This window comes from Pyrus communis, chromosome 17 (genome assembly GCF_041283825.1).
Source record: "Pyrus communis isolate YQ-2024b chromosome 17, ASM4128382v1, whole genome shotgun sequence".
Lineage (NCBI taxonomy): Eukaryota > Viridiplantae > Streptophyta > Magnoliopsida > Rosales > Rosaceae > Pyrus > Pyrus communis.
Window position 1 is genome coordinate 17,188,872 of NC_142581.1, and position 144,179 is coordinate 17,333,050.

Here is a 144,179-nt window from a genome sequence, read left to right on the forward strand (position 1 = left end):
CCGGGTTAACCGTGATGCACTAATTAACCTTCAAATCTTCCTAACGTTATTGAATTGGATGGGTTAGCGCATACAACAATTCAAAACATTCCCCACAAGTCCTCAACATGAATGCATAGAAGAGATACAAGCAAGAATCATTACGCTCTATGAAAATTATAAGTGTTGACGAGGCATTCGTTACTATGGATTGCATGAAACTTATGCCAAGAATTTGTTTAACGCGATTGTTTATAAGCAACCTCCACTACTTGTGAATATAAGTTCATAACGATTAGGTGAAACTTACTTATATTCTAGCGTCATATTCATGCATGAAAATTAAGCGCGCATTCTCAATAAACATACATAAATAAGTTATCAATCAAACGGTTAAACAAATTGAATCCACAACTTATGAAACGCAATTAGAAGTATTCAAATCAAAATGCAAGCATAAACATATATTTCGAATCCCCCCCCTAGCCAAGGGGGGTTTAGTTGAATTTAAACATTGGAATCAAAGAAACACCTAAACATTCCAACAACTCAAACTTGAATTGTATGAACGTTTAGGCCCTCTTCTCTTCCATTCCTCATTCGTACAAAACAAAGAGTATTGAAATTAAACATTGAAATCAAAGAAACACCTAAACATTCCAACAACTCAAACTTGAATTGTATGAACGTTTAGGCCCTCTTATCTTCCTCTTCGTTGTAGCACAAGGTCTAAGGATAGTTTGATGGTGTGAATGGTTTGGGGAGTGGTTGGAGTGGCTGCAATGGAGGAGAAAAGTGTTTTGGTGGCTGCTGCAAGGGTGTGGAGAGGTTTTGACGAATTTCTGGAATATGGAAGAGTGAATGAATGAGTATGAATGCAATGGATGCTTATTTATAGGTGAAATGGGGGGAACATGACAGCTAGGAGGGAATGTGGCTGCATGTGCAAGGGGACAATCTGAAAATGCATGTGAAAGCATGTGTTGGCTGCAATGATGAAATGGATGGGAGTGCATGTGGCTTAATTAATTAAAGGGAGTGCATGTGCAATGTTTTAAAGGATGGAATGCATGTGAATATGATGGAAATCTGATTTATTTGAAGATGCATGTGCAATGAAGTGGAATGACAGCTAGGTTATGATGATGAATGCATGTGGCTGATTTAATTGAATAGGAAGGCATGTGGATTTAATGGTTTAAAGGGTGAATGCATGTGGATGCATGTGTTGATGAATGGGATTGTGGAGTGGCTGGAATGATGAAAGAATAAAGGGTGCATGTGGGTTAATTAATTAAAGGGAGTGCATGTGCAATGTTGTTGTTGGTGCAATGATGGAGGAACAAGTGCATGTGAATGCATGGTGATAGCATGTGCACGGTTTTGGTTGGAATGATGGAAGATTGTGAAAACATGTGAATGCATGTGTTTGATGAATGATAAGTGGTGAATGATATGATAAGTGATAAGTGGTGAATGATAAGTGATGAATGATAAGTAATGGGAGCATGTGAGGGAATGAATAATGAATGCATGTGTATGGTTTTGGGAGAAAGGTGGAGATGCACGGCATAAGGGAATTGGAAGGTTTAAATGTCCTAAAACTAAAGGGAACAAAGTTCCAACACTTTGGTCTTCAATTTCGTCCAACATTTTGGCGCCAAGCATAAGCTATCCATCCTTAGCCCAAAAGTGCTCCAAAAGTCTCCAAAATGCATCTTTTTGCTCCTTTAGCCCTTTGGACCTACAAACACACGAAAATAGCTTAAAGGACTAAAATAACTAAAGAAACATAACGTAAATGCACGAGAACAAGCCATTTTAGTCGCATGAATATGCTCCTATCAAGAAGCCCTAGACATGTCCTAAATTGTGCCGCACCTTACCTTCCTTTTCTCTCCAAATTTCTGGCTTTAAAATCCTTTCCCTTTTCCTTGCCGTGAGATTCTTTCCCATTCTTCCCAAAATCAGTCACAAATCTTGTTTCCTTTAATTCTTGGTCAAAGGCACATTCCTGATTTCTTTTTCCCTTTTTCTTGCCTTGAGTTTAATTCCCTTTCACTCAAAAATCTGCAAATTTAATTGCACTTTCCCCTTCTTTTCCTCCATTTGCCGCAAGATTTAGCCCTTTTCCTTAATTCCTGATTTCAATTACCTATTCTAAAGGGATTTAACTTAATTCCTGATTCTTAGAATTGATTTGGGGAATTAAACACTTACTTATTTCCTATGCAAGCCTTGCCGTGCCTTAATAAAGGGTTTGAGGGTCAGATTAGGGGGGATTCACCATTCGACATCCCTTGGACACAATTATATACCTTGCCGCAGCTTCCTTCTAAACCCTTGACAATTTCTGACCTTTCACAACCCCTTGCCGCACCATCACTCATCTATACACATCCTTAGACCCTTGTGCCACAGCAATTAGGAGAGGAAGGAGGCCTTGAACATTTCATGCTTGCAGATTGAGGCGTTCTTAGGTGTACTTCGTTCTTGTTTTCAATGTTTACTTTGTTATTACTTTCTGAGTTTGCTGTAATCATGAGTGGCTAAACCCCTAATTAGTTAGGGGAAAGTTTGAAGCCATGAACATGTTTGAGATATGAATTGATTTCTTCCAATTGTGATTTGTTAAGTTGTGATTGCAATTCAATTATCTGTTTTATTCAAAACTTGTTCTTGTATGTTGATTAAGGATGCATACTTAGTTTTCATGCATGAACTCGATGCTAGTTTATAAACGAGTTTCACCTAATCGTCACAAGTTTATAAACATGAGTAGTGAAGGTTGCTAGTCACAACCGCGTTAATTGAATTCTTGGCAAGAGTATCATGCATTCATAGTTACAATTGCCTCGTCAACACTTATGATTTTCATAGAGCATAATGATCTCTCACTGTATCTCTTCTATGCATTCATGTTGAGGACCGTTGGAGAATAATTTGAATTGCTGCATGTAGGGCTGGGCACGGGCCGGGCCGGGCCCAATTTTGAAGGGACCGGACCGGACCTAGGTTCAAAGGGAACGGGGCGGGCCGGGCCGGGGATTACATTTTTTAATATAAGAACCGAACATTACCCGGCCCGGTTGAAACGGGCCGGTTCGGGCCGGGTCCACGGGTCCAATTTTTTTTTTTTTTGGTTGTTTGAAAGAAAAAAAAAATTGTACATATTCACATATTGAAAATCCTCCCAACTTAATAAGGTACAAGATCATAAAAAGGGAATAGAACCGCAACCAGAAGTAGACCAATCTCTTCAGTTTGATTGTAATGCAGCGTCCATTGTTCCAAAAGCCCCAATCCTATCTCGAGGAATCAGGCGTAGTTCAGAACCATGCTTGAGGAATACATTCCCTGAGAAAGCCAGTTAAAGGTTGTGTGAAACCAAGGGTCTAATCCATGCTAACAATAATGATGAATTCAGTACCACAATTATTCTAATTGACAATTTAATATCTATCTGTTTGGGGAGTGCACATAGCGACATTTGTTTTTTTGTGTACATGAACATACATCATAGCATAGCATTGAAACTAAGCACAACTAAATATTCTTCATAATGAGAATCCTTGAACTCCTATTTATACCCTGGAAATTGAGAGGTCTTGCAAAGTACGTTGCATAAATCTATACCATCCCTTGTGATTCCATCATACATTTACTTCTATGAGTCTATCAAATAAAAGCTAAAGCTATTATTGTTCACAGAAATCTTACTGTTTGTTAAAATTTCAATTGTCCAAAGATTGGACAGTATCAATTCTAATTTCAGATTGGATCTTGGGATAGGAAAAATCGCACAGCAATTTAAACTAAAAAAACAAAACTCATTGTCCCTTGAAGTGACAAGGACTAAGATATTGGTATGTGTTGGGTGCACTTCAAATTGCCACATTGATTCTTCCAACTTCATACAAAATGTAGGACATTTCATTTACGTTTCAGTTGAAGCAGAACAAATTTTGGTCTTTTTGTTGAGGTTTATATCGCTACAGTTGAGGGCACTTTTCCGAAGGGTGTCCTTGGATAGAACATACGCCACATACAATTGGTCTTTGTATCTTCATTCCTTCGGCCATCTGATGTGAAATATTCTAACACTCAAATTAAAACCCTATGATTGTAGTATATGAAAGTAGGGATCGTTCTAGGCTGGAGATTAGAAGGGATGCTAATCTACTCTAAACTGACTTAAAAACACAAAACTACACTTAAAAACACTTAACTAGACTTATAAGACTCAAAACAGACTAAAAAGACTCAAAACAGCACAAAACAATAAAAAAGACTCAAACTAGACTCTAAAGGTGATTTGGACGAAAATTACTTTTAACTTGACTTTAAACACTTAAAAATACAACTTGGATAGATTCTAACTAATTTGACACAACAAAGTAAAGGGGTATTGGATTTTGGACGAAATTAAGGTAAAAACAAACAGATTATAAAGACTCTAAACAACTTGGACGAAATTAGGGAAAACTATAGGTGATACGCAAGCTAGAGGGTCCTTCTACACACATGACACATATGCATATGAACCAATTTCCAGTTATTATTCCTTTAGACAATGAATGACAACGCCCCAAATTAGTTGCATCGCACAACTAACCCTCAAGTTTTCCTTATTTCATTGGATTGAATGAAAACGCATTACAACCAAATTATTTTTTTCAAGTTCTTTATATGAGATGCATAACAAAGATACATATCAAAAGTCATTAAGTTTTGTGAAAACTATAAGCATTGACAAGGCATTCATCACTATGAAACGCATGAGACTCATACCAAGGATTTACTTAACACGATTGTGACTAGCAACCTCCACTACTTGTGAATATAAATGAATAACTCTTACGTGAAACCATCTTATACTCTAGCATCAAATTCATGCATGCAAATTAAGTGTCGACCCCCAACCCACATACATAAACAAGTTTTAATAACTTAGATAAGCAAATCACATTCATGCCATAAGAAACAATAACTGGACGTAATCAATTCATATAAAACATATAATCATAGCTTCAAATTCACCTCTAACTAAAAAGAAGTTAGTTCCTCATGTTCGCAAAACAAAGATAACTAAACTTAAACATTAAAAACAAAGATAGAATACAACTAGAAACACTCTAGGTGGCTCCTCCTTCCTTCCTTGCTGCCAACAATGGGGATTTGTGTGAATTTAGGCTCTTGAGGTGTGGTGGATGGTGTGGTGCGAATTTGTGGTAGAGGGTGGTGGTTTTTGAGTGTTGTGGCATCAAGTATCTATAGGGTGAAGGGGAGGCACGAATTTGGGCTGAAAATGAGAGGAATTAGGACTCCAAATCACCAAAGAACAAGGACACTTTCAATTAGATTCCAAGGAGGACAAGGAATGGTCCTTGTGGTAGATTCTAGAACTTCTAGAAAGGTTACATGTGGCATAAACTTAATGCACGAAAATAGGGCTTCTAGAACTTGATATTTAGGTGATTTAATGTGAAAATGAGTCCTCTATGAAGTTAGAATTAAGGTAGGAAAAGATTAGGATAGGATAAGATAAGATAGGGTTGGATAAGGTTTGGATAAGACAAGGAAATTTGGACAAGGTTCCTTATTTCTTGCTCTTTCCTTATCTTCATTGCATTTGGACTTCTTTCTCCAGATTTTTAGCCTTTCCTAGCATCTCTTGACTTCAATTTCGTCCATCCACATTGCTCCATAGTTAAGCTATCCAATCCATGCACAAAACTGCTCCAAATAGCCTCAAAATGCACTTTCTTGCTCCTTTTGCCATTAGGACCTAAAAACATACGAAAATAGCTTAAAAGACTAAAATAAATAGTAATTAACTAAATGCAAGGAAACAACATAACTAAGTAGCATAAATATGCTCCTATCACCATCTGAGACACAATAGAAGTAAGATTAGCTAATTGAGTTTGAATGTTGGATTGAGAACTTACCTCATGCACTTGTTGCCGTGGGGGGTCTCTTTGCCCAATTCCTTCATATTGTTGTGCATTGAGAGCACGGTTTGCAATTAGGTTCTTGGCTGCCAAGGGAGTTTTGTCCACCAACGCACCTCCAGTTGAGTCATCAAGCATTTGGCTTTCAATGGGAAGAAGGCCATCATAGAAGTATTCAAGTAGAAGCTCCTCCTTCATTTGATGTTGAGGACATGATGCAACAAGGGCTTTAAAACGCTCATAGCATGTCGGAAAAGACTCCCCTTGACTTTGTTGGATTCCGCTAATCTTCTTCCTTAAGAGAATGACTCTTGAAGTAGGAAAGAACTTCTCAAGAAACTCCCTCTTCATGCTCTCCCAAGAAGTGACCGTTCCGGGTGCTAATTCGTATAACCAATCCTTGGCCTTCTCCAATAATGAGAATAGAAAGGCCTTCATCTTCAAAATACTACTATCAACATTAATTGGAGTCATGCTTGAACACACCACCTCGAACTCCTTTAAATGCTTGTTGGGATCCTCCATGGACAGTCCATGGAACTTCGGAATGTGGTGCAACTTGAATTCAATTCAAATTCGTCGATTTTATCTTGAGCCGCCTTTGGGTATTGGATGCATAATGGTGCGGCATTGTCCATTCCCGAGGCGGAAAGCTCCTTGATTGTACGGTTGTCCGCTGCTATGACTTGGACCTCTTCTTCTTCCCTTGCCGTGGGCTCCTCTTCCTCCCCAAAATTAGAAGCCGAACTAGAACTTGATGGGTGAAGTTCTGGGTCCTTCTTCTTTCTTCTCAAAGTGCGCTCAAAATCGTCGTCAAAATCCAAGATGTTTGCACGAATAAGTTGAGAACTACGAGTCATAAACTAGTACCTACAAACAAGAAAAGAAATAAGGTCAGTAGCTAAAACAAAAGATATATGAAAAAGAAACAAAAAGAAACAACGGGGGATTAGCAAAGTTGCTAATCCCCGGCAACGGCGCCAAAAATTTGATGTGACAATTGTAGTATAGATATAAGTAGGGATCGTTCTAGGCCGGGGATTAGGAGGGATTGCTAATCTACTGAAAACTGACTCAAAGATACAAAAGTATGCTTAAAAACACTTAAACAAACTCAAAGACTCTTAACTAAACTTATATGACTCAAAACAACATAAACAATAAAAAAGACTTAATTTAGACTCTACGACTTAGTTTGGACGAAAATAGAATTAGTTTTGACTCAAAAGACTAAAAAACACACTTTTGGACAGATTTAAGACAAGTGAAGGAAATTGGGTTTTGGACGAATTTAAGAGAAAAACAAGTAAACAAAAGACTTAAGAGAGAATTTGACGAATTTGAGAAAAACTATGGATGATTAGATAGCTAAGGGATACTTTTCCACACACGATACATTCAAACGTAAATTGATTTCCAGTTGCTTTTCCGATAAACCATGAACCTCAACACCCCAGATTAATTGTGACATCACTAATTAACCCTCAGATTTTCCTTAAGTTATTGGATTGGATGACATCATACGACAACCCAAAGCATTCTTCAAAAGTTCCCTACAAGACATCATAATAGAGATACAATCAAAGATCATTACGTTCAATGAAAATCATAAGTATTGACAAAGCACTTGTAACTATGACATCATGATACTCATGCTAGGAATTTACTTAACATGATTGTGAAAACAACCTTAACTACTTGTGAATATAAGTTTGTGACGATTATGTGAAACTTCCTTATATTCTAGCACCAAATTCAAGCATGCAAATTAAGTAGGCCTCCCTAATCAACATACAAGAATAAGTTATCCATCAAACGGTTAAGTAAATTGCATTCACAATTAATGAAATCACAACTGGACTTAATCACTTCATATCGTAAACATAATCATGGTTTCAAAGCATCCCCTAGCTAAAACGAGTTTAGCCTCTCATGTTCACAACAAAACAAAGGAAAATAGAATTAAACATTGAAAACAAAAGATAGATTACACCTAAAAATGTTCCAACACTCCAACTTGAATGCACAAACGTCTAAGGCTTCTTCTTTCTTCTCTTCTTCCTTGCAAAGTCACGGCACAAGAGTCTAGGGTGTTTTGTGGATGATTTTCTTGGTTGCGAATGGATTTAGGATGGTAGGGTGGTGCGGCAAAGGTTGGGAATGGTGTATAGATGCTTGGATGAAGGTATGAATGTGTATCAATGGTGGAAGAATGGTTGGAAGGTTGCGGCAAAGAAGGTTTGTTTCTGTGAATGATGGCAGATTGTGTGTAAGAGTGATTAGGGTTCAATGAAGGGTGTGACTTAGGTATTTATTTGAGAGCAAGAATCCCTAGAGTTTATTACATAGTTTAGGAAAAGATTTTGACCCAAAATCCATCAGGAAAAGGAGTCATAAAGTCAGAAATTAAAAGGGAAAAGGAAGGAAACTTGCGGCAAAGGATAGGAAAAAGGGAATGTGGTTTAATTCTGAAATTAGGCAAGGATTTTGGAATAGAAAAGGTATGTGAGGTGTGGCTGAGATTGAGGTGAAAAAGGAATGTGTTTTAATGACTTAGAGTAGGAAACAAGGACCTCCCTTGCAGGGAAAGTCAATGGGGTACATGGCAAAGCTTGTTATGTTGCAATGAGAGTTTGGTTTATGTCCTAGAATGTATAGAAGTCTTTAATGTTGCTGAAACATAGAGTCTTTAAGGATTAGGAAAGGTTAAACCAAAATAGGAAACCTTGGCTTAACTTTCCTACTTCAAGTAAGAAACCTTTTTTGATTAGGAATCCTCTTCTGATTAGGAATCCTAACACCTTTAGGTCTTCAATTTCGTCCATTCCTTTTGCTCCAAGCATATGCTATCCATTCCAAGTCCAATTTTGCTCCAAAATGCACCTTTATGCTTCCTTAGCCATATGAACCTAAAAACACACAAAAATAGCTTAAACTACTAAAATAACTAGGAACTAACAACATAAATGCACAAAAACAAGCTAACTAAGTCGCCTAAATATGCTCCTATCAGAGGTAATGTGTGATGCGTCCGATTATGCAATAGGGGCTGTTTTGGGCCAAAGGAAGAACAAGCAACCACATGTCATAAATTATGCATCCCAGACCTTGAATGATAAGTGTCGTTCAAAGGAAGAACTTCTTGCTGTTGTGTTTGCTTTAGATAAGTTTCGTTCATATTTACTTGGCACTAAAGTGATTGTATATTCTAACCATGCAGCTTTGAAGTACTTATTCACCAAAAAGGTGGCCAAACCAAGGCTAATTCGATGGATGCTTCTTCTCCAAGAGTTTGACATAGAAATTAGAGACAAGAAAGGGAGTGAAAACATGGTGGCTGACCATTTGAGTCGTTTGGTGTGCAATGAGGACTCCTTACCCATCCAAGAGACATTCCCCGATGAGCAATTGTTGTCCATTAAGGTAAGTGAACCTTGGTATGCCTATTTGGTGAACTTTTTGGTGTCAAAATGTGTTCCAAACACCATAACCAAGCACCAACGTGATAAACTTAAGAAGGAGGCACGATTTTATGTATGGGATAACCCATATTTATGGAAATTTTGTGCGGATCAGATTGTTCGTCGTTGTGTGCATGATTGTGAATTTAATTCAATTCTAACCTTTTGTCACACTTACGCATGTGGTGGACATTTTGGCACACAACGCACTGCCCTTAAGGTGTTAGAATGTGGTTTTTATTGGCCTACAATCTTTAAAGATGCTAGAACTTTTTGTTTTACTTGTGATCGTTGTCAACGAATGGGAAATATAGGTGCAAGGGACCAAATGTGATAGGAGCATATTTAGGCTACTTAGTTATGTTGTTTCCTTGCATTTAGGGAGTTAATTACTATTTATTTCAGTCTTTTAAGTTATTTTCGTGTGTTTTTAGGTCCTAAGGGCAAAAGGAGCAAGAAAGGGCATTTTGGAGCTAAATGGAGCATTTTTGGGCATGGATTGGATAGCTTAACCATGGAGTAAAGAGGATGGACGAAATTGAAGTCAAGAAGGACTAGGAAAGGCTACAAATCTGGTGGATGAAGTCCTAAAGCAAAGAAGATAAGGAACCTTATCCAACCTTATCTTATCCTATCCTAAACTAACCTTATCCTTTCCTAACTCTAACATTATCCTATCTTATCCTATCCAAATTAGGTTGTGCCTTGAAATTAGCTATTTAGGTGGGATTAGATGTATATTTAAAAACTTAGAACAGATTCTAGAAACCTTATCTTATCCCTACAAGTGTGCCGCACCTAGCCTTCTAGAAGACCCTAAGTCCATGTCGTGCACTACCTATCCCAATCCCCTTTGGTTTCTGCCTTGAATTAACCCTTTTTCAATGGGATTGTGCAATCCTTCTGATGTGAGAATTATACGCACACAAATTAAACCCTCTTTTTATCAATTGTAGTGAAGAATGTAAGTAGGGATCGTTCTGGACCGGGGATTAGGAGGGATTGTTAATCACTTGGATTTGACTCAAAAATGTAAAAACACAATATAAAACACCAAACTAGACCCAAAGAATGCAAAACTAAAGTTTAAAACACTAAGACAAACCAAAAGACTCAAAACAGCAAGAAAACACTCAAAACTGCCATAAAACCACTTTCTGGGCAGTTTTGAGCACTAGAAAAGAATTTGGACGAAAATAGTTATAACTTGACTCAAGATACTTTAACAACACAAACTAAATTGATTTCTAACTAATTTGACACTCCAAGTAAAGGGGGATTTTGATTTTGATGAATTTGAAAACAAAACTTAAAACTTTGTAAAACGAACAGATTTTTAAAACGAATTTGGATTTAATGAATGGAATGAAGGCTAGCTAAGGGGTTCATCTCCACACATGCCATACTTGCACACAAAACGATTTCTAATTGCTTTTCAATAAACCATGAATTCTCAACGCCCCAGATTAACTGTGAATTGCACTAATTAACCCTCAGATTTTCCTAACGCTATTGAATTGGATGATTGCATACGACAACCCAAAGCATTCCCCACAAGTTCCCTACATGAATTGCATAATAGAGATACAAGCAAGAATCATTAAGTTCTTTGAAAACCATAAGCATTGACGAAGCACTCGTTACTATGAATTGTATGAAACTTATGCCAAGAATTTACTTAACGTAATTGAGATCATCAACTTTTACTACTTGTGAATATAAGTTTGTAACGATTAGGTGAAACTTCCTTATATCCTAGCATTAGATTTACGCATGATAATTAAGCGTGCACTCTCAACCAACACACACAAATCAGTTTAATTCAAATAGATAAGTGAATTGAATTCGCAACTTATGAAACGCAATTAGAGGTAATCAAATCATATAGCAAGCATGATCATGGTTTCGAATCCCCCCCCTAGCCAAGGGGGGTTTAGTTCCTCATACGTACAAGACAAAGAAAAGTAAATTTAACCATTGAAATCAAAGGAGAGGAAACACCTAAAAATTCCAGCCACTTGAACTTGAATTGCATGAACGTCCAAGCCCTCTTCTCCTCCTCTTTGTTGCGGCACAAGGTCTAAGGATAGGTTTTGGGTGGTATTTGTATGGAGGAATGGATGTGTGATGGTAGGGTAGTGTTTAGGAGGGATGGGGAGTGCGGCAAGGTGGGAAAATATGGAGAATGGTGAAGGATGGCTGCGACAAAGGGTGTTTTCTGAAGGAATGTATGAATGTTGTGTGAAGGGGGTGGTGTTCTAAATGGTGCGGCAAGGGATGCTTATATAGGCTAGTTTGGCACACTTAGTGAAGGAAAAGGATTGCCTAATCCCATTGGAAAAAGGTTAACTCAAGGCAGAAATCAAGTGGGATTTGGAATATGAATTTCGGCTAGGATTTAGGGATTCTAGAAGGTTTTGGTGCGGCATATGAATAGGGCTGAGATAAGGTTTCTAGAAGGGAAGGTTTAGGGCAGATTCCTAAACCTAAAGGGCCAAGGATACATGATATTTGTGTAGGAAAAGGATTGCAATTCCTAAACCTACAAGGAATGGAGTTCTTGCGGCAATTGAGTGGATAAGGCTTCTAGAAACTGAATTATGTGCTTAAATGTGTAGTTAATTCCCTATTATTAGCTAGGAATAAGTCCTAACCTGATTTGGATAGGAGAGAATAGGATAATGTTAGAGATAGGATAGGATAAGGTTTCTTGGATAGGATAAGATAAGGTTTGGATAAGGTTGGATAAGGTTCCTTGTTTCTTGCTTCTTCCTTATCTTCATTGGAGTAGAACTTCTTCCACCAGATTTGTAGCCTTTCCTAGCTCTTCTTGTCTTCAATTTCGTCCATCCTCTTTGCTCCTATGTTAAGCTATCTAATCCATGCCCAAAAATGCTCCAAATAGCCTCAAAATGCACTTTATTGCTCCCTTTGCCATTAGAACCTAAAAACATACGAAAATGGCTTAAAATACTAAAACAACTATGAATTAATAACATAAATGCATGAAAACAAGCTAAGTAAGTCGCCTAAATATGCTCCTATCACCTTCTCCTTCACTAAGTATGCCTAATTAGCCTATATAAACAGCCCTATGCCTCACCATTTAATCACCACCCCTTCCACATAACATTCATTCATTCATTCAAAAATCCATCCTTTGCCGCAGCCTTACAACCAACTTTCCACCATTCCCCTACTTCCAAACCTTCATCCCAACCTCCATCAACCCTTGCCGCACCACCACACCTGCCTAAATCCATCCAAAACCCAGAAAATCATCCATAAAACCACCCTAGACCCTGTGCCGTGACTTAGTAAGGAAGAGGAAAAGGAAGACGAAGTCTTGGGCGTTTGTGCATTCGAGTTGGAGTGTTGGAACGTTTTTAGGTGTAATCTATCTTTTATTTTCAATGTTTAATTCTATTTTCCTTAGTTTTGTTATGAACATGAGAGGCTAAACTCGTTTTAGCCTAGGGATGCTTTGAAACCATGATTACGTTTATAATATGAGTTGATAAATTCCAGTTGTGATTTCATAAATTGTGAATGCAATTTACTTAACCGTTTGATGGATAACTTATTCTTGTATGTTGATTAGTGATGCGATATTTATACGCACACAAACTAAACCCTATTTGTGACAATTGTAGTAATGATGTAAGTAGGGATCGTTCTAACCGGGGATTAACTAGGGATGCTAAACACTTGACTCAAATAAAACTAACTTTTTAAAACACTAAGACAAACTAAAAGACTCAAAACAAGTTCAAAAGACTCCAAATACTTAAAAACATAAAATAAGACAAATCAAATGATTAAGACTTAACAAAATAGGGGGGGGATTGTGGTTGGACGAGATTAAATTAAACGGAAAGATTATAATTTAAAACAGATAGTAAAGATGAATGTGATGAAAATACGGATGATGGAATAGCTAAGGGGTTCTTCTCCACACATGTTACACTTGCATACAAGATTGATTTTCGGTTGGTCTTTCGATAAATTATGAAACTCAATGCTCCAAGTTAATTAGGTCCGCTTAAATTAACTTTCAGATTTCCCTAGATTCGTTGGATTGAATGGAATACGCATTACAACCAAATTATTCTTAATCAAAGTCCCTAACTATGGAATACGCATGATAGAGACATTCAACAAAGATCATTAAGTTCAATGAAAATTATAAGTGTTGACGAGGCATTCGTTACTATGGAATACGCATGAAACTTATGCCAAGAATTCGTTTAACGCGATTGTTTATAAGCAACCTCCACTACTTGTGAATATAAGTTCGTAACTATTAGGTGAAACTCACTTATATTCTAGCGTCATATTCATTCAAACGGTTAAACAAATTGAATCCACAACTTATGAAATTCCAACCAAAAGTAATCAATTCATATTGTAAGCATAAACATGTATTTTGAATCACCCCCTAGCTAAAGGGGGGTTTAGTTCCTCATAACTTTGAAATCAAAGAAACACCTAAACATTCCAACAACTCAAACTTGAATTGTATGAATGTTTAGGCACTCTTCTCTTCCATTACAAAACAAAGAAAATTTAATTTAAACATTGAAATCAAAGAAACACCTAAACATTCCAACAACTCAAACTTGAATTGTATGAACGTTTAGGCACTCTTCTCTTCCTCGTTGTTGTAGCACAAGGTCTAAGGTGAGCTTTGGGGATTATGTGAAGTGTTTTGGAGGGATGGGAAGTGGTTGGATAGTGGCTGCAATGGAGGATAAAAACTGTACAGATTGGAAGGATATGCACGGCAATGGATGTGTATTTGTGTTGTGTGTTGTGTTGTGAAATGAATGAATGAATTGTGGCTAGGTTGCATGCTTATTTATAGGTAAATGAGAGGGAACATGACAGCTTGGAATAGGTGGAAATGTGGCTGCAAGTTTGGTGAATGATTATGAGTGAATGCAAGTGAATGTGGCTAGGTTGGAAAGCTGGAATTTCTGGAATTGTAATGTACCCCACGGCATTGATTGTGTTTGAGTGTTGTGGCTGCAATGTTTGTTGGTTAAAGATGCATGTGGATGTATTATACAATGGGAAAGTATGTGATTGACAATTAGGGTGAATGGTGGCTGCAATGATGAAGTGTGATGGCTGAAAATGCAAGGGAAGTGCACGACATTGATTAGTTTTAGGTGCATGTGGCTGCATTGTTGTGCAATGATGGAGGAATAAGTGCATGTGGTTGAATTGGTGATGAATGTGCATGTCAAAGAATGGATTTGGCTGCAATGGTGTGTAATTGGGCTAGGTTTTAAGTGCATGAAATGGACCCAAATTGCTCCCCCTTGCATGGCAAGGAATGGTGTTTGTGTTGAGCCCATGGCAAGGTGTTATGTAATTGGGTTAGGGCCATTGTTTTGTATCCTCAAGTGCATACAAGGCCTTCAATTTCATCCAACACTTGGGCTCCAAGCATAAGCTATCTATCCTTAGCCCAATAGTGCTCCAAAAGGCCCCAAAACACTCCACAATGCATCATTTCGCCAAAACACGTCTTTCAATCCTGAAAACACACAAAAGAAACATAAAGGACTAAACTAACTAAAGAAACATAACGTAAATGTACGAGAACAAGCCATTTAAGTCGCATGAATATGGTCCTATCAAATACCCCCACACTTAGCTTTTGCTAGTCCTCGAGCAAAACAGAAAAACAAAACAAAGCGAAACGAAACAAAACAAAACAAACCAAAGACAATCTTAAACCTTCCAACGTTGCCTCAGGGATTTCCAATGCACATGACAAGTTAAAAATCATCATTCCCATAGATTTTGGTTATCTTTACACTTAAGTACATACTTAATCATAGTCACCACATATTAGTTCACAATTAAGCATTTAAAACTATGTTTTGAATGTAGTAACATGCCTTAGAGAATTTGCTCAATTCCTTACAAGATATGCACTCTGTTTTCACTCACATTTTCTGACTACACACCCTAAACTAGTTATATGTGAGAAGATTGATGTAAACATAAAAACAAACATTCACATATATGTATTTTAAAGGAAGCAATTTCTGGAGTTAATAAGCATGTTTAGATATGATCTCATGAATGGAATGCTACTACTTAGATGCGAGAACCAGTGACACCATATGCTTATACCAAGTTCAAACTCCACAATTGAAATACATAACACTCAAGATAGAAGTCAAGGGTTGTAACGGGGCTTGGGGTATGTGGATAACAAAGAAGGGATATGGAAAACAAAGGTTCTTAAAGAAATATTGAGCAAGGCAATTGAATCAACTTAGAATTCACTTTTGAATGAAAAACTCAACTTTTGAACAAAAAGGGAGAATTTAGACAATTTAGGGCCAGAATTGGTGTTTTGAACCCTTTCTTCAATCACTCATTCTTTCATTTTTTTTTTCAAGCTCTTTTTTTTTTTTTTTTTTTTTTTCTTCTTTTTCTTTTGAATCTCAAAATATACATATAAACGTAAGAACAACTTTTACTCCCCCACACTCATTTTCTTGCATAATGTAACTCAAAAGGAATTCATTTAAGTCATGCTCACTATACTTTAAGAACAAGGGTATAGGAAAGTCCTACTCTAGGCTAGGTAAGGGGTGATGTGGTTAGCAAAGAAAATAGGCTAAACGAGGCTCAACGGGGTTAAAACTAATATATACGAAATATGGGAAGTAAGGCTATTTGGCTATGGTGGCACTACACAACTTCATCTTGATATATGTTATGCAAATCAATGTCATGCTTTGAATGAAACGGATATAAGTTCTAGCATTTAGTTCTATCATGATACAATTGCATTCTAAGTAGCAACCAAGCAAGGAATAATGAGATCATGCAACAACTTTAGAAAACAAAGAATCACAGAAAATAACTCTCCAAAGAAGGTAATGGCTCGAGTCTCACAGGGTTGTAGCGTTTGTTTGAGTTCCTTCCTTCAAGCATGTTACAAAAACGAAAATTTTTTTTTATTTATTTTTATTTATTTTTTAATTTTTTATGATTGCATGTGAAGTCATACATTATAACCATATCCAAGCATATACCAAGAGTAAATCAAAACTTTTCTCTATGTTTATAACTCTTTTTAACCGTCATGCAATTACAAACCAAATCCTTATCATTGTGTTTGAAGGTACCCTAAGACACAAACACACAAAAACGACTCAAAACACTCTTTTTAGGCTTTTTAAAACATGTTTTTCAAATTTTTATGTGATTTTCGGAGTTATAAAAACAAAACATATTAAAACACTCTAAAACAACTTAAAAAAAACACCTTAAAACAGCAAGGAACAACATTTGAAGTTATGGGTGATAAAATCCCACGAATTTGCATTAAATATACTTAGTTACCCCCCCACACTTAAATCAAACATTGTCCTCAATGTTTTAAGCATAGATTCACACAAAACATAAGTAAACACATAAAAAGCAATTTAAACATACTAAACATGGCAGAATGTAATTAACAAAGAGAAGAGTTTAGGGACGCAAATCTGGTTATGGAGTGTAAATTCCCTCTTCTCCTTGGTAATTGGATTGAGGCTTTGATCATAGTGACTCCACAGGCTTACTCTTGAACTGGTTTCCGCCCATCATTGATTTTCCTTTGTGCTACTCTTGAACTGGGCAGCAGGATTCTTTTGGTCTTCCCCGAAGGTCTGAGCTTACCCCTTTGGTCTGTTTCTTTGTTCAATCTTTCCAATTCGTATTGAAAAGGGTTGGAGGATAACTCAGCCTATGTTTGTCTCCACATGCTTCAATGTATCATTTTCACTTGCCTTACTCGCTTCCCTTTGCAGAAGTGGTCCCTTCTCTGGAAGTGTATCAACCGTTGAAGATGACTACTCGAGAGCAACGCTAGGTAAGCAATCAGGAATAGATTCTAGGCAGTTGGCTCCAACTCGGAAGACTGACTCCAAGTGCCGGCTGATTGCTTCTTTCACTTTGCCATGCGAGTAAGAACAAGGACAAAGAAAAAGACAGGGAAAGAGCATGATATGAGATACTTTTGCTTTTGACCTTGATGATATGAGATACCTTTGCTTTTGAAGAAGCAGTGAATGAATCAGCACATGTATTTGTTGTGCTGCTTCCTCCTGGGTCATCTGTACTCCAGGCATCTGGTATCATCTTTGGGGAAGAAGAAAAAATTGAGTAATTCGAAAGGCTTTGCTGGGAGTGCGCCCTCAGAGGTGAGGGAGAGTTGGGCATTTTCTTCAAGTCTGCCTTGCCATAAAAGACGAAGGTCGACATATATAGAGATAATATCAAGTGGTGGTACTGTTCTTTTACCTTTGTCGACAACGTTTTGATCCCGCAAATCCGGCTTTTTGAAATAGTGGCGCCTCTTCGATTTCTGAACGACGCCCCTTCGATTTCTGAGCAGGCGCCCCTTTGCTTTCTGAACGACACGTAGTAGTGCGGATGCGGCTCCTTTTGACAAAGCTGCACGCGTTTTCTGAAAAGCAGAGAAAGCGTCGCCGGACTTTGCGCTTGTCGCCTAAAGATGTGTAGTTGCGATGATGGCCTTCACGTGTTTTCTGAAAAGAAGAAATCTTTTGACAAAGTTGAACACATCTTCTGAAAAGCCGAGAAAGCGTCGCCAAAATTACGCCGGAAATTCCGGCTTTTTGAATCGGTGGACGCGTCGCCTTGGCTTTTTTTATTGAGCTATCAATCACCACAACAAACACACTCTGAAGATTTCCCATTCTTGAAAATCGACTCCGGCCCTTCGAAATCTAACTCCATCCCTTCTCTTTGAACACTTTTGAAAAATGGCAAACTCATCGAACCTTAGCTTGGAATTGAGCCTTAGCAGTGATACGGGCGCGCCGCGTCAAGGTAACGTATGGCGCCCTTCTTTCTTTTCTTCTAACGGTCCTCTCACAGGTGAAGATTCCGTGATGCAGGACGCCACAACAGCTACAATAGTAGCTAGGAACCTCCTCACTCCGAAAGATAGTAGGCTGCTGTCAGGACGGTCCGATGAGTTGGCCGTTCAAGAGTCCCTCGCACTTAGTGTTCAGTGTGCGAGTTCTGTGTCCAACATGGGCCAACGCCTGCTTGCCCGCTCCCGTCAGGTGGAATCATTGATGGCAGAGGTGGAAAGTCTTAAGCAAGAGATCCAGCAGCTTAAGTACGAGAATAGAAGTTTGCATGTGCTTGCAAATAACTATTCGTCAGGCATGAAGAGGAAGCTTGATGAACTGCAAGAGTTTGAAAGTCGGATTCAAAGTGACCGTCAAAGGTTTTCGTCTTTCCTCCAGAGGCACCTTTTTCCTGGATCATCGAGCGCTTGGCCAAGTATTGAGGCCTGGAATGCTCTAGCTCCGATGCCTCCCGCTTCTCTGCCTTCCGCTCCGATGCCTTCCGCTTCGATGCCTTCCGCTCCGACGCCTTCCGCTCCGACGCCTCGTAGTGGGGCTTCGGGTAAACATCCTTTGTGAAGGCTCCATCTTTCTCCATGTTTAGTATCTTTTTTTTTTTTTTTTTTTTTTTTTTTTTTTTTTTTTTTTGTAATCAAATCGGAGATCAATGGACAACTTTATTTTATTCAGTGTATTGGGTTGCCTCCCAAGTAGCTCTTGCTTTAACGTCTTCCAGCCGGACAGTACCTCTGTTCAAGCTTGACTAGGTTCCACGGCATGGAGGGGTACCTCCTCCACGACATGCTTCTCAAACATCTCGTAATAGGGCTTCAATCGATGCCCATTCACTTTGAATTCTTGCTGCGTCCTTGAACTTTTGATTTGCACTGCACCATGAGGGAAAACATTAGTGACAATAAAAGGACCAACCCATTTGGAACGCAACTTACCCGGAAACAACCGAAGGCGAGAATTGAACAACAACACTTTCTGCCCAATAGAGAACGTCTTGGCACGAATCATCTTGTCATGAAATGCCTTTGTTTTCTCCTTGAAAAATCCGGGCATTCTCATATGCTTCATTTCGGATTTCATCAAGCTCACATAATTGAAGCTTCCTATGTAAACCTGCGGCATCAAGGTCCATATTGAACGTTTTGACGGCCCAATGTGCACGATGCTCTAGTTCGACGGGAAGATGGCATGGCTTCCCATAGATGAGCCGAAAAGGTGACATCCCAATGGGGGTTTTGTAGGCAGTGCGATACGCCCACAATGCATCGTTTAAGCGCAAACTCCAATCCTTCCTTGTAGGCCCCACGGTCTTCTCAAGAATCTGCTTGATTTCCCTATTCGAAACCTCGGCTTGCCCGCTCGTTTGAGGATGATAAGGTGTGGCCACCTTATGTGTGACATTGTATTTCTTGAGCAACGCCTCGATGGTTCGATTACAAAAATGGGAACCTCCATCACTGATTAGCACTCGTGGCATTCCAAACCTTGCAAAAATGTTAGTTTTCACAAAATCTGCAACCACTCGAGAATCATTAGTTCGGGTGGCTTTTGCTTCCACCCATTTCGACACATAGTCCACAGCAAGCAATATATAAAGAAACCCATGTGACGAAGGAAAGGGACCCATAAAATCAATACCCCAAACATCAAAGATTTCAACACTAAAAATGGGGGTTTGCGGCATTTGCTGTTTAGGACCAATATTGCCCGTTCTTTGGCATCTATCACAAGACATGCAAAATGTTCTAGCATCCCTAAAGATGGTAGGCCAATAGAAACCACATTCTAACACCTTAAGTGCTGTTCTTTGAGTGCCAAAGTGTCCCCCACAAGCATAAGTGTGACAAAAGGTTAGAATAGCATTAAACTCAGAATCGTGCACACACCTACGTATAACTTGGTCAGGGCAATATTTCCATAAATACGGGTCATCCCACACATAAAACCGTGCCTCTTTCTTCAATTTATCACATTGGTGTTTAAGTAATTCACTAGGAACATGTTTAGACACCAAATAATTCACCAAATCAGCATACCACGGTTCACTTACCTTGACGGACATCAGTTGCTCATCTGGGAACGTCTCTATGATAGGCACGGCATCCTCCTCATGCAACATACGGCTCAAGTAGTCAGCCACCACGTTTTCACTTCCTTTCTTGTCCCGGATTTCGATATCGAACTCTTGGAGAAGAAGCATCCAACGAATGAGTCGTGGTTTGGCCTCCTTCTTGGTGAACAAATACTTCAATGCTGCATGGTCAGTATAAATAATAACTTTAGTACCAAGCAAATAAGAACGAAATTTATCTAAAGCAAATACAACAGCAAGAAGTTCTTTTTCAGTGGTAGAATAATTCAATTGTGCATCATTTAAAGTCCGAGAGGCATAATAGATAACATGCTGCCTCTTTTCCTTCCTTTGTCCCAAAACAGCTCCTAATGCATAATCGGAAGCATCGCACATAAGCTCAAAAGGAAAGCTCCAATCCGGTGGAACTATGATAGGGGCCAAAGTTAGTGTTTCTTTGAGGTGATTGAACGCCTTCTCACACTCCTCGTTGAAGTCAAACGCCACATCTTTCTGGAGGAGACGGCAAAGAGGGTTTGAGATCTTGGAGAAGTCCTTGATAAATCGCCTATAAAATCCTGCATGACCAAGAAACGAACGAACCTCTCGAACCGAAGTAGGAGAGGGTAAGTAGCGTATAAGATCTATTTTCGATTTATCCACTTCAATTCCTCTTTCTGAAACAATATGCCCTAGAACTATGCCTTGTCTAACCATAAAGTGACATTTTTCCCAATTAAGCACAAGGTTAGTTTCTACACATCGTTTCAAAATCATTGTGAGATTTTCCAAACAACCATCAAATGAATCACCAAACACACTGAAATCATCCATAAATACCTCAATAATCTTTTCCACAAAATCTGAAAAGATACTTACCATACACCTTTGAAACGTGGCCGGAGCATTGCATAAACCAAAAGGCATGCGACGATAAGCAAAAGTACCAAAGGGGCATGTGAAAGTTGTCTTTTCTTGGTCATCCGGCGCTATGACAATCTGATTATATCCAGAATAACCATCAAGGAAACAATAAAAAGAATGACCGGCTAACCTTTCAAGCATTTGATCAATGAACGGCAAAGGGAAGTGGTCCTTCCTTGTGGTGGCGTTGAGCTTCCTATAATCAATGCACACTCGCCAACCTGTTTGGATACGGGTTGGCACAAGCTCATTCTCAGCATTCTTCACCACTGTCACTCCGGACTTCTTTGGAACACATTGCACCGGTGACACCCAACGACTATCAAAGATCGGATAAATCACTCCACAATCAAGAAGTTTGATAATCTCCTTTTTCACAACTTCCATCATTGGAGGGTTGAGACGGCGCTGAGCCTCTCGAGTTGGTTTAGCCCCCTCCTCTAGAAGTATGCGATGCATGCACGTAGTCGGGCTAATTCCCCTAATATCGGCCAAAGTCCATCCAATGGCCGTGTTGTGCTCTTTCAACACTCGAATCAACTTCTCCTCCTCTATGGTCGTGAGTGATGAGGAGACAATGACGGGCAATGTCTCGTTGTCTCCCAAGAAGACGTACTTTAAATGATCGGGCAACGGTTTAAGCTCAAGTACGGGTCCCTGAATCACTGAGGGTAACAACTTATTAGTGGAAACTGAAATTGAAATTGGGTTAGAAGGCTTACCAAAGTGTTGTGGCAATGACTCAAGTGCAGCGACCATCTCGGCCTCATCTTCACTTCTAGGCACGGCAAAACCAGATTTTTGCCCAATTCCTTGTGCAATTGTTGTTTCAAGTGTATCCCTCTCCAAAGAATCGAGAAATTCCTGTGCCAAATCATCAATTATATCAATAGAAAAGCAAGAATGATCGTCCTTAGGAAATTTAATACTTTCAGAAAGATTGAAATCAATGACTTCCCCATCAAATTCCATCGTTAACGTTCCTTTAAACACATCTATCTTGGTGCGGGCTGTCTTCATGAAGGGCCTCCCTAATAAAATCGGCAATGGGGTGGAATGGGGTGAATCCTCCATGTCAAGCACGTAGAAATCCACTGGGAAGATCAAATTATTCACCTGCACTAAGACATCTTCCAATACGCCATTTGGATAGGCATTAGATCTATCGGCCAACTGAATAATCACACCATCATTTTTCAATTCACCAAGGTTCATTGAGGCATAAATAGAGTATGGCATGACGTTAATTGAAGCTCCTAAGTCTAACATAGCATGTTCGAACTTAGTTTACCAATAATACAAGGGATTGTAAAGCTACCTGGATCTTTGCATTTAGGTGGTAGTTTCCTTTGTAGCACTGCAGACACATTCTCACTTACCTAGACCACCTCCTTGTTTGAAATCCTCTTCCTCGTTGTGCAAAGCTCTTTTAAGAACTTGGCATACTTAGGGACTTGCTTGATTGCATCAAGGAGCGGAATGTTGACTTGAACTTTCCTAAAGGTTTCCAGAATGTCCTTTTCACTCTCCTCCTTCTTTGATTGCCTAAACCTGCTAGGAAAGGGCACGTTTAGTGGAATAGAACTTGACAAAGTCAAATTTGGACTTACCTTAGGTGTGTTGGACAGTTTTGGCACAATAAGGGGTTGCGGCAAAGTTTCTTTCACCCTTGCCGTGGCCTTCTTTGCTTGTTCCTCCTCTTCTTATAGCAACATGTCCTCTTCTTGACTTGTTTTGGACGGCCTTGGGGTGGTTCCGACCTCCTTACCACTTCTCAAACTTATGGCGTTTGCAGATTCGAATCCTCCTTTCGGAGTCACCTGCGTTGAACTTGGTAACTTGCCTTGTTCTCTATTAAATTGCCCCATGAATTCAGCCATTTGTCCCAGTTGTCTCTTCAACTCCTTCACCTCTTGAGCTTGAGTCTGCACCTCATTGGCGTAATTGTGCATGTCCTTTGTTTGTTTTTCTTGCCCCTGCGCCAATGTAGTTAGCAATTGAATAACTTGAGAATTATCAAAAGACGAACCTGAGTTGTTTTGGGACGATGGTGGTTGGTTGGATTGGTATGGTCGCGGGAATCCAGGTGGGTTTTGTTGAAATCCCCTTTGTGGTGCAGATTGTTGGGCAGGTTGTTGTGCATCTCTCCATCTGAAATTTGGGTGGTCTCTCCAACCTGGATTATATGTGTTAGAATATGGATCGTTCCTCGGTTGGTTTTGATTCCCATAGCCTATGGCATTGGCAGATTCCCATCCCCCATTCTCTATTAATTGAGGGCATGTCTCGGATGGATGCCCTTGCATTGTACACACGCCACACACTTGGTTTTCTTGTGATTTTGACCCCTTGACAACCTGAGACACGAGAGAAGTAAGATTAGCCAATTGTGACTGAATATCAGAAATTGCACTTACCTCATTCACACTTTGTTGTCGTGGCCCTTCTCTTTGTCCAACACCTTCATATTGTTGTGCATTTAGAGCACGGTTTGCAATTAGGGTCTTGGCTGCCATAGGTGTTTTGTCCACCAATGCACCTCCGGCCGAAGCATCGAGCATTTGCCTTTCAATGGGAAGAAGGCCCTCATAGAAGTATTGAAGGAGAAGCTCCTCCTTCATTTGATGTTGAGGACATGATGCAACAAGGGTTTTAAAACGCTCGTAGTATGCCGGAAAAGATTCTCCTTGACTTTGTTGGATTCCGCTAATTTTCTTCCTCAAGAGAATGACTTTTGAAGTAGGGAAGAACTTCTCCAAGAAGGCTCTCTTCATGCTCTCCCAAGAAGTAACGGTCCCGGGTGCCAATTCATAAAGCCAATCCTTAGCCTTTTCCACAAGAGAGAATGGAAAAGCCTTCATCATCAGAATGTTCCCATCGACATTTATGGGTGTCATGCTCGAACAAACAACCTCGAACTCCTTGAGATGCTTGTTGGGATCTTCCATGGAAAGCCCATCGTACTTCGGAATGTGGTGCAACAAGCTTGACTTCAATTCGAATTCATCGGTCTTGCCTTGGGCAGCCGCGGGGTATTGAATGCAAAGAGGGGCTGTATTGGCCAAACCTGAGGCAGAAAGCTCTTTAATGGTTCGATTGTCCACGGCCATGGTTGGTACTTCCTCTTTAACCCAATCCGTGGCTTCCTCTTCTACTTCAGGTTCGGGACTAGGAGAATTAAACTCTTGCAATTTCTTGTTCCTTCTCAAAGTCCTCTCGAAATCACCGTCAAAGTCAGAGATATGCTCACGAACAGGTTGTGAGCTACGGGTCATAAACTAGTACCTACACACAAAAGTAAACAAGATAAGTAACCAACTTAATAGACTTGGCACAAGTAAGAAAACAAGTTGCCACACACGGCACAAAAACACATACACACGGTGCAAAAAAAAATTAAAACAAAACAGAAACTAAACAATTTAAACAAGACTCAAGACAAGGGATTAGCAACTTTGCCAATCCCCGGCAACGGCGCCAAAATTTGATGCGATATTTATACGCACACAAACTAAACCCTATTTGTGACAATTGTAGTAATGATGTAAGTAGGGATCGTTCTAACCGGGGATTAACTAGGGATGCTAAACACTTGACTCAAATAAAACTAACTTTTTAAAACACTAAGACAAACTAAAAGACTCAAAACAAGTTCAAAAGACTCCAAATACTTAAAAACATAAAATAAGACAAATCAAATGATTAAGACTTAACAAAATAGGGGGGGGATTGTGGTTGGACGAGATTAAATTAAACGGAAAGATTATAATTTAAAACAGATAGTAAAGATGAATGTGATGAAAATATGGATGATGGAATAGCTAAGGGGTTCTTCTCCACACATGTTACACTTGCATACAAGATTGATTTTCGGTTGGTCTTTCGATAAATTATGAAACTCAATGCTCCAAGTTAATTAGGTCCGCTTAAATTAACTTTCAGATTTCCCTAGATTCGTTGGATTGAATGGAATACGCATTACAACCAAATTATTCTTAATCAAAGTCCCTAACTATGGAATACGCATGATAGAGACATTCAACAAAGATCATCAAGTTCAATGAAAATTATAAGTGTTGACGAGGCATTCGTTACTATGGAATACGCATGAAACTTATGCCAAGAATTCATTTAACGCGATTGTTTATAAGCAACCTCCACTACTTGTGAATATAAGTTCGTAACTATTAGGTGAAACTCACTTATATTCTAGCGTCATATTCATTCAAACAGTTAAACAAATTGAATCCACAACTTATGAAATTCCAACCAAAAGTAATCAATTCATATTGTAAGCATAAACATGTATTTTGAATCACCCCCTAGCTAAAGGGGGGTTTAGTTCCTCATAACTTTGAAATCAAAGAAACACCTAAACATTCCAACAACTCAAACTTGAATTGTATGAACGTTTAGGCACTCTTCTCTTCGATTACAAAACAAAGAAAATTTAATTTAAACATTGAAATCAAAGAAACACCTAAACATTCCAACAACTCAAACTTGAATTGTATGAACGTTTAGGCACTCTTCTCTTCCTCGTTGTTGTAGCACAAGGTCTAAGGTGAGCTTTGGGGATTATGTGAAGTGTTTTGGAGGGATGGGAAGTGGTTGGATAGTGGCTGCAATGGAGGATAAAAACTGCACAGATTGGAAGGATATGCACGGCAATGGATGTGTATTTGTGTTGTGTGTTGTGTTGTGAAATGAATGAATGAATTGTGGCTAGGTTGCATGCTTATTTATAGGTAAATGAGAGGGAACATGATAGCTTGGAATAGGTGGAAATGTGGCTGCAAGTTTGGTGAATGATTATGAGTGAATGCATGTGAATGTGGCTAGGTTGGAAAGCTGGAATTTCTGGAATTGTAATGTACCCCACGGCATTGATTGTGTTTGAGTGTTGTGGCTGCAATGTTTGTTGGTTAAAGATGCATGTGGATGTATTATACAATGGGAAAGTATGTGATTGACAATTAGGGTGAATGGTGGCTGCAATGATGAAGTGTGATGGCTGAAAATGCAAGGGAAGTGCACGACATTTATTAGTTTTAGGTGCATGTGGCTGCATTGTTGTGCAATGATGGAGGAATAAGTGCATGTGGTTGAATTGGTGATGAATGTGCATGTCAAAGAATGGATTTGGCTGCAATGGTGTGTAATTGGGCTAGGTTTTAAGTGCATGAAATGGACCCAAATTGCTCCCCCTTGCATGGCAAGGAATGGTGTTTGTGTTGAGCCCATGGCAAGGTGTTATGTAATTGGGTTAGGGCCATTTTTTTGTATCCTCAAGTGCATACAAGGCCTTCAATTTCATCCAACACTTGGGCTCCAAGCATAAGCTATCTATCCTTAGCCCAATAGTGCTCCAAAAGGCCCCAAAACACTCCACAATGCATCCTTTCGCCAAAACACGTCTTTCGATCCTGAAAACACACAAAAGAAACATAAAGGACTAAACTAACTAAAGAAACATAACGTAAATGTACGAGAACAAGCCATTTAAGTCGCATGAATATGGTCCTATCAATTAGGGAGGCCTACTTAATTCGCATGCTTGAATTTGGTGCTAGAATATAAGGGTGTTTCACATAATCGTCATAAACTTATATTCACAAGTAGTTAAGGTTGTTTTCACAATCATGTTAAGTAAATTCCTAGCATGAGTATCATGATGTCATAGTTACAAGTGCTTTGTCAATACTTATGATTTCTATTGAACGTAATGATCTTTGACCGTATCTCTATTATGATGTCATGTAGGGGACTTTTGAAGAATGCTTTGGGTTGTCGTATGATGTCATCCAATCCACTAACTTAAGGGAAATCTGAGGGTTAATTAGTGATGTCACGGTTAATCTGGGGTGTTGAGGTTCACGGTTTATCGGAAAAGCAACTGGAAATCAATTTATGTTTGAATGTATCATGTGTGGAGAAGTATCCCTTGGCTATCCCATCATCCATTGGTTTTTCTTAAATTCGTCCAAAATCTGTTTTAAAGTTTTAACTTACTTGGTTTCTTTTAAATTCGTCCAAAATCAAAACCCCTTTTCTTACTTGTTCCAAATCTGTCCAAAAGAGTCTTTTTGAGTCTTTTGAGTCAAAACTAATTGTATTTTCGTCCAAATTGAGTCCTAGAGTCTAAATTGAGTCTTTTTGGTTGTTTTGAGTTGTTTTGAGTCTTTAAAGTTTGTTTTGAGTCTTTTGAGTTTATTTAAAGTGTTTTAAAGCCTATTTTCACATCTTTAAGTCAATTTTCATTAGATTAGCAATCCTTCCTAATCCCCGGCCTAGAACGATCCCTACTTATATCTATACTACAATTGTCAAAAAGATGGTTTAATTTGAGTGCTATCTTTTATCACATCAAAATGCCGCAAACACCCATCTTTAATGTCGAAATTTTTGATGTTTCGGGCATTGATTTCATGGGCCCTTTTCCTTCTTCATATGGTTTCACTTATATTTTGCTTGCGGTTGATTATGTCTCAAAATGGGTGGCAGCAAAGGCCACCCGTACTAATGATTCTAGAGTTGTTGCAGATTTTATCAAAACTAACGTCTTTGCTAGATTTTAGTGATGGAGGATCTCATTTTTGCAATCGTACCATCGAGGCGTTGCTCAAGAAATATCAAGTCACACATAAGGTTTCAACACCTTGTCATCCTCAAACCAATGGCCAAGCCAAGGTGTCTACTAAAGAAATCAAGCAAATCTTGGAGAAAACCGTTGGGCCAACAAGAAAAGATTGGAGCTTGCGTTTCGAGGATGCATTGTGGGCTTATCGAACGGCTTACAAAACACCCATAGGGATGTCACCATTTCGGCTAGTCTATGGCAAACCATGCCATCTCCCTGTGGAGTTAGAACATGATGCGGAATATATAAGCACACAAATTAAAACCCTCTTTTGACAATTGTAGTATATGAATAAGTAGGAATCGTTCTAGACCGGGGATTAGGAGGGATTGCTAAATCACTTGAAAACTGACTCAAAAACGTAAAACAAAAAACACTAAACTAGACTCAAAGAATGCAAAACTAAACACTTAAAACACTAAAACAAATCAAAAGACTCAAAACAGCACCAAAACACTCAAAACTGCCTTAAAAACACAATCTGGGCAATTTTGAGCACTTACACTAACTTGGACGAATTTGGGTAATAACTTGAATCAAAACACTTAGAAACACAAACTAAGACACTTTCTAACTAAATTGGACACTAAAGTAAATGGGGATTTAGTTTTTGATGAAATTAAACAAAGTGCACAGATTGTAATTAAAACAAATTGTAAAGATGAATTTGATGAAAATATGGATGGAGCGCTAGCTAGAAGGTTCTTCTCCACACATGTCACACTTGCATACAAGATGATTTTCAGTTGGTCTTTCGATGAATCATGAAACTCAACACCCCGGGTTAATTAGGTTCGCTTAAATTAACCTTCAAGTTCTCCTTAAGTTAATGAATTGGATGGGACAGCGCATACACAATTCAAAACATTCTCCAAAAGTCCTTTACGTGAAAAGCACAATAAAGATACAATCAAAGATCATTAAGCAACATGAAAACTATAAGTGTTGACGAGGCATTTGTTACTATGATGAGCATGAAACTAGTGCCAAGAATTCATTTAACGCGATCGTTTATAAGCAACCTCCACTACTTGTGAATATAAGTTTGTAACTATTAGGTGAAACTCACTTATATTCTAGCATCATATTCATGCATGAAAACTAAGCGTGCACTCTCAATAAACATACACAAATAAGTTATCAATCAAGCAGTAAAACAAATTGAATCCACAACTCATGAAATTCCAACCAAAGGTAATCAATTCATATTGCAAGCATAAACATGGTTTTGAATCACCCCCTAGCTAACTAGGGATTTAGCCTCTCATGTTCACAGAAAGAGAAACAAAATTGAAATTAAACGTAAAGAACAAAAGATTGATTACACCTAGAACGCCCAATGATTCCACTTGATTACACCTAGAACGCCCAACGAATCCACTTTGAATTTCTGCACGTTTCAAGCTCCTCTTTCTCCTTTCTTCTTGCTGCGGCAGAGAAGGTTTTATGGATTTTTGGATGTTTTTCTGGTTTAGGGATGGGGTTATGGGGATATGGTGGTGCGGCAGAGAGGTGGGATGATTTATGGAAGTGTGGATCGATGGTTTGAAGTGGCTGCAATGGTGGGAAGGTGGCTGGAATGGATGGAGAAAGTTGCGGCAAAGGGAGAGAATGAGATGGTGGCTGCGGCTTAGAGGGCTTAGGGTGAATGATGAAGAGAATGAATGAATGAATAGGCTCTAGGGTGAAATAATGGGTTCGGCTGAGATGTGGAATTAGGGTTATTCAAGAATGGATGGGAGTTGCGGCTGATATGGGATGATGAATGAATCAAAAGTTGAAACCTAGGGTGCGGCTAAGCTTTAGTTTATATAGGGTTTCAGAAAATAAAACCCTAGCTTATTAAAATTAAATCAAAGGCTTCTAGAATCAGGAAATTAAATCAGAAAATTAAAAGGAAATTGGTTAATAGGTGCAGCTAGGGTTTAGTTTAGGAGAGAAATAGGTTTAAGTTCAGAAATTAAAGGGAAAGTGGCTGCAAGGTGCGGCTAAGAAAAGGGTTAGGGTTTAGGTGCATAAAAGGGGACAAAAATGCCCCCCCTTGCACGGCAAGGGAAGGGGAGAAGGGGAAAGGCCACGGGAAAGGTTGGAAAGTGGGCTAGGGCCTTTGTTTTGTGTCCTAAAGTGCATACAAGGCCTATAAAGTGGCTAGAAAATACGGACGTTTAAGATTAGGAAAGGTTACCAAAATGGGAAACCTAGGGTTAACTTTCCTACTTCAAGTAGGAATCCTTGTTGGAGTAGGAATCCTCCTTTGAGTAGGAATTCATCGTTGGAGTAGGAATTCATCATTTCTTCAAGTCTTCAACTCATTCATTCCTCTTTTGCTCCAAAAGACTCCAATTTGCATCTTCTTGCACACTTTGGCTTTATAATCTGAAAATGCACAAAAGTGACTTTAAACACTAAAATAACTAAGGAAACACAACATAAGTGCACGAGAACAAGCTAATTAAGTCGCATGAATATGCTCCTATCAGAACACAAGGCACATTGGGCGATCAAGACATTCAACATGGACAAAGATGCGGCTGGAATTCGTAGGAAGCTTCAATTGAATGAACTTGAGGAGATTAGGCTTGAAGCTTATAAGAATGCTTGCATTTACAAGGAGAAGACCAAGGCTTTCCATGACAAGATGATCCGTAGCAAAACATTCTCTATAGGGCAAAAAGTTTTACTTTTTAATTCTCGCCTTTGTGTATTTCCCGGTAAGTTACGTTCTAAGTGGATTGGGCCATTTGTTGTTACTAATGTTTTTCCACATGGTGCAGTTCAAATCCAAAGCTTGAGGAATGGCCAAGAATTCAAGGTGAATGGGCATCGTTTGAAGCCATATTATGCAAATGTTGAAAGGCGGATTGTGAAGGATGTCACCCTCCATGTCGTGGGTTCCAATTGATGCTAAGAAGAACGTTCGTCCAACTGCAAGACGTTAAAGCAAGCACTTCTTGGGAGGCAACCCATGCATTCAACTAGAGAGGACTTAGGCAATCCAACAATTTATTCCAAACAATCAGATTTGCGTTCCTAACTCTCTCTTTCTTTATTGTTTTTATTTCGTCATGTTAGTTAGTTTATGTTGTTTGTTTGAATGAGAGTCTTTGTTTGAAACATTGAGGACAATGTTTGATTTAAGTGTGGGGGGGTAAACAAGCTATTTTTGCATGATTTTCGTGGGATTTTATCACCTATCACTTCTAATGTTGTTTCTCACTGTTTTTAAGTGTTTTTAGTGTGTTTCGAAGTGTTTTTATGTGTTTGGATCAGAAAATCCGAAAATTTACAAAAAAAAAATTGCAAAAGACTTTTGAAAAACCCAAAAAGAGTTGTTTTAAAGTTGTTTTTGTGTGTTTGCTTGTGTCTTAGGGTACCTTCCAATTCAATGATGAGGATTTGGTTTTTAATTGCATGACTATTAAAGAATGTTGTAAACATGGATGGAAGTTTGATTACGCTTTGGTTTATGCTTGGTCATAGTTATAGTTTACAAATTCACATGTAATCACAAAGAAAAAAATTAGTTTTTGTAACATGCTTGAAGGAAGGAACTCAAACTAACGCTACATCCTTGAGAGACTTGAGCCTAAAACGTTCTTTGGAGAGTATAATCTGTGATTTCTTGTTTTCTAAAGTCGTTGCATGATCTCATCATTCTTTGCTTGGTTGCTACTTCGAATGCATTTCATCATTATAGTTCCAAATACTAGAACTCATGCCCATTTCATTCAAAGCATGATATTGATTGCATAACATACAATAAGATGAAGTTGTTTAGTTAAGCCAAAGCCAAAAAGCCTAACCCTTTTGCATAAGTATTGTAGGATTACCCCTTTTGAGCCTTTTCAAGCCTATTTTCTTTGTTAACCACATTATCCGTACCTAGCCTAGATTAGAACTTTCCATACCCTTGTTCTTAAAGGATAGTGAAGCATGACTTAGAATGAATTCCTTTTGATCAACATATTGCAGAAAACAAGTGTGGGGGAAGGTAATAGGGCACAGCAAAGAAAGAAAATAGAGAAAAAGAAAATTCGTGAAAAAATAAAAAGAAAATAGAAAAGTGGTGAAAAGAAAGAAAAAGCGTTGAAAAATAAGTGAGAATGATCTCACAAGTATTGGTTGTTGAAGAAAGGGTCCAAAAGTTTGAATTTGACCCTAAATGTTCCATGAATCTTCCCTTGTGTTTAAAAGTTAATTTCTGCCATCAAAAGTGAGTTTAAGTGTCAATTTCATTACTTTGCTTCCTATTTCTTTAAGAACCTTTGTTTATCCTTTACCTTTCATTGTTAACCAATACCCTTAGCCCCGTTACAACCCTCAACTTCTATCTTGATGTTATGTGTTCAATATGTGGAGTTTAAATTTGGTAAGAGCATATGGAATCACTGGTTCTCGTTCTAAGTAGTAGCATTCCATTCATGAGATCATATATATGTCATTGTCATAATTCCAAAAAATGCTTTCTTTGTTATAACAAATGTGAGTGTTAGTCTACATGTTTACATCAATCTTCTCACATATACCTAGTGTAGGATGTGTAGCTAGAAAATATGTGTGAAAATAGAGAGCATTCTAGGGAGGAATTGAGGGAATTCTCTAAGGCATGTTACTACATTCAAAACGTTGTTTTAATTGATTAAATGTGAACTAGTAAGTGGTAACTATGGTTAAGTGTTTGCTAAAGTGTAAAGAAAGCCAAAAACCGTGGGAATGATGTTCTTTGATGTGTCATGTTCGTTGGAAATCCTTGAGGTACATGTTGGAAGGTTTAAAGTTTGTTTTGGTTGTATTCTTGTTGTTTATTTTATTTTGTTTTGCTCGAGGACTAGCAAAAGCTAAGTGTGGGGGAATTTGATAGGAGCATATTTAGGCGACTTAATTAGCTTGTTTTCGTGCATTTACGTTGTTAGTTCATAGTTACTTTAGTAGTTTAAGCTATTTTCGTGTGTTTATAGGTTTGAATAAAAAGGTGCATTTTGGACCAAAATTGGACTTGGAATGGATAGCATATGCTTGGAGCAAAAGGAATGGACGAAATTGAAGACCTAAAGATGTTAGGATTCCTAATCACAAGTGGATTCCTAATCACAAGAGGAATCCTAGTCAAAAAAGGTTTCCTACTTGAAGTAGGCAAGTTAAGCCAAGGTTTCCTATTTTGGTTTAACCTTTCCTAATCCTAAAAGACCTCATGTTTCAGCAACATTGAAACTCCTATGCATTTTAGGACACAAATCAAGCCTTCCTTGCAACTTAATTGCCCTTGCCGTGCATTCCATAGTGTTTCCCTTCCTTGTCGTGCAAGGGAGGTCCTTATTTCCTATTCTATGTCATTAAACCACATTCCGTTTCACCCCAATCTCAGCCACACATTACATACCTTTTCTATCCCAAATCCTTGCCTAAATTCAGTATTAAATCACATTCCTTTTCATTCAATTGATGTCGTAAGTAACCTTTCCTTTTTCCCTTTGATTTCTGATTTCATATCTCATTTTCCTTAGGGATTTGGGCTTCCAATCCTTTCCTAAACTATGTAATAAACCTTAGGATTCTTTCTCTCAAATAAATACCAAAGCCGCACCCCTCATTCAACCCTAATCATTCACCCACACAATCTGCCATCATTCACAGAAGAAAGTCTCTTTGCCGCAGCCTTCAACCCATCTTTCCACCATTCTCCTACTTCCATATCTTCATCCAAACATCCATACAACATCCCCAACCTTTGCCGCACCACCCTACCAACCTAAACCCATTCATAACCTAGAAATCCATCCAAAAGCATCCCTAGACTCTTGTGCCGCGGCTTTGCAAGGAAAAATGATGCGAAAATTACTTAACACACAAATTAAACCCTCTTGTGACAATTGTAGTAGATATGTAAGTAGGGATCGTTCTTGACCGGGGATTAGGAGGGCTTGCTAAAACCTCTAAACTGACTTAAAAACATAAAAACAAAGTAAAAAACGTTCACAAAGACTCAAAGGACTCGAAACAAGTTCAAAAGACTCAAAACTGCCTAAAAACACTAACTAGGCAGTTTCTGACTCTAAACACAATTTTGGACGAATTTAAGATTATAGGTTGATTCAAAACACTTTAAAACACAAACTAAACAGATTCTAAATACTATAGAACAAGAAAGTAAAGGGGGTTTTTGAATTGACGAAAATTGAAATAACAAAACAAGTTATAAAACTAGGCAGATTGTAAAACGAATTTTTGGAAACAAGATGATGGATGGATTAGTTAGAGGTCCATTCTCCACACATGACACATTTGTATATGAATTGATTTTCCAATTGCTTTTCACTAACTATGATGCTCAACACCCCAAGTTAACCGTGAACAACACTTTTTTAACTTTCAAGTTTTCCTTAAGTTATTGAATTGGATGGGAATGCGCATACAACAACTCAAAACATTCTCTAAAAGTCCCTTACGTGAAAAGCACAATAAAGGTACAATCAAAGATCATTAAGTTTCATGAAAACTATAAGTATTGACGAGGCAATTGTTACTATGAAAAGCATGAAACTCTTGCCAAGAATTCAATTAACGCGGTTGTGACTAGCAACCTCCACTACTCATGTTTATAAACTTGTGACGATTAGGTAAAACTTGTTTATAAACTAGCATCGAGTTCATGCATGAAAACTAAGTATGTATCCTTAATCAACATACAAGAACAAGTTTTGAATAAAACAGATAATTGAATTGCAATCACAACTTAACGAATCACAATTGGAAGAAATCAATTCATATCTCAAACATGTTCATGGCTTCAAACTTTCCCCTAACTAATTAGGGGTTTAGCCACTCATGATTACAGCAAACTCAGAAAGTAATAACAAAGTAAACATTGAAAACAAGAACGAAGTACACCTAAGAACGCCCCAATCTGCAAGCATGAAACGTTCAAGGCCTCATTCCTCTCCTAATTGCTGCGACACAAGGGGTTATTGTGAGTTTTGGGGGTTATGGATGATGTAGAATGATGGATTTAGGGTTGGGATGGATGTAGGGGACGGCAAGGGTTGGTTTTGGGCAGAAAATATGGAGAATGGTGAAGTATGGATGTGTTCGAGGGATGGGATGAATTTCTGGCGTGAATGGTGAATGAATGAATCCTTTGTGGCTGCAACAAGGAGGTTTATTAATAGGATTTCAGGAATTAAAACCCTAGGTTATTTAGGTAATCAGAATTTAAGTCAAAAGCTTTTAGAAATAGGAAATCAAATCAGAAATTCAAAGGAAACTACCTAAAAGTTGCGGCAATGGCATAAAACACAAAAGGAATGTGTTTTAATGCAATGAAATAGGAAATAACCATCTCCCTTGCACGGCAAGGCTTGCATAGGAAATAAGTAAGTGTTTAATTCCCCAAATCCATTCTAAGAATCAGGAATTAAGTTAAATCCCTTTAGAATAGGTAATTGAAATCAGGAATTAGGGGAAAAGGCTAAGTCTTGCGGCAAAGGGAGGAAAAGAAGGGGAAAGTGCAATTAAACTTGCAGAGTTTGAGTGAAAGGGAATGTATAGGTGCGGCTAAGACTTTTAAGAAAGGGATTGTGACATAATCTTGCAGATTTTGGGAGAGAAAAGGAAGGTAAGGTGCGGCATAATTTAGGACATGTCTAGGGCTTCTGGAACATGTGATTTAGGCAACCAACATTATTTGGAAACTTCAAAAATGGACACCTTCACAAATGGAAACTCCCAATAATGGAAACTGGTTTCCAATTCTTGATTCCTCTTTCTTTCTTCGATTCTAGGCTCACTTGGTCTTCAATTTCATCCAACACTTTGGCTCCAAGCATAAGCTATCCATCTTTAGCCCAAAAGTGCTCCAAAAGACTCCAAAATGCACTTCTTTGCTCCTTTAGCCCTTAGAACCTGAAAACATACGAAAATGGCTTAAAAGACTTAAAGAACTAAGAAAACACAACGTAAATGCATGAGAACAAGCCAATTAAGTCGCATAAATATGCTCCTATCAAAAAAGAGAAGAAGAAGAAGCCTTGGACGTTTGTGCATTCAAGTTGGAGTGTTGGAACCTTTTTAGGTGTAATCTATCTTTTGTTTTCAATGTTTAATTCAAGATTTCTTTGTTTTGTTGTGAACATGAGAGGCTAAACTCGTTTTAGCTAGGGGAGGCTTTGAAACCATGATTATATTTATGATATGAATTGATTAAGTCCAGTTGTGATTTCATAAATTGTGAATGCAATTTACTTAACCGTTTGATGGATAACTTAGTCTTGTATGTTGATTGGGGAGGCCTACTTAATTTGCATGCTTGAATTTGGTGCTAGAATATAAGCGAGTTTCACATAATCGTCACAAACTTATATTCACAAGTAGTTAAGGTTGTTTTCACAATCATGTTAAGTAAATTCCTAGCATGAGTATCATGATGTCATAGTTACAAGTGCTTTGTCAATACTTATGATTTTCATTGAATGTAATGATCTTTGATTGTATCTCCATTATGATGTCATGTAGGGAACTTTTGAAGAATGCTTTGGGTTGTCGTATGATGTCATCCAATCCAATAACTTAAGGAAAATCTAAGGGTTAATTAGTGATGTCACGGTTAATCTGGGGTGTTGAGGTTCATGGTTTATCGAAAAAGCAACTGGAAATCAATTTGGGTTTAAATGTATCATGTGTGGAAAAGTATCCTCTAGCTATCTAATCATCCATTGATTTTCCCAAATTCGTCCAAATCTCTTTTAAGTCTTTTAGTTACTTGTTTTTACATTTCCGTCCAAAACCCAATCCCCTTTACTTACTTGTTTCAAATCTGTCCTAAAGTGTGTTTTTAAGTCTTCTGAGTCAAAACCAATTCTATTTTCGTCCAAATTAAGTCCTAGAGTCTAAATTGAGTCTTTTTGACTGTTTTGTGTTGTTTTGAGTCTTTTAAGTTTGTTTTGAGTCATATAAGTTTAGTTAAGAGTCTTTGAGTTTGTTTAAGTGTTTTTAAGCATATTTTTGTATCCTTGAGTCAGTTTTCATTAGATTAGCAATCCCTCCTAATCCCCGGCCTAGAACGATCCCTACTTATATCTAAACTACAATTGTCAAAAAGAGGGTTGATGCGAGATTTACTTGACACTCAAATTAAACCCTCGTTTGACAATTGTAGTAGAATGGATAAGTGAGGGATCGTTCTAGACCGGGGATTAGGAGGGCTTGCTAAAACCTTCTAAATTGACTTAAAAACATAAAAACTAAATTAAAATACTCTTAACAAGACTACTATGACTCAGAAAGGCTTTGAAAAACTCAAATTGTCTAAAACAATCAAATTGACTCAAATAGAAGCTAGAACTTGATTTAGACGAATTTGCAATTGTTTATGACTCCACAAGCTTAAAGATACAAAAATAAAACAAATACGAATGATTAAGACTTAACAAAATAGGGGGGGGGGGAATTGTGGTTGGACGATATTAAATTAAAAAGACAGAATATAATTAAAGGCAAAATGTAAATATGAATGTGATAAAAAATATGGATGATGGAATAGCCAAGGGGTTCTTCTCCACACATGTTACACTTACAAACAAAATTGATTCTCAGTTGGTCTTTCGATAAGTTGTGAAACTCAATGCTCCAAGTTAATTAGATCCGCTTAGATTAACTTTCAGATTTCCCTAAATTTGTTGGATTGAATGGAATACGCATTACAACCAAATTATTCTTAATCAAAGTCCCTAACTATGGAATACGCATGATAGAGACATTCAACAAAGATCATTAAGTTCAACGGAAATCATAAACATCGATGAGGCATTCGTTACTATGGAATACGCATGAAACTTATGCCAAGAATTCGTTTAACGCGATTATAAGCAACCTCCACTACTTGTGAATATAAGTTCATAGCGATTAGGTGAAATTCACTTATATTCTAGCGTCATATTTATGCATGAAAATTAAGCTTGCAATCTCAATGAACATACATAAATAAGTTATCAATCAAACAGTTAAACGAATTGAATCCACAACTTATGAAATTCCAACCAAACGTAATCAATTCAAATTGCAAATATAAACATAGTTTCGAATCACCCCCTAGCTAAAGGGGGTTTAGTTCCTCATAACTTTGAAATCAAAGAAACACCTAAACATTCCAACAACTCAAACTGAATTGTATGAACGTTTAGGCACTCTTCTCTTCCATTACAAAACAAAGAAAATTGAATTTAAACATTGAAATCAAAGAAACACCTAAACATTCCAACAACTCAAACTTGAATTGTATGAACGTTTAGGCACTCTTCTCTTCTTCGTTGTTGTAGCACAAGGTCTAAGGTGAGCTTTGGGGATTATGTGAAGTGTTTTGGAGGGATGGGAAGTGGTTGGATAGTGGCTGCAATGAAGGAGAAAAACTGCACAGAAAATGGAAGGGGAATTGCGGCAATGGATGTGTATTTGTGTTGTGTGAAGTGTTGTGAATGGAAATATGAGATATGAATTGAATGAATGAATGCAAGGGTATTTATAGGAGTAGTGGAGGGAACATATGGCTGTTTGTTTAAGATGCAAGTGGCTAATTAATGATGGAAAAGTATGTGATTGATTTAAAGGATGCAAAGTGAATGAATCATGAATCATTGTGGATGAAAGGTGGAAGTGCATGTGTTGATGACTAGGTTAGTGGGTGGAAATCTGAAAATGGCATATAGGAATGGGAGCTCACGGTTTGAATGTGTAAAGTGTGTGTGAATGCATGTGAAGATGCAATAAATAATGCATGTAGGGTTAGGAAATAATGAAGAAATGCATGTGAGATGTTTGGAAAGGAAATGGGAACCCACGGCAATGAAGTTGTTTTGTGTTGTGAATTATGATGAATGCATGTGAGTTAAAGAGGGAGAATGTGGTGAAATGATGAAGTAGGAAGGTGGAAATGCATGTGAGATGTTTGCAAAGGAATAAAGAATGAATGGTGGAAATGTGAGTGAATGATGTGCATGTGTGAGAATGCATGTGGAATTAAGAGGAGTATGGAAGTGAAATAAATGAATGATATGTTAAGTGATAAGTGAATGATATGTGGTGAGTGATAAGTGAATGGTTTGATAAGTGATAAATGAACTAGTTTAAAGGGCTAGGGTTTAAGTACATAGAATGGGCCTAAAATAGGTTGGTTTGTATGGCATAATGTGTTATGTGATTGGGTTAGGGCCATTGTTTTGTGTCTTCAAGTGCATACAAGGCCTTCAAATTCGTCCATCCTCTTGGCTCCATGGATAAGCTATCCAATCCATGCCCAAAAATGCTCCAAATGGCCTCAAAATGCACTTACTTGCTCCCTAGGCCCTTAGAACCTGAAAACACACAAAAGAAGCATAAAGGACTAAAATAACGAGAGAAACATAACGTAAATGCACGAGAACAAGCCATTTAAGTCGCATGAATATGCTCCTATCAAATACCCCCACACTTAGCTTTTGCTAGTCCTCGAGCAAAACAGGATAAAAACGAATAAACAAAACGACACTAAACACGTAAAACACAACCTAAACCTTCCAACAACCGTCTTAGGGATTTCCAATGCACATGACATGTTAAAAATCATCATTCTCACAGATTTTAGTCATCTTCACACTTAAGTACATTCTTAATCATAGTCACCATATACTAGTTCACAATTAAGCATTTAAAACCATGTTTTGAATGTAGTAACATGCCTTAGAGAATTTGCTCAATTTCTTTCAAGATATGCACTCAATTTTTACTCAGATTTTCTAACTACACACCCTAATCTAGTCATATGTGAGAAGATTGATGTAAACATGAAAACGACACTCACATATATGTATCACAAAGAACGCAAATTCTGGAGTTAATAATCAAGTTTAGATATGATCTCATGAATGGAATGCTACTACTTAGACGCGAGAACCAGTGACACCATAAGCTCATACCAAGTTCAAACTCCACAAATTGAAATACACAACACTCAAGATAGAAGTCAAGGGTTGTAACGGGGCTTGGGATATGTGGATAACAAAGAAGGGATATGGAAAACAAAGGTTCTTAAAGAAATAGTGAGCAAGCATTTGAATCAACTTAGAATTCACTTTTGAATGAAAACTCAACTTTTGAACAAAAAGGGAGAATTTAGACAATTTACGCCCAGAATTGGTGTTTTGGACCCTTTCTTCAATCACTTATTCTTTTCTCTTTTTTTTTTTTTTTTTTTTTTTTTTTTTTTTTTTTTTTTTTTTTTGAATCTCAAAACAAAAACACTTAAACATTCTCTCCCCCACACTTATTTTCTTTCATAATGTAACTCAAAAGGAATTCAATTAAGTCATGCTCACTATCTTTTAAGAACAAGGGTAAGGACGGTCATATTCTAGGTTAGGTGAAGATAAAGTGGGTTAACAAAGAACATGGGTTAACATGGCTCAACGGGGGTAAAACTTACAACATATACGAAATATGGGAAGCGAGGCTATTTGGCTATGGTGGCAACTACACAACTTCATCTTGATATATGTTATGCAAATCAATAACATGCTTTGAATGAAATGGGCATGAGTTCTAGCATTTGGAACTATATGATGAAACGCCTTCTAAGCAGTAACCAAGCAAAGAATAATGAGATCATGCAACGATTTTAGAAAACAAGAAATCACAGATTATACTCTCCAAAGAACGTTATAGGCTCAAGTCTCTCAGGGTTGTAGCATTTGTTTGAGTTCCTTCCTTCAGGCATGTTACAAAAACTAAATTTTCTTTTATGATTGCATGTGAAGTCATACATTATAACCATAACCAAGCATATACCAAGAGTAAATCAAACTTTTCTCTATGTTTATAACTCTTTTTAACAGTCATGCAATTACAAACCAAATCCTTATCATTGTGTTGGAAGGTATCCTAAGACACAAACACACACACAAAAACAACTTTAAAACAACTCTTTTTGGGTTTTTCAAAACAATTTTTTCAAATTTTTATGGGATCTTCGAATTTTTAAGACAAAACACACTAAAACAGTTTTAAAACAGTGAGAAACAACATGTGAAGTGATAGGTGATAAAATCCAACGAATTTGCATCAAATATACTTAGTTACCCCCCCCCACACTTAAATCAAACATTGTCCTCAATGTTTTAAGCATAGATTCACACAAAGCATAAGTAAATACACAAAAAGCACTTAAACATACTAAACATGGCATAATGTAATTAACAAAGAGAAGAGTTTAGAGACGCAAATCTGGTTATAGAGTGTAAATTCCATCTTCTCCTTGGTAATTGCATTGAGGCTTTGATCTTTGTGATTCCACAGGCTTACTCTTGAACTGGTTTCTGCCCATCGTTGATTTTCCTTTGTGCTACTTCTTGAACTGGGCAGCAGGATGGTTCTTTTGGTCTCCCCTGAAGGTCTGAGCTTACCCCTTTGGTCTGTTTCTTTGTTCAATCTTTCCAATTCGTATTGAAAAGGGTTGGAGGATAACTCAGCCTATGTTTGTCTCCACATGCTTCAATGTATCATTTTCACTTGCCTTACTCGCTCCCCTTTGCAGAAGTGGTCCCTTCTCCGGAAGTGTATCAACCGTTGAAGATGACTACTCGAGAGCAACGCTAGGTAAGCAATCAGGAATAGATTCCAGGCAGTTGGCTCCAGATCGGAAGACTGACTCCAAGTGCCGGCTGATTGCTTTGTTTACTTTGCCATGCGAGTAAGAACAAGGACAAAGAAAAAGACAGGGAAAGAGCATGATATGAGATACTTTTGCTTTTGACCTTGATGATATGAGATACCTTTGCTTTTGAAGAAGCGGTGAATGAATCAGCACATGTTTCAATCCGCCGTTTCCTCCTGGGTCATATGTACTCCAGGCATCTGGTATCATCTTTGGGGAAGAAGAAAGAATTGAGTATTTCGAAAGGCTTTGCTGGGAGTGCGCCCTCAGAGGTGAGGGAGAGTTGGGCATTTTCTTCAGGTTTGCCCTGCCATCAAAGACGAAGGTCGACATATATAGAGATAATATCAAGTGGTGGTATTTTTTTTACCTTTGTCGACAAACGTTTTGATCCCGCAAATCCGGCTTTTTGAAATAATGGCGCCTCTTCGATCTCTGAACACGCCTCTTCGATTTCTGAGCAGGCGCCCCTTCGATTTCTGAACGACGCCCCTTCGCTATCTGAACGACACGTGGTAGTGCAGATGCGGCTCCTTTTGACAAAGCTGCACGCGTCTTCTGAAAAGCCGAGAAAGCGTCGCCGAACTTTGCGCTTGTCGGCTAAAGATGTGTAGTTGTGATGATGGTCTCCACGTGTTGTCTGAAAAGAAGAAATCTTTTGACAAAGTTGACGCGTCTTCTGAAAAGCCGAGAACGCGTCGCCTAAATTACGCCGGAAAATCTGGCTTTTTGAATTGGTGGACGCGTCGCCTTGGCTTTTTTATTGAGCTATCGATCACCACAACAAACACACTCTGAAGATTTCCCATTCTTGAAAATCGACTCCGGCCCTTTGAAATTTAACTCCATCCCTTCTCTTTGAACACTTTTGAAAAATGGCAAACTCATCGAACCTTAGCTTGGAATTGAGCCTTAGCAGTGATGCGGCCGCGCTGCGTCAAGGTAACGTATGGCGCCCTTCTTTCTTTTCTTCTAACGGTCCTCTCACAGGTGAAGACTCCGTGATGCAGGACGCCACAACAGCTACAATAGTAGCTAGGAACCTCCTCACTCCGAAAGATAGTAGGCTGCTGTCAGGACGGTCCGATGAGTTGGCCGTTCAAGAGTCCCTAGTGTTCAGTGTGCGAGTTCTGTGTCCAACATGGGCCAACGCCTGCTTGCCCGCTCCCGTCAGGTGGAATCATTGATGGCAGAGGTGGAAAGTCTCAAGCAGGAGATCCAGCAGCTGAAGTATGAGAATAGAAGTTTGCATGTGCTTGCAAACAACTATTCGACGGGCATGAAGATGAAGCTTGATGAGCTGCAAGAGTCTGAAGGTCGGATTCACAGTGACCGTCAAAGGTTTTCGTCTTTCCTCCAGAGGCACCTTTTTCCTGGCTCATCCAGCGCTTGGCCAAGTATTGAGGCCTGGAATGCTCTATCTTCGATGCCTCCCGCTCCGATGCCTTCTGTTCCTACGCCTTCCGCTCCGATGCCTTCTGTTCCTACGCCTTCCGCTCCAAGAGTAAAGCCACGTAGTGGGGCCTCAAGCAAACAACCTTTATGAAGCACCATCTTTCTTGTTTAACAGTGCCTATCAATAAATCAAACATTTTCTCAATGTTACAATCATAGACTCACACAATTAATAAATAAACAAACAATAACAACTAAACAACCTAACAAGGCAGAAACAAAATAGCAACAAAGAAAAGATTTTTTTTTTTATTTTTTTTTATTTTTTATTTTTATTTTTTTTTATTTTTTTATTTTTTATTTTTTTTAAATTTTTATCAAATTTTCGGAGTTTTATACCAAGACACTATAAAACACACTAAAACACTCTAAAAACGCTTAAAACAGCAAGAAACAACATTCTAAGTGATAGGTGAATAAATCCCACGAAATTCATGCAAATACAAATTGTTTACCCCCCCACACTTAAATCAAACTTTGTCCTCAATGTTTTAAGCAGAAAGTCACAACAGAGCAAGCAAATAAACAAATACGAGAAAGAAAGCAAAGTAAAGGCCGTAAAGAAAAAGAAAGGAATAAAAATAAGTCTCTTAAAGGGGTTTCCAAGTTCTTCTCTATTCGGATGCATGGGTTGCCTCCCACAAAGCGCTTTCTTTTACGTCTTGCAGCCGGACGGTACCTCCGTTTAAGCTTGACTAGGTTCCACGGCATAGAGGGGTACCTCCTCCACGACATGCTCCTCAAACATCTCGTAATAGGGCTTCAATCGATGCCCATTCACTTTGAATTCTTGCTGCGTCCTTGAACTTTTGATTTGCACTGCACCATGAGGGAAAACATTAGTAACAACAAATGGGCCAATCCATTTAGAACGCAACTTACCAGGAAACAAACGTAGGCGAGAGTTAAAAAGTAACACTTTCTGCCCAACTGTGAAGGTCTTGGTTCGAATCATTTTATCATGGAATGCTTTGGTCTTGGCTTTGTACATCCGGGCATTCTCATAGGCTTCATTCCGAATCTCCTCAAGTTCATTCAATTGGAGCTTCCTATGAACTCCCGCTGCATCTATGTCCATGTTGAAAATCTTCACGGCCCAATGTGCCTTGTGTTCTAACTCTACGGGAAAATGACATGGCTTACCATAGACGAGCCGAAAAGGTGACATCCCAATGGGTGTTTTGTATGCCGTACGATACGCCCACAGTGCATCATCTAAACGTAAGCTCCAATCCCTCCTTGTTGGTCCAACGGTCTTCTCCAAAATTTGTTTGATTTCTCGGTTAGACACCTCGGCTTGGCCATTTGTTTGAGGATGGTAAGGTGTGGAGACCTTATGGTTGACATGGTACTTTCTTAGCAACGCCTCAATGGTCCGATTGCAAAAGTGAGACCCTCCATCACTTATGATTACTCTCGGCATTCCAAACCTAGCAAAAATGTTAGTTTTCACGAAATCTGCAACCACCTTAGAATCGTTAGTACGGGTGGCTTTTGCTTCCACCCATTTAGAAACATAATCAACGGCTAGCAAGATATAAGTGAAACCATAAGATGGAGGGAAAGGGCCCATGAAATCAATGCCCCAAACATCAAAAATTTCAACATTAAAGACAGGGGTTTACGGCATTTGGTCCTTGGTACCTATGTTACCCATTCGTTGGCAACGATCACAAGACATACAAAAGGTTCTAGCATCCCTAAATATAGTCGGCCAATAAAAACCACACTCTAGAACCTTGAGGGCAGTGCGTTGTGTGCCAAAATGACCACCACATGCATATGTGTGACAAAAGCTTAGAATTGAGTGAAATTCAGAATCATGCACACATCTACGTACAATTTGATCTGAGCAATACTTCCACAAATAAGGGTCATCCCAAACATAGAAACGTGCATCATTTTTAAGCTTATCACGTTGGTGCTTGTTTAGTTCATTTGGAATTTGTTTAGCCACCAAGTAATTCACTAAATCTGCATACCATGGTTCACTTACCTCAATGGATAGCAGCTGCTCATCGGGAAAAGTTTCAGGGATAGGTACGGCATGTTCATGCTCCTCGTGGATCATTCGGCTTAAATGGTCAGCCACTACATTCTCGCTTCCTTTCTTATCCCGGATTTCAATATCAAATTCTTGAAGAAGAAGAATCCAACGGATAAGCCTCGGCTTTGCTTCCTTTTTCGTGAGCAAGTACCTCAAAGCTGCATGATCAGAATAAACGATTACTTTAGTACCAATTAAATATGAACGGAATTTATCTAAAGCAAAAACCACAGCTAGAAGTTCTTTTTCCGTCGTGGAGTAGTTCAATTGGGCATCATTGAGAGTCCGAGAGGCATAGTATATGACATGCGGCCGCTTGTCTCTTCTTTGTCCTAGAACAGCTCCTAATGCATAGTCGGATGCATCGCACATGAGCTCGAACGGAAGGCTCCAATCTGGAGGTACAATAATGGGGGCCGAGACTAGCTTCTCCTTGAGTTGGTTAAATGCCGAATTACACTCTTCATCAAACGTGAATGGCACATCTTTTTGAAGCAATCGGCAAAGAGGGTTGGACATCTTGGAGAAGTCCTTGATAAAACGCCTATAGAACCCTGCATGGCCAAGAAACGAACGTACCTCTCTAACCGAAGTAGGAGAGGGTAAGTGACGTACAAGGTCTATTTTTGATTTATCTACTTCAATTCCTTTTCCTGAAACAATATGTCCTAAAACTATACCTTGTTTCACCATAAAGTGACATTTCTCCCAATTCAAGACAAGGTTAGTTTCAACACATCGTTTCAAAATTAAGGTCAGATTATCCAAGCAATTATCAAATGAACTCCCAAATACACTGAAATCATCCATGAAAACCTCAATGATCTTTTCAACAAAATCGGAAAATATACTTACCATACACCTTTGGAAAGTGGCCGGTGCGTTGCATAAGCCAAATGGCATGCGACGATAAGCAAATGTTCCAAAGGGACATGTGAATGTGGTCTTCTCTTGATCATCCGGGGCTATCACAATTTGGTTATATCCAGAGTATCCATCAAGAAAACAGTAAAAAGCATGACCGGCTAACCTTTCGAGCATCTGGTCGATGAATGGCAAAGGAAAGTGATCTTTCCTAGTCATGGCATTTAGCTTCCGGTAATCGATGCATACTCGCCATCCAGTCTGAATGCGTGTAGGTACGAGCTCATTCTCATCATTCTTGATAACAGTTACTCCGGACTTCTTGGGAACGACTTGAACTGGAGAGACCCAACGGCTATCGGAGATAGGGTAGATCACTCCGCAATCCAAAAGCTTGATTATTTCCTTCTTCACAACTTCCATCATTGGAGGGTTGAGACGGCGCTGAGCCTCTCGAGTTGGCTTAGCCCCCTCCTCAAGAAGTATACGGTGCATGCATGTGGTAGGGCTTATTCCTTTAATGTCGGCCAAAGTCCACCCTATGGCCGTTTTGTGTTCTCGCAGCACCCTCACAAGCTTCTCTTCCTCCATTGCCGTGAGACTTGATGAAATGATGACGGGCAATGTTTCGCCTTCTCCCAAAAACACATACTTCAAATGGTCCGGCAACGGCTTAAGTTCAAGCGATGGTGCCTGAACAACAGAAGGTAGCATCTTAGTGGAAACTGAATTTGAAAGTGAGAGTGGAACCTTACCATATTGTTGTGGCAATGACTCAAGGGCTGCCACAACCTCAATTATTTCTTCACTAGAACCCATGGCAAAGAATTCCTCCTCCTTGCCGTGGCCTTGCATTGGCCCAAATCCTTCATTTTTGCGCTCTATGGCCTTAGTGATGGTTGTTTCCAGGGCGTCCTCGTTCAATTCTTCAAGGTATACCTGCGCCAAAGAATCGATAACATCAATGGAAAAACAAGAATGGTCATCAACGGGATATCTCATAGTTTCAGAAATATTAAAATCAATCACTTCCCCATCGAATTCCATTGTCAAGGTGCCTTTGTATACATCAATCTTCGTTCGGGCCGTCTTCATGAATGGCCTACCAAGGAGAATCGGCAAAGATGTAGAATGGGCTGAATCCTCCATGTCTAGGACGTAGAAATCAGCCGGAAAAATTAAATGGTTCACCTGCACAAGCACATCTTCCAAAACTCCTTTTGGATACGCGTTAGAACGATCGGCCAATTGTATAATTACACCATCTTGTTTTAATTCACCCAAATTCATAGATGCATAAATAGAATAAGGCATGACATTTATGGATGCACCTAAATCAAGCATGGCATGTTCAAAACGATTATGTCCAATCACACAAGGAATCGTGAAACTACCGGGGTCTTTGCACTTGGTAGGCAGTTTACGTTGCAAAACAGCGGACACATTCTCGCTTACCTTCACTACCTCTTTGTTTGCCCTTCTTCTCTTTGTATTGCATAGGTCCTTGAGGAATTTAGCATACTTTGGAACCTGTTTGATTGCATCGAGAAGCGGTATGTTCACTTGCACTTTCCGGAACGTTTCAAGAATGTCCTTCTCGCTTTCTTCCTTTTTTCTTGCATGAACCTGCGAGGAAAAGGTACATTGGGCAGATTAGGACGTGAAGTACATGAATTTGAACTTAAATTACCTGATTTGGCCGAGTTAGGGTGATCTGCCTCAGGTTGTGTCGTCTCTTCATCTACTTTCTGGGCAGATTTGGGATTGTTTGGCTCGGTCCCAACTTCTTTTCCACCCCTTAGGGTGATGGCCTTGGCGGATTCGAATCCTCCCTTTGGATTGACTGTGGTTGAGCTAGGAAGCTTTCCTTGCTCTCTAATCTGTCCAAGGAACTCAGAAATCTGCCCTATTTGTTTCTTCATATCCGTCATCTCCTTCTCGTTATTTGCTATCCGGTTGTTTTGATTTTGCAACCCCTGCGAAATAGAGGTTAGTAATTGCATAGCTTGATCACTTTCCAAGGACGTACCTGAATGAGATGATGTCGAAGGTTGTTGGGATTGTTGGGGTGCATACGGCTTGGAATAAAAACCAGGGGGGTTTGGCCTAAATCCTCCTTGTTGGGCAGCTTGTTGTGGCTCCCTCCATTTGAAGTTTGGATGGTCCCTCCATCCGGCATTGTAAGTGTTCGAGTATGGGTTGTTTTGATTTTGTCCTTGGAAACCAATTGCATTGGCAGATTCCCACCCACCATTCTCGATTAGTTGAGGGCACTTGTCGGATGGATGCCCTTGAATTGAGCACACGCCACAAACTTGGTGTTCTTGTGCTTTTGGACCAATCACAACCTGAGAAACAAGAGAAGTAAGATTAGCAAGTTGTGATTGAATTTCAGAAATAACACTCACCTCATTTACACTTTGTTGTCGTGGGGCTTCCCTTTGACCCACTCCTTCATATTGTTGAGCGTTGAGCGCTCGGTTGGCTATGAGAATCTTGGCATCCCTTGGTGTTTTGTCCACCAATGCTCCTCCCGCTGATGCATCAACCATTTGACGTTCGATAGGAAGGAGGCCCTCATAGAAATATTGAAGGAGAAGTTCCTCCTTCATTTGATGTTGAGGACATGAAGCTACAAGGCCCTTGAAGCGCTCATAATAAGCCGGGAATGTCTCACCATGATTCTGTTGAATACCACTAATTTTCTTCCGTAGGAGAATCACTCTCGAAGTAGGGAAGAATTTCTCCAAGAAAGCACGCTTCATACTCTCCCACGAAGTCACAGTTCCCAGGGCTAGTTCGTAGAGCCAATCTTTGGCCTTGTCCATAAGTGAAAATGGAAAGGCCTTCATCTTCAATATACTCCCATCCACATTGACGGGGGTCATGCTCGAACAAACCACCTCGAACTCCTTCAAGTGTTTGTTGGGGTCTTCCATAGACAAGCCATGGAACTTCGGAATATGGTGTAACAAACTGGATTTGAGTTCAAATTCCTCAGTCTTCCCCTCTGCAGCCGTGGGGTATTGGATACAAAGAGGCAATGCATTATCCAAACCTGAGGCCGAAAGCTCCTTGATGGTTCTATTATCTGCTGCCATGGCTTGTTCTTCTTCAAAAATCTGATCCGTGGGCTTTTCTTCTACACCTACTTCGTCTTCTTCAAGCCCAGGTTGTGGTGGAGGTTGTGGTGGCTCTTGTTGACTCCTCGTTCTCCTCAAAGTGCGTTCAAAATCACCGTCAAAGTCGGAGATGTTCTCTATAATAGGCGGAGAGCGACGAGTCATACACAGTACCTAAAAAAACAAGGAAACAAACAAACTAAGAATCTGAAATAAGAATGCACGAAAAACAAAAAAAAAAATATAAAAATAAAGACAAAGGATTAGCAAAGTTGCTAATCCCCGGCAACGGCGCCAAAATTTGATGCGAGATTTACTTGACACTCAAATTAAACCCTCGTTTGACAATTGTAGTAGAATGGATAAGTGAGGGATCGTTCTAGACCGGGGATTAGGAGGGCTTGCTAAAACCTTCTAAATTGACTTAAAAACATAAAAACTAAATTAAAATACTCTTAACAAGACTACTATGACTCAGAAAGGCTTTGAAAAACTCAAATTGTCTAAAACAATCAAATTGACTCAAATAGAAGCTAGAACTTGATTTAGACGAATTTGCAATTGTTTATGACTCCACAAGCTTAAAGATACAAAAATAAAACAAATACGAATGATTAAGACTTAACAAAATAGGGGGGGGGAATTGTGGTTGGACGATATTAAATTAAAAAGACAGAATATAATTAAAGGCAAAATGTAAATATGAATGTGATAAAAAATATGGATGATGGAATAGCCAAGGGGTTCTTCTCCACACATGTTACACTTACAAACAAAATTGATTCTCAGTTGGTCTTTCGATAAGTTGTGAAACTCAATGCTCCAAGTTAATTAGATCCGCTTAGATTAACTTTCAGATTTCCCTAAATTTGTTGGATTGAATGGAATACGCATTACAACCAAATTATTCTTAATCAAAGTCCCTAACTATGGAATACGCATGATAGAGACATTCAACAAAGATCATTAAGTTCAACGGAAATCATAAACATCGATGAGGCATTCGTTACTATGGAATACGCATGAAACTTATGCCAAGAATTCGTTTAACGCGATTATAAGCAACCTCCACTACTTGTGAATATAAGTTCATAGCGATTAGGTGAAATTCACTTATATTCTAGCGTCATATTTATGCATGAAAATTAAGCTTGCAATCTCAATGAACATACATAAATAAGTTATCAATCAAACAGTTAAACGAATTGAATCCACAACTTATGAAATTCCAACCAAACGTAATCAATTCAAATTGCAAATATAAACATAGTTTCGAATCACCCCCTAGCTAAAGGGGGTTTAGTTCCTCATAACTTTGAAATCAAAGAAACACCTAAACATTCCAACAACTCAAACTGAATTGTATGAACGTTTAGGCACTCTTCTCTTCCATTACAAAACAAAGAAAATTGAATTTAAACATTGAAATCAAAGAAACACCTAAACATTCCAACAACTCAAACTTGAATTGTATGAACGTTTAGGCACTCTTCTCTTCTTCGTTGTTGTAGCACAAGGTCTAAGGTGAGCTTTGGGGATTATGTGAAGTGTTTTGGAGGGATGGGAAGTGGTTGGATAGTGGCTGCAATGAAGGAGAAAAACTGCACAGAAAATGGAAGGGGAATTGCGGCAATGGATGTGTATTTGTGTTGTGTGAAGTGTTGTGAATGGAAATATGAGATATGAATTGAATGAATGAATGCAAGGGTATTTATAGGAGTAGTGGAGGGAACATATGGCTGTTTGTTTAAGATGCAAGTGGCTAATTAATGATGGAAAAGTATGTGATTGATTTAAAGGATGCAAAGTGAATGAATCATGAATCATTGTGGATGAAAGGTGGAAGTGCATGTGTTGATGACTAGGTTAGTGGGTGGAAATCTGAAAATGGCATATAGGAATGGGAGCTCACGGTTTGAATGTGTAAAGTGTGTGTGAATGCATGTGAAGATGCAATAAATAATGCATGTAGGGTTAGGAAATAATGAAGAAATGCATGTGAGATGTTTGGAAAGGAAATGGGAACCCACGGCAATGAAGTTGTTTTGTGTTGTGAATTATGATGAATGCATGTGAGTTAAAGAGGGAGAATGTGGTGAAATGATGAAGTAGGAAGGTGGAAATGCATGTGAGATGTTTGGAAAGGAATAAAGAATGAATGGTGGAAATGTGAGTGAATGATGTGCATGTGTGAGAATGCATGTGGAATTAAGAGGAGTATGGAAGTGAAATAAATGAATGATATGTTAAGTGATAAGTGAATGATATGTGGTGAGTGATAAGTGAATGGTTTGATAAGTGATAAATGAACTAGTTTAAAGGGCTAGGGTTTAAGTACATAGAATGGGCCTAAAATAGGTTGGTTTGTATGGCATAATGTGTTATGTGATTGGGTTAGGGCCATTGTTTTGTGTCTTCAAGTGCATACAAGGCCTTCAAATTCGTCCATCCTCTTGGCTCCATGGATAAGCTATCCAATCCATGCCCAAAAATGCTCCAAATGGCCTCAAAATGCACTTACTTGCTCCCTAGGCCCTTAGAACCTGAAAACACACAAAAGAAGCATAAAGGACTAAAATAACGAGAGAAACATAACGTAAATGCACGAGAACAAGCCATTTAAGTCGCATGAATATGCTCCTATCAAGAGTTTAATTTGAGTGATATTATTTATCACATCAGTATTCTCGCTTAGGATGATGAATGATGGCTGATTAGGGTGGAAGGGTGCGGCAGATTGTATATGGAAGTGTATGGAGTGAATGAATGATGGAGAATGGAGGCTAGGGCTTGCGGCAAGGATTTTCTGAATGGCATAAGGGGTTTTGATAGGAGCATATTCATGCGACTTAAATGGCTTGTTCTCGTGTATTTACGTTATGTTTCTCTCGTTATTTTAGTCCTTTATGCTTCTTTTGTGTGTTTTCAGGTTCTAAGGGCCTAGGGAGCAAGAAAGTGCATTTTGAGGCCATTTGGAGCATTTTTGGGCATGGATTGGATAGCTTATCCATGGAGCCAAGAGGATGGACGAATTTGAAGGCCTTGTATGCACTTGAAGACACAAAACAATGGCTCTAGCCCAATCAAACACATTATGCCATACAAACCAACCTATTTTAGGCCCATTCTATGTACTTAAACCCTAGCCCTTTAAACTAATTCATTTATCACTTATCAAACCATTCACTTATCACTCACCACATATCATTCACTTATCACTTAACATATCATTCATTTATTTCACTTCCATACTCCTCTTAATTCCACATGCATTCTCACACATGCACATCATTCACTCACATTTCCACCATTCATTCTTTATTCCTTTCCAAACATCTCACATGCATTTCCACCTTCCTACTTCATCATTTCACCACATTCTCCCTCTTTAACTCACATGCATTCATCATAAATCACAACACAAAACAACTTCATTGCCGTGGGTTCCCATTTCCTTTCCAAACATCTCACATGCATTTCTTCATTATTTCCTAACCCTACATGCATTATTTATTGCATCTTCACATGCATTCACACACACTTTACACATTCAAACCGTGAGCTCCCATTCCTATATGCCATTTTCAGATTTCCACCCACTAACCTAGTCATCAACACATGCACTTCCACCTTTCATCCACAATGATTCATGATTCATTCACTTTGCATCCTTTAAATCACATACTTTTCCATCATTAATTAGCCACTTGCATCTTAAACAAACAACCATATGTTCCCTCCACTACTCCTATAAATACCCTTGCATTCATTCATTCAAGATCATCTCATTTTCATACACAACACACCACAAACACTTCCATTCCTTCTCTTTGCCGTGAGTCCCCTTAGAATCCAAAACCATCTTTCCATTTCCATCACTCCTCACTCCATTCCACATTTCCATAATCCCCCAAACCTCACCTTAGACCTTGTGCTACAACAACGAGGAAGAGAAGAGGACCTAAACGTTCATACAATTCAAGTTTGAGTTGTTGGAATGTTTAGGCGATTCTTTGATTTCAATGTTTCATTTTAATTCTCTTTGTTTTGTACGTATAAGGAATGGAAGAGAAGAGTGCCTAAACGTTCATACAATTCAAGTTTGAGTTGTTGGAATGTTTAGGTGTTTCTTTGATTTCAACGTAATGAGGAACTAAAACCCCCTTTAGCTAGGGGGTGATTCGAAATAAATGTTTATGCTTGCATTTTGATTTGATTACTTCTAATTGCGTTTCATAAGTTGTGGTTCAATTTGTTTAACCGTTTGATTGATAACTTATTTATGTATGTTTATTGAGAGTGTACACTTAATTTTCATGCATGAATATGACGCTAGAATATAAGTGAGTTTCACCTAATAGTTACGAACTTATATTCACAAGTAGTGGAGGTTGCTTATAAACAATCGCGTTAAATGAATTCTTGGCATAAGTTTCATGCGTATTCCATAGTAACGAATGCCTCGTCAACACTTAAAGTTTTCATGATGCTTAATGATTTTTGATTGTATCTTTATTGTGCTTTTCACGTAAAGGACTTTTGGAGAATGTTGTGAATTGCGTTGCGCTAACCCATCCAATTCATTAACTTAAGGAAAACTTGACGGTTAATTTAAGCGGACCTAATTGACCCGGGGCGTTGAGAATTAATGATTTGTTGAAATGCAATTGGAAATCTTTTTATTATGCAAGTGTAACATGTATGGAGATGAACCCCTTAGCTATTCTATCATCCATTCATTCCATTTCATCAATTCCATATTTACATTATGTTTTAATTTGTTCATTTAATTTAATTTCGTATAAACTTAAATCCCCCTTTACTTTAATGTCAATTTAGTTAGAAATCATTTTAGTTTGTGTTTTTTTTAAAGCATTTTGAGTTTTTGGTTTGTCTTAGTGTTTTAAACTTTAATTTTGCATTCTTTGAGTCTAGTTTAGTGTTTTAAACTTTATTTTACGTTTTTGAGTCAGTTTCCAAGAGATTTGCATTCCCTCCTAATCCCCGGTCCAGAACGATCCCTACTTATACATATACTACAATTGATAAAAAGAGGGTTTAATTTGTGTGCGTATAAATCTCGCACCAAATTTTGGCGCCGTTGCCGGGGATTAGCAAATTTGCTAATCTCTTGGATTGTTTGTTTCTGTTATGTATTTTAGTTTTAGTTTTTGATTTTTGTTTTGTTTGTTGAATTCAAATACTGAGAAGAACAACATGGCACTTGATAACGCTTTTCTTTTGTCACAGCTCATGGAAAGGTCCCAAATGCAAAGAGTTGATATATCTAATCTTCAATCAAGGAATAACGTGTTTTCCAATACTTACAATTCGGATTGGAGTGATCATTCAAACTCTATGTGGTGGGAACCTCAAAATGCTCAACAAGGAGGATATTGGCAGCCACCACAACCTCATATTCAATATGCCCAACCAAATTTAAGTTCGTCAATAAATTATAATCAAAAGCTTGATGAATTAATTTGTTTGGTGCAGGGCTTACAAAATCAAGACAATGAGGCTCAACAAGAAGGATATTGGCAGCCGTATGAGGAGTTCTATTCAACGCCTATGCAGCCACCACAACCTGCCCAAAGTAATGTAGGTAATTCAAATGATAATGATACGATTTTTCAATTACTTACTACTCTGGAAAAGCAAATTGGGCAGATAGCGGAGTTCGAAGGACAATTTTGCGACCAAGGCGAACTCCCTAGTTCAACCATTGCAAATCAGAAGGGAGAATTTGAAACCACCAATGCTTTCATGTTGAGAAGTGACAAGGAGGTTGGAACGGACCCTCAACCACCAAAATCAAATCACAAGGAAGAGGAATACACCCAACCCACGGAAAGGGTGGAAACACCTTTACCGGAGGCACCTATTGCTCTTATGCCATCTAATACAGGTATGGTTGTTCCAAATTTCATTATTTTTAACCCCGTTCTAACAAGTATCCCTATTCCTTGCAAATTCATGACTTCCAAGGAAGAAGAAGGTGAAAAAGACATCTTGGAAGCCCTTCCAAAGGTGACAAGTAGGGAATGTCATGAATTCATCAAAGAGGACGTTCTTGAAACCACAAAATCCAAAGAAGTTAAATTTGATGACATTGGACAAGTCATAACCATCACTTGCAATCTGGCCAAGTCCAATATCCCTGAAACTTTCAAAGGAGTGGTGTTTGTCATTGAATTCTTGTCGAACAAAACAAGTAAGTATTTTTTTCCAAATTCCATTAGATTTTATACTAACTTGCTGTTTTTTATGAATCAGGCACCTACACTAGAATTCAAACCAATGCCGGTTCACTTCAAGTATCACCTTCCATTCAAGGACCAATTCCATGCCGTTTGATTTTATTTATGTTAAAAAAAAAAAAAAAAAAAAAAAAAAGAAAAGAAAAAAGAAATAAAGATACTAAACATGGAGAAAGGTGGAGCTTCACAAAGGTTGTTTGCGTGAAGCCCCACTACGAGGCGCAGAAGCGGAAGGCGCAGAAGCGGGAGGCATAGAAGCGGGAGGCATCGGAGCGGAAGCCATCGGAGCGGGAGGCATCGGAGCTAGAGCATTCCAGGCCTCAATACTTGGCCAAGCGCTGGATGACCCAGGAAAAAGGTGCCTCTGGAGATAAGACGCAAGCCTTTGACGGTCACTGTGAATTCGACCCTCAGATTCTTGCAGCTCATCAAGCTTCCTCTTCATCCCCGACGAATAGTTATTTGCAAGCACATGCAAACTTCTATTCTCGTACTTAAGCTGCTGGATCTCTTGCTTAAGTCTTTCCACCTCTGCCATCAACGATTCCACTTGGCGGGATCGAGCAAGCAGGCGTAGGCCCATGTTGGACACAGAGCTCGCACACTGAACACTAAGTGCGAGGGACTCTTGAACGGCCAACTCATCGGACCGTCCTGACAGCAGCCTACTATCCTTCGGAGTGAGGAGATTCCTAGCTACTATTGTAGCTGTTGTGGCGTCCTGCATCACAGAGTCTTCACCTGAAAGAGGACCGTTAGAAGATAAAAAAGAAGGGCGCCATACGTTACCTTGACGCGGCGCGCCCGTATCACTGCTAAGGCTCAATTCCAAACTAAGGTTCGATGAGTTTGCCATTTTTTTTAAAGGTGTTCAAAGATAGGGGTTGATGGAGTAAATTTTCAAAGGGTCGGAGTCGATTTTCAAGAATGGGAGTTCTTCAGAGTGTGTTTGTTGTGGTGATCGATAGCTCTATAAGAAGCCAAGGCGACGCGTCCACCAATTCAAAAAGCCGGAATTTCCGGCGTAATCAAGGCGACGCGTTCTCGACTTTTCAGAAGACCCGTTCAACTTTGTCAAAAGATTTCTGACAAAGCTGAAAGCACGTGGAGGCCATCATCGCAACTACACATCTTTAGCCGACAAACGCAAAGTCCGGCGACGCTTTCTCTGCTTTTCAGAAAACGCGTGCAGCTTTGTCAAAAGGAGCCGCATCTGCACTACCACGTGTCGTTCAGAAAGCGAAGAGGCGTATTCAAAGATCGAAGAGGCGCCACTATTTCAAAAAGCCAGAGTTGCGGGATCAAAACGTTTGTCGACAAAGGTAAAAAGTACCACCACTTGCTATTATCTCTATATATGTCGACCTTCGTATTTTATGGCAGGGCAAACCTGAAGAAAATGCCCAACTCTCCCTCACCTCTGAGGGCGCACTCCCAGCAAAGCCTTTCGAAATACTCAATTCTTTCTTCTTCCCCAAAGATGATACCAGATGCCTGGAGTACAGATGACCCAGGAGGAAACGGCGGATTGAAGTGTGCTGATTCATTCACCGCTTCTTCAAAAGCAAAGGTATCTCATATCATCAAGGTCAAAAGCAAAAGTATCTCATATCATGCTCTTTCCCTGTCTTTTTCTTTGTCCTTGTTCTTACTCGCATGGCAAAGTAAAAGAAGCAATCAGCCGGCACTTGGAGTCAGTCTTCCGATCTGGAGCCAACTGCCTGGAATCTATTCCTGATTGCTTACCTAGCGTTGCTCTCGAGTAGTCATCTTCAACGGTTGATACACTTCCGGAGAAGGGACCACTTCTGCAAAGGGGAGCGAGTAAGGCAAGTGAAAATGATACATTGAAGCATGTGGAGACAAACATAGGCTGAGTTATCCTCCAACTCTTTTCAATACGAATTGGAAAGATTGAACAAAGAAACAGACCAAAAGGGTAAGCTCAGACCTTCGGGGAAGACCAAAAGAATCCTCCAGCCCAGTAGCACAAAGGAAAATCAACAAGTGGAGGAGATCAAAAGATTCCTGCTGCCCAGTTCAAGAAGTAGCACAAAGGAAAATCAACGATGGGCAGAAACCAGTTCAAGAGTAAGCCTGTGGAATCACAAAGATCAAAGCCTCAATGCAATTACCAAGGAGAAGATGGAATTTACACTCTATAACCAGATTTGCGTCTCTAAACTCTTCTCTTTGTTAATTACATTATGCCATGTTTAGTATGTTTAAGTGTTTTTTGTGTATTTACTTATGCTTTGTGTGAATCTATGCTTAAAACATTGAGGACAATGTTTGATTTAAGTGTGGGGGGGTAACTAAGTATATTTGATGCAAATTCATGGGATTTATTCACCTATCACTTCACATGTTGTTTCTCACTGTTTTAAAACTGTTTTAGTGTGTTTTGTCTTAAAAATTCGAAAATCCCATAAAAATTTGAAAAATTGTTTTGAAAAACCCAAAAAGAGTTGTTTTAAAGTTGTTTTTGTGTGTGTGTTTGTGTCTTAGGATACCTTCCAACACAATGTTAAGGATTTGGTTTGTAATTGCATGACTGTTAAAAAGAGTTATTAACATAGAGAAAAGTTTGATTTACTCTTGGTATATGCTTGGTTATGGTTATAATGTATGACTTCACATGCAATCATAAAAGAAAATTTAGTTTTTGTAACATGCCTGAAGGAAGGAACTCAAACAAATGCTACAACCCTGAGAGACTTGAGCCTATAACGTTCTTTGGAGAGTATAATCTGTGATTTCTTGTTTTCTAAAATCGTTGCATGATCTCATTATTCTTTGCTTGGTTACTACTTAGAAGGCGTTTCATCATATAGTTCCAAATGCTAGAACTCATGCCCATTTCATTCAAAGCATGTTATTGATTTGCATAACATATATCAAGATGAAGTTGTGTAGTTGCCACCATAGCCAAATAGCCTCGCTTCCCATATTTCGTATATGTTGTAAGTTTTACCCCCGTTGAGCCATGTTAACCCATGTTCTTTGTTTACCCACTTTATCTTCACCTAACCTAGAATATGACCGTCCTTACCCTTGTTCTTAAAAGATAGTGAGCATGACTTAATTGAATTCCTTTTGAGTTACATTATGAAAGAAAATAAGTGTGGGGGAGAGAATGTTTAAGTGTTTTTGTTTTGAGATTCAAAAGAAAAAAAAAAAAAAAAAAAAAAAAAAAAAAAAAAAGAAAAGAATAAGTGATTGAAGAAAGGTTCCAAAACACCAATTCTGGGCGTAAATTGTCTAAATTCTCCCTTTTTGTTCAAAAGTTGAGTTTTCATTCAAAAGTGAATTCTAAGTTGATTAAAATGCTTTGCTCACTATTTCTTTAAGAACCTTTGTTTTCCATATCCCTTCTTTATCCACATACCCCAAGCCCCGTTACAACCCTTGACTTCTATCTTGAGTGTTGTGTATTTCAATTTGTGGAGTTTGAACTTGGTATGAGCTTATGGTGTCACTGGTTCTCGCGTCTAAGTAGTAGCATTCCATTCATGAGATCATATCTAAACTTGATTATTAACTCCAGAATTTGCGTTCTTTGTGATACATATATGTGAGTGTCGTTTTCATGTTTACATCAATCTTCTCACATATGACTAGATTAGGGTGTGTAGTTAGAAAATCTGAGTAAAAATTGAGTGCATATCTTGAAAGGAATTGAGCAAATTCTCTAAGGCATGTTACTACATTCAAAACATGGTTTTAAATGCTTAATTGTGAACTAGTATATGGTGACTATGATTAAGAATGTACTTAAATGTGAAGATGACTAAAATCTGTGAGAATGATGATTTTTAACTTGTCATGTGCATTGGAAATCCCTAAGACGGTTGTTGGAAGGTTTAGGTTGTGTTTTACGTGTTTAGTGTCGTTTTGTTTATTTGTTTTTATTCTGTTTTGCTCGAGGACTAGCAAAAGCTAAGTGTGGGGGTATTTGATAGGAGCATATTCATGCGACTTAAATGGCTTGTTCTCGTGTATTTACGTTATGTTTCTCTCGTTATTTTAGTCCTTTATGCTTCTTTTGTGTGTTTTCAGGTTCTAAGGGCCTAGGGAGCAAGAAAGTGCATTTTGAGGCCATTTGGAGCATTTTTGGGCATGGATTGGATAGCTTATCCATGGAGCCAAGAGGATGGACGAATTTGAAGGCCTTGTATGCACTTGAAGACACAAAACAATGGCTCTAGCCCAATCAAACACATTATGCCATACAAACCAACCTATTTTAGGCCCATTCTATGTACTTAAACCCTAGCCCTTTAAACTAATTCATTTATCACTTATCAAACCATTCACTTATCACTCACCACATATCATTCACTTATCACTTAACATATCATTCATTTATTTCACTTCCATACTCCTCTTAATTCCACATGCATTCTCACACATGCACATCATTCACTCACATTTCCACCATTCATTCTTTATTCCTTTCCAAACATCTCACATGCATTTCCACCTTCCTACTTCATCATTTCACCACATTCTCCCTCTTTAACTCACATGCATTCATCATAAATCACAACACAAAACAACTTCATTGCCGTGGGTTCCCATTTCCTTTCCAAACATCTCACATGCATTTCTTCATTATTTCCTAACCCTACATGCATTATTTATTGCATCTTCACATGCATTCACACACACTTTACACATTCAAACCGTGAGCTCCCATTCCTATATGCCATTTTCAGATTTCCACCCACTAACCTAGTCATCAACACATGCACTTCCACCTTTCATCCACAATGATTCATGATTCATTCACTTTGCATCCTTTAAATCACATACTTTTCCATCATTAATTAGCCACTTGCATCTTAAACAAACAACCATATGTTCCCTCCACTACTCCTATAAATACCCTTGCATTCATTCATTCAAGATCATCTCATTTTCATACACAACACACCACAAACACTTCCATTCCTTCTCTTTGCCGTGAGTCCCCTTAGAATCCAAAACCATCTTTCCATTTCCATCACTCCTCACTCCATTCCACATTTCCATAATCCCCCAAACCTCACCTTAGACCTTGTGCTACAACAACGAGGAAGAGAAGAGGACCTAAACGTTCATACAATTCAAGTTTGAGTTGTTGGAATGTTTAGGCGATTCTTTGATTTCAATGTTTCATTTTAATTCTCTTTGTTTTGTACGTATAAGGAATGGAAGAGAAGAGTGCCTAAACGTTCATACAATTCAAGTTTGAGTTGTTGGAATGTTTAGGTGTTTCTTTGATTTCAACGTAATGAGGAACTAAAACCCCCTTTAGCTAGGGGGTGATTCGAAATAAATGTTTATGCTTGCATTTTGATTTGATTACTTCTAATTGCGTTTCATAAGTTGTGGTTCAATTTGTTTAACCGTTTGATTGATAACTTATTTATGTATGTTTATTGAGAGTGTACACTTAATTTTCATGCATGAATATGACGCTAGAATATAAGTGAGTTTCACCTAATAGTTACGAACTTATATTCACAAGTAGTGGAGGTTGCTTATAAACAATCGCGTTAAATGAATTCTTGGCATAAGTTTCATGCGTATTCCATAGTAACGAATGCCTCGTCAACACTTAAAGTTTTCATGATGCTTAATGATTTTTGATTGTATCTTTATTGTGCTTTTCACGTAAAGGACTTTTGGAGAATGTTGTGAATTGCGTTGCGCTAACCCATCCAATTCATTAACTTAAGGAAAACTTGACGGTTAATTTAAGCGGACCTAATTGACCCGGGGCGTTGAGAATTAATGATTTGTTGAAATGCAATTGGAAATCTTTTTATTATGCAAGTGTAACATGTATGGAGATGAACCCCTTAGCTATTCTATCATCCATTCATTCCATTTCATCAATTCCATATTTACATTATGTTTTAATTTGTTCATTTAATTTAATTTCGTATAAACTTAAATCCCCCTTTACTTTAATGTCAATTTAGTTAGAAATCATTTTAGTTTGTGTTTTTTTTAAAGCATTTTGAGTTTTTGGTTTGTCTTAGTGTTTTAAACTTTAATTTTGCATTCTTTGAGTCTAGTTTAGTGTTTTAAACTTTATTTTACGTTTTTGAGTCAGTTTCCAAGAGATTTGCATTCCCTCCTAATCCCCGGTCCAGAACGATCCCTACTTATACATATACTACAATTGATAAAAAGAGGGTTTAATTTGTGTGCGTATAAATCTCGCACCAGGTTTATTTGAATTTGTGGCTGAAAATATGTATATATAGTCCTAGGGTTAATTAGATTAGGGTTACAACTTAGCAGATTTTATGGATTAGGGCCCTAGGGTTCGGCACAAGTAATTTAAATCCACTTAGGAGGGGGTTTGGTTCAATTAATTTCAGAAAAGGATTTGTATAACCCAAATCCACAAGGAATAAGGCCTAACAAATCAGAATCCAAAAGGAAAAAGGTTTAGGAAATTCGTCCAAAATTGGGCCTTCTAGAAACTAGGTGTTTTGTGGCTGATTTTGGGTTTTCTAGAAGAGATAAAAAGGGGAAAGGTGCAACACCCTTTTAGGGTTAGATAAGGCTTCTAGAAATCATGTTTTTAGGTCCACTTGCAGCTAGGATTAAAGTGGAACAAGATTAGGTTAGGATAGGATAAGATAAGATAAGGTTTTGGATAATGTTGGATAAGGTTTTGGATAATGTTTCCTCTTTTGAGCTAATTCCTTATCCACTTTGTCTTGAGTTTAATTTCTTCATCTTCTTATCAGATTTCTAGCCTTTTGAACTCCAAATTCGTCCATCCATGTTGGCCCATATACAAGCTATCCATTTAGTGCCCAAAACTGCTCCAAAATGCACCAAAATGCACTTTCTTGGTACTTTAACCCTTTGGACCTACAAACACACGAAAATGACTTGAAATACTACATTAACTAAGAAATAACAACACAAATGCACAAGAACAAGCTAACTAAGTTGCACAAATATGCTCCTATCATGAACATGTGGAACTAATTTCTTTTTAGTTGGAGGTGAATTCGAAGCCATAATTATATGTTTTATATGAATTGATTACGTCCAGTTATTGTTTCTTAAGGCATGAATGTGATTTGCTTATCTAAGTTATTAAAACTTGTTTATGTGTGTTGGTTGAGGATCGACACTTAATTTGCATGCATGAATTTGATGCTAGAGTATAAGGGAGTTTCACGTAATAGTTATTCACTTATATTCACAAGTAGTGGAGGTTGCTAGTCACAATTGTGTTAAGTAAATCCTTGGTATGAGTCTCATGCGTTTCATAGTGATGAATGCCTTGTCAATGCTTATGATTTTCACAAAACTTAATGACTTTTGATATGTGTCTTTGTTATGGGTTTCATATAAAGAACTTGAAAAAGATAATTTGGGTGTAATGCGTATTCATTCAATTCAATGAAATAAGGAAATTTTGATGGTTAGTTGTGCGATGCAACTAACTTGGGGCGTTGTAATTCATAGTCTAAGGGAATAATAACTGGAAATTGGTTCATATGCATATATCATGTGTGGAGAAGGACCCTCTAACTAGCCTTTCACCCATTTAATTCATTTAGATTCGTTTTTACAAAGTGTTTTTTACAAAGTTTTTGTTTTAAGTTTTAAATTCGTCAAAAACAATCCCCCTTTCAATTAGTCTTGTTATTTGAGTCAAAATCTGTTTTCTTTTAGTCTTTTTGAGTCAAGTTAAGTTTTATTTTCGTCCAAATCACTTGTTAATTCTAGAATTGAGTCTTTTTGAGTGTTTGTTGCTGTTTTAAGTGTTTTAAGTTAGTTTTGAGTCTATAGAGTCTAGTTTAGTGTTTTTGAGTCTTATTTGTATTGAATAGCATCCCTAGTTAATCCCCAGTCTAGAACGATCCCTACTTACATATCTAAAACAATTGTCACAAATAAGGTTTAATTTGTGTGTCAAGTTAATTTTCACATCATTAACCCCTTTGAGCCTTAGTTAGCCTATTTTCTTTGTTAACCACATTATCCTTACCTAGCCTAGAATAGGACTATCTATACACTTGTTCTTAAAGGATAGTGAAGCATAACTTAGAGGGAATTCCTTTTGATCTAAAAATTGCAGAAAAACAAGTGTGGGGGAAGGTGTTTTTCGTGGGAATCTAGGAGAATGTATGATTCGTGTGCCAAAGAAAGAATTGGGCACAGAAAAAAAAAAAAAAAAAAAAAAAAAAAAAAAAAAAAGAAGAAAAAGTTGAGAAAAGAAAGAAAAAGAGTTGAAAATAAGCGAGAATGAACTCACAAGTAATGGTTGTTGAAGAAAGGGTCCAAAAGTTTGAATCTGGCCCTATTTGATGTGTGAATCTTCCCTTCATGTTTAAAGTTGGTTTCTGCATTCAAAAGTGAATTCTAAGTGTTTATTTCATTACTTTGCTTACTATTGCTTTAAGAATTTTTGTTTATCCTTACCTTTCTTTGTTAGCCAATACCTTAGCCCCGTTGCAACGCTTTAACTCCTATCTTGATTGTTATGTGTTTCAATATGTGGAGTTTAAAATTGGTTTGAGCATATGGTATCCCTGGTTCTCGCATCTAAGTAGTGGCATTCCATTCATGAGATCATATTCATGTTAATAATTCCAGAAAGTGCCTTCTTTGATGATACATATGTGAGTATTAGTCTACATGTTTACATCAATCTTCTCACATATACTTAGTGTAGGGAGTGTAGTCAGAAAATCTGTGTGAAAATAGAGAGTATATCCAGTGAGGAATTGAAGGATTCTCTAAGGCATGTTACTACATTCAAAATGTTGTTTTAATTGATTAAATGCGAGCTAGTAAGTGGTGACTACGGTTAAGTGTATGCTCAAGATTAAGGATAGCTAAAATCTATGTGAGTAGTGATTTTTAACATGTCATGTTGCATTGGAAATCCCAGGTAAATATTGGAAGGTCTAGGTTATGTTTTGTTTGTTTTGTTTTGCTCGGGGACTAGCCAAAGCTAAGTGTGGGGGAATTTGATAAGAGCATATTTATGCAACTTAGTTAGCTTGTTTTCTTGCATTTACATAGCTAATTTCTACTTGTTAGAGTGTTTTAAGCTATTTTTGTGTGTTTTCAGGTTCAATTGACAAAGTTGGCAAGAAAGTGCAATTTGGAGCATTTTAGAGCAGTTTTGGGCTTGGAATGGATTGCACATGCATGGAGCAAAGTGGATGGACGAATTTGAAGATCAAGAGAGGTTAGGAATGTGATTAACATCTGGAAGAATTAAATTGAAGACTTGGAAGATAAGGAATCAGCTACAAAGAAGGAATATTATCCAAATTACCTTACCTTATCCAAACCTTATCCAACCTTATCTTATCTTATCCTATCCTAATCTTTTCCTACCTTAATTCCAGCTTCAAAGAGGACTCCTTTTCACATTAAATCACCTAAATATTAGGTTCTAGAAGCCCTATTTTCGTGCCCTAAGTTTGTGCCACATGTAACCCTTCTAGAAGTTCTAGAATCTGCCACAAGGACCATTCCTTGTCCTCCTTGGAATCTGATTGAAAGTGTCTTTGTTCTTTGGTGATTTGGAGTCCTAATTCCTCTCCTTTTCAGCCCAATTTCGTGCCCTCCTTTCACCCTATAAATACATGATGCCGCAACACTCATAAACCACCACCCTTTACCACAATTTCACACCACACCATCCACCACACCTGGAGCCGTGCTTGCCATTCAAAATGTTGGATTGTTGGAGCGTTTCTAGGTGTATTCTATTCTTTGTTTTCAATGTTTAAATTTAATTATCTTTGTTTTGCGACATGAGGAACTAAATTCGTTTTAGTTAGAGGTGAATTCAAAGCCATGAACATATATGTGATATGAATTGATTTCATCCAATTATTGTTTCATAAATCATGAATGCGATTTACTTATCTGTTTGATTGATAACTTATTTTTGTATGTTGATTAAGGAGGCCTACTTAGTTTGCATGCATGAATTTAATGCTAGAATACAAGGGAGTTTCACGTAATAGGCATGCATCAATTTAATGCTAGAATACAAGGGAGTTTCACGTAATAGTTATTCACTTATATTCACAAGTAGTGGAAGTCACTAGTCATGATTGTGTTAAGTGAATCCTTGGCAGGAGTCTCATGCATTTCATAGTGATGAATGCCTTGCCAATGCTTATGATTTTCAGAGAACTTAATGACTGTTGATATGTATCTCTATCATGCGTTTCATATAGGGAACTTGAGAAAGATAATTTGGTTGTAATGCGTATTCATTCAATTCAATGAAATAAGGAAAATCTGATGGTTGGTTGTGCGATGCAATGAACCTGGGGCATTGTCATTCATGGTTTAAAGGAATAATAACTGGAAATCGATTTGTATGCATATGTGTCATGTGTGGAGATGAACCCTCTAGCTAGCCATTCAACTATATTTGACCCAATTTCATCCAAGTTGTTTAGAGTCTTTACAATAAGCTTGCTTTTACCTTAATTTCGTCCAAAATCCAATCCCCCTTTACTTGGTTGTGTCTTTTAGTTAGAATCGGTCCAAATTTATGTTTTTAAGTGTCTTGAGTCAAAGTTAAGTTAGAATTCATCCAAATTGATTGTTTTGTGCTATTTTGAGTCTTTTTAGTTTGTTTTGAGTCATATAAGTCTAGTTAAGTGTTTTAAGTTTAGTTTTGTGTTTTTAAGTTAGTTTAGAGTAGATTAGCATCCCTTCTAATCCCCGGCCTAAAACGATCCCTACTTTTATATACTACAATTATAGGGTTTAATTTGTGTGTTAGAATATTTCACATCAGTAATTGGCTAACTAAATGCAAGGAAACAACATAGCTAAGTACCATAAATATGCTCCTATCAATCTCTCTATACCACCTGAAAGCAAATGATGTGATAAATAATAGCACTCAAATTAAACCCTCTTATTGACAATTGTTGTAAAGATGTAAGTATGGATCGTTCTAGGCCAGGGATTAGGAGGGATTGCTAATCTAATGAAAATTGACTCAAGAATACAAAACTAAGCTTGAAAACACTTAAATAGACTAAAAGACTCTTAACTAAACTTATATGACTCAAAACAAATTGAAAAGACTCAAAACAACACAAAACAATCAAATAGACTCAAACTAGACTCTAGGACTTAATTTGGATGAAAATAGGATTGGTTTTGACTCAAAACACTTAAAAACACAAATTGGACAGATTCTAGCTATTTAGACACAACAAAGTAAAGGGGATTGGGCTTTTGGACGAATTTAAAGTAAAACAAGTAACTTAAAGACTTAAACAAAGTTTGGACGAATTTGGGGAAAAACTATGGATGATTAGCTAACTAGAGGATTCTTTTCCACACATGTTACATTTGAACCCAAATTGATTTGCAATTGCTTTCTCAATAAACCATGAACCTCAACACCCCAGATTAATCGTGACATCACTAATTAACCCTCAGATTCTCCTTTAGTTATTGGATTGGATGACATCATTCTGATAGGAGCATATTTAGGCGACTTAGTTGGCTTGTTTTCGTACATTTATGTTGTTAGTTCATAGTTATTTTAGTAGTTTAAGCTATTTTCGTATGTTTTTAGGTTCATATGGCTAAGGAAGCAAAAAGGTGCATTTTGGAGCATTTTGGAGAAAAATTGGACTTGGAATGGATAGCTTATGCTTGGAGCAAAAGGAATGGACGAAATTGAAGACCTAAAGGAGTTAGGATTCCAAATCACAAGAGGATTCCTAATCACAAGAGGATTCCTAATCAAATGAGGAATCCTAGTCAAAGAACGTTTCCTACTTGAAGTAGGAAAGTTGAGCCAAGGTTTCCTATTTTGGTTTAACCTTTCCTAATCCTAAATGTCCTTAAATTCCAGCAACTTTGAAGGTACCTTATGTATTTTAGGACACAAATAAAGCTTCCCTTGCAACCTAAGTGCCTTGCCGTGGCCTTCCTTAGTGTCTCCCTTCCTCGCTGTGCAAGGGAGGTCCATTGTTGCCTGTTGTAAGTCATTAAATCACATTCCTATTTCATTCTAGTTAATGTCACACTTCACATACCTATTTTATCCCAAATCCTTGCCTAATTTCAGCATTTAAATCACATTCCCTTTCTTGCAATTGAAGGCCGCAAGTTACATTCCCTTTCCCTTTGATTTATGACTTTGTGTTTCCTTTTCCTTAGGGATTTGGGGTTAAATCCTTTCCTAAACTATGTAATAAACTCTAGGGATTCTTGGTCCCAAATAAATACCCAAGCCGCACCTTTCATTCTCCCTAATCACTCTTCCATACAATCTGCCCTCACTCACACAGAAACCCTTCGTTGCCGCAGCCTTCCATCAATCCTTCCACCATTCTCCTACTTCCATACCTTCACCCAAGCCTCCATACACCATCCCCAACCTTTGCCGCACCACCCTACCATCCTAAATCCATTCACAACCCAGAAAATCATCCACAAATCACCCTAGACTCTTCTGCCGTGACTTAGCAAGGAAGAAGAGAAGAAAGAAGAAGCCTTGGACGTTTGTGCATTCAAGTTGGAGTGTTGGAACGTTTTTAGGTGTAATCTATCTTTTGTTTTCAATGTTTAATTCTATTTTCCTTTGTTTTGTTGTGATCATGAGAGGCTAAACTCGTTTTAGCTAGGGGATGCTTTGAAAACATGAGTACATTTATAATATGAGTTGATTAATTCCAGTTGTGATTTCATAAATTGTGAATGCAATTTACTTAACCGTTTTATGGATAACTGATGCGTGATTTACGCGCACACAAATTAAACCCTCGTTTGACAATTGTAGTAGAATGGATAAGTGAGGGATCGTTCTGGACCGGGGATTAGGAGGGATTGTTAATCTCTTGGAAACTGACTTAAAAACGTAAAAACAATATAAAACACTAAACTAGACTCAAAGAATGCGAAACTAAACGTTAAAACACTAAGACAAACCAAAAGACTCAAACACTTTAAAAACACAAACTAAATTGATTTCTAATTAAATTGAACAATAAAGTAAAGGGGGGAAGAGTTTTGATTTGACGAAAATTGAAATAACAAAACAAATAAACTAAGCAGAATGTAAATATGAATTTGTGATAGAATGAATGGAATGAAGGCTAGCTAAGGGGTTCTTCTCCACACATGTTATACTTGCATACAAGATTGATTTTCAGTTGGTCTTTCGATAAATTATGAAACTCAATGCTCCAAGTTAATTAGGTTCGCTTAAATTAACTTTCAGATTTCCCTAGATTCGTTGGATTGAATGGAATACGCTTACAACCAAATTATTCTTAATCAAAGTCCCTAACTATGGAATACGCATGATAGAGACATTCAACAAAGATCATTAAGTTCAACGGAAATCATAAACATCGACGAGGCATTCGTTACTATGGAATACGCATGAAACTTATGCCAAGAATTCGTTTAACGCGATTGTTTATGAGCAACCTCCACTACTTGTGAATATAAGTTCGTAACGTTTAGGTGAAACTCACTTATATTCTAGCGTCATATTCATGCATGAAAATTAAGCTTGCAATCTCAATGAACATACATAAATAAGTTATCAATCAAACAGTTAAACGAATTGAATCCACAACTTATGAAATTCCAACAAAAGTTAATCAATTCATATTGCAAATATAAACATAGTTTCGAATCACCCCCTAGCTAAAGGGGGGTTTATTTCCTCATAACTTTGAAATTAAAGAAACACCTAAACATTCCAACAACTCAAACTTGAATTGTATGAACGTTTAGGCACTCTTCTCTTCCATTCCTCATACGTACAAAACAAAGAGAATTGAATTTAAACTTTGAAATCAAAGAAACACCTAAACATTCCAACAACTCAAACTTGAATTGTATGAACGTTTAGGCCCTCTTATCTTCCTCGTTATTGTAGCACAAGGTCTAAGGTGAGGTTTGGGGGATTATGGAAATGGTAGAGGAGTGGTTTGGAGGGTTGGGAAGTGGTGGAAATGAAAAGATGGTTTTGGATTCTAAGGGGACTCACGGCAAAGAGAAGGAATGGAAGTGTTTGTGGTGTGTTGCGTATGAAATGAGATGTTTTTGAATGAATGAATGCAAGGGTATTTATAGGAGTAGTGGAGGGAACATATGGCTATGTCATTTGTAGGTGAAGTAGGTGGATGTTGTAGGTGAAGTAGGTGGATGTTGTAGGTGAAGTGGATGTTGTAGGTGAAGTAGGTGGATGTTGTAGGTGAAGTAGGTGGATGTTGTAGGTGAAGTGGATGTTGTAGGTGAAGTAGGTGGATGTTGTGGGTGAAGTAGGTGGATGTTGTAGGTGAAGTAGGTGGATGATATGTTAAGTGATAAGTGATAAGTGATATGATATGTGGTTATGATATGATAAGTGGTTAAGTGGTGATGATAAGTGATAAGTGCATGTGGGTTAACTAATGAAGGAAATGCATGTGCAATGACAATGTGTTAGAATGGATGTGTGTTATGCATGGCATGATTGGGATTAGGAAAGGTTTAAATGTCCTAAAACTAAAGAGAACAAGGTTCCAACACTTTGGCTCCAATTAGGTCTTCAATTTCGTCCAACACTTTGGCTTCAAGCATAAGCTATCCGTCCTTAGCCCAAAAGTGCTCCAAAAGTCTCCAAAATGCATCTTTTTGCTCCTTTAGCCCTTTGGACCTACAAACACACGAAAATAGCTTAAAGTACTAAAATAACTAAAGAAACATAACGTAAATGTACGAGAACAAGCCATTTAAGTCGCATAAATATGCTCCTATCAATAACTTATTCTTGTATGTTGATTAGGGAGGCCTACTTAATTTGCATGCTTGAATTTGGTGCTAGAATATAAGGGAGTTTCACATAATCATCACAAACTTATATTCACAAGTAGTTAAGGTTGTTTTCACAATCATGTTAAGTAAATTCCTAGCATGAGTATCATGATGTCATAGTTACAAGTGCTTTGTCAATACTTATGATTTCCATTGAACGTAATGATCTTTGATTGTATCTCTATTATGATGTCATGTAGGGGACTTTTGAAGAATGCTCTGGGTTGTTGTATGATGTCATCCAATCCAATAACTTAAGGGAAATCTGAGGGTTAATTAGTGATGTCACGATTAATCTGGGGTGTTGAGGTTCATGATTTATCGGAAAAGCAATAGGAAATCAATTTATGCTTGAATGTATCATGTGTGGAGAAGTATCCCTCGGCCATTTAATCATCCATTGGTTTTTCCCAAATTCATCAAAATCTGTTTTAAGTCTTTAATTTACTTGTTTTTCTCTTAAATTCGTACAAAACCAAATCCCCTTTACTTACTTGTTTCAAATCTGTCCAAAAGTGTGTTTTTGAGTCTTTTAAGTCAAAACCAATTGTATTTTCGTCCAAATTGAGTCCTAGAGTCTAAATTGAGTCTTTTTGATTGTTTTGAGTTGTTTTGAGTCTTTTAAGTTTGTGTTGAGTCATGCAAGTTTAGTTAAGAGTCTTTTGAGTTTGTTTAAGTGTTTTGAAGCATATTTTTACATCTTTGATTCAATTTTCATTAGATTAGCAATCCCTCATAATCCCCGGCCTAGAACGATCCCTACTTATATCTATACTACAATTGTCAAAAAGAGGGTTTAATTTGAGTGCTATTATTTATCACATCACATTCGACAACCCAAAGCATTCTTCAAAAGTTCCCTACATGACATCATAATAGAGATACAATCAAAGATCATTACATTCTATAAAAATCATAAGTATTGACAAAGCATTCGTAACTATAACATCATGATACTCATGCCAGGAATTTAACTTAACATGATCATGATAAACAATCTTAACTACTTGTGAATATAAGTTTGTAATGACTATGTGAAACTCCCTTATATTCTAGCATCAAATTCAAGCATGCAAACTAAGTAGGCCTCCTTAATCAACATACAAGAATAAGTTCTCAATCAAACGATTAAGTAAATTGCATTCACAATTTATGAAATCACAACTGGTTTAGCCTCTTATGTTCACAGCAAAACAAAGAAAACTTGAATTAAAACAAAGGATAGATTACACCTAAAAATGTACCAACAATCCAACTTGAATGCAAAAACGTCCAAGGCTTCTTCTCCTCTCCTTCTTCCTTGCTAGGCTGCGGCACAAAGGTTTTAGGGTGTGAAAAGTGGTTTGTGGTGTGTTAGGGTCAAGGATAGATGTATGGCAGGTAAGTGTGATGAAGGGAAGAGCACGGAATGGTGTAAGGAAGGGGATGAAAGCTACGCATTGATGTATGGAAGGATGAAGGCTGGCATGTTTTGTATATGAGTGAATAGGGTTGTATATGGGTGTGGCAAAGGGTTATATATTTGAGGGAAAGGATCTTAACTTTAATTAATTGGTTTAGGAAAGAATTGGACCCCAAATCCTCAAGGAAAACGAGAATTAAAGTCAGAATAAAAGGGAAAAGGGAAGGAAACTTGCGGCAAGGAAGAATAGGAAAGGGAAAGTGGTTCCCCTTGCACGGCAAAGAAGGGACAGGTTAAGGCAAGCCACTGCAAGGACTAGAATGCTGCAAGGAAGGTTTAGTTTGTGTCCTATAATGCATAAGAGACCTTCAATGTTGTTGGAACTTAGGGATATTTAGGATTAGGAAAGGTCCAACCAAAATAGGAAACCTTCGACTTAACTTTCCTACTTCAAGTAGGAAACCTTCTTTGATTAGGAATCCTAACATCTTTAGGTCTTCAATTTCGTCCATTCCTTTTGCTCCAAGCATATGCTATCCATTCCAAGTCCAATTTTGCTCCAAAAGGCTCCAAAATGCACTTTCTTGCTACTTTAGCCATATGGACCTACAAACACACGAAAATAGCTTAAAATACTAAAATAACTATGAACTAACAACATAAATGTAAGAAACCAAGCTAACTAAGTCACCTAAATATGCTCCTATCAGCAAACAACCTAAAACGTAAATGAAAAATATAAATTAAGAAAAGAAAATTAGGTAGGGTTTATAAAACAAGCAATTATAGGGGGCTAAAATCAGTCCCAGGCAACAGCGCCAAAATTTTGTTGTGTTCCTTTCAAGTGCAAATATAAAGATAGTATAATGGCACAAGTAAAGGTGTCGAGTGTCACAACCCGTCCCGGAATTTTTAATTCCGAGGACGTGAAGTTACGAAGATGCCCTTAAACGGGACTAAGGGGCGTAAAGTTGGCATTGGTTTTTACCTGAAGTTCCTAAACTAATGTTAATTGGAATATTCATTAGTTTTAGGGACTTAAATTTAAGACTTAGAACTAGGTTTATATGTTATAACTTGATGATTTGGGGATTGGATAGGAACCCCACATCCCTCAAATCTCTCCCCCATTTCTGCATCTTGTCTCTATCTCTCTCCTCCCTCACAAACCTCTCATTCTCTCTGTCAGTTCTCTCTCTCTCTCTCCCCGAGTTCTTCTTCCTTCAACACACGGACCAACATCAAACTCACCCAATACTTCACCAATCAAGAAACCAATTACACCATTGAACTCATGAGGTTGTGAGGAGCATAACCATACCAATTCCAGGTAAGAATTCTAACGTTTTCACGTAGTTTCGACGAGGTCCGTTTTAGTTACTATTCATGAAAATTTAATTACATTTGAAGCTTGTAGACGTGTTGGTGAGGTCCCAAGGAGCTTGGGAGTGTATCGTTGGACAAATTTGGCCGTCGGGATCGTCCTGTACGAAGTTGGCCGGTTTTTGATTTCGTGGACAGGTATGATCGCGTAGTTTTTAGGCCTTAAAACTAGTCTTACGTTGTTCTACTAGTCCTAAGCTTCATTTTGGTTCAAAAATCATGGAAATTGGTTGAGAAACGAGTGAGAAAACAAAGTTTGAAAAATTTCCAGTTTTCCGACGCCGTCGCCGGCGCCGGAGTCTCGCCGGAGAAGAAAGGAGAATATTCCGTTAAGTTTAACGGAATATTCCTAACGGCAGTGACGGCGTCAGTTAAGTTTAACGGAATATTCCGTCAGTTTAACGGAATATTCCTGACGCCGTCAGTGTGCATGGCACGTGGCCGCGCGTGGGGGCGCGTAGGTCCGTGCCTATTCAGGCGCGTGGGGGCGCGTGCGGGGTCCAAAAATTATTTTAAAAATATGGTTGTGATCCTGAGGTTGTGTAGAGCACGTTGGTATATTCAATTGTCCATTTTGAGCAATGCATGAGAAGTTATTACGAGAAGTTGGTTATGTGCTTTTAAATTAACGTTTTCGTAGCTATTTCGCGTATAGGTAATTCGTATTCTGAGGACGAGCGTACACACTCGAGACAGGGGGGCTACGACCCTTCCAATTATCAGTGAGTGGGCTTTTGTTTTCCGTATATACCTATATACATTTAAATTCCCAGAAATAGATTAAAAAGAGTAATTGATTTATGCCATGTACCTTATTATTATCGCTTATGCATCATCACATGCATTAGTAGCGGCATACATTTATATATGTGTATTTGGTGTTGTGGACGCACAGGTAAGTGCCAGGTAAGTGGTATTCATGTTTGTATTTCAGTAGTAGTTTGAGATGCTTAGAGAGCTCATAATCTGCACCCCCGGTGTTAGTGCTCCCGCCCGTGGCCAGGGCATAGCCTTCACGTGTATGTTCACCCGCACCGCATGCTCGCCTTGGATCCAAGTTAGGTGCAAAGCCTGTCGTACAAACCACATTAGGTGGTTCCGACTTGTAGGTGACCCGCGATTTATCGCACAGCTTCACGTGATCGTAGCACTAGAGCATATATATATATTACACCCAGCCTGTCGTACAGACCACGATAGGTGGTTCCGACTCGTGTGCAGATTCAGTTATTGAGTTGAGATTGGAGCTCTATATTCAGCCGTACAGGTCACGTTAGGTGACTCCCGGCTGCCAGATTATATGTTATTGATGTGAATCACGCTTGAGCACTTACATTTCATTATGAGTTTCCGACATGGCACATTCTTGAGCATGAATGATATACCCTTAAGCATGTTTGGCATATTTATACATACGTATATATGTTTATTTTCTGGGAAATTATACTTGTTTTACGGCGAGGGGTTAGTATATTCAAAGAGAAAAGAAGGTTCTGAATAAGTTTGTTTTGCTGACCCACTCAACTTTGTTTTGCGCCCCTCCAGGTTTAAGATATCAGAGCTTGGTGGCTACGAGGAATCCAACGGTGTTCTGACAGAATGGACCAAATGAGGACTCACCTTCGGGTGTTTCATTTTAGAAGTTGTATATTTTAAAGCTTCCGAACTGTGCAAATGGTTACGTCACTCTCACGTGACGGCCAGCATGCCCTCCTTCGGGACGGGGTGTGTCAGTTGGTATCAGAGCCAGGTTTCGATCCTGGGACCTGTGGGTTATGGGCCCACCACGCTTCCGCTGCGCCACTCTGATCAATCAAATCGATGGAAAGTAACTAAGTTCCCGTAGTAATCCATCTTGTCATGATTTAACGCCATTAAACTGTGCCTAACTGATAAGTCACATTTTGCATACATTTATATCTTCCTTATTTGGCTTCTTTGTGATTGTTTTGGATTAAACTAGTTGCATTTTACATTATTTGGTGTTAGTGTGCAGCCAAGTGCGAATTTGGATCAATGGGAAGGCAAAATCATTGAAGTCAGCTATGTGGTTCCAACACCAAAACATGCATTCACATGCATGTCACAACCTTGGCCGTGTGTTCCCATATCATCCCATCATTTTATGCACTTCTAGCACCAAGTCAGATTGTGCATTCCACTACTTGTCCACCTCCCTTTTGCGCCAAAAACACCCATTTCCATCACTTAATTCATTTCAGCCATTTTGACACCAACAAACACAATCATTCCATTCCGTGCAGATTCCATGTTTTAACACCCAAAACATCCCTCACATGCATGACTCACAATCTGACCTTACACTCCATTATCTTTCTCCACTTCATCTTTGCAGAAATTCACATGCATTGTGATTAAACAAACCACTCCTTGCATCCTTTATTCCAGAAATTCACTCATTCCATCATTCCATGCCGTGTGCTTTCTTCACCTTTCCAGAATTTGTACAAACAATTCAGCCTTGCAGAAATCCACATGCATGAGTCAATTAAAATAGCCACATGCTTGGACATTGCCCATGCCGTGCGTCCACCACCTCAGAAACACATGCATTCCCAGCTCTCTTATGCATTCCCAACACCTAAACAGATCACCTTTGCATTTCCTAATCCTTCATGTCCATCCCGTGCACTTCCATACCATTTCCAGATTATTATAACCAATTTCAGGTTACCCACTTCATGCTTGCAGACATTCCACATGTGTCTTGAATAAAATAAACCACATACCTGCAGATCATGTCCATGCTTTGCAGGTATCACGCCAGAAATCCACTCATCCAACCATTTCATGCGATTCCAAATCCCTCATACCCATACCGTGCACATTCACACCCTTTTCAGCATTCCTTTCACATGGATCATGTCAGCTTTCACATGGATTCTGATGGTTTTTCCATCATTAACCATTTTCAGAAATGCACTAAGGGACTCACTCACTCTCTCTCTCGGATTGGATTCCATTACACACACCCTATTTGCTCCACTTCTGTGCATTTTTCATTACACATTCTCTCCATTCCATTGCATTCGACATTCTCTCCCATTCACAGAAAACTATCTACATTTTATTCCATTACACATTCTCTTCCATCCGCAAGTTTTCTTCTTCAACCAGTCCATTACACACCCATAACATCTCCCATTTCACTCCATTCTCTGTCCATTTTCTGTCCCAAGGGCAGAAACCATTCAACCAAGCCATTCTACCTTCATTCGCACCACATTTGGAGAAGCAACACCAAGGAACTCTTCAAGGACTTCAACATCAGTTTTGCTTCAAGGGTTTCTCCTTCTTAATCTTATGTTCACTCATGTTATTTATTTTTATGTTAAACCTTTGTAAACATGAAGTGTAACTAATCTTCCTCTAGGGATTCGATGTAACCTTGCAAAGTTTGCCATGTAATTAAGTTAGAATGCTCAGTTTGTCCATCTATTTCTTGTTTCATTTTCTGTTTTAATGGTGACTTAGTGTGTTGATTTTAATGTTTGATCATCATTTGAATTAATCACAAAGTTGTGTAGCCAAGATTAGAACACACATCATGCATAATCTTGGTAGATATGTGAATGAATGAAGGGAGTGTTTAGCACACATCCTGCCGAGTTATTCCCTTTGGTTTTATGAAAGTTTCTTGTACATTACATAATCTTGATTATGAACCAAAGTTGCACATCACAATTAGGTTCATGATTAGAGACATTTGATCAAATCCACACATCATATGGTTGATCATATCCAAGTGAAACAAACTCAAGAAATAGGTAGATGAATGAGTACAAACTAACTTGACAAACATGGACTTAGTTGAGCAATGGTGAAACCGAATCCCTAGCTTCATTTCCATTGATACTATCCCATTACATTAGTTGTTGATTCATTTCCAAATCTGCCTAGTTTGTTTAGTTTGATTCATTTCTTAGAGTTCTTGCAAAACAAGTAGTTACAAAGGTCCAATTAGTCCCTGCGGATTCGACACCCTTGCTTGTGCCATTATACTAAATATATTCTAGCATTAGGAAGGAATTATACATCAACAGTAACCTACTTGTTTACTTGCTTAACAGATCCAACAAATAAGTTATAAATATTACGGTCTGCAGGGAGTGCTGGCCGTCACACGAAGGTGACGTAGCCATGTGCGCGTGCGGAAGCTATTAAGAAGGTAATAGAAAAGTATGAATAATTAAAAACTAGCATACAAAGTACTAAAACAAGTGCTAGCGTATGTGAGACACAAATTCAGAGCAAGTCTACAACAGTCAAAAAGGAAAGATGCGACATAATTACACCCGAAGGTGACCCTACAATGGTGAGTGTCTGTCAGAAATGCCGGGACGCCCTTTGGGAAAAACCACTGAATCTGCTAGACCACTAGAACCTGGAGGGGCGCAAAAACAAAAGCGTGAGTGGGCAAAAACAAAGTTCTTTGAAAACTCTTTAGCAAAACACATTCTAACCCCTCGCCGTAAAACCTGTATACTTCCCAGAAAATGAACATATATACGTATGTATAGATATGTCAATCATGCTCCAAAATATGCCATTCATGCTCGAGAATATGCCACATCGGAATCTCATAATAAAATGTAAGTGCTCAAGCGTAATTCACATCAATAACATATAATCTAGCAGCCGGGAGTCACCTAACGTGACCTGTACGGCTGCATCTAGAGCTCCAATCTCAACTCAATAACTGAATCTGCACACGAGTCGGAACCACCTAACGTGGTCTGTACGACAGGCTGGGTGTAATATATATATATGCTCTAGTGCTACGATCACGTGAAGCTGTGCGATAAATCGCGGGTCACCTACAAGTCGGAACCACCTAATGTGGTCTATACGACAGGCTTTGCACCTAACTTGGATCCAAGGCGAGCATGCGGTGCGGGTGAACATACACGTCAAGGCTATGCCCTGGCCACGGGCGGGAGCACTAACACCGGGGGTGCAGATTATGAGCTCTCTAAGCATCTCAAACTACTACTGAAATACAAACATGAATACCACTTACCTGGCACTTACCTGTGCGTCCACAGCACCAAATACACATATATAAATGTATGCCGCTACTAATGCATGTGATGATGCATAAGTGATAATAATAAGGTACATGGCATAAATCAATTACTCTTTTTAATCTATTTCTGGGAATTTAAATGTATATAGGTATATACGGAAAACAAAAGCCCACTCACTGATAATTGGAAGGGTCGTAGCCCCCCTGTCTCGAGTGTGTACGCTCGTCCTCGGAATACGAATCACCTATACGCGAAATAGCTACGAAAACGTTAATTTAAAAGCACATAACCAACTTCTCGTAATAACTTCTCATACATTGCTCAAAATGGACAATTGAATATACCAACGTGCTCTACACAACCTCAGGATCACAACCATATTTTTAAAATAATTTTTGGACCCCGCACGCGCCCCCACGCGCCTGAATAGGCACGGACCTACGCGCCCCCCACGCGCGGCCACGTGCCATGCACACTGACGGCGTCAACTGACGCCGTCAGGAATATTCCGTTAAACTGACGGAATATTTCGTTAAACTTAACTGACGCCGTCACTACCGTTAGGAATATTCCGGTAAACTGAACGGAATATTCTCCTTTCTTCTCCGGCGAGACTCCGGCGCCGGCGACGGCACCAGAAAACTGGAAATTTTTCAAACTTTGTTTTCTCACTCGTTTCTTAACCAATTTCCATGATTTTTGAACCAAAATGAAGCTTAGGACTAGTAGAACAACGTTAGACTAGTTTTAAGGCCTAAAAACTACGCGATCATACCTGTCCACGAAATCAAAAACCGGCCAACTTCGTACAGGACGATCCCGACGTCCAAATTTGTCCAACGATACACTCCCAAGCTCCTTGGGACCTCACCAACACGTTTACAAGCTTCAAATGTCCAAAAACTAAGTAAATTAAATTTGCATGAATAGTAACTAAAACGGACCTCGTCGAAACTACGTGAAAACGTTAGAATTCTTACCTGGAATTGGTATGGTTGTGCTCCTCACAACCTCACGAGTTCAATGGTGTAATTGGTTTCTTGATTGGTGAAGTATTGGGTGAGTTTGATGTTGGTCCGTGTGTTGAAGGAAGAAGAACTCGGGGAGAGAGAGAGAGAGAGACAGGAAAGACAGAGAGTGAGGGAAAGAGGGAGGGAATCCAGGGAGAGGGAGAGTGATGTGTGAGTGTGTGTGTGTGTGATAGGAGCATATTCATGCGACTTAAATGGCTTGTTCTCGTACATTTACGTTATGTTTCTTTAGTTATTATAGTTCTTTATGCTTCTTTTGTGTGTTTTCAGGTTCTAAGGGCTTAGGGAGCAAGAAAGTGCATTTTGAGGCCATTTGGAGCATTTTTGGGCATGGATTGGATAGCTTCTCCATGGAGCCAAGAGGATGGACGAATTTGAAGGCCTTGTATGCTCTTTGGGGACATCAAACAAAGGGCCTAGCCCAATCAAACATATTATGCCATGCAAACCAACCTATTTTAGGCCCATTCTATGTACTTAAACCCTAGCCCTTTAAACTAGCCCTATTATCACTTATCACTTTCATTCACTTATCACTCACCACATATCATTCATTTATCACTTAACATATCATTCACTTATCACTTATCATACTCATAATCATCTACACATTTCAACCATTTAAACATATGCATTTCAACTCACATGCACATCCACCTCTTTCCACCTAATCCACATGCTTTCACAACCTAAAACACATGCACATGCACCACTAATCCCTTCACTTTCATGCCATCATTTCCTTCTCCCCCCCAATGCCGTGCACTCCTTGAGCATTTCCAGTTTTTCCCCTTCTCTTTGTATTCACAAGTCACATGCATTCACTTCATCATTACACCACCACTCATTCTTTAAATCCACATGCACATTCAATCATTCATTCAAGCCCCCTTGTGCCATGTTTCCCCCTTTGTTCCCACCCATCACATGCATCATCATCAAACAAACTCTCAATGCCGTGGGTTCCCTTTGCTCCCCTTGTGCAATTCCAGTTTTCACATGTGTCCTAGCTGTTTTTCCATCATTCCTCCACACAAATGCTTAAACAAACAGCCATATGTTCCCTCCACTACCCCTATAAATACCCTAGCATTCATTCATTCATGCATATCTCATATTTCCATTCACAACACTTCACACAACACAAACACAACCCTTGTGCCGCAAATCATTTCCATTTCTGTGCAGTTTTTCTCCTCCATTGCAGCCACTATCCAACCACTTCCCATCACTCCAAAACACTTCACATAATCCCCAAAGCTCACCTTAGACCTTGTGCTACAACAACGAGGAAGAAAAGAGTGCTTAAACGTTCATACAATTCAAGTTTGAGTTGTTGGAATGTTTAGGTGTTTCTTTGATTTCAAAGTTTAAATTTAATTCTCTTTGTTTTGTACGTATGAGAATGGAAGATAAGAGTGCCTAAACGTTCATACAATTCATGTTTGAGTTGTTGAAATGTTTAGGTGTTTCTTTGATTTCAAAGTTATGAGGAACTAAACCCCCTTTAGCTAGGGGGTGATTCGAAACTATGTTTATATTTGCAATTTGAATTGATTACGTTTGGTTGGAATTTCATAAGTTGTGGATTCAATTCGTTTAACTGTTTGATTGATAACTTATTTATGTATGTTCATTGAGATTGCAAGCTTAATTTTCATGCATAAATATGACGCTAGAATATAAGTGAATTTCACCTAATCGTTATGAACTTATATTCACAAGTAGTGGAGGTTGCTTATAAACAATCGCGTTAAACGAATTCTTGGCATAAGTTTCATGCGTATTCCATAGTAACGAATGCCTCGTCGATGTTTATGATTTCCGTTGAACTTAATGATCTTGGTTAAATGTCTCTATCATGCGTATTCCATAGTTAGGGACTTTGATTAAGAATAATTTGGTTGTAATGCGTATTCCATTCAATCCAACGAATTTAGGGAAATCTGAAAGTTAATCTAAGCGGACCTAATTAACTTGGAGCATTGAGTTTCACAACTTATCGAAAGACCAACTGTGAATCAATATTGTATGCAAGTGTAACATGTGTGGAGAAGAACCCCTTGGCTATTCCATCATCCATATTTTCATCACATTCATATTTACGTTTTGCCTTTAATTACAATTTGTCCATTTAATTTAATCTCGTCCAACCACAATCACCCCCCTTATTTTGTTAAGTCTTATTCATTTGATTTGTCTTATTTTATGTTTTTGAGTATTTGGAGTCTTTTAAACTTGTTTTGATTCTTTTAGTTTGTCTTAGTGTTTTAAAAGTTAGTTTTTATGTTTTTAAGTCAATTTAGAAGGTTTTAGCAAGCCCTCCTAATCCCCGGTCTAGAACGATCCCTCACTTATCCATTCTACTACAATTGTCAAACGAGGGTTTAATTTGAGTGTCAAGTAAATCTCGCATCAAATTTTGACGCCGTTGCCGGGGATTAGCAAAGTTGCTAGTCCCTTGTCTTTATTTTTATATTTTTTTTTTGTTTGTTTTTTGTGCATTCTTATTTCAGATTCTTAGTTTGTTTGTTTCCTTGTTTTTTTTTAGGTACTGTGTATGACTCGTAGCTCTCGGCCTATTATAGAGAACATCTCCGACTTTGACGGTGATTTTGAACGCACTTTGAGGAGAACGAGGAGTCAACAAGAGCCACCACAACCTCCACCACAACCTGGGCTTGAAGAAGACGAAGTAGGTGTAGAAGAAAAGCCCACGGATCAGATTTTTGAAGAAGAACAAGCCATGGCAGCAGATAATAGAACCATCAAGGAGCTTTCGGCCTCGGGTTTGGATAATGCATTGCCTCTTTGTATCCAATACCCCACGGCTGCAGAGGGGAAGACTGAGGAATTTGAACTCAAATCCAGTTTGTTACACCATATTCCGAAGTTCCATGGTTTGTCTATGGAAGACCCCAACAAACACTTGAAGGAGTTCGAGGTGGTTTGTTCGAGCATGACCCCCGTCAATGTGGATGGGAGTATACTGAAGATGAAGGCCTTTCCATTTTCACTTATGGACAAGGCCAAAGATTGGCTCTACGAACTAGCCCCGGGAACTGTGACTTCGTGGGAGAGTATGAAGCGTGCTTTCTTGGAGAAATTCTTCCCTACTTCGAGAGTGATTCTCCTACGGAAGAAAATTAGTGGTATTCAACAGAATCATGGTGAGACATTCCCGGCTTATTATGAGCGCTTCAAGGGCCTTGTAGCTTCATGTCCCCAACATCAAATGAAGGAGGAACTTCTCCTTCAATATTTCTATGAGGGCCTCCTTCCTATCGAACGTCAAATGATTGATGCATCAGCGGGAGGAGCATTGGTGGACAAAACACCAAGGGATGCCAAGATTCTCATAGCCAACCGAGCGCTCAACGCTCAACAATATGAAGGAGTGGGTCAAAGGGAAGCCCCACGACAACAAAGTGTAAATGAGGTGAGTGCTATTTCTGAAATTCAATCACAACTTGCTAATCTTACTTCTCTTGTTTCTCAGGTTGTGATTGGTCCAAAAGCACAAGAACACCAAGTTTGTGGCGTGTGCTCAATTCAAGGGCATCCATCCGACAAGTGCCCTCAACTAATCGAGAATGGTGGGTGGGAATCAGCCAATGCAATTGGTTTCCAAGGACAAAATCAAAACAACCCATACTCGAACACTTACAATGCCGGATGGAGGGACCATCCAAACTTCAAATGGAGGGAGCCACAACAAGCTGCCCAACAAGGAGGATTTAGGCCAAACCCCCCTGGTTTTTATTCCAAGCCGTATGCACCCCAACAACCCCAACAAACTTCGGCATCATCTCATTCAGGTACGTCCTTGGAAAGTGATCAAGCTATGCAATTACTAACCTCTATTTCGCAGGGGTTGCAAAATCAAAACAACCGGATAGCAAATAACGAGAAGGAGATGATGGATATGAAGAAACAAATAGGGCAAATTTCTGAGTTCCTTGGACAGATTAGAGAGCAAGGAAAGCTTCCTAGCTCAACCACAGTCAATCCAAAGGGAGGATTCGAATCCGCCAAGGCCATCACCCTAAGGGGTGGAAAAGAAGTTGGGACCGAGCCAAACAATCCCAAATCTGCCCAGAAAGTAGATGAAGAGACGACACAACCTGAGGAAGTGTCTAGCTCACCCACGGTAAGGGTGAAAAACCCAATGCCGCAGGCCCCCAATCACCCTAACTCGGCCAAATCAGGTAATTTAAGTTCAAATTCATGTACTTCACGTCCTAATCCGGCCAATGTACCTTTTCCTCGCAGGTTCATGCAAGAAAAAAAGGAAGAAAGCGAGAAGGACATTCTTGAAACGTTCCGGAAGGTGCAAGTGAACATACCGCTTCTCGATGCAATCAAACAGGTTCCAAAGTATGCTAAATTCCTCAAGGACCTATGCAATACAAAGAGAAGAAGGGCAAACAAAGAGGTAGTGAAGGTAAGCGAGAATGTGTCCGCTGTTTTGCAACGTAAACTGCCTACCAAGTGCAAAGACCCCGGTAGTTTCACGATTCCTTGTGTGATTGGACATAATCGTTTTGAACATGCCATGCTTGATTTAGGTGCATCCATAAATGTCATGCCTTATTCTATTTATGCATCTATGAATTTGGGTGAATTAAAACAAGATGGTGTAATTATACAATTGGCCGATCGTTCTAACGCGTATCCAAAAGGAGTTTTGGAAGATGTGCTTGTGCAGGTGAACCATTTAATTTTTCCGGCTGATTTCTACGTCCTAGACATGGAGGATTCAACCCATTCTACATCTTTGCCGATTCTCCTTGGTAGGCCATTCATGAAGACGGCCCGAACGAAGATTGATGTATACAAAGGCACCTTGACAATGGAATTCGATGGGGAAGTGATTGATTTTAATATTTCTGAAACTATGAGATATCCCGTTGATGACCATTCTTGTTTTTCCATTGATGTTATCGATTCTTTGGCGCAGGTATACCTTGAAGAATTGAACGAGGACGCCCTGGAAACAACCATCACTAAGGCCATAGAGCGCAAAAATGAAGGATTTGGGCCAATGCAAGGCCACGGCAAGGAGGAGGAATTCTTTGCAATGGGTTCTAGTGAAGAAATAATTGAGGTTGTGGCAGCCCTTGAGTCATTGCCACAACAATATGGTAAGGTTCCACTCTCACTTTCAAATTCAGTTTCCACTAAGATGCTACCTTCTGTTGTTCTGGCACCATCGCTTGAACTTAAGCCGTTGCCGGACCATTTGAAGTATGTGTTTTTGGGAGAAGGCGAAACATTGCCCGTCATCATTTCATCAAGTCTCACGGCAATGGAGGAGGAGAAGCTTGTGAGGGTGCTGCGAGAACACAAAACGGCCATAGGGTGGACTTTGGCCGACATTAAAGGAATAAGCCCTACCACATGCATGCACCGTATACTTCTTGAGGAGGGGACTAAGCCATCCCGAGAGGCTCAACGCCGTCTCAACCCTCCGATGATGGAAGTGGTGAAGAAGGAAATAATCAAGCTTTTGGATTGCGGAGTGATCTACCCTATCTCCGATAGCCGTTGGGTCTCTCCAGTTCAAGTCGTTCCCAAGAAGTCCGGAGTAACTGTTATCAAGAATGATGAGAATGAGCTCGTACCTACACGCATTCAGACTGGATGGCGAGTATGTATCGATTACCAGAAGCTAAATGCCATGACTAGGAAAGATCACTTTCCTTTGCCATTCATCGACCAGATGCTCGAAAGGTTAGCCGGTCATGCCTTTTACTGTTTTCTTGATGGATACTCTGGATATAACCAAATTGTGATAGCCCCGGATGATCAAGAGAAGACCATATTCACATGTCCCTTTGGAACATTTGCTTATCGTCGCATGCCATTTGGCTTATGCAACGCACCGGCCACTTTCCAAAGGTGTATGGTAAGTATATTTTCCGATTTTGTTGAAAAGATCATTGAGGTTTTCATGGATGATTTTAGTGTGTTTGGGAGTTCATTTGATAATTGCTTGGATAATCTAACCTTAATTTTGAAACGATGTGTTGAAACTAACCTTGTCTTGAATTGGGAGAAATGTCACTTTATGGTGAAACAAGGTATAGTTTTAGGACATATTGTTTCAGAAAAAGGAATTGAAGTAGATAAATCGAAAATAGACCTTGTACGTCACTTACCCTCTCCTACTTCGATTAGAGAGGTACGTTCGTTTCTTGGCCATGCAGGGTTCTATAGGCGTTTTATCAAGGACTTCTCCAAGATGTCCAACCCTCTTTGCCGATTGCTTCAAAAAGATGTGCCATTCAAGTTTGATGAAGAGTGTAATTCGGCATTTAACCAACTCAAGGAGAAGCTAGTCTCGGCCCCCATTATTGTACCTCCAGATTGGAGCCTTCCGTTCGAGCTCATGTGCGATGCATCCGACTATGCATTAGGAGCTGTTCTAGGACAAAGAAGAGACAAGCGGCCGCATGTCATATAAGATGCCTCTCGGACTCTCAATGATGCCCAATTGAACTACTCCACGACGGAAAAAGAACTTCTAGCTGTGGTTTTTGCTTTAGATAAATTCCGTTCATATTTAATTGGTACTAAAGTAATCGTTTATTCTGATCATGCAGCTTTGAGGTACTTGATCACGAAAAAGGAAGCAAAGCCGAGGCTTATCCGTTGGATTCTTCTTCTTCAAGAATTTGATATTGAAATCCGGGATAAGAAAGGAAGCGAGAATGTAGTGGCTGACCATTTAAGCCGAATGATCCACGATGAGCATGAACATGCCGTACCTATCCCTGAAACTTTTCCCGATGAGCAGCTGCTATCCATTGAGGTAAGTGAACCATGGTATGCAGATTTAGTGAATTACTTGGTGGCTAAACAAATTCCAAATGAACTAAACAAGCACCAACGTGATAAGCTTAAAAATGATGCACGTTTCTATGTTTGGGATGACCCTTATTTGTGGAAGTATTGCTCAGATCAAATTGTACGTAGATGTGTGCATGATTCTGAATTTCACTCAATTCTAAGCTTTTGTCACACATATGCATGTGGTGGTCATTTTGGCACACAACGCACTGCCCTCAAGGTTCTAGAGTGTGGTTTTTATTGGCCGACTATATTTAGGGATGCTAGAACCTTTTGTATGTCTTGTGATCGTTGCCAACGAATGGGTAACATAGGTACCAAGGACCAAATGCCGCAAACCCTGTCTTTAATGTTGAAATTTTTGATGTTTGGGGCATTGATTTCATGGGCCCTTTCCCTCCATCTTATGGTTTCACTTATATCTTGCTAGCCGTTGATTATGTTTCTAAATGGGTGGAAGCAAAAGCCACCCGTACTAACGATTCTAAGGTGGTTGCAGATTTCGTGAAAACTAACATTTTTGCTAGGTTTGGAATGCCGAGAGTAATCATAAGTGATGGAGGGTCTCGCTTTTGCAATCGGACCATTGAGGCGTTGCTAAGAAAGTACCATGTCAACCATAAGGTCTCCACACCTTACCATCCTCAAACAAATGGCCAAGCCGAGGTGTCTAACCGAGAAATCAAACAAATTTTGGAGAAGACCGTTGGACCAACAAGGAGGGATTGGAGCTTACGTTTAGATGATGCACTGTGGGCATATCGTACGGCATACAAAACACCCATTGGGATGTCACCTTTTCGGCTCGTCTATGGTAAGCCATGTCATTTGCCCGTAGAGTTAGAGCACAAGGCACATTGGGCCGTGAAGACTTTCAACATGGACATAGATGCAGCGGGAGTTCATAGGAAGCTCCAATTGAATGAACTTGAGGAGATTCGGAATGAAGCCTATGAGAATGCCCGGATGTACAAAGCCAAGACCAAAGCATTCCATGATAAAATGATTCGAACCAAGACCTTCACAGTTGGGCAGAAAGTGTTACTTTTCAACTCTCGCCTACGTTTGTTTCCTGGTAAGTTGCGTTCTAAATGGATTGGCCCGTTTTTTGTTACTAATGTTTTCCCTCATGGTGCAGTGCAAATCAAAAGTTCAAGGACGCAGCAAGAATTCAAAGTGAATGGGCATCGATTGAAACCCTATTACGAGATGTTTGAGGAGCATGTCGTGGAGGAGGTACCCCTCCATGCCGTGGAACCTAGTCAAGCTTAAACGGAGGTACCGTCCGGCTGCAAGACGTAAAAGAAAGCGCTACTTGGGAGGCAACCCATGCATTCAACAAAGGAAGACTTAGAAAGCACTCCAAATCTAGATTCCTAAAAAAACTCTTCTCTTTGTTGCTATTTCGTTTCTGCCTTGTTAGGTTGTTTAGTTGTTATTGTTTGTTTGTTTATTAATTGTGTGAGTCTATGATTGTAACATTGAGAAAATGTTTGATTTATTGATAGGCACTGCTAAACAAAGAAAGATGGTGCTTCACAAAGGTTGTTTGCTTGAGGCCCCACTACGTGGCTTTACTCTTGAAGCGGAAGGCGTAGGAGCGGAAGGCATAGGAGCGGAAGGCATCGGAGCGGAAGGCATCGGAGCGGAAGGCATAGGAGCAGAAGGCATCGAAGATAGAGCATTCCAGGCCTCAATACTTGGCCAAGCGCTGGATGAGCCAGGAAAAAGGTGCCTCTGGAGGAAAAACGAAAACCTTTGACGGTCACTGTGAATCCGACCTTCAGACTCTTGCAGCTCATCAAGCTTCCTCTTCATGCCCGTCGAATAGTTGTTTGCAAGCATGTGCAAACTTCTATTCTCATACTTCAGCTGCTGGATCTCCTGCTTGAGACTTTCCACCTCTGCCATCAATGATTCCACCTGACGGGAGCGGGCAAGCAGGCGTTGGCCCATGTTGGACACAGAACTCGCACACTGAACACTAAGTGCGAGGGACTCTTGAACGGCCAACTCATCGGACCGTCCTGACAGCAGCCTACTATCTTTCGGAGTGAGGAGGTTCCTAGCTACTATTGTAGCTGTTGTGGCGTCCTGCATCACGGAGTCTTCACCTGTGAGAGGACCGTTAGAAGAAAAGAAAGAAGGGCGCCATACGTTACCTTGACGCGGCGCGCCCGCATCACTGCTAAGGCTCAATTCCAAGCTAAGGTTCGATGAGTTTGCCATTTTTCAAAAGTGTTCAAGGAGAAGGGATGGAGTTAAATTTCAAAGGGCCGGAGTCGATTTTCAAGAATGGGAAATCTTCAGAGTGTGTTTGTTGTGGTGATCGATAGCTCAATAAAAAAGCCAAGGCGACGCGTCCACCAATTCAAAAAGCCGGAATTTCTGGCGTAATTTAGGCGACGCTTTCTCGGCTTTTCAGAAGGCGCGTTCAACTTTGTCAAAAGATTTCTTCTTTTCAGACAACACGTGGAGGCCATCATCACAACTACACATCTTTAGCCGACAAGCGCAAAGTTCGGCGACGCTTTCTCTGCTTTTCAGAAGGGGCGCCTGCTCAGAAATCGAAGAGGTGTATTCAAAAATCGAAGAGGCGCCACTATTTCAAAAAGCCGGAGTTGCAGGATCAAAACGTTTGTCGACAAAGGTAAAAAGTACCACCACTTGCTATTATCTCTATATATGTCGACCTTCGTCTTTTATGGCAGGGCAAACCTGAAGAAAATGCCCAACTCTCCCTCACCTCTGAGGGTGCACTCCCAGCAAAGCCTTTCGAAATACTCAATTCTTTCTTCTTCCCCAAAGATGATACCAGATGCCTGGAGTACATATGACCCAGGAGGAAACAGCACAACAAATACATGTGCTGATTCATTCACCGCTTCTTCAAAAGCAAAGGTATCTCATATCATCAAGGTCAAAAGCAAAAGTATCTCATATCATGTTCTTTCCCTGTCTTTTTCTTTGTCCTTGTTCTTACTCGCATGGCAAAGTAAAAGAAGCAATCAGCCGGCACTTGGAGTCAGTCTTCCGTTCTGGAGCCAACTGCCTGGAATCTATTCCTGATTGCTTACCTAGCGTTGCTCTCGAGTAGTCATCTTCAACGGTTGATACACTTCCGGAGAAGGGACCACTTCTGCAAAGGGGAGCGAGTAAGGCAAGTGAAAATGATACATTGAAGCATGTGGAGACAAACATAGGCTGAGTTATCCTCCAACCCTTTTCAATACGAATTGGAAAGATTGAACAAAGAAACAGACCAAAGGGGTAAGCTCAGACCTTCGGGGAAGACCAAAAGAATCCTCCAGCCCAGTAGCACAAAGGAAAATCAATGATGGGCGGAAACCAGTTCGAGAGTAAGCCTGTGGAATCATCAAGATCAAGCCTCAATGCAATCAACAAAGAGAAGAGGGAATTTACACTCCATAACCAGATTTGCGTCCCTAAACTCTTCTCTTTGTTAATTACATTCTGCCATGTTTAGTATGTTTAGTTGTTGTTTGTGTGTTTACTTATGTTTTGTGTGAATCTATGCTTAAAACATTGAGGACAATGTTTGATTTAAGTGTGGGGGGATAACTAATGTTGTTAATGCAAATTCGTGGGATTTTATCACCCATAACTTCAAATGTTGTTCCTTGCTGTTTTAAGGTGTTTTTAAGTTGTTTTAGAGTGTTTTAGTATGTTTTGTTTTTTTTAACTCCGAAAAGCACATAAAAATTTGAAAAATTGTTTTGAAAAGCCTAAAAAGAGTGTCTTAGGGTACATTCCAACACAATGATAAGGATTTGGTTTATAATTGCATGACGGTTAGAAAGAGTTATAACATAGAGAAAAGTTTGATTTACTCTTGGTATATGCTTGGTTATGGTTATAATGTATGACTTCACATGCAATCATAAAAGAAAAAAAAAATTCGTTTTGGTAACATGCTTGAAGGAAGGAACTCAAACAAACGCTACAACCCTGAGAGACTTGAGCCTATAACGTTCTTTGGAGAGTATAATCTGTGATTTCTTGTTTTCTAAAAGTCGTTGCATGATCTCATTATTCTTTGCTTGGTTACTACTTAGAAGGCGTTTCATCATATAGTTCCAAATGCTAGAACTCATGCCCATTTCATTCAAAGCATGTTATTGATTTGCATAACATATATCAAGATGAAGTTGTGTAGTTGCCACCATAGCCAAATAGCCTTACTTCCCATATTTCGTATATGTTGTAAGTTTTAACCCCGTTGAGCCTTGTTTAGCCCATGTTCTTTGTTAAACCATATCATCCTCACCTAGCCTAGATTAGGACCATCCGTACCCTTGTTCTTGAAGCATAGTAAGCATGACGGATAATGAATTCCTTTTGATTAATATGTTGCAGAAAATAAGTGTGGGGGAAGGGATTTTTTTTTGTGTATGTATGTGCCTAAGTCTTAAAGGAGGCACGGAAAAAAAAAAAAAAAAAAAAAAAAATTGTGAGAAAAAGAAGAAGAAAAGAAAGAAAAAGAGTGAAAATAAGTGAGAATGGACTCACAAGTGTGATTGTTGAAGAAAGGGCCCAAAAAAGTTGAATATGGCCCTAAGTTTTGTGACTTCCCCTTGGGTGTTCAAAGTTGACTTCTGCGTTCTAAAGGGAATTCTAAGTACCTAATTCAATACTTTGCTCACTATTGCTTTAAGAATGTTTGTTTATCCTTCACCTTTCATTGTTAGCCAATACCCTAGCCCCGTTACAACCCTTTGACTTCTATCTTGATTGTTATGTGTTTCAATTTGTGGAGTTTGAACTTGGTATAAGCTTATGGTGTCACTGGTTCTCGCTTCTAAGTAGTAGCATTCCATTCATGAGATCATACCTAAACATGCTTATTAACTCCAGAAATTGCTCTCTTTATGATACATATATGTGAGTGTTCGTTTTCATGTTTACATCAATCTTCTCACATATGACTAGATTAGGGTGTGTAGTTAGAAAATCTGAGTGAAAATCGAGTGCATATCTTGTAAGGAATTGAGCAAATTCTCTAAGGCATGTTACTACATTCAAAACATGGTTTTAAATGCTTAATTGTGAACTAGTATATGGTGACTATGATTAAGAATGTACTTAAGTGTGAAGATGACTAAAATCTGTGGGAATGATGATTTTTAACGTGTCATGTGCATTGGAAATCCCTAAGACGGTTGTTGGAAGGTTTAGGTTGTGTTTTACGCGTTTAGTGTCGTTTTGTTTATTTGTTTTTATTCTGTTTTGCTCGAGGACTAGCAAAAGCTAAGTGTGGGGGTATTTGATAGGAGCATATTCATGCGACTTAAATGGCTTGTTCTCGTACATTTACGTTATGTTTCTTTAGTTATTATAGTTCTTTATGCTTCTTTTGTGTGTTTTCAGGTTCTAAGGGCTTAGGGAGCAAGAAAGTGCATTTTGAGGCCATTTGGAGCATTTTTGGGCATGGATTGGATAGCTTCTCCATGGAGCCAAGAGGATGGACGAATTTGAAGGCCTTGTATGCTCTTTGGGGACATCAAACAAAGGGCCTAGCCCAATCAAACATATTATGCCATGCAAACCAACCTATTTTAGGCCCATTCTATGTACTTAAACCCTAGCCCTTTAAACTAGCCCTATTATCACTTATCACTTTCATTCACTTATCACTCACCACATATCATTCATTTATCACTTAACATATCATTCACTTATCACTTATCATACTCATAATCATCTACACATTTCAACCATTTAAACATATGCATTTCAACTCACATGCACATCCACCTCTTTCCACCTAATCCACACGCTTTCACAACCTAAAACACATGCACATGCACCACTAATCCCTTCACTTTCATGCCATCATTTCCTTCTCCCCCCCAATGCCGTGCACTCCTTGAGCATTTCCAGTTTTTCCCCTTCTCTTTGTATTCACAAGTCACATGCATTCACTTCATCATTACACCACCACTCATTCTTTAAATCCACATGCACATTCAATCATTCATTCAAGCCCCCTTGTGCCATGTTTCCCCCTTTGTTCCCACCCATCACATGCATCATCATCAAACAAACTCTCAATGCCGTGGGTTCCCTTTGCTCCCCTTGTGCAATTCCAGTTTTCACATGTGTCCTAGCTGTTTTTCCATCATTCCTCCACACAAATGCTTAAACAAACAGCCATATGTTCCCTCCACTACCCCTATAAATACCCTAGCATTCATTCATTCATGCATATCTCATATTTCCATTCACAACACTTCACACAACACAAACACAACCCTTGTGCCGCAAATCATTTCCATTTCTGTGCAGTTTTTCTCCTCCATTGCAGCCACTATCCAACCACTTCCCATCCCTCCAAAACACTTCACATAATCCCCAAAGCTCACCTTAGACCTTGTGCTACAACAACGAGGAAGAAAAGAGTGCTTAAACGTTCATACAATTCAAGTTTGAGTTGTTGGAATGTTTAGGTGTTTCTTTGATTTCAAAGTTTAAATTTAATTCTCTTTGTTTTGTACGTATGAGAATGGAAGATAAGAGTGCCTAAACGTTCATACAATTCAAGTTTGAGTTGTTGAAATGTTTAGGTGTTTCTTTGATTTCAAAGTTATGAGGAACTAAACCCCCTTTAGCTAGGGGGTGATTCGAAACTATGTTTATATTTGCAATTTGAATTGATTACGTTTGGTTGGAATTTCATAAGTTGTGGATTCAATTCGTTTAACTGTTTGATTGATAACTTATTTATGTATGTTCATTGAGATTGCAAGCTTAATTTTCATGCATAAATATGACGCTAGAATATAAGTGAATTTCACCTAATCGTTATGAACTTATATTCACAAGTAGTGGAGGTTGCTTATAAACAATCGCGTTAAACGAATTCTTGGCATAAGTTTCATGCGTATTCCATAGTAACGAATGCCTCGTCGATGTTTATGATTTCCGTTGAACTTAATGATCTTGGTTAAATGTCTCTATCATGCGTATTCCATAGTTAGGGACTTTGATTAAGAATAATTTGGTTGTAATGCGTATTCCATTCAATCCAACGAATTTAGGGAAATCTGAAAGTTAATCTAAGCGGACCTAATTAACTTGGAGCATTGAGTTTCACAACTTATCGAAAGACCAACTGTGAATCAATATTGTATGCAAGTGTAACATGTGTGGAGAAGAACCCCTTGGCTATTCCATCATCCATATTTTCATCACATTCATATTTACGTTTTGCCTTTAATTACAATTTGTCCATTTAATTTAATCTCGTCCAACCACAATCACCCCCCTTATTTTGTTAAGTCTTATTCATTTGATTTGTCTTATTTTATGTTTTTGAGTATTTGGAGTCTTTTAAACTTGTTTTGATTCTTTTAGTTTGTCTTAGTGTTTTAAAAGTTAGTTTTTATGTTTTTAAGTCAATTTAGAAGGTTTTAGCAAGCCCTCCTAATCCCCGGTCTAGAACGATCCCTCACTTATCCATTCTACTACAATTGTCAAACGAGGGTTTAATTTGAGTGTCAAGTAAATCTCGCATCAGTGTGGTCCTACAACACCACACTACACAACACTTAACGTAAACAAACAAATTAGGGTAAAATTGTAATTTCAAATGTACGTTTCGATATTTCCGGGACGGGATGTCACAACCTACCCTCCTTAATAGAATTTCGTCCCGAAATTCAAAACAACCACATAACAACCCCTATTGATCGAAGAACAATCTAGGATACAAATCCCTCATTCGATCTTCTGTCTCCCAAGTAGCTTCTTCAACCGAGTGATTCCTCCACAAAACTTTCACCAAATTCACCGTTTTGTTCCTAAGAACCTTCTCTTTCCAATCTAAGATCGTTAACGGTTCCTCGTCATACGTCAAATCTGGATTTATCTCTAACGGTTGAGGAGGTATCACATGCAACGGATCAGCAACATAATGTCGGAGCATAGACACGTGAAAAACGTTATGCACTTTAGCCAACTCCGGAGGCAACTCCAATCTGTAAGCTACCTCACCAACTCTTTCTGTGACCATGTATGGTCCGATGTACCTGGGACTCAACTTCCCTTTCTTTCCAAACCGCACAACGCCTCTCCACGGTGAAAGCTTTAGAAATACCCAATCTCCGACCTCATAAATTCTGTCCGTAGCATGTCGATCTGCTAAACTTTTCTGCCTGTCCTGAGCTGCTTTCAGGTTAGACTTGATCACCTGAACATTCTGAGTTGTCTCCTCGACAATCTCCGGGCCTACTAAGACTCTTTCTCCAACTTCTGACCAACATAACGGAGTGCGACAAGATCTACCATACAAGGCCTCAAATGGCGCCATGCCAATGCTCGAATGGAAACTGTTGTTGTAAGCAAATTCCATCAAATCTAATCGCTGGTGCCAAGCATCACTGAACTGTAACGCTGATGCTCGCAGCATATCCTCCAAGGTCTGAATAGTTCTCTCTGACTGTCCGTCTGTCTGTGGATGATATGCCGTACTGTAAAGTAGTCTCGTACCCAAAGCTTCCTGAAAAGCTACCCAAAACTTCGATGTGAATCGTGGATCACGATCCGAGACAATACTCACAGGGACACCATGGTACTTCACAACCTTCGAGATAAACAATTCCGCTAACCGGCTCAAAGAATACTTCTCTCTTACTGGAATAAAATGTGCTGACTTAGTGAGCCGATCAACGATCACCCAAATGCCGTCAAAGCCATTATGTGTACGCGGGAGTTTGTACACAAAATCCATAGTGATATTTTCCCATTTCCACTCTGGAACGGGAAGCGGTTGCAATAGCCCAAGCGGCTTCTTTCTTTCTGCCTTAACCTGCTGACAAACAGCACATCTGCTCACATACTCAGCTATCTCCCTTTTCATACCCGGCCAATAGTAAAATGGTCGAATGGTATGATACATTTTAGTTGCCCCTGGGTGCATGGCATAAGCCGAGATATGTGCTTCATCGAGAATTTCCTTCTTCAAATCCGCATTACTAGGCACGAACATCCTACCCTCTAACATCAACATGCCATCAGAATCACGAATTCTGAGATCTTGCCTCCTTCCTTGATCTCGAGCTCGGATTAGTTCTTGAATCTGCTCATCAGCTACTTGAGCTTCAAGCACCCGATCAACCAAGATTGGTCTAACTTGAAAATTAGCAAGTAACGCCACTTCTCGATCTTCTGCTTCTAACCTTACTCCCGTAGCACGCAAGTCCACCAAAAGAGGAATACGACTAGCGTACAACGCATTGATACGACCATGTGACTTCCTGCTAAGTGCGTCAGCCACTACGTTCGCACGACCAGGGTGATAATCAATCGTGCAATCGTAATCGCTGACCAACTCCAACCACCTCCGTTGATGGAGATTAAGTTCCTTTTGGGTGAAGAGATACTGAAGACTCTTGTGATCTGTGAAGATCCTACACTTCTCTCCGTAAAGATAGTGTCTCCACAACTTCAACGCAAAGATGATAGCAGCTAACTCCAAATCATGTGTAGGGTAATTCATCTCATGGGGTTTCAACTGCCGCGAAGCATAAGCAATCACCCTACCATGCTGCATCAATACACATCCCAAACCATTCAAGGAAGCATCGCTATAAACCTCGAAATCACCACTATCGTCCGGAAGTGCCAAAACAGGTGCATTAGTAAGACAATGCTTCAACTGCTGGAAACTCTGCTCACACTTATCATTCCACTCAAACTTAACGTCTTTCCTTGTTAACCTCGTCAGTGGCAAGGCAATTACCGAAAAATCCTTAACGAATCTCCGATAATATCCCGCCAAACCAATGAAACTTCTCACCTCAGTGACGGTTCGTGGTTGCTCCCAACCCTCCACAGCTTCAACCTTCTGAGGGTTTACCAAGATACCTTGAGCAGAAATGATGTGCCCCAAAAACGCGACTTGATCTAACCAGAACTGGCACTTGCTAAACTTAGCATACAATTGGTGCTGCCTCAACCTCTTCAACACCAAAGTAAGATGTCGAACATGCTCCGCTTTGGACTTAGAATACACCAGAATATCGTCAATGAAGACAATAACAAATCTATCCAAGTAAGGCTGGAATACCCGGTTCATTAAATCCATAAAAGCAGCTGGTGCATTCGTCAACCCAAATGGCATAACCAGAAACTCGTAATGACCGTAACGAGTCCTGAACGCCGTCTTAGGAACATCATCCCTACTAATCTTCAGCTGATAGTACCCAGACCTCAAGTCTATCTTAGAGAATACACAAGCACCTCTCAGCTGATCAAACAAATCATCGATACGAGGCAATGGATAACGGTTTTTAATCGTCACCCGATTCAATTGCCTGTAATCGATACACAGCCTCAAAGTTCCGTCTTTCTTCCTCACAAACAACACTGGAGCGCCCCAAGGTGAAGTACTAGGCTGAATAAACCCTTTATCCACTAATTCCTGTAACTGAACTTTCAATTCCCTTAACTCAACGGGAGCCATACGATAAGGAGTTAATGAAATAGGATTAGTACCTGGAAGTAACTCAATAGTGAAATCCACGTCTCGATCTGGGGGTAAACCAGGTAAATCCTCGGGAAAAACATCAGGGAAGTGTCTGACCACTCTCACATCCTCAACTCTGTTAGGAACGGCCTCATCTAACACCACATGAGCTAGATACCCCTGACAACCGTTAGACAACAACTTCTTCGCTCGCAAAGCCGAAATAACGCCGTGTCTTACCCCACTCTGCTCACCCACAAAAGTAACCTCAGGTAATCCAGGACGGTGAAACGTAACTACTTTCCTGTAACAATCAATGTTGGCAGGATAGAAGTGCAACCAATCTGTGCCCAAAATCACATCAAAATCGACAATATCTAACGGAATAAGATCAGCGGGCATAACAACACCCTCTACTATCACTGGACATCCTGGGTACATACAATCTACAACACATCTCTTTCCTCTAGGCATAGCGAACTCTAAATCGTACCCTAGAGGTGTGGGGCGAGGTTGCGTCACTTGAGCAAATGTATGAGAAATAACGGAATGTGTAGCTCCACAATCAATTAAGACTCTAGCAAAATATCCAAGAATGTTTAACTTACCCATAATCAAGTCCGGGTTGTTCTGAGCATCCTGCAGGGAAATATTGTGAATACGCCCCTGGCCCTGCTGTCGTCCACCACGACCTCTGCTCGCTTGAACACCGCGACCTTGAGCTCCACGCCCCTGACTGGGCTGACTCAACTGTCTCGAAGACCCTGCACTACTAGTAGCAATCTCACCCTGTTGATACTGTCCTCCTTGGTACCACTGAGAACCACCTACCAGAGCTGGAGGATACGGCATGTAGTTGCTGGGATACGGGGGATAACCACCTTGTGAATACGGGTCCTGGGGGTACTGATACGGTCCCGGAGCATAGGGAACAGCATCACCCTGATAGTGGTAGGCACCACCTCTACCTGCTTGACCATAATTACTCGGACCCTGGATTTGCCGAATCGGTGCAGGTGGCGGCATAAAGGTCTGCTGCGGCTTCTGCTGCTGACTCTGGGGACAATTCATCGCTCTATGTCCCACCTGTCCACACGTGAAACAACTACCGCTGATATGCCTGCACTCGCCGAAATGTCGGTTATTACATCTACGGCAAAATGGGACTCGGTTTCGGCCACCATCACCTTGTCTCTGGCCTCGAGCACCTCCATAAAACCTACCTCCTCGTCCTTGTCCAGAGGCACTGAAACCACCACTAGACGAACTCGAACTAGTACCACCCCTTTTGAAGTTCTGAGTTTGGCGAGGCCCAAGCGACATTTGACCTTTCCCTTTGTCATCTTTCTTCTGATTGTCGTTTTTCTCTTCATCACTGTCACTCGACATATTCTCAAAGTCCTCAATCCTCAATAGTATCTCATAGAACTCCTGGTAGGACTCACAGTGAGTAGTAGTTGCCATGGAACGCCATCTCTTCCTAGTGCCTAAGCGGAAACGACGAAGCATCTCTGCCGGATTACTTGTGACGTCCGGATGGTAACGAGACAGATCAGTGAACTTACGATAATACTCGTTAGCCGTCAACTTCCGCTGTTTCAACTCGGTGAATTCCTGTTTCTTACGATCAATATACTCAGGGGGTACAAACCTCCTCTTAAACACATCCTTGAAAACATTCCAATCAGTTCTCTGAGCTGGAGTCAACCTACGAAGTTCTTGCTCCCACCAAGCTGCAGACTCCATCTCCAGAAACCATGAGGTTGTCTCGACCCACCGCTCCATAGGAAGGTTCCCTTGGTTATGCAACACACGGAAAGTCTTCTCTATGTGTTCCAACCAACGCTCTGCGCCTTCGTGACCCTCACTACCATTGAACTTATCCAACTTCAGGTTATACATAGTCTCCAGAGGAGTCCTCTGGGGAGGGCGGATAGCTGTCTGAAGGGCTGTAGCAATAACTTCCCCCAACTGAGCAAAATCGGGAAAGCTAGACTCAGAAGAACGACGTGGTTCCCGACGAGGCGGCATGATTCTGACAGAAGACACCAACTATTAGAATACTCACAAAGACACAGGACTGCCAAACCTAGGCTCTGATACCAAGCTGACACACCCCGATCGAGATCAGGGAGTGCTGGCCGTCACACGAAGTGACGTAGCCATGTGCGCGTGCGGAAGCTATTAAGAAGGTAATAGAAAAGTATGAATAATTAAAAACTAGCATACAAAGTACTAAAACAAGTGCTAGCGTATGTGAGACACAAATTCAGAGCAAGTCTACAGCAGTCAAAAAGGAAAGATGCGACATAATTACACCCGAAGGTGACCCTACAATGGTGAGTGTCTGTCAGAAATGCCGGGACGCCCTTTGGGAAAAACCACCGAATCTGCTAGACCACTAGAACCTGGAGGGGCGCAAAAACAAAAGCGTGAGTGGGCAAAAACAAAGTTCTTTGAAAACTCTTTAGCAAAACACATTCTAACCCCTCGCCGTAAAACCTGTATACTTCCCAGAAAATGAACATATATACGTATGTATAGATATGTCAATCATGCTCCAAAATATGCCATTCATGCTCGAGAATATGCCACATCGGAATCTCATAATAAAATGTAAGTGCTCAAGCGTAATTCACATCAATAACATATAATCTAGCAGCCGGGAGTCACCTAACGTGACCTGTACGGCTGCATCTAGAGCTCCAATCTCAACTCAATAACTGAATCTGCACACGAGTCGGAACCACCTAACGTGGTCTATACGACAGGCTGGGTGTAATATATATATATGCTCTAGTGCTACGATCACGTGAAGCTGTGCGATAAATCGCGGGTCACCTACAAGTCGGAACCACCTAATGTGGTCTGTACGACAGGCTTTGCACCTAACTTGGATCCAAGGCGAGCATGCGGTGCGGGTGAACATACACGTGAAGGCTATGCCCTGGCCACGGGCGGGAGCACTAACACCGGGGGTGCAGATTATGAGCTCTCTAAGCATCTCAAACTACTACTGAAATACAAACATGAATACCACTTACCTGGCACTTACCTGTGCGTCCACAGCACCAAATACACATATATAAATGTATGCCGCTACTAATGCATGTGATGATGCATAAGCGATAATAATAAGGTACATGGCATAAATCAATTACTCTTTTTAATCTATTTCTGGGAATTTAAATGTATATAGGTATATACGGAAAACAAAAGCCCACTCACTGATAATTGGAAGGGTCGTAGCCCCCCTATCTCGAGTGTGTACGCTCGTCCTCGGAATACGAATCACCTATACGCGAAATAGCTACGAAAACGTTAATTTAAAAGCACATAACCAACTTCTCGTAATAACTTCTCATACATTGCTCAAAATGGACAATTGAATATACCAACGTGCCCTACACAACCTCAGGATCACAACCATATTTTTAAAATAATTTTTGGACCCCGCACGCGCCCCCACGCGCCTGAATAGGCACGGACCTACGCGCCCCCCACGCGCGGCCACGTGCCATGCACACTGACGGCGTCAACTGACGCCGTCAGGAATATTCCGTTAAACTGACGGAATATTCCGTTAAACTTAACTGACGCCGTCACTGCTGTTAGGAATATTCCGTTAAACTTAACGGAATATTCTCCTTTCTTCTCCGGCGAGACTCCGGCGCCGTCGCCGGCGCCGGAAAACTGGAAATTTTTCAAACTTTGTTTTCTCACTCGTTTCTCAACCAATTTCCATCATTTTTGAACCAAAATGAAGCTTAGGACTAGTAGAACAACGTTAGACTAGTTTTAAGGCCTAAAAACTATGCGATCATACCTGTCCACGAAATCAAAAACCGGCCAACTTCGTACAGGACGATCCCGACGTCCAAATTTGTCCAACGATACACTCCCAAGCTCCTTGGGACCTTACCAACACGTCTACAAGCTTCAAATGTAATTAAATTTGCATGAATAGTAACTAAAACGGACCTCGTCGAAACTACGTGAAAACGTTAGAATTCTTACCTGGAATTAGTATGGTTGTGCTCCTCACAACCTCACGAGTTCAATGGTGTAATTGGTTTCTTGATTGGTGAAGTATTGGGTGAGTTTGATGTTGGTCCGTGTGTTGAAGGAAGAAGAACTCGGGGAGAGAGAGAGAGAGAGAGACAGGAAAGACAGAGAGTGAGGGAAAGAGGGAGGGAATCCCGGGAGAGGGAGAGTGATGTGTGAGTGTGTGTGTGGTCCTACAACACCACACTACACAACACTTAACGTAAACAAACAAATTAGGGTAAAATTGTAATTTCAAATGTACGTTTCGATATTTCCGGGACGGGATGTCTCCGATTCTCCTTCTCCCACGTAATTTCTTCCACTGACTGCTTTCTTCACAAATTCTTTATCAATTACACTGTCTTAATTCTCAATACATTCTTTTTCCAATCCAAGGTCGTCCTTGGTTCCTCAACCAGTCTAATCCGGATTAATTCTCAATAGTTGCACCGGAACTCCATGTGACGAATCTGCCACCTAGTGACAACGCATCGAAATATAATACATTATGCACCTTAGCCAATTCTGAAGACATCACCACTTGTATGCAACTTCATTGATTCCTTTAGTGGTCAAAAACGGTCTGATGTGTTTAAGACTTATTTTGTCTCATTTCCAAATTTCACTATTTCTTTTCGTGATGAAATTTCTAAAAATGTTGAATCATGAAACACATCATGCTCTTACAATAACTCTGGAAGTAATTCAAGCAACTTCACCTACTCTTCGATGATCACATAAAGTCCGATGTACTTAGGACTTAATTTGCTTTCCTTTCCCAGCCGAATCATACTTTTCTAAAGTGAAAACTTCAAAATTATAAGATCATCTACGTTAAACACTCGATTAGTGACATATTCAACTATTAATCTCTTTTGCCATTCCTGGCTACTCTCAGGTTAAACTTAATCACCTGAATACTTTGAGAAGACTCATCCATAGTTTTCAGGGCCTACCAAAACTCTTTCGTGATCGAATCTTCTCTATCTTCCATTCTCAACTTTACTTCAGTTGATTTCCAATCCACAAGAAGACAATCTTGGCAAGCGTGCCAGACATTAATTCTTACCGCAGTCTCCTCACCAAGTGCATCAGCTAGAACAATTTTTTTTACGATCACCCTAGTCGTACAATCATGTTCATTAAACAATTCAATCCACCTTCGCTGCCTCATATCAAAATCCTTCATTTAAACGCACATACATTAAACATTCGTCCATAACTTTCTCATACGTTGCTCAATTTGGGTGTATGAATATACCACGGTGATCTACACGACGTCACGAACACGTGACAATTTTCAGAACTCAATTTGGAGCTCTCACGTACGCTAGCACTTGTTTTAGTACTTTGTATGCTAGTTTTTAATTATTCATACTTTTCTATTACCTTCTTAATAGCTTCCGCACGTGCACATGGCTACGTCACCTTCGTGTGACGGCCAGCACTCCCTGATCTCGGTCGGGGTGTGTCAGCTTGGTATCAGAGCTTGGTGGCTACGAGGAATCCAATGGTGTTCTGACAGAATGGACCAAATGAGGACTCACCTTCGAGTGTTTCATTTTAGAAGTTGTATATTTTAAAGCTTCCGAACTGTGCAAATGGTTACGTCACTCTCACGTGACGGCCAGCATGCCCTCCTTCGGGACGGGGTGTGTCATCGAGTCATAGGGACTGGTTAGAACTCTTGATGTGATATATAATAGCACTCAAATTAAACCCTCTTATTGGCAATTGTAGTATATATGTAAGTAGGGATTGTTCTAGGTCGAGGATTAGGAGGCATTGCTAATCTACTTAAAACTGACTCAAAAACACAAAACTAGGCTTAAAAACACTTAACTAGACTCAAAGTACTCAAAATAGCACAAAACAAGCAAGTTGACTCAAAACAGAAACTAAGAATGATTTTGGACGAATTCTAACTTAACTTTGACTCAAGACACTAAAGGAAACAAACTAAAACAGGTTTTAACTAAGTAAAACACGAAATATAAAAGGGGGAATTGGTTTTGATGAATTTAAAGTAAAAACAAGTAATTGCAGAAACAAACTAAGTTTAATACGAAATTGGGTGAATTAATGGGTGATAGGCTAGCTAGAGGGTCCTTCTCCACACATGACACACTTGCATACAAATTGATTTCTAGTTGCTTTTCCAATAAACCATGAACCTCAACGCCCCAAATTAACGGTGAACAGCACTAATTAACCCTCAAATTTTCATTAAATCATTGAATTGAATGGAATACGCATCGGCAACCAAATTATTCTTCAATAGTTCCCTACATGAACAACATAATAGAGATACAATCAAAGATCATTAAGCTTTGTGAAAATCATAAGCATTGACAAGGCATTCGTAACAATGAACAACATAATACTCCTGCCAGGAATTTAACTTAACACGATGGTGACCAGCGACCTCCACTACTTATGAATATAAGTTCATAACGATTATGTGAAACTCCCTTATATTCTAGCATCAAATTCATGCATGCAAACTAAATAGGCCTCCTTAATCGACATACAAGAATAAGTTCTTAATCCAACAGTTAAGTAAATTGCATTCACAATTTATGAAATCACAACTGGAAGTAATTAATTCATATTACAAATATAATCATGGTTTCAAAGTCTCCTCTAGCTAAAATAAGTTTAGCTCCTCATGTTCGCAATTAAACAAAGAAAACTTAAATTTAACGTTGAAAACTAAGATAGATTACACCTAGAAACGTTCCAGCAATCTAACTTGAATGGCAAGCACGACTCCAAAGGGTCTTCTCTCCTTTTTCCTTGAAAAGTTACGGCACAAGGTGTTTATGTATGATGGATGGCTGAATGGTTGATGGTCAGAGATGAATGGTGGTGCGGCCTTTTGTTGAAGGATGAATGAATGGTTTTTAATATTTGTGCGACAGAATATATAAATTATAGGGAAAGGTACATGGCTTTAATTAAATGTTTTGGGAAAGATTTGGACCCCAAATCCTCAAGGAAAAAGGCTAATTAAATCAGAATCCAAGAGGAAAAGGGTAACAAGGGTGTGGCAAGGATTTGAAGGGAAGGAGAAAAGAACTTGCACGGCAAGGAAAGAAGGAGAAGAAGGGGAAAGGTGCGGCATCCCTCTTTGATTAGGATTAGGGCTTCTAGAACATATATTTAAGTGTCCGAATTTAATTAGGAACCCTCTTGGCAGCTAGAAATTAAGTAGGAAAAGATTAGGATTGACTAAGTCAAAATAAGGTAGTTTGGCTCTTATTTCCTTCTTTCTTGCAGATTCCTTGTCTTCCAAGTCTTGAATTAATTTCTTCAACTCTTTAGCATATTCCTAGCCCTTCTGGAACTTCAATTTCATCCATTCACCTTGTGTCATGAAGGTGCTATCCATTCCAAGCCCAAAACTGCTCCAAATTGCTCCAAATTGCCTTTTCATGCCATTTAGCCATTTGGACCTACAAACACATGAAAATAGCTTAAATTACTATAATAAATAGAAACTAACTAAGTAAATGCAAGGAAATAGGCTAACAAAGTCGCATAAATATGCACTTGTCAAATTCCCCCACACTTAGCTTTTGCTAGTCCTTGAGCAAAACAAAACAAACAAAACACAATCTAAACCTTCCAACATTTTCCTCAGGGATTTCCAATGAACATGACATGTTAAAAATCACTATGATGCGAAAATTAACTTAACACATAAATTAACCCTTTTTTGACAATTGTAGTATATATGTAAGTAGGGATCGTTCTTAAACCGGGGATTATGAGGGATTGCTAAACACTTTAAACTGACTCAAATAAATAAAATTAAACATTAAAACACTTAACTCAACTTAAAAGACTTAAAACAAGTTCACAAGACTCAAAATAAGCTAAAAACACTCAAAACTGCCTAAAAAACACAAACTGGGCAGATTTGACTCTAAACACAAATTTGGACGAAATTTGGTTCTAACTTGACTCAAAACACTTGAAGACACAATCTAAAACAGATTCTAACTAGTTAGACACTCTAAATTAAATGGGGATTTGATTTTGGACGAAAATAAAGTAGACAAAACAAGAATTTAAACTAGGCAGAATTCACGAATTTGATGGAATTAAGTGGATGGTAGGCTAGCTAGGAGGTCTCTCTCCACACATGACATACTTGCATACAAAACAATCTCCAGTTGCTTTTTCAATGAATCATGAACCTCAACACCCCAAGTTAATTAGGTACGCTTAAATTAACTCTCAGATTTTCCTTAGGTCATTGAATTGAATGGAATTAGCGCATTGCAATCAAATTATTCCCCAAAAGTTCTCTACATGAAAGCGCATAATAGAAAAACAATCAAAGATCATTAAATTCTATGAAAATCATAAGTGTTGACGAGGTGTTCGTAACTATGAAAGCGCATGATACTTATGCCAAGAATTTACTTAACATGATTGTGACTAACAACCTTTACTACTCATGAATATAAGTTCACAACGATTAGGTGAAGCTTCCTTATATCCTAGCATCAGATTTATGCATGTAAATTAAGTGTGCACTCTCAACCCACATACACAAACAAGTTTTAATGCAAATAGATAAGTAAATTGAATTCTCAATTCATGAAATCACAACTGGAAGTAATCAAATCATAATGCAAATATAGCCATGGTTTCGAAATTCCCCCTAGCCAAAAGGGGATTGGTTCCTCATACTCACAAAGCAAAGATTCTTGAAATTAAACATTGAAAAACACAAGAAAGATTACACCTAAAACGGTCCAGCAATTCCAAGTCGAATGGCATGCACATCTAGGGCTTTCCTCCTTCTTCCTTGCTATGGCACAAGGTGTGGGTAATAGTTTTGGGGGTTATGAACGATGTATTCTTGCTTGGGATGATGAATGATGGCTGATTAGGGTGAAAGGTTGCGGCAGATTGTGTATGGAGGTGTGGGGATTGAATGAATGATGGAGAATTAGGGTGGAAGGTTGCGGCAAGGGTTTTCTGAATGGCATAAAGGGTTCCTCCGAATTTGTGTCTGAAAATATGTTTATATAGTCCTAGGGTTAATTAGATTAGGGTTACAACTTAGCAGATTTATTGGATTAGGGCCCTAGGGTTCGGCACAAGTGAGTTAAATCCACTTAGGAGAGGGTTTGGCCTAATTAGTTTCATAAAAGCATTTGTGTAACCCAAATCCACAAGGAATGAGGCCCTAAAAATCAGAATCCACAAGGGATAGGGCCTAGAGGGTTGCGGCACATATTGGAGGGAAAGAGGGAATGGCTTGCAAGGCAAAGCAAGGCCTTCTAGATGGGAATAGGCGCCACATTTGTAGGGTTTCTAGAAATAATGTGCTTTGTGGCTGATTTGGGACTTCTAGAAGAGAATGCTTCTAGAAATAGGTTCTAGAAATATCTATTTAGGTCCCCTTGCAGCTAGGATTAAGGCATGATAAGGTTAGGATAGGATAAGATAAGATAAGGTTTTGGATAATGTTGGATAAGGTTTTGGATAATGTTTCCTCTTTTGAGCTAATTCCTTATCCACTTTGTCTTGAGTTTAATTCTTCATCTTCTTATCAGATTTCTAGCCTTTTGAACTCCAAATTCATCCATCCATGTTGGTCCATCTACAAGCTATCCATTTAGTGCCCAAAACTGCTCCAAAATGCACCAAAATGCACTTTCTTGGTACTTTAACCCTTTGGACCTACAAACACACGAAAATGAGTTGAAATACTACCTTAACTAAGAAATAATAACACAAATGCACAAGAATAAGCTAGCTAAGTCGCCTAAATATGCTCCTATCACACTACTCCCACAGATTTTAGCTCCCTTTACACTTGAGCAAACACTTAACCACAATCACCACTCACTAGTTCGCATTTAATCAATTAAAACAGCAGTTTGAATGTAGTTAACATGCCTTAGAGAATTCCCTTAATTCCTTACTGGATATACTGTCTATTTTCACATAGATTTTCTAACTACACTCCCTACACAAAGTGTATGTGAGAAGATTGATGTAAATATGTAGATTAACACTCACATATCTGATGTGAAAATTAACTTGACACACAAATTAGACCCTATTTGTGACAATTGTAGTATATATGCAAGTAGGGATCGTTCTAACCGGGAATTAACTAGGGATGCTAATCTACTCTAAATTGACTTAAAAACACAAAACTAAACTTTAAAGCACTTACTAGACCTATATGACTCAAAACAAATTAAAAAGACTCAAAATAGCACAAAACAATCAAATAGACTCAAACTAGACTCTAAAGGATGATTTGAACGAAATTTAACTAACTTAGACTCAAAACACTAATTTGGACAGATTTAAACACTTTTCTAACTAATCTAACACACCTAATAAAAGGGGAATTGATTTGGACGAAATTAATTAAATTGGACAGATTGTAAACTAAACAGATTAGGCACTCAATTAGGTGAATTGAATGGGAAAAATGCTAGTTAGAGGGTCCTTCTCCACACATGCACATATGCAACACAAATTGATTTCCAGATTTTATCCCTTTAAACCATGAATGACAATGCCCCAAATTAATTGTGAAAAGCACAAATTAACTTTCAGATTTTCCTAGTTTCATTGAGTTGGATGGAATACGCATCGACAATCAAATTATTCTTATCAAATTCCCTACATGAACTGCATAATAGAGATAAAATCAAAGATCATTAAGCTTTTTGAAAACCCTAAGCATTGACTAGGCATTCGTAACTATGAATTGCATGATACTCTTGCCTAGAATTTACTTAATACAATCATGACTAGTGATTTTCACTACTTGTGAATATAAGTTCATAACGATTAGGTGAAATTCCCTTATATCCTCGCCTCAAATTCATGTATGAAAACTAAGTATGCATCCTTAATCAACACACAAGAACAAGTTCTCAATAAATCAATTAAGTAAATCACATTCACAATTCAAGAAACAAAATCTGGAGGAAATCAATTCATATAAAACATATGTCCATGGCTTTGAATTCACCTCTAACTAAGAAAAACTTAGTTACATGATAGGAGCATATTCATGCGACTTAAATGGCTTGTTCTCGTGCATTTACGTTATGTTTCTCTCGTTATTTTAGTCCTTTATGCTTCTTTTGTGTGTTTTCAGGTTCTAGGGGCCTAGGGAGCAAGAAAGTGCATTTTGAGGCCATTTGGAGCATTTTTGGGCATGGATTGGATAGCTTATCCATGGAGCCAAGAGGATGGACGAATTTGAAGGCCTTGTATGCACTTGAAGACACAAAACAATGGCTCTAGCCCAATCAAACACATTATGCCATACAAACCAACCTATTTTAGGCCCATTCTATGTACTTAAACCCTAGCCCTTTAAACTAATTCATTTATCACTTATCAAACCATTCACTTATCACTCACCACATATCATTCACTTATCACTTAACATATCATTCATTTATTTCACTTCCATACTCCTCTTAATTCCACATGCATTCTCACACATGCACATCATTCACTCACATTTCCACCATTCATTCTTTATTCCTTTCCAAACATCTCACATGCATTTCCACCTTCCTACTTCATCATTTCACCACATTCTCCCTCTTTAACTCACATGCATTTCTTCATTATTTCCTAACCCTACATGCATTATTTATTGCATCTACACATGCACTTCCACCTTTCATCCACAATGATTCATGATTCATTCACTTTGCATCCTTTAAATCACATACTTTTCCATCATTAATTAGCCACTTGCATCTTAAACAAACAACCATATGTTCCCTCCACTACTCCTATAAATACCCTTGCATTCATTCATTCAAGAACATCTCATTCACAACACAACACCCCTCAAACACTTCCATTCTTTCCTTAGCCGTGAGTCCCCCCTCCCTACTAATCCAAACACCAACCATTTTTCCATTCCCCTTCCACTTCTCCACCACTCCTTTTCCATTCCACACTTCCATCCCCCAAACCAATTATCCTTAGACCTTATGCTACAACAACGAGGAAGAGAAGATGACCTAAACGTTCATACAATTCAAGTTTGAGTTGTTGGAATGTTTAGGTGATTCTTTGATTTCAATGTTTCATTTTAATTCTCTTTGTTTTGTACGTATAAGGAATGGAAGAGAAGAGTGCCTAAACGTTCATACAATTCAAGTTTGAGTTGTTGGAATGTTTAGGTGTTTCTTTGATTTCAATGTTATGAAGAACTAATCCCCCTTTAGCTAGGGGGTAATTCGAAATAAATGTTTATGCTTGCATTTTGATTTGATTACTTCTAATTGCGTTTCATAAGTTGTGAATTCAATTTGTTTAACTATTTGATTGATAACCTATTTATGTATGTTTATTGAGAGTGCACGCTTAATTTTCATTCATGAATATGACGCTAGAATATAAGTGAGTTTCACCTAATCGTTATGAACTTATATTCACAAGTAGTGGAGGTTGCTTATAAACAATCGCGTTAAACGAATTCTTGGCATAAGTTTCATGCGTATCCCATAGTAACGAATGCCTCGTCAACACTTATAGTTTTCAAAGAACTTAATGATTCTTGCTTGTATCTCTATTATGCAATTCATGTAGGGAACTTGTGGGGAATGCTTTGGGTTGTCGTATGCAATCATCCAATTCATTAACTTAAGGAAAACTTGACGGTTAATTTAAGCGGACCTAATTAACCCGGGGTGATGAGTTTCATAATTTATTGAAATGCAATTGGAAATCTTTTTATTATGCAAGTGTAACATGTGTGGAGAAGAACCCCTTAGCTAGCCATACCATCCATTCATTTCCGTCAATTTCATATTTACAATTTGTTTTCTTTACAATCTATCCATTTTAGTTTAAATTCGTCCAAAATCAATCCCCCCATATTTCGTTTAAGTCTTAGTCTTAATCTTTCTTATTTTTAGTTTTGAATTCTTCGAGTTTAGTATAGCATTTTAGTTTGTGTTTTTAAAAGCATTTTGAGTCTTTTGATTTGTTTTAGTGTTTTAAAGTTTAGTTTTACATTCTTTGAGTCTAGTTTAGTGTTTTATATTGTATTTTTATGTTTTTAAGTCAATTTAGAAGGTTTTAGCAAGCCCTCCTAATCCCCGGTCTAGAACGATCCCTCACTTATCCATTCTACTACAATTGTCAAACGAGGGTTTAATTTGAGTGTCAAGTAATTCTCGCATCAAATTTTGGCGCCGTTGCCGGGGATTAGCAACTTTGCTAATCCCTTAGTTCTTTTTTTTTTTTTTTTTTTTTTTTTTTTTTTTTTTTTTTTGGTTTAGTTGTTTTCGTTTTAGTTTCTAACTTAGTGTTGTTTTCTTTGTTTGTTGTTACTTTTGATTTTTGATTTAGTTCTCTTTCTTTTTAGGTACTAGAGAAGTAAGATATGGATTTTGCTAGCATTCAAGCTCAATTGGCAAATCTTACTTCTAAATTGTCGCCGTATGCCGAAAGGACCACAATGCAGAGTGTCCCTACATTTGGTGCTTCATATAGGCAAGGATTTCAAGCCAATCAATGTCCACAAAGAGATTGGAGGGATCATTCAAACTCTATATGGTGGGAAGATCAACAAGTTCAACGTGAAGCATATTGGCAACCATATGAGGAGTTCTATTCAAGACCTATGCAGCCACCACAACTTCATATGCAATATGCTCAATTAAATTCAAGTTCGCCAGTAGATTATATTCAAATTCTTAATGAAATAAATTCTTTGGCGCAGGGGTCACAAAATCAAGCCAAGGAGGCTCAACAAGAAGCATATTGGCAACCATATGAGGAGTTCAATACAACACCTATGCAGCCACCACAACCTCCCCCACAACAATTCCAATCAAGTTCAAGTATGTCCATGGATAATGATAAAAAATTTCAATTACTAACCTCTTTGACGCAGGACGAACAAAATCAAGACAAGAAGTTGGGTAAATTGGACGAGCAATTTGGGCAGATTATGGAGTTCATGAAACAAATTCAAGAGCAAAGTGAACTTTCCAACTCAACTATTGAAAACTCGAAGGAAGATTTTGAAATCCATAATGCTATCACTTTGGGAAGTGCTATGGAGGTTGGAGCTGACCTAAAAATGTCCAAACATAGCCTAGAAGTGGATGACGAGCTGCTAATTGAGGAGGAGGAAGAAGACATGCACACGGCAAGGGTAGAACAACCCTTGCCGCAGCCCCCTAAGCCCTCTAAACCACCCACCACCAGTAAGGACGTCCCAATTTCATGTTATTCTGATGTTATTCCACCCAATGTCCCTTTTCCTAGCAGGTTTTTGATTCCCAACCAAGAAGAGAGTAAAAAGGACATCGTGGAAGCCTTCCCAAAGGTGCAAAATGCTATTCAAATTCTTGGTGCAACACAGCAAGTTTTAGATGGTGTTGAATTCTTCAAAGGACTTTGTACACCAAGAAGAATGATTCAAGAGAAGGTAGTGGCTGGAGAAGATGTAGAAGGCATCAAAGAGGACAAATTTGAAACCACAATTCCCAAGGAAGTTGGATTTTATGACACGGGACAAGTCATAACTTTCGAAGGGGTGTTTATTCTGGAGTTCATTTTGGAGCACACAGGTAAGCCGCCTCCCCGAATTTCAATTTTCTTTTATACTAACATGTGGTTAATGATTCAGGCACCCAAAATGGAATTTAAACTATTACCGGATCATTTCAAGTATCACCGCCCATTCAAAGATAAATTCCATGCCGTTTGATTTTATTTATGTTAATAAAAAAAAAAAAAAAAAAAAAAAAATTGAAAGAAAGATACTAAACATGGAGAAAGGTGGAGCTTCACAAAGGTTGTTTACGTGAAGCCCCACTACGAGGCGCAGAAGCGGAAGGCGCAGAAGCGGGAGGCATAGAAGCGGGAGGCATCGGAGCGGAAGCCATCGGAGCGGGAGGCATCGGAGCTAGAGCATTCCAGGCCTCAATACTTGGCCAAGCGCTGGATGACCCAGGAAAAAGGTGCCTCTGGAGATAAGACGCAAGCCTTTGACGGTCACTGTGAATTCGACCCTCAGATTCTTGCAGCTCATCAAGCTTCCTCTTCATCCCCGACGAATAGTTATTTGCAAGCACATGCAAACTTCTATTCTCGTACTTAAGCTGCTGGATCTCTTGCTTAAGTCTTTCCACCTCTGCCATCAACGATTCCACCTGACGGGAGCGGGCAAGCAGGCGTAGGCCCATGTTGGACACAGAGCTCGCACACTGAACACTAAGTGCGAGGGACTCTTGAACGGCCAACTCATCGGACCGTCCTGACAGCAGCCTACTATCTTTTGGAGTGAGGAGGTTTTTAGCTACTATTGTAGCTGTTGTGGCGTCCTGCATCACAGAGTCTTCACCTGAAAGAGGACCGTTAGAAGATAAAAAAGAAGGGCGCCATACATTACCTTGACGGGGCGCAACCGGATCGCTGCTGAGACTCAAATCTAAGCTAAGGTTCGATGAGTTTGCCATTTTTTTCAAAAGTGTTCAAAGAGAAGGGGTGGATGGAGTTAAAAATTTCACAAAGGGCCGGAGTCGAGTTTCAGGAATGGGAAATCTTCAGAGTGTGTTTGTTGTGGTGATCGATAGCTCAATAAAAAAGCCAAGGCGACGCGTCCACCGATTCAAAAAGCCGGAATTTCCGGCGTAATTTTGGCGACGCTTTCTCTGCTTTTCAGAAGACGCGTGCAGCTTTGTCAAAAGATTTCTTCTTTTCAGACAACACGTGGAGGCCATCACCGCAACTACATATCTTTAGCCGACAAGCGCAAAGTTCGGCGACGCTTTCTCTGCTTTTCAGAAAACGCGTGCAGCTTTGTCAAAAGGAGCCACATCTGCATTACCACGTGTCGTTCAGAAAGCGAAGGGGCGTCGTTCAGAAATCGAAGGGGCGCCTGCTCAGAAATCGAAGAGGCGTATTCAAAGATCGAAGAGGCGCCACTATTTCAAAAAGCCGGAATTGCGGGATCAAAACGTTTGTCGACAAGGGTAAAAAGTACCACCACTTGATATTATCTCTATATATGTCGACCTTCGTCTTTTATGGCAGGGCAAACCTGAAGAAAATGCCCAACTCTCCCTCACCTCTGAGGGCGCACTCCCAGCAAGGCCTTTCAAAATACTCAATTCTTTCTTCTTCCCCAAAGATGATACCAGATGCCTGGAGTACATATGACCCAGGAGGAAACGGCGGATTGAAGCATGTGCTGATTCATTCACCGCTTCTTCAAAGCAAAGGTATCTCATATCATCAAGGTCAAAAGCAAAAGTATCTCATATCATGCTCTTTCCCTGTCTTTTTCTTTGTCCTTGTTCTTACTCGCATGGCAAAGTAAAAGAAGCAATCAGCCGGCACTTGGAGTCAATCTTCCGATCTGGAGCCAACTGCCTGGAATCTATTCCTGATTGCTTACCTAGCGTTGCTCTCGAGTAGTCATCTTCAACGGTTGATACACTTCCGGAGAAGGGACCACTTCTGCAAAGGGGAGCGAGTAAGGCAAGTGAAAATGATACATTGAAGCATGTGGAGACAAACATAGGCTGAGTTATCCTCCAACTCTTTTCAATACGAATTGGAAAGATTGAACAAAGAAACAGACCAAAAGGGTATGCTCAGACCTTCGGGGAAGACCAAAAGAATCCTCCAGCCCAGTAGCACAAAGGAAAATCAACAAGTGGAGGAGATCAAAAGATTCCTGCTGCCCAGTTCAAGTAGTAGCACAAAGGAAAATCAACGATGGGCAGAAACCAGTTCAAGAGTAAGCCTGTGGAATCACAAAGATCAAAGCCTCAATGCAATTACCAAGGAGAAGATGGAATTTACACTCTATAACCAGATTTGCGTCTCTAAACTCTTCTCTTTGTTAATTACATTATGCCATGTTTAGTATGTTTAAGTGTTTTTTGTGTATTTACTTATGCTTTGTGTGAATCTATGCTTAAAACATTGAGGACAATGTTTAATTTAAGTGTGGGGGGGTAACTAAGTATATTTGATGCAAATTCATGGGATTTATTCACCTATCACTTCACATGTTGTTTCTCACTGTTTTAAAACTGTTTTAGTGTGTTTTGTCTTAAAATTCGAAAATCCCATAAAAATTTGAAAAATTGTTTTGAAAAACCCAAAAAGAGTTGTTTTAAAGTTGTTTTTGTGTGTGTGTTTGTGTCTTAGGATACCTTCCAACACAATGTTAAGGATTTGGTTTGTAATTGCATGACTGTTAAAAAGAGTTATAAACATAGAGAAAAGTTTGATTTACTCTTGGTATATGCTTGGTTATGGTTATAATGTATGACTTCACATGCAATCATAAAAGAAAATTTAGTTTTTGTAACATGCCTGAAGGAAGGAACTCAAACAAATGCTACAACCCTGAGAGACTTGAGCCTATAACGTTCTTTGGAGAGTATAATCTGTGATTTCTTGTTTTCTAAAATCGTTGCATGATCTCATTATTCTTTGCTTGGTTACTACTTAGAAGGCGTTTCATCATATAGTTCCAAATGCTAGAACTCATGCCCATTTCATTCAAAGCATGTTATTGATTTGCATAACATATATCAAGATGAAGTTGTGTAGTTGCCACCATAGCCAAATAGCCTCGCTTCCCATATTTCGTATATGTTGTAAGTTTTACCCCCGTTGAGCCATGTTAACCCATGTTCTTTGTTTACCCACTTTATCTTCACCTAACCTAGAATATGACCGTCCTTACCCTTGTTCTTAAAAGATAGTGAGCATGACTTAATTGAATTCCTTTTGAGTTACATTATGAAAGAAAATAAGTGTGGGGGAGAGAATGTTTAAGTGTTTTTGTTTTGAGATTCAAAAGAAAAAAAAAAAAAAAAAAAAAAAAAAAAAAAGAGAAAAGAATAAGTGATTGAAGAAAGGTTCCAAAACACCAATTCTGGGCGTAAATTGTCTAAATTCTCCCTTTTTGTTCAAAAGTTGAGTTTTCATTCAAAAGTGAATTCTAAGTTGATTAAAATGCTTTGCTCACTATTTCTTTAAGAACCTTTGTTTTCCATATCCCTTCTTTATCCACATACCCCAAGCCCCGTTACAACCCTTGACTTCTATCTTGAGTGTTGTGTATTTCAATTTGTGGAGTTTGAACTTGGTATGAGCTTATGGTGTCACTGGTTCTCGCGTCTAAGTAGTAGCATTCCATTCATGAGATCATATCTAAACTTGATTATTAACTCCAGAATTTGCGTTCTTTGTGATACATATATGTGAGTGTCGTTTTCATGTTTACATCAATCTTCTCACATATGACTAGATTAGGGTGTGTAGTTAGAAAATCTGAGTAAAAATTGAGTGCATATCTTGAAAGGAATTGAGCAAATTCTCTAAGGCATGTTACTACATTCAAAACATGGTTTTAAATGCTTAATTGTGAACTAGTATATGGTGACTATGATTAAGAATGTACTTAAATGTGAAGATGACTAAAATCTGTGAGAATGATGATTTTTAACTTGTCATGTGCATTGGAAATCCCTAAGACGGTTGTTGGAAGGTTTAGGTTGTGTTTTACGTGTTTAGTGTCGTTTTGTTTATTTGTTTTTATTCTGTTTTGCTCGAGGATTAGCAAAAGCTAAGTGTGGGGGTATTTGATAGGAGCATATTCATGCGACTTAAATGGCTTGTTCTCGTGCATTTACGTTATGTTTCTCTCGTTATTTTAGTCCTTTATGCTTCTTTTGTGTGTTTTCAGGTTCTAGGGGCCTAGGGAGCAAGAAAGTGCATTTTGAGGCCATTTGGAGCATTTTTGGGCATGGATTGGATAGCTTATCCATGGAGCCAAGAGGATGGACGAATTTGAAGGCCTTGTATGCACTTGAAGACACAAAACAATGGCTCTAGCCCAATCAAACACATTATGCCATACAAACCAACCTATTTTAGGCCCATTCTATGTACTTAAACCCTAGCCCTTTAAACTAATTCATTTATCACTTATCAAACCATTCACTTATCACTCACCACATATCATTCACTTATCACTTAACATATCATTCATTTATTTCACTTCCATACTCCTCTTAATTCCACATGCATTCTCACACATGCACATCATTCACTCACATTTCCACCATTCATTCTTTATTCCTTTCCAAACATCTCACATGCATTTCCACCTTCCTACTTCATCATTTCACCACATTCTCCCTCTTTAACTCACATGCATTTCTTCATTATTTCCTAACCCTACATGCATTATTTATTGCATCTACACATGCACTTCCACCTTTCATCCACAATGATTCATGATTCATTCACTTTGCATCCTTTAAATCACATACTTTTCCATCATTAATTAGCCACTTGCATCTTAAACAAACAACCATATGTTCCCTCCACTACTCCTATAAATACCCTTGCATTCATTCATTCAAGAACATCTCATTCACAACACAACACCCCTCAAACACTTCCATTCTTTCCTTAGCCGTGAGTCCCCCCTCCCTACTAATCCAAACACCAACCATTTTTCCATTCCCCTTCCACTTCTCCACCACTCCTTTTCCATTCCACACTTCCATCCCCCAAACCAATTATCCTTAGACCTTATGCTACAACAACGAGGAAGAGAAGATGACCTAAACGTTCATACAATTCAAGTTTGAGTTGTTGGAATGTTTAGGTGATTCTTTGATTTCAATGTTTCATTTTAATTCTCTTTGTTTTGTACGTATAAGGAATGGAAGAGAAGAGTGCCTAAACGTTCATACAATTCAAGTTTGAGTTGTTGGAATGTTTAGGTGTTTCTTTGATTTCAATGTTATGAAGAACTAATCCCCCTTTAGCTAGGGGGTAATTCGAAATAAATGTTTATGCTTGCATTTTGATTTGATTACTTCTAATTGCGTTTCATAAGTTGTGAATTCAATTTGTTTAACTATTTGATTGATAACCTATTTATGTATGTTTATTGAGAGTGCACGCTTAATTTTCATTCATGAATATGACGCTAGAATATAAGTGAGTTTCACCTAATCGTTATGAACTTATATTCACAAGTAGTGGAGGTTGCTTATAAACAATCGCGTTAAACGAATTCTTGGCATAAGTTTCATGCGTATCCCATAGTAACGAATGCCTCGTCAACACTTATAGTTTTCAAAGAACTTAATGATTCTTGCTTGTATCTCTATTATGCAATTCATGTAGGGAACTTGTGGGGAATGCTTTGGGTTGTCGTATGCAATCATCCAATTCATTAACTTAAGGAAAACTTGACGGTTAATTTAAGCGGACCTAATTAACCCGGGGTGATGAGTTTCATAATTTATTGAAATGCAATTGGAAATCTTTTTATTATGCAAGTGTAACATGTGTGGAGAAGAACCCCTTAGCTAGCCATACCATCCATTCATTTCCGTCAATTTCATATTTACAATTTGTTTTCTTTACAATCTATCCATTTTAGTTTAAATTCGTCCAAAATCAATCCCCCCATATTTCGTTTAAGTCTTAGTCTTAATCTTTCTTATTTTTAGTTTTGAATTCTTCGAGTTTAGTATAGCATTTTAGTTTGTGTTTTTAAAAGCATTTTGAGTCTTTTGATTTGTTTTAGTGTTTTAAAGTTTAGTTTTACATTCTTTGAGTCTAGTTTAGTGTTTTATATTGTATTTTTATGTTTTTAAGTCAATTTAGAAGGTTTTAGCAAGCCCTCCTAATCCCCGGTCTAGAACGATCCCTCACTTATCCATTCTACTACAATTGTCAAACGAGGGTTTAATTTGAGTGTCAAGTAATTCTCGCATCATTACACATGTTCATAACAATTGAAAAGCAAATTAAAATAAACATGGAAACGAAACGAGGGAAGGAAGAACTCCCAAAGTTTCCAATGGATGCAAATTCTTGCGGCTCAAGGGTCTCCTCCTCCTCTGGAAGCCACGACACTCCTTCTTCTCCCTAGGATTTGATGCACAAGGTTGTATTTTCTGAATGGATGGTGTATGGTGTGAATGAATGAATGAATTGAATGATGAATGGCTGCCTAGGGTGTGTAAGGGGGTGCGGAAACTTAAGGTTCATATATATATAGCATGGCAAAAACCCTAGCAATCAGAATTAGGGTTAAACCTAGCAGATACAAGTGACTTGGGCCCCTTAGGTTGCGGCAAAGGTTTTAAAATCAAGTCCTAACCCAATTAATTTCACATATGGACCTATACAATCCAAATCCAAGAGGAAAAAGGCCAAATAAAATCAGAATCCAATCAGAAAAAGGCTTAAGAATTTTGTCCAAAATTGGGCCTTCTAGAAACTAAGTGTTTTGTGGCTGATTTTGGGTGTTTTAGAAGGCATAAAAAGGGGGAAAGGTGTGGCACCCTTTTAGGGTCAGATAAGGCTTCTAGAAATTAGGTTTTTAGGTCCACTTGCAGCTAGGATTAAGGTGGAACAAGATTAGGTTAGGATAAGATAAGGTTGTTAGGATAAGTTTCCATATTTCTTGCTCTTTCCTTATCTTCTTTGTCTTGAACTTTCCTTTTCTGATTTGTAGCATGTTTCTAACCTCTTTTGACTCCAAATTCGTCCATCCACCATGCTCCATATACAAGCTATCCAAAATAAGCCCAAAACTGCTCTAAAAGGCTCAAAATTGCCTTTTCTTGCCAACTTTGTCATTAGGACCTACAAACAAACAAAAATAGCTCAAAACACTATAACAAGTAGTAATTAGCTCACTAAATGTAAGGAAATAACATAACTAAGTAGCATAAACATACTCCTATCAATATGTTATAACAAAGAAAGCAATTTCTAGAATTATTAATATGAATATGTATATGATCTCATAAACAGAATGTCACTACTTAGACGCGACAACCGGGGATTCCATATGCTCATACCAATTTCAAACTCCACATATTGAAACACATAACAATCAAGATAGAAGTCTAAGGGTTGTAACGGGGCTAAGGTAATGAAATAAACACTTAGAATCCACTTTTGAATGTAAAAATCAACTTTTAACACCCATGGGAGATTCACACAACACTTAGGGCCAGATTCAAACTTTTGGACCCTTTCTTCAACAACCAACACTTGTGAGTTTATTCTCACTTATTTCTCAACTCTTTTTCTTTCTTTTTACAACTCTTTTCTTTTTCTTTTTTAATTTCTTTCTTTTCCTTCCCCCACACTAGTTTTTCTGCAATATGTTGATCAAAAGGAATTCCCTCTACGTCATGCTTCACTATTCTTTAAGAACAAGGATATGGATAGTCCTATTCTAGGCTAGGTAAGGATAATGTGACTATCAAAGAAAATAGGCTAAATAAGGTTCAAAGGGGTTAAACCTACAATACATATGCAAAGGGTAAGGTTTTTTGGCTCTGGTTTAACTAGACAACTTCATCTTATTGTATGTTATGCACTCAATATCATGCTTTGAATGAAACGGGCATGAGTTCTAGTATTTGGAACTATAATGATGAAAACGCATTCTAAGTAGCAACCAAGCAAAGAATAATGAGATCATGCAACGACTTTAGAAAACAAAAACATCACAAATTAATAACTCTCCAAACAAAGTTTAGGCTCAAGTCTCTCAAGGTTGTAGCGTTAGTTTGAGTTCCTTCCTTCAAACATGTGAATTCGTAAACGACAACTACAACTAAGCATAAACCAAAATGCAAATCAAACTTCCATCCATGTTTGTAACTTTCTTTAACAATCATGCAATTAAAAACCAAATCCTCATCATTATGTTGGAAGGTACCCTAAGACACAAACAAACACACGCAAACGACTCTAAAAGCAACTCTCTTTTTGGGTTTTCCAAAACTTTTTTCGAATATTTTTCAAAATTTTCTTATTTTCTGTTTAAGACACATTAAAACACTGAAAAACACACTAAAAACACTTAAAACAGTGAGTAACAACTTTAGAAGTGATAGGTGATAAAATCTGATGAAAATCATGCAAAAACAGCTTGTTTACCCCCCTACACTTAAACTAAACATTGTCCTCAATGTTTCAAACAAAGACTCACACTCAAACAATCAAACAACACAAACTAACAAACATAACTATCATGGCAAAGTAAAAGCAATAACGAGAAAGGGTTAAAGAACACAAATCTGGTTGTGGATTGTTGGAGATGCCTAGGTCTTCTTTATTTGAATGCGTGGGTTGCCTCCCAAGTGATGTGTTATATAATAGCACTCAAATTAAACCCTCTTGTTGACAATTGTAGTATATATGCAAGTTGGGATCGTTCTAGGCCGGGGATTAGGAGGGATTGCTAATCTTTTTAAAACTGACTCAAAAACACAAAACTAGGCTTAAAACACTTAACTAGACTCAAAGAACTCAAAACAAACTAAAAAGACTCAAAACAACACAAAACAATAAAAAAAGACTCAAACTAGACACTAAGGGTAATTTGGACGAATTCTAACTTTAACTTGACTCAAAACACTTAAAACACACAAATTGGACAGATTCTAACTAGTTTGACACAACAAAGTAAGGGGGTTAGTATTTGACGAATTTAAACTTAAGAAACAAACTTGCAGAAAGTAAGTAAATTGATATGAATTTGGGTGAATAGATGGGTGATAAGCTAGCTAGAGGGTCATTCTCCACAGATGACACACTTGCATACAAATTGATTTCCAGTTGCTTTTTCAATAAACCATGAACCTCAACACCCCAGATTAACCGTGACATCACTAATTAACCCTCAGATTTTCCTTAAGTCATTGAATTGGATGGAATACGCATCGGCAACCAAATTATTCTTCAATAGTTCCCTACATGAACAACATAATAGAGATACAATCAAAGATCATTAAGCTTTGTGAAAATCATAAGCATTGACAAGGCATTCGTAACTGTGACATCATGATACTTATGCCAGGAATTTAACTTAACACGATCATGACCATCAACCTCCAGTACTTATGAATATAAGTTCGTAACGATTATGTGAAACTCCTTTATATTCTAGTATCAAATTCATGCATGCAAACTAAGCGGGCCCTCTTAATCAACACACAAGAATAAGTTCTTAATCAAACAGTTAAGTAAATTGCATTCACGATTTATAAAATCACAACTGGAAGTAATCAATTCATATTGCAAATATAATCATGGTTTTAAAGTCTCCTCTAGCTAAAACAAGTTTAGCTCCTCATGCTCACAATTAAACAAAAAAAAACTTAAATTAAACCTTGAAAACAAAAGATTGAATACACCTAGAAACGCTCCAACAATCCAATCTTGAATGGCAAGCGCGGCTCCAATGGGTCTTCTCTCATTTTTCCTTGCAAAATTGCGGAACAAGGGTGTTTGGGTTTGAAGTTGGGTTGTGGTGGATGGATAGTGCAAATTCTGGTGGTAGAGGATGGAAAATGGCTGAATGTATGAATTGTGAATATGTGTGAATGGGTGCGACATGATGTATATCTTTTAGGGCAAGGATCATGACTTTAACGAAATGTTTTGGGAAAGAATTGGACCCCAAATCCACAAGGAAAAGGAGAATTAAAGTCAGAATCCCAAGGGAAAAGGGATAGGAAACTTGTGGCAAGGACAAAAAATAGGAAATAGGAAAGGGCAAGGAAAGGAGAAAGGGCAAGAAGGTGCGGCATCCCTCTTTGGCAAGGATTAAGGCTTCTAGAACTTATACTTAAGTGTTCTAAATCGATTAGGAACCCTTTTGATAGTTGGAACATAAGTAGGAAAAGATTCAGATTGACTAAGTCAAAATAAGGAAGTTTAACTCATGTTTCCTTCTTTGTGGTTAATTCCTTTTCTTCCAAGTCTTGAATTAATTTCTTCCATCTCTTTAGCAGATTCCTAGCCTTCTTTGGTCTTCAATTTCATCCATCCACCTTGCTCCAAGCATGTGCTAACCATTCCAAGCCCAAAACTGCTCCAAATTGCACTTTCTTGCAACTTTAGCCAATTGGATCTACAAACACACAAAAATAGCTAAAAATACTAAAATAACTAACAACATAAATGTAAGAAAACAAGCTAACTAAGTCGTATAAATATGCTCCTATCACCAAGAAGTGCTTGCTTTAACGTCTTCCAGCCGGGCAATACCTCCTTTTAAGCTCCATTAATGCCCACGACATGGAATTGCTCTTTGAATGGAAGGTGATACTTGAAATGATCTAGCAATGTGATGCGAAAATTAACTTAACACACAAATTAAACCGTCTTTTGACAATTGTAGTATATATGTAAGTAGGGATCATTCTTAAACTGGGGATTAGGAGGGTTTGCTAAACACTTTAAACTGACTCAAATAGATAAAACTAAGCTTTAAAACACTTAACTAAACTTAAAAGACTCAAAATAAGCTAAAAACACTCAAAACTGCCTAAAAACACAAACTGGGCAGATTTGACTCTAAACGCAATTTTGGAGGAATTTTTATTTTAACTTGACTCAAATCACTTGAAAACACAATCTAAAACAGACTCTAACTAGTTAGACACTCTAAAAATAAAGGGGGATTTGGTTTTGGACGAAAATAAAGTAAACAAAATAAGAACTAAAACTAGGCAGATTTGCACAAATTTGGTGGAAATAGATGGATGATGGGCTAGCTAAGAGGTCTTTCTCCACACATGACATACTTGCATACAAAACAATATCCAGTTGCTTTTTCAATGAACTATGAACCTCAACACCCCAAGTTAATTAGGTACGCTTAAATTAACCCTCATATTTCCCTTAAGTCATTGAATTGAATAGAATTAGCGCATTGTAATCAAATTATTCCTCAAAAGTTTCTTACATGAAAGCGCATAATAGAGAAACTATCAAAGATCATTAAATTCTATGAAAATCATAAGTGTTGACGAGGCGTTCGTAACTATGAAAGTGCATGACACTTATGCCAAGAATTTACTTAACATGATTGTGACTAACAACCTTTACTACTTATGAATATAAAGTTCACAACGATTAGGTGAAGCTCCCTTATATCCTAGCATCAGATTTATGCATGCAAATTAAGTGTGCACTCTCAACCCACATACACAAACAAGTTTTAATTCAAACAGATAAGTAAATTGAATTCAAATCATATTACACCTAAACGTTCCAGCAACTCCAATTCGAATGGCATGCACGTGCAAGGGCTCTCCTCCTTCTTCCTTGCTACGGCACAAGGTGTGGTTGGTGGTTTTGGGGGTGATGAATGGTGTATTCTTGCTTAGGATGATGAATGGTGGCTGATGAGGGTGAAAGGTTGCGGCAGATTGTGTATAGAAGTGAATGGATTGAATGAATGATGTAGAATGGAGTCTAGGGCTTGCGACAAGGGTTTTCTGAACGGCATGAAGGTTCCCCCGAAATTGTGGCTGAAAATATGATTATATAGGTTCGGCCAACCCTAGGGTTAATCAGATTAGGGTTACAACTTAGCAGATTTTAAGGATTAGGGCCCTAGGGTTCTGCACAATTAATTAAATCCACTTAGGAGAGGGTTTCGCCCAATTAATTTCAGAAAAGGATTTGTATAACCCAAATCCACAAGGAATAAGGCCTAATAAATTAGAATCCACAAGGGAGAAGGGATAGAGGGGTGCGGCAAATATTGGAGGGAAAGGAGAGTGGATTGCAAGGCAAGGCAAGGCTTTTTAGAAGGGAATAAGCACCACCTTTGTAGGGTTTCTAGAACCAATGTGTTTTGTTGCTAATTTGGGACTTGTAGAAGAGAATGCTTCTAGAAATAGGTTCTAGAAATATATATTTAGGTCCCCTTGCAGCTAAGATTAAGGCATGATGAGGTTAGGATAGGATAAGATAAGATAAGGTTGGATAAGGTTAGATAAGGTTTTGGATAATGTTTCCTCTTTTGAGCTGATTCCTTATCTTCTTTGCCTTTAATTTAATTTCTTCATCTTCTTATCAGATTCCTAGCCTTTTGAACTCCAAATTCGCCCATCCATCTTGGCCCATACATGTACTATCCATTCAGTGCCCAAAACTGCTCCAAAATGCACCAAAATGCACTTTCTTGCTACTTTAACCCTTTGGACCTACAAACACACGAAAATAACTTGAAATACTACATTAACTAAGAAATAACAACACAAATGCACAAGAACAAGCTAACTAAGTCGCATAAATATGCTCCTATCAAATTCCCCCACACTTAGCTTTTGCTTGTCCTCGAGCAAAACAAACGAACAAAAGAAACAAAACATACAATCTAAACCTTCCAACGTTTGCCTCAGGGATTTCCAATGAAACATAACATGTCAAAGATCCCCACTCACATAGATTTAAGCAATCCTTACCCTCGAGCATACTTAATCATAGTCACCACTCACTAGCTCACATTTAATCAATTAAAACAACATTTTGAATGTAGTAACATGCCTTCGAGAATTCCCTCAATTCCTCACCGGATATACTCTCTATTTTCACTCAGATTTTCTGACTACACTCCCTATGATGTGAAATATTCTAACACTCAAATTAAAACCCTATGATTGTAGTATATGAAAGTGATAGGAGCATATTTAGGCGACTTACTTAGCTTGTTTTCGTGCATTTATGTTGTTAATTCATAGTTATTTTAGTAGTTTAAGCCATTTTCGTGTGGTCTTAGGTTCACATGGCTAAGGAAGCAAAAAGGTGCATTTTGGAGCAAAATTGGACTTGGAATGGATAGCTTATGCTTGGAGCAAAAGGAATGGACGAAATTGAAGACCTAGAGGTGTTGGGATTCCTAATCACAAGAGGATTCCTAATCAAATGAGGAATTCTAGTCAAAGAAGGTTTCCTACTTGAAGTAGGAAAGTTAAGCCAAGGTTTCCTATTTTGGTTTAACCTTTCCTAATCCTAAATGTCCTTAAATTCCAGCAAGTTTGAAGGCATCTTATGTATTTTAGGACACAAAATAAAGCTCCCTTGCAACCTAAATTCCTTGTCGTGGCCTTCCTTAGTGTTTCCCTTCCTTGCCGTGCAAGGGAGGTCCTTATTTCTTATTTTAAGTCATTAAAACACATTCGTTTTTCACCTCAAACTCAGCCACATCTCACATACATTTTCTATTCCAAAATCTTTGCCTAATCTCAGAATTAAAGCATATTCCCTTTCTTGCAATCCAATGCCGCAAGTAACATTCCTTTTCCCTTTGATTTCTGACTATGTGTTTCCTTTTCCTTAGGGATTTGGGGTTAAATCCTTTCCTAAACTATGTAATAAACTCTAGGGATTCTTGCTCCCAAATAAATACCCAAGCCGCACCTTTCATTCACCCTAATCACCCTTCCATACAATCTGCCCTCATTCACACAGAAACACATCCTTGCCGCAGCCTTCCATCAAACCTTCCACCATTCTCCTACTTCCATACTTTCACCCAAGCCTCCATACACCATCCCTAACCCTTGCCGCACCACCCTACCCTCCTAAATCCATTCACAACCCAGAAAATCATCCACAAAATCACCCTAGACTCTTGTGCCGTGACTTAGCAAGGAAGAAGAGAAGAAAGAAGAAGCCTTGGATGTTTGTGCATTCAAGTTGGAGTGTTGGAACGTTTTTAGGTGTAATCTATCTTTTGTTTTCAATGTTTAATTCTATTTTCCTTTGTTTTATTATGACTATGAGAGGCTAAACACGTTTTAGCTAGGGGATGCTTTGAAACCATGATTACGTTTATAATATGAGTTGATTAATTCCAGTTGTGATTTCATAAATTGTGAATGCAATTTACTTAACCGTTTGATGGATAACTTATTCTTGTATGTTGATTAGGGAGGCCTACTTAATTTGCATGCTTGAATTTGGTGCTAGAATATAAGGGAGTTTCACATAATCGTCACAAACTTATATTCACAAGTAGTTAAGGTTGTTTTCACAATTATGTTAAGTAAATTCTAGCACGAGTATCATGATGTCATAGTTACAAGTGCTTTGTCAATACTTATGATTTCCATTGAACATAATGATCTTTGATTGTATCTCTATTATGATGTCATGTAGGGGACTTTTGAAGAATGCTTTGGGTTGTCGTATGATGTCATCCAATCCAATAACTTAAGGGAAATCTGAGGGTTAATTAGTGATGTCACGGTTAATCTGGGGTGTTGAGGTTCATGGTTTTATCGGAAAAGCAACTGGAAATCAATTTATGTTTGAATGTATCATGTGTGGAGAAGTATCCCTTGGCTATTTAATCATCCATTGGTTTTCCCCAAATTCGTCAAAATCTGTTTTAAGTCTTTAATTTACTTGTTTTTCTCTTAAATTCGTCCAAAACCAAATCCCCTTTACTTACTTGTTTCAAATCTGTCCAAAAGTGTGTTTTTGAGTCCTTTGAGTAAAAACTAATTGTATTTTCGTCCAAATTAAGTCCTAGAGTCTAAATTGAGTCTTTTTGATTGTTTTGAGTTGTTTTGAGTCTTTTAAGTTTGTTTTGAGTCATACAAGTTTAGTTAAAGAGTCTTTTGAGTTTGTTTACGTGTTTTGAAGCATATTTTTACATCTTGGAGTCAATTTTCATTAGATTAGCAATCCCTCCTAATCCCCGGCCTAGAAGGATCCCTACTTATATCTATACTACAATTGTCAAAAAGAGGGTTTAATTTGAGTGCTATCTTTTATCACATCAAATTTTTGGCGCCGTTGCCGGGGATTAGCAACTTTGCTAATGCCCCGTTGTTTCTTTTTGTTTCTTTTTCATATATCTTTGTTTTAGCTACTGACCTTGTTTCTTTTCTTATTTGTAGGTACTAGTTTATGACTCGTAGTTCTCAACGTATTAGTGCAAACATTTTGGATTTTGACGACGATTTTGAGCGCACTTTGAGAAGGAAGAAGGACCCAGAACTTCACCCATCAAGTTCTAGTTTGGCTTCTAATCTTGAGGAGGAAGAGGAACCCACGGCAAGGGAGGAAGAAGAGGTCCAAACCATGGCAGCGGACAACCGTACAATCAAGGAGCTCCATGGACTGTCCATGGAGGATCCCAACAAGCATTTGAAGGAGTTCGAGGTGGTGTGTTCAAGCATGACTCCAATTAATGTTGATAGTAGTATTTTGAAGATAAAGGCCTTTCCGTTCCCACTCTTGGAGAAGGCCAAGGATTGGTTATACGAGCTAGCACCCGGAACGGTCACTTCTTGGGAGAGCATGAAGAGGGCGTTTCTTGAGAAGTTCTTTCCTACTTCAAGAGTCATTCTCTTGAGGAAGAAGATTAGCGGAATCCAACAAAGTCAAGGGGAGTCTTTTCCAATGTACTATGAGCGTTTTAAAGCCCTTGTTGCATCATGTCCTCAACATCAAATGAAGGAGGAGCTTTTACTTCAATACTTCTATGAAGGTCTTCTTCCCATTGAAAGGCAAATGCTTGATGCCTCGGCGGAAGGTGCGTTGGTGGACAAAACTCCCATGGCAGCCAAGAACCTAATTGCGAACCGGGCTCTCAATGCACAACAATACGAAGGAATTGGGCAAAGGGACCCCCCACGACAACAAGTGCATGAGGTAAGTTCTCAATACGAAATTCAAACTCAATTAGCTAATCTTACTTCTATTGTGTCTCAGATGGCCGAAGGAATGAAGATACAAGGACCAATTGTATGTGGCGTATGTTCTATCCAAGGACACCCTTCGGAAAAGTGCCCTCAATTGATTGAGAATGGGGAATGGGAGAGTGCGAATGCTATTGGATTTCCAAGCCAAAATCAGCCAAGGAATGATCCATATTCCAACACATACAATCCAGGTTGGAGAGACCATCCAAACTTTAAGTGGAGGGAGCCTTAACAACCTCAACAACAAGGAGGCTTTAGGCAACAACCCCCGGGTTTTTACACCAAACCCTACGGCAATGATCCAACCCAACCCCAATCTAACCAACACAATCAAGGTATGTCTTTAGATAATGCTACACTTCTTAAGTTACTTACCAATTTGTCTCAGGGGCAAGAAAATAAAAAAAAGCATTACAAAACCAAGAAAAAGCGATGCAAAACCAAGACAAATGGGTGGACCACTTAGAGAAGCAAATTGGGCAGATTGCGGAATTTGTAGGGCAATTCCGAGACCAAGGCAAGCTCCCAAGCTCAACCATTGTCAATCCAAAGGGAGGGTTCGAATCTGCCAAAGCAATCCCTTTGAGGAGCGGAAAAGAAGTTGGCACTACATCCATACCACCCAAAACAAGTCCTAATGAAGAGGAGGCAAGCAAGCCCACGGCAAGGGTAGAAACACCCTTGCCGCAAGCATCTAAGGACCATAATGCATCCAACGCATCCCATTCGGCCACCAAAGGTAAGTTGGGTTCAATTTCAATTAATTCTAACCCCGTTCCACCCAATGTTCCTTTTCCTCACAGATTTTTGCAAACAAAGAAAGAGGAGCATGAGAAAGACATTCTTGAGACGTTAAGGAAAGTTCAAGTCAATATCCCGCTCCTAGATGCCATAAAGCAAGTGCCCAAATACGCCAAGTTCTTGAATGAATTATGCACTACAAGGAATAGGGCTTCAAATAAAGAGGTAGTGAGGGTAAGTGAAAACGTTTCCGCTGTTTTACAAAGAAAGTTACCACCAAAGTGCAAAGATCCAGGTAGCTTTACAATTCCTTGTATTATTGGCCAAACTAAGTTCGAACATGCTATGTTAGACTTAGGAGCTTCAATTAACGTCATGCCATACTCTATTTATGCATCTATGAACCTTGGTGAATTGAAAAATGATGGTGTGATTATTCAGTTGGCCGATAGATCTAATGCCTATCCAAATCGCATATTGGAAGATGTCTTAGTGCAGGTGAATAATTTGATTTTTCTGGCGGATTTCTACGTTCTTGAGATGGAAGAAACCACCCATGCTCTATCCTTGCCGCTTCTTCTTGGGAGGCCATTCATGAAGACGGCCCGAACTAAGATCGACGTGTTTAAAGGCACTTTAACAATGGAATTTGATGGGGAAGTGATTGATTTTAATATTTTTGAAACCATGAGATTTCCTAATGATGATCACTCATGTTTCTCTATTGATATTCTTGATTCTTTGGCGCAGGTACACTTTGATCAACTACACGAAGATGCACTTGAAACGGTCTTTACAAATGGCATAGAAGTGAGGGATCAAATGTTTGCCACCATAGCACCTTACGGCACACACTTGCACTACCATGCCGTGGCCTTTGATGATGAAGTAATTGAGACCGTGGCTGCCCTAGAGTTCTTGCCCCGACTCAATGGTAAGTCCCCTAGTCTAATCTCAATTCCAATTTCAACTAACAAGTTGCTTCCTTCTATAGAACAACCACCTACCCTTGAGCTTAAACCGTTGCCAAATCACTTGAAGTATGTGTTCTTGGGCGAGCAAGACACATTGCCCGTCATTGTGGCATCATCACTCACGGCACAAGAAGAGGAGAAATTGGTAAGGGTTCTCAAAGAGCATAAGACGGTCATTGGGTGGACTTTGGCCGATATCAAGGGAATAAGCCCTACCACATGCATGCATCGAATTCTCGTGGAAGAAGGAGCCAAACCATCAAGGGAAGCACAACGCCGACTCAACCCACCAATGATGGACGTCGTGAAGAAGGAAATCATCAAACTACTTGATTGTAGCGTAATCTATTCTATCTCGGATAGTTGTTGGGTTTCACCGATCCAAGTAGTTCCCAAGAAGTCCGGAGTCACGGTGGTAAAGAATGAAGAGAATGAACTTGTGCCTACACGCATTCAAACCGGTTGGAGAGTGTGCATTGACTATAGGAAGCTAAATGCCGCAACAAGGAAAGATCACTTTCCTTTGCCATTCATCGATCAAATGCTTGAAAGGTTAGCCGGTCATTCCTTTTATTGCTTTCTTGATGGTTATTCGGGTTATAATCAAATTGTCATAGCACCGGATGATCAAGAAAAGATCACCTTTACTTGTCCATTTGGTACTTTTGCATATCGTCGTATGCCATTTGGTTTATGCAATGCACCGGCCACTTTCCAACGATGCATGGTAAGTATATTCTCGGATTATGTTGAGAAAATAATTGAGGTGTTTATGGATGATTTTAGTGTATTTGGGGACTCATTTGATGATTGTTTGCATAATCTCACTTTAATCTTGAAAAGATGCATGGAAACTAACCTTGTTTCGAATTGGGGAAAATGTCATTTTATGGTCAAACAAGGCATAGTTTTGGGTCATATCATCTCTGAAAAAGGAATTGAAGTTGACAAGTCTAAAATAGATCTTGTACGTTACTTACCCTCTCCTACTTCGGTTAGAGAGGTTCGTTCTTTTCTTGGCCATGCAGGATTTCATAGGCGATTTATCAAGGATTTTTCCAAGATTGCACAACCCCTATGCCGTCTCCTACAAAAAAAAGTGGCTTTCGAGTTCAACGAGGAGTGTGAGAAGGCATTCAAGCATCTCAAGGACATGCTTACCACGGCACCCATTATCATCCCACCAGATTGGACGTTGCCTTTTGAGCTAATGTGTGATGCATTCGATTATGCAATAGGGGCTGTTTTGGGCCAAAGGAAGAACAAGCAGCCACATGTCATATATTATGCTTCACGGACCTTAAATGATGCTCAATTAAACTACTCTACCACTGAAAAAAAAAACTTCTTGCCGTTGTATTTGCTTTAGATAAGTTTTGTTCATATTTACTTGGCACTAAAGTGATTGTATATTCTGAACATGCAGCTTTAAGGTACTTTTTCACTAAAAAGGAGGCCAAACCAAGGCTCATTCGATGGATGCTTCTTCTCCAAAAGTTTGACATTGAAATTCGAGACAAGAAAGGGGGTGAGAACGTGGTTGCTGATCATTTAAGTCGTTTGGTGTGCAATGAGGACTCTTTACCTATCCAAGAGACACTCCCTGATGAGCAATTGCTGTCCATTAAGGTATGTGAACCTTGGTATGCCGATTTGGTGAACGTTTTGGTGTCAAAACGTGTTCCAAACACCATAGCTAAGCACCAATGTGATAAACTCAAGAAAGAGGCACGGTTTTATGTATGGGATGACCCATATTTGTGGAAATTTTGTGCGGATCAGATTGTTCGTCGTTGTGTGCATGATTGTGAGTTTAATTCAATTCTAACCTTTTGTCACACTTATGCATGTGGTGGACATTTTTGCACACAATGCACTGCCCTTAAGGTGTTAGAATGTGGTTTTTATTGGCCTACAATCTTTAAAGATGCTAGAACTTTTTGTTTAACTTGTGATCGTTGTCAACGAATGGGAAATATAGGTACAAGGGACCAAATGCCGCAAACACCCATCTTTAATGTTGAAATTTTTGATGTTTGGGGCATTGATTTCATGGGCCCTTTCCCATCTTCGTTTGGTTTTACTTATATTTTGCTTGCGGTTGATTATGTCTCAAAATGGGTGGAAGCCAAGGCCACCCGTACTAATGATTCTCGAGTTGTTACAGATTTTATAAAAACTAACATCTTTGCTAGATTTGGGATGCCTAGAGTGCTTATTAGTGATGGAGGGTCTCACTTTTGCAATCGTACCATCGAGGCATTGCTCAAGAAGTATCAAGTCACACATAAGGTTTCAACACCTTACCATCCTCAAACCAATGGCCAAGCCGAGGTGTCTAATAGAGAAATCAAGCAAATCTTGGAGAAGACCGTTGGGCCAACAAGAAAAAACCGTTGGGCCAAACATAAAATCTAGCATCTTTTTTCAATTTATCACGTTGGGTTTTGTTTAAAGTGTTTGGAACTTGTTTAGCCCTCAAATAATTCACCAAATCAGCATACCAAGGCTCACTTACTTTAATGGACAACAATTGCTCATCATGGAATGTTTCTGAAATAGGTAAGGGCTCCTCCTCATGTACCATACGGCTTAGGTGGTCAGCCACCACATTTTCACTCCCCTTTTTGTCTCTAATTTCAATGTTAAACTCTTGAAGAAGCAGCATCCATCGAATTAGCCTTGGTTTGGCTTCTTTCTTGGTGAGCAAATACTTTAAAGTTGCATGATCAGTGAAAATAATAACCTTAGTAGCAAGTAAATATGATCGAAATTTATCTAAAGCAAAGACAATGGCAAGAAGTTCTTTTTCGGTGGTCGAATTGTTTAATTGAGCGTCATTCAACGTCTGGGATGTGTAGTAGATAACAAGCGGCTTCTTGTCCTTCCTTTGGCCTAAAACAGCCCCTAACGCATAGTCGGATGCATCACACATGAGCTCGAATGGAAGGCTCCAATCCTGTGGCACAATGATGGGTGCCGTGGTTAGCATGTCCTTGAGGAGTTGGAAAGCTGCCGTACACTCCTTGGTGAAGTCGAAAGGTGCATCTTTTTGTAGGAAGGGGCATAGAGGTTGGGAGACCTTCGAGAAATCCTTGATGAACCTTCGATAAAAACCTGCATGTCCAAGGAAAGAACGAACCTCTCTAACCGAAGTAAGAGAGGGTAAGTGGCGCACAAGATCTATCTTTGATTTATCAACCCCAATACCTTTTTCAGAAATGATATGACCTAAAACTATGCCTTGTTTAACCATGAAAAGACATTTTTCCCAATTTAGAACAAGGTTAGTTTCAATGCATCTTTTTAAAATCAAACTGAGATTATTCAAACAACCATCAAATGAATCACCAAAAACGCTAAAATCATCCATAAAAACCTCAATAATTTTCTCAACATAATCTGAAAATATGCTCATCATGCATCTTTGAAATGTGGCAGGTGCATTGCATAAACCAAATGACATGCGACGATAAGCAAATGTACCGAAGGGGCATGTGAAAGTGGTTTTTTCTTGATCTTTCGGAGCTATCACAATTTGATTATAACCTGAATATCCATCAAGAAAACAATAAAAAGCATAACCCACTAACCTTTCAAGCATTTAATCAATGAATGGCAAAGGGAAATGATCCTTCCTTGTAGTGGCATTGAGTTTCCTATAATCAATACAAACCCTCCAACCTATTTGGATTCGAGTAGGAACAAGCTCATTTTCGGCATTTGTGACCACGGTTACTCCAAATTTCTTTGGAACACATTGAACTGGAGAAAGCCAACGACTATCCGAAATTGGATAGATCACTCCACAATCTAATAGCTTGATTATCTCTTTCTTCACAACTTCCATCATTGGAGGGTTGAGTCGGCGTTACGCCTCCCGTGATGCTTTAGACCCCTCCTCCAAAAGTATACGATGCATGTATGTGGTAGGACTTATTCCCTTGATGTCGGCCAAGGTCCAACTGATGCGTGGTTTATACGCACACAAATTAAACCCTCTTTTTGACAATTGTAGTATAAGTATAAGTAGGGATCGTTCTGGACCGGGGATTAGGAGGGATTGTTAATCTCTTGGAAACTGACTTAAAAACGTAAAAAACAATATAAAACACTAAACTAGACTCAAAGAATGCGAAACTAAACGTTAAAACACTAAGACAAACCAAAGACTCAAAATGCTTTAAAAACACAAACTAAATTGATTTCTAACTAAATTAGACAATAAAGTAAAGGGGGATTGAGTTTTGACGAAATTAAAACTAATGCACAGATTCTAATTAAAACAGAATGTAAATATGAAAATGATAAAATGGAATGAATGGATGATAGAATAGCTAAGGGGTTCATCTCCACACATGTTACACTTGCATAATAAAATGATTTCCAATTGCATTTCAAGAAACCATGAAACTCATCACCCCGGGTTAATTAGGTCCGCTTAAATTAACCGTCAAGTTTTCCTTAAGTTAATGAATTGGATGATTGCATACGACAACCCAAAGCATTCCCCACAAGTTCCCTACATGAATTGCATAATAGAGATACAAGCAAGAATCATTAAGTTCTTTGAAAACTATAAGTGTTGACGAGGCATTCGTTACTATGATTGCATGAAACTTATGCCAAGAATTTATTTAACGCGATTGTTTATAAGCAACCTCCACTACTTGTGAATATAAGTTCATAACTATTAGGTGAAACTCACTTATATTCTAGCGTCATATTCATGCATGAAAATTAAGCGTGCACTCTCAATAAACATACATAAATAGGTTATCAATAAAACAGTTAAACAAATTGAATTCACAACTTATGAAACGTAATTAGAAGTAATCAAATCAAAATGCAAGCATAAACATATATTTCGAATTACCCCCTAGCCAAGGGGGTTTTAGTTCCTCATGGTACAAAACAAAGAGAATCAAAGAAACACCTAAACATTCCAACAACTCAAACTTGAATTGTATGAACGTTTAGGCCCTCTTCTCTTCCATGCCTCATTCGTACAAAACAAAGAGTATTGAAATTAAACATAGAAATCAAAGAAACACCTAAACATTCCAACAACTCAAACTTGAATTGTATGAACGTTTAGGCCCTCTTCTCTTCCTCTTCGTTGTAGCATAAGGTCTAAGGGATGTTGTTGGTGTGTTGAATGGATTGGGGAATTATGGAAATGGATGAGGAGTGGTAGGGGGACTCACGGTTTTGATTCTAAGGGGAAGTGTTTGTGTTAGTTGTGGTGTGAGAAATGGAGAGATGGAATGGGGAGTGAATGAATGACAAATGAATGAAGTGTGTGTGGTTTATATAGGGAGAGAGTGGGTGAGAATGTGGCTGCAATGCATGTGAAAAACAGCTAGGAAAATGGGTGGAAAGCTGGAATTGCACAAGGGGAATGCTGGAAAGGCAAGGGAACCCACGGCATTGAAGATTTTGGTGCATGTATTGGCTGATTTGCTTGTTGGGAAAAGCTTGTGAAAGCATGTGAATGTTGTTTGTGTGAAGTGTGTGTGAATGCATGTGGATTAAAGAGTGAATGATGGCTGAAATAATGATGGAAAACAGCTAGGAAAAGTATGGAATGCATGTGAAATGTAAAGGGAAAAACTGGAAATGCTAGTGTGTTTTGGAAATGGGAATGAAAGCCACGGCAAAGGCTTGTGGATGAGTTGGAAAAACATGTGAATTAGGTGGAATGTAGGTGGGTAATGATGATGAAAGCATGTGGAATTGCAAGGAGGAAAGGTGCAGAAAATGGAAAGGAATGCACGGCAATGTGTAGGCTGATTTGTGTTGGAATGGTTGCTGTTTTGCATGTGAATTTTGTTTGTGTGTGAATGTATGTGGGTTAAATGATTAAAGGGGGTGGAAGATGGCTGAATGATAGATTGAATAATGAGGCTCTAGGGTGGAATAAATGGTGATGCATGTGGATTAAAGTGATACACGGCTAGGAAATGTGAGTGAATGATGTGCATGTGGGTGAATGTGAAGGGAATACCATGTGCACGGCAAAGAAGGATTTATGGTGAAATGGATGAATGATTAAGAGTGCATGTGGGTGATTTGTGGTGCAATGATGAAGAGAAGTTGCTGAAAATCTAAGGGGAATGCATGTGACTTATTTATGAAGGGAATGAACGGCATGGGATGTTTGTTGGTGTAAATGTGAAATGGTTGCAATGATGAAATGGATGGGAGTGCATGTGGATTAAAGGGGGAAAGTATGGTTATGGTTATGATAAGTGATAAGTGAATGGAAGTGATAAGTGATAAGTGAATGGAAGTGATAAGTGATCTTCAATTTCGTCCATCTACTTGGCTTTAAGCATATGCACTCCATTCCAATCTCTAATTTGCTCCAAAAGGCTCCAAAAGGCATCCTTTTGCATACTTTTCCCTTAGAACCTGAAAACACACAAAAGAAGCATAAAGGACTAAAATAACTAAAGAAACATAACGTAAATGCACGAGAACAAGCCATTTAAGTCGCATGAATATGCTCCTATCAAATTCCCCCACACTTAGCTTTTGCTAGTCCTCGAGCAAAACAAAACAAAAGAAACCAAAAACAAAACAAAACGAACAAAACACAACCTACACCTTCCAACAATCGTCATAGGGATTTCTAATGCACATGACAAGTTAAAAATCATTATTCCCACAGATTTTAGCCATCTTTACACTTAAGTACATTCTTAATCATAGTCACCACATACTATTTCACAATTAAGCATTTAAAACCATGTTTTGAATGTAGTAACATGCCTTAGAGAATTTGCTCAATTCCTTACAAGATATGCACTCAATTTTCACTCAGATTTTCTGACTACACACCCTAAACTAGTTATATGTGAGAAGATTGATGTAAACATAAAAACGAACACTCACATATATGTATTTCAAAGGAAGCAATTTCTGGAGTTAATAAGCATGTTTAGATATGATCTCATGAATGGAATGCTACTACTTAGATGCGAGAACTAGTGATTCCATAAGCTCATATCAATTCCAAACTCCACATTTTGAAACACATAACGATCAAGATAGAAGCATACGGGTTGAAACGGGGCTAAAGGTGTTTGGCTAACAAAGAAGGGATATGGAAAACAAAGGTTCTTAAAGAAATAGCGAGCAAAGCATTTGAATTAACATAGAATTCACTTTTGAATGAAAACTCAATCTTTTGAACAACAAGGGGGAACAAGGTCTTTTTCCTTTCTTTCTTTTCTTTTCTGTTTTTCTTTTTTCATATGTTTTTCACAATTTTTTTTCTTCTTTTCTTTTGACTCTCAAAACATACATAAACACTTGAGAACAAAACATTCTCTCCCCCACACTCATTTTCTTTCATAATGTACTCAAAAGGAATTCATTTAAGTCATGCTCACTATCTTTTAAGAACAAGGGTGTGGACTGTCCTACACTAGGCTAGGTGAGGATAATGTGGGTAAACAAAGAATAAAGGCTAAACAAGGCTCAACGGGGGTAAAACTTACAACATATACGGAATATGGGAAGTAAGGCTATTTGGCTATGGTGGCAACTACACAACTTCATCTTGATATATGTTATGCAATTCAATGTCATGCTTTGAATGAAACGGATATAAGTTCTAGCATTTAGTTCTATCATGATACAATTGAATTCCAAGTAGCAACCAAGCAAGGAATAATGAGATCATGCAACAACTTTAGAAAACAAAGAATCACAGATTATAACTCTCCAATGAAGGTAATGGTTCGAGTCTCACAGGGTCGTAGCGTTTGTTTGAGTTCCTTCCTTCAAGCATGTTACAAAAACAAAATTTTCTTTTATGATTGCATGTGAAGTCATACATTATAACCATAACCAAGCATATACCAAGAGTAAATCAAACTTTTCTCTATGTTTATAACTCTTTTTTAACAGTCATGCAATTACAAACCAAATCCTTATCATTGTGTTGGAAGGTATCCTAAGACACAAACACACAAAAACGACTCAAAACACTCTTTTTAGGCTTTTCAAAACATTTTTTTTTTCAAATTTTTATGTGATTTTCGGAGTTATAAAAACAAAACACTCTAAAACATCTTAAAAACACCTTAAAACAGCAAGGAACAACCTTTGAAGTAATGGGTGATAAAATCCAACGAATTTGCATTAAATATACTTAGTTACCCCCCCCACACTTAAATCAAACATTGTCCTCAATGTTTTAAGCATAGATTCACACAAAACATAAGTAAACACACAAAAAACACTTAAACATACTAAACATGGCAGAATGTAATTAACAAAGAGAAGAGTTTAGGGACGCAAATCTGGTTATGGAGTGTAAATTCCATCTTCTCCTTGGTGATTGCATTGAGGCTTTGATCATGGTGATTCCACAGGCTTACTCTTGAACTGGGCTGGAGGATTCTTTTGGTCTCCTCCAACTCATTGATTTTCCTTTGTGCTACTCTTGAACTGGGCAGCAGGATTTCTTTTGGTCTCCCCCGAAGGTCTGAGCTTCCTCATTTTATCTCTGTTTCTTTGTTCAATCTTTGCAGAAGTGGTCCCTTCTCTGGAAGTGTATCAACCGTTGAAGATGACTACTCGAGAGCAACGCTAGGTAAGCAATCAGGAATAGATTCCAGGCAGTCGGCTCCAGATCGGAAGACTGACTCCAAGTGCCGGCTGATTGCTTCTTTTACTTTGCCATGCAAGTAAGAACAAGGACAAAGAAAAAGACAGGGAAAGAGCATGATATGAGATACTTTTGCTTTTGACCTTGATGATATGAGATACCTTTGCTTTTGAAGAAGCGGTGAATGAATCAGCACATGCTTCAATCCGCCGTTTCCTCCTGGGTCATCTGTACTCCAGGCATCTGGTATCATCTTTGGGGAAGAAGAAAAAATTGAGTATTTCGAAAGGCTTTGCTGGGAGTGCGCCCTCAGAGGTGAGGGAGAGTTGGGCATTTTCTTCAGGTTTGCCTTGCCATAAAAAATGAAGGTCGACATATATAGAGATAATAGCAAGTGGTGGTACTTTTTACCCTTGTCGACAAACGTTTTGATCCCGCAAATCCGGCTTTTTGAAATAGTGGCGCCTCTTCGATCTTTGAATACGCCTCTTCGATTTCTGAGCAGGCGCCCCTTCGATTTCTGAACGACGCCCCTTCGCTTTCTGAACGACACGTGGTAGTGCAGATGCGGCTCCTTTTGACAAAGCTGCACGCGTTTTCTGAAAAGCAGAGAAAGCGTCGCCGAACTTTGCACTTGTCGGCTAAAGATGTGTAGTTGCGATGATGGCCTCCACGTGTTTTCTGAAAAGAAGAAATCTTTTGACAAAGTTGAACACGTCTTCTGAAAAGCCGAGAACGCGTCGCCTAACTTACGCCGAAAAATCCGGCTCTTTGAATCGGTGGACGCGTCGCCTTGGCTTTTTATAGAGCTATCGATCACCGCCAACATACACACTCTAAAGATTTCCCATTCTTGAACATCGTCTCCGGCCCCTTGAAATTTAACTCCATCCGCCCCTTCTCTTTGAACACTTTTGAAAAAATGGCAAACCAATCGAACCTTAGCTTAGAATTGAGTCTCAGCAGTGATACGGGCGCGCCGCGTCAAGGTAACGTATGGCGCCCTTCTTTTTTATCTTCTAACGGTCTTCTTACAGGTGAAGACTCCGTGATGCAGGACGCCACAACAGCTACAATAGTAGCTAGGAACCTCCTCACTCCGAAAGATAGTAGGCTGTTGTCAGGACGGTCCGATGAGTTGGCCGTTCAAGAGTCCCTCGCACTTAGTGTTCAGTGTGCGAGCTCTGTGTCCAACATGGGCCAACGCCTGCTTGCCCGGTCCCACCAAGTGGAATCGTTGATGGGAGAGGTGGAAAGTCTTAAGCAAGAGATCCAACAGCTTAAGTACGAGAATAGAAGTTTGCATGTGCTTGCAAATAACTATTCGTCGGGCATGAAGAGGAAGCTTGATGAGCTGCAAGAATCTGAGGGTCGAATTCACAGTGACCGTAAAAGGCTTGTGGCTTATCTCCAGAGGCACATTTTTCCTGGGTCATCCAGCGCTTGGCCAAGTATTGAGGCCTGGAATGCTCTAGCTCCGATGTCTTCCACTCCGATGGCTTCCGCTCCGATGCCTCCCGCTTCTATGCCTTCCGCTTCTATGCCTTCTGCTTCAACGCCTCGTAGTGGGGCTTCACGTAAACAACCTCTGTGAAGGCTCCATCTTTCTCCATGTTTAGTATTTTATTTAATAAATAATTTTTTTTTTTTTTTTATCAAATCAAACGGCTTGGAATTTGTCCTTGAATGGAAGGTGATACTTGAAGTGAACCGGCATTGGTTTGAATTCTAATGTAGGTGCCTGATTCATAAAAAACAACAAGTTAGTATAAAATGTAATGGAATTTGAAAAAAATGACTTACTTGTTTTGTCTGACAAGAACTCAATGACAAACACCACTCCTTTGAAAGTTTCAGGGATATTGGACTTGGCCAGATTGCATGTGATGGTTATGACTTGTCCAATGTCATCAAATTCAACTTCTTTGGGCATTGTTGTCTCAAGTATATCCCCTTTGATGAATTCATGAAATTCCCTACTTTGCACCTTTGGAAGGTCTTCCAAGATGTCTTTTTCACTTTCTTCTTCCTTGGAATTCATGAACCTGCAAGGAATAGGGATATTAGGTGGAATGGGGTTAGAACTAATTGGAACAACCTTACTTGAATTAGATGGCGTAGGAGCAATAAGTGATTCCGGCAAAGGTGCTTCAAATCCTCCCTTCGGATTTACAATGGTTGAATTAGGGAGTTTGCCTTGGTCGCAAAATTGTCCTACGAACTCCGCTATCTGCCCAATTTTCTTTTCCAAGTGGTCCAACCTTTTGTCTTCTTGTCGAGCCTCATTGTCTTGATTTTGTGAGCCCTGCACCAAACAAATTAATTCGTTAAGCTTTTGATTATAATCTATTGACGAACTTAAATTTGGTTGGGCATATTGAATATGAGGTTGTGGTGGGTGCATAGGTCTTGAATAGAACTCCTCATATGGCTGCCAATATCCTTCTTCTTGAACATGTTGAGGTTCCCACCACAAAGAGTTTGAATGATCACTCCAATCTGAACTGTAAGTATTGGAAAACACGTTATTCCTTGATTGAAGATCAAATATATCAACACTTTGCATTTGAGACCTTTCCATGAGCTGTGACAAAAGAGAAGCATTATCCAGTGCCATGTTGTTCTTCTCTAGTATTTGAATTCAACAAACAAAACACAAATCAAAAACTAAAACTAAAATACATAACAGAAACAAACAATCCAAGAGATTAGCAAATTTGCTAATCCCCGGCAACGGCGCCAAAATTTGATGCGTGGTTTATACGCACACAAATTAAACCCTCTTTTTGACAATTGTAGTATAAGTATAAGTAGGGATCGTTCTGGACTGGGGATTAGGAGGGATTGTTAATCTCTTGGAAACTGACTTAAAAACGTAAAAACAATATAAAACACTAAACTAGACTCAAAGAATGCGAAACTAAACGTTAAAACACTAAGACAAACCAAAGACTCAAAATGCTTTAAAAACACAAACTAAATTGATTTCTAACTAAATTAGACAATAAAGTAAAGGCGGATTGAGTTTTGACGAAATTAAAACTAATGCACAGATTCTAATTAAAACAGAATGTAAATATGAAAATGATAAAATGGAATGAATGGATGATAGAATAGCTAAGGGGTTCATCTCCACACATGTTACACTTGCATAATAAAATGATTTCCAATTGCATTTCAATAAACCATGAAACTCATCACCCTGGGTTAATTAGGTCCGCTTAAATTAACCGTCAAGTTTTCCTTAAGTTAATGAATTGGATGATTGCATACGACAACCCAAAGCATTCCCCACAAGTTCCCTACATGAATTGCATAATAGAGATACAAGCAAGAATCATTAAGTTCTTTGAAAACTATAAGTGTTGACGAGGCATTCGTTACTATGATTGCATGAAACTTATGCCAAGAATTTATTTAACGCGATTGTTTATAAGCAACCTCCACTACTTGTGAATACAAGTTCATAACTATTAGGTGAAACTCACTTATATTCTAGCGTCATATTCATGCATGAAAATTAAGCGTGCACTCTCAATAAACATACATAAATAGGTTATCAATAAAACAGTTAAACAAATTGAATTCACAACTTATGAAACGTAATTAGAAGTAATCAAATCAAAATGCAAGCATAAACATATATTTCGAATTACCCCCTAGCCAAGGGGGTTTTAGTTCCTCATGGTACAAAACAAAGAGAATCAAAGAAACACCTAAACATTCCAACAACTCAAACTTGAATTGTATGAACGTTAGGCCCTCTTCTCTTCCATGCCTCATTCGTACAAAACAAAGAGTATTGAAATTAAACATAGAAATCAAAGAAACACCTAAACATTCCAACAACTCAAACTTGAATTGTATGAACGTTTAGGCCCTCTTCTCTTCCTCTTCGTTGTAGCATAAGGTCTAAGGGATGTTGTTGGTGTGTTGAATGGATTGGGGAATTATGGAAATGGATGAGGAGTGGTAGGGGGACTCACGGTTTTGGATTCTAAGGGGAAGTGTTTGTGTTAGTTGTGGTGTGAGAAATGGAGAGATGGAATGGGGAGTGAATGAATGACAAATGAATGAAGTGTGTGTGGTTTATATAGGGAGAGAGTGGGTGAGAATGTGGCTGCAATGCATGTGAAAAACAGCTAGGAAAGTGGGTGGAAAGCTGGAATTGCACAAGGGGAATGCTGGAAAGGCAAGGGAACCCACGGCATTGAAGATTTTGGTGCATGTATTGGCTGATTTGTTTGTTGGGAAAAGCTTGTGAAAGCATGTGAATGTTGTTTGTGTGAAGTGTGTGTGAATGCATGTGGATTAAAGAGTGAATGATGGCTGAAATAATGATGGAAAACAGCTAGGAAAAGTATGGAATGCATGTGAAATGTAAAGGGAAAAACTGGAAATGCTAGTGTGTTTTGGAAATGGGAATGAAAGCCACGGCAAAGGCTTGTGGATGAGTTGGAAAAACATGTGAATTAGGTGGAATGTAGGTGGGTAATGATGATGAAAGCATGTGGAATTGCAAGGAGGAAAGGTGCAGAAAATGGAAAGGAATGCACGGCAATGTGTAGGCTGATTTGTGTTGGAATGGTTGCTGTTTTGCATGTGAATTTTGTTTGTGTGTGAATGTATGTGGGTTAAATGATTAAAGGGGGTGGAAGATGGCTGAATGATAGATTGAATAATGAGGCTCTAGGGTGGAATAAATGGTGATGCATGTGGATTAAAGTGATACACGGCTAGGAAATGTGAGTGAATGATGTGCATGTGGGTGAATGTGAAGGGAATACCATGTGCACGGCAAAGAAGGATTTATGGTGAAATGGATGAATGATTAAGAGTGCATGTGGGTGATTTGTGGTGCAATGATGAAGAGAAGTTGCTGAAAATCTAAGGGGAATGCATGTGACTTATTTATGAAGGGAATGCACGACATGGGATGTTTGTTGGTGTAAATGTGAAGTGGTTGCAATGATGAAATGGATGGGAGTGCATGTGGATTAAAGGGGGAAAGTATGGTTATGGTTATGATAAGTGATAAGTGAATGGAAGTGATAAGTGATCTTCAATTTCGTCCATCTACTTGGCTTTAAGCATATGCACTCCATTCCAATCTCTAATTTGCTCCAAAAGGCTCCAAAAGGCATCCTTTTGCATACTTTGCCCTTAGAACCTGAAAACACACAAAAGAAGCATAAAGGACTAAAATAACTAAAGAAACATAACGTAAATGCACGAGAACAAGCCATTTAAGTCGCATGAATATGCTCCTATCACCAACCGATTGCTGTTTTGTACTCTTTTAACACCCTCACTAACTTACCTTCTTCTTGTGCCGTGAGTGAGGATGAGATAATGACGGGCAAGGTCTCTTGATCTCCCAAGAAAACATACTTTAAATGGCTTGGCAATGGTTTAAGTTCAAGAGAAGGTGGCTGCACAACTGAAGGAAGGGGCTTATTAGCTGAAATTGAAATTGAAATTGGGTCCAAAGACTTACCAAATTGTAGTGGCAATGACTCAAGGACAACCACTATCTCAATCATATCTACATTAGGAGACACGGCATGGTGTTCTCCATGCATGCCGTGGGTGGCCGATGTGGCTGATCCATTGTTTTTTAATTCCATTCCTCTTGAAATGACCAATTCAAGTGCATCTTCATTCAATTGTTCAAAATGGTCCTGCGCCAAGGAATCAATTACATCAATAGAAAAACATGAATGATCATCACTAGGATACTTGATAGATTCAGAAAGATTGAAATTAATAACTTCCCCATCAAATTCCATTGTCAAAGTCCCATTAACACACATCAATTTAGTGCGGGCAGTTTTCATGAATGGGCATCCAAGGAGGATTGGCAACGAAGGGGAATGGTCTGATTCTTCCATTTCAAGCATGTAGAAATCCGCCGGACAGATTAAATGATTGACCTGCACTAAAACGTCTTCCAAAACACCCTTTGGATAGGCATTAGATCTATCGGCCAATTGAATAATCACACCATCATTTTTTAACTCACCTAGGTTCATAGATGCATAAATTGAGTAAGGCATGACATTAATAGATGCACCTAAGTCTAGCATGACATGTTCAAAAGGATTATTGCCAATAACGCAAGGAATTGTAAAACTACCCGGATCTTTGCATTTAGGGGGCATTTTACGTTGTAAGATGGCTGAGACATTTTCACTTACCTTGACAACCTCCTTGTTTGAAATTCTCTTCCTAGTGGTGCAAAGTTGTTTTAAAAACTTGGCATACCTTGGAACTTACTTAATTGCATCCAAAAGTGGTATATTGACTTGTACTTTTCTAAATGTCTCCAAAATGTCATTTTCAGCCTCCTCCTTCTTCAATTGCATGAATCTACGAGGAAAGGTACATTTGGGGGAATAACATTAGAAATAATCGAATTTGGAACCTCCTTACCTTTGGAAGACGAATGGGAGTGTTTGGGTGTATGCGGCATGGGTGGTGGTATGATAGGAGCATATTTAGGCGACTTTGCTAGCTTATTCTTGTGCATTTGTGCTATTATTTCTTAGTTAATGTCGTATTTCAATTCATTTTCGTGTGTTTGTAGGTCGAAAGGGTTAAAGTACCAAGAAAGTGCATTTTGGTGCATTTTGGAGCAGTTTTGGGCACTATGTGGATAACTTGTATATGGGCCAACATGGATGGACGAATTTGGAGTTCAAGAGGCTAGGAATATGATGAGAAGATGAAGGAACTAAACTCAAGACAAAGTGGATAAGGAATTAGCTCAAAAGAGGAAACCTTATCCAACCTTATCCAAAACATTATCCAAAACCTTATCTCATCTTATCCTATCCTAACCTTATCATGCCTT

General features: G+C 38.9%; 1 non-coding gene and 1 pseudogene across 1 annotated transcript; both read right to left on the reverse strand.

Moving 5' to 3' along the window:
- Positions 1-3,238: 3,238 nt before the first annotated feature.
- On the reverse strand, positions 3,239-98,423 carry LOC148689548 (uncharacterized; annotated as a pseudogene).
- On the reverse strand, positions 74,714-74,785 carry TRNAM-CAU (transfer RNA methionine (anticodon CAU)). Its single transcript has one exon. It is a non-coding gene; the product is annotated as a tRNA-Met (tRNA).
- Positions 98,424-144,179: the final 45,756 nt, after the last annotated feature.